The sequence below is a fragment of the Excalfactoria chinensis genome, chromosome 4 (assembly GCF_039878825.1).
Source record: "Excalfactoria chinensis isolate bCotChi1 chromosome 4, bCotChi1.hap2, whole genome shotgun sequence".
NCBI classification, from domain to species: Eukaryota; Metazoa; Chordata; class Aves; order Galliformes; family Phasianidae; genus Excalfactoria; species Excalfactoria chinensis.
The window spans coordinates 50,146,979-50,265,822 of record NC_092828.1 but is presented as its reverse complement, the minus strand read 5'-3'; the positions used below and the strand labels follow the sequence as shown (position 1 = coordinate 50,265,822).

General features: G+C 44.6%; 1 protein-coding gene across 1 annotated transcript; it reads right to left on the bottom strand.

Annotated features, from left to right (window-relative positions):
- Positions 1 to 22,515: 22,515 nt before the first annotated feature.
- On the bottom strand, positions 22,516 to 90,873 carry TET2 (tet methylcytosine dioxygenase 2). Its single transcript, XM_072335878.1, has 10 exons — positions 90,759 to 90,873; positions 42,017 to 45,389; positions 39,755 to 39,845; positions 36,249 to 36,342; positions 34,967 to 35,175; positions 34,070 to 34,220; positions 31,825 to 31,914; positions 29,136 to 29,273; positions 26,743 to 27,103; positions 22,516 to 25,489 (listed from the first exon to the last, which is right to left on the bottom strand). Exons 1-10 carry the CDS (start codon positions 90,786 to 90,788, stop codon positions 24,081 to 24,083), a joined length of 5,946 nt encoding a protein of 1,981 aa, XP_072191979.1. The 5' UTR covers positions 90,789 to 90,873; the 3' UTR covers positions 22,516 to 24,080.
- Between the last annotated feature and the right edge of the window lie 27,971 nt (positions 90,874 to 118,844).

Here is a 118,844-nt window from a genome sequence, read left to right as displayed (position 1 = left end):
TTTACTCTCTGAATCTTGCATGTAAATTTTAAATTGCAACTTTTCCTATTAAAAAACCCTTTCATTTCTGAAGGCTTCATTCTGAAGCACTGTTGTCCTGAAGTCTTCTGACCCATCAAAAGACAGAGTACTCAGAAAATTCCTTATAAAAATAGGAGGCTATTTTTCTTGATTTAAAATACACTCTTTTTCAGAATACGAGTAACAAAAAGCTGCCATAACCATTTTCTATATCTACTAGAACTGGTAATTGTGATCAGAGATGATTATAGTTGGTACTTCACATATATGTAGCACCTCAAAGAGATAATACTCTAAGTAGAAAATACAGATAAAAGGTGGGAGAAGAACTAAATGCTGTTCCTGCTGTGCTGTTGAGGGAACTTGAGGAGCCCTTAACCTTGGTGGGGTAACCAGGGACAGTATCTTACATGTAGGGGAGATTAATTTCTCTGAGGCTTATCCTGACCTCTCAGACTGTGTGATATAATAGCATGGTGCTATTGTCTGATGAAATGGTGTATTATTTGGAGTGGTGGTGGATGTTCATGACACAAAACAGTGACTTAAGCAGGACTAAACTTTAATTGATAGATTTAGCATCCCTTAAATATTAAAAACATAGTATACTAGGACATTGAATCGACAGTGCTATATATTAATGTTTTTTTTGTCTAAGCACCAGATGTTACTAAGACCCAGAAAATTAAGCCTTGTATTCACAAAAGAGAGAGAAGTACATAAAAGCACAACTCACCTTGAGGAAGGACTTTTCCCTGGACAAAAAACTGCCTATTGTGTCCTGGCAGCTCAGTCCTAGAGCTTCCATGAATGAGGCCAGTCAAGATATATTTCTCTAATGTGCAGCCAAACTGTGAAGAATTACTCCCTTCTGTGAGTTAAACTAATATTCCTTGATTGTTTTTGCAAACTGTTTGAGCTGGCATTTGGAGATTACTGACCTACCCTGCATTACTGCAGAACACTTAAGGCCATTGATGGAGGACTGTCACTTTATACCTGATGCCAAGGGTAGGAGGTTAAAATTCCTTGTTACCTGGAGAAACTTGTGTGTATAATATAGACCTATAGAGGCCAGTCTTTCTGCTTACTTCCAATTCTGTCATGTTGATGAAAGCACATGCTAGAGACATATCATCCTGACCTCTCAGGTCAGGCATATGCTTTAGGCACCCTTCAGCAGGGTGACTAAAAGTATTTGTGTGATGGGACTGTAGCCATTTAAGTTGAGTTTTCGTACAGACACAGTAACAAACCATATTTGTTAGTAGCTTTGCATTAATAAGGAATTCTGGTATTGGTTTTTAATTCAATTTGATGTTTGTTTCAGTAAAAATGTGGTGTTTCAATCATGTACTCAAGTGTTAACATGTTTAATGCCAGCAGCACAGAATATTTACATTTAAAGATGTGGAGCCAAGTTAAACATGATTACAACTATATTAAGAGGATTATGGTATTATCAGCAAAAAACAGCTGTGATAATCAATTGAATGATCTCTTGCTTTTTCATTTTTCAAACATGTTCAGACATATCTGTCCTCATTGGAAGTATTGCTCTAGTTGCTTTGGTAAGTCCTGGACTGGATGGATTGGCTTTCAAGAGGCATTTCAGCTGGACCCAAGACCATTGAAAGGGAAGGATAGGAAGATAAGCATTTCCATGGTTTTATTCCATACTCTCTCTCTTCTGTCAAGAGATTAGAAAATGCTATGTGTTTTCTCTTGGCAGTGTGCTATTTAGCTACGTTAAATTAAGCAGCAGTTCTAGAAGAGAGATTTTACAAGTAACATGGGGCATTGAAGTGAATTTCCCCAGAGAATGTGGATGTACGGCATATAACCGTAGCAAACACCTCATGAGGTTTTCACTTCTCAGATCAGACTTGCAAAGATTTATTGGTCTGATTGAATAAGTGAGCCAAGGACATTTTGATTGAAATGTCTGATGGAGGGATAACCAGATGTTTCAAGTCAGCAGGTTTGAGGAAGTGGTAACCGAGCAAGGCGTGGCATGGACGGTTAGTGAGGGACATCTCTTTAGCTGTGTTGCAGACAGGGGAAATGGTCTGTTTATAGACAGTGTCAGAACTGGGACTGCAGTGCAGGATTGAGTTGTTTTGAATGGTAATGAACAGGTGATTCCCTTTGCTAGTGGAGTCACAGCTAGTGATAGGACATGACCATGAAGCTGAGACTTTGCATAAGCATTAGCCTTCAAAAATCCCCTTGTGACAGCCTTAAACCCTGGATGTTCATCTAAAAATCTTTTATCCTCTTTCCAAACTAGCGTCAGAAAAGGCTTTCTTTTTACAGTTCCCCTTTCCATCTGAAAAAGAGAACCATCTGAGGATCAGAGAAATGAGAAGTTCAATGACACTTTTATGGTTTGTTTGTTGGCAAACACTTGGCCATTTTTCTTTCCCCACCTCCCCCCTTTTCTCCCTTTTAAACTTGTTAATTCTAGTTAGACCCATTCCAGATGATCTTGTAGAGGACTGACAGGGAGTTAGCATCGCGGTGTGATCCATCCGCAAGTGATCTCTGCAGAGATGGAGTTCTGCATCCCATGTGCATTTTGTACTCAATACAGCTTACCCTCAGAGGAGTTCTGCTTCTTTGTTGAGACAAGAAGACAGCAGACGAGTCGTGCAATTGAGAATGAAAAGCCAAGGAACAGAGGAAAAAATGATCTGCCACATGGGATCAGGCAGCAATAGAGACTGAAGTCAGTTTTCTCTTTGTTGACCTGACATTTCTAATGCTGGGGATGGTGGCAGTTCAGACAATGGGGGACTTATATTAATTTCTGCTGGGTGCTGATTTGTTGGTCGGAGTATTGGAGCTGCAGTGCATCTGCAAGGCAGGAGGAGATCATACATGCTAAGGAGCTGAAGTGGATGAAAACAAGGGAGAAATTACTGCAACAAAGCTGTATGGAAGTAAAAGACATGAGTAGATTTTCTGAGAGATCCTTTTTTCTACTTTGTGCATTGCTGCTCTGATTTTATACTTGTGGAAGGGAGCAAATGAAATGTTTATTTTATGTGCCGACCAGCTTTTCTGTGTCACTCAGCAAAACTCTGTGACACACACTTGGACCACAGCAGCTTGTTTCTCATTCTGAGAAAATGATCAGGCTGTGGTGATGCTTAGAAAGGGGTTATGCAGTGGTTGCCTCAACTCTCCCCGTTATTCTAGTCACCAGCCAAATCTGAAAGGAGGATGAGCATGAGAACATTTGATTGATTCACTTTTTAGGCCGTCCAGCTCTTGAGTCATCTTGTGTTATTTTCCTGCTTACAGTGTCTGCTCAAGAAAAGATCTGTACAGTGCAGGCACTGACCCAAGAAGGAAAACAGTAGTTGGAAACGTCAGGAAGAACGGAAGGAGTACTTCCACATTTGCAGGAATTTAACATTTGGTTGTGCATTTCCCATAGTTTTCCCATAGTTTTCTGATTATTTATTTATTTATTTATTTTTTCTTGGCCTTTTTATAGTGACTTGGTCCAATTCCTCACAATGAGTTACAACAGACAACGTTTTATTCATTAAGGTGATCACATTTGTAAGTCTTTTGGAAATCATGGTTCGGCAATGCTGGCAAATGAGAATGAGTTCAAACCTTAAAATATGTATCTCCCCATACCCTCAAATGTAAAAATTAAGTCAAAATGAAAACGTTGTCCAAAGCAAACAAGTTTAAGTTTATTTCTCCTTTCTCATCTTGAAGTAGTTGGGAAATTGTCTCTTCCACTTTGGATTCCAGATTTGAAGCGCAGCCATGCTTTGTGAAACTCAGTTCCACCAAGACGTATTACAGATGTTGATTTCTGTATGTGATTTAGTAGTTATGGCAAGTGATGGACTTACATCATAAGGACCTTCAAGCTTTATTGCAGACTGAGTCTTTTAGTGATCTTTGAGTGACTCTTGATTAAACACCTACATAAGGAGCTTGATGTCCAGCAGAGAGAAAAGGCTGCAACTTCCTGATGTGCTGCTTGAGCTTGGCCAAAACCCATGCAGAAGGGCAGCAGCCACCACACTGCCCTGCACTTTTGTCTGCCCTCAGCAGGGGTAGCTAAGCAGCTGCCTTCTCTGATAGTCCTCTTCCTTCCCTTTCCCTTCCTTGACTTGCTCTCTTGGCTTCTTCTGCAACCACAGAGCTTCTCACTGTATGCACTGGAATGGGGACAGGAAAGAGGAAGTGGTGGTGGTGTGTCAGCTCTGCCTTTCTGGAAGTGTGCTGTTTCCTATGGATGTGTTTTGGAGATGGGAGTTAACTGTCATTGCCCTTTTTTTCCCCCTGATTGCAGAACTCTTGGTTGAATGTTCTGAGGTTTGCTTTCTTATCAGTTTGTGACAGATGTTTCGATACCCTGAGTGGAAATAAGCCATTTGGATCTCTAGGAGACTTACAGGAGGTGAGGGGAAGGGAAGAGGGGAGTAAGATAAGGAGAAATTACCGTTTCATCCAGATCAGCTTTCTAGTTAACTCTGTGAGGTAGTCAGATGACTTGAGCACAGCTGCATGGTCATAATATTCACATCCTCACTGACTCAGTGATTTGATGATTACTTCATTAAGGCTACTCATGGGAAGGCAAAGGCAGGGACTGCTGGCACCCACTGTCACGTGGCACAGTAGGGTCTATGGCACTGTGTCTTGTGCTGGGATGCTGGGAACAGTGAAATCCCTTCTTGTGTCACAAAACGCCCTTGTTCTGTGAAAACCCAAGCTTAAGGGGCAAAGCACAAAGAATCCTAGTGCAGGCGAGTAAATGCTTGGATGTTACTAATTTCCACCATCAGCATTGACTTTTTCACACACAGAAATGAAGTGATGGGCCTGGGGCAGCAGCAGTCATAGAAAGAAGCATTTAGTTGCCTGGGCAGTAGCTAGTATCCTCATTTCCTCCAGAGAAACAACTGTAGGCAGCTCTGGTTTTAGTACACATCACTTTGCATATCATGTATGGCATGCTTACTGTAGTTTGGGACATCCTGACCTAGCTGAAGGGAAGCCAGTGAATTACAGCTCTCAAGCCTGCTTGATTCTACAGTGCCATATGTGAATGCTGCTTCTACAAGGAGTTGTTCCTGATAAGATACAGCAAACCAGTGGTGGTGTTTCTTATCTCATTATCAGCACAAGTGCTGAATCAGACCCAATATTTGCTTTCTCAAAACGCAGTCCAAAAGAAATTGGACAAAACAGGTAGAGGAGGGAAAGCAGACAGGGAGGTGGCTAATTTAGTTCTGTTGCTGTAATCCTTTGGCTTCAATGAGCACGCCAGAAAACAATGGGAGAGGTGCCCATGGTCGGATGTGGTGATGAAGCAACTCTGGAGAAAGTATGTGAATGGAGTCATTTGGGACTTCAGCCTTGTTTTAGTTCATTCAGTTAACTAAGGAAAGAGGAAACTTACGTATTAGAGGCCAGGATGCAGATAAAAAATAAATGAATCCATCTTCTACAAGGCAGAGGGTGTTCTGAGTGGATGGTGAGGCTGTGCTGGCAGTAGGGCAGGCTCTGTTGCTTTACCACTTCAAGGGTGGCCTGGACTGCTTCTGGCAAAGGGCAGAAGAGGTAAGAGAGGCTGCACTGCTGGCAACATAATACTTCTCTGCTGTTCTGGAAATATTCCAAGTCTTCAGTACCGTGTGCTGAAGATACATAAAGCAGCCTAGATTATTTCATGGTGCTGTTATAACATGCCTCCTCTGCTATTTTCCCAAAAGGCTGCTGTGTTTCGGTAGAAGAGTAGTGGGATTATATACGTTTGAGAGATCCTGGACAAGTTGGTTGAGAGCTTTGCAACTTCTTCATCTTGAACTCAAAAACAAATGTTACTTCTCCACTGGGGAATTTTGAAATGTCCAAAGTAAGCGGCTGTTTTTTCAGCTGTTGCAGGTATTAAACAACAGCAAGAAAATCCTCCATTCTGACCTGTCATAGGAAATAACCTTTTCTTGAGCATGTTGAACAGCTGTGCTCACTGCTTTTCCTGCAACAGCAAACCCCAACTTCTCAATTTGTTACCTGCACAGTGGCTTGTGTTAGCTAAAGATTTTTAGCTAACGATATCAAAAATGGAAATATTAAAATTGCAGATGTCTCAGTGCTTTGTGAGGGTTCGTGAATTATAGGAGCCACAAACGAGTTGATGTTTGGAAGTGACCTACTTTGAAGACGTTTCTCCTTTTTAAAAAATGCTGAATGCTTTTCACCTTTCTCCCCATTGCAATGCAAGTGACTGCCTAATAACGCTACTTTAAATTTGAGTGCTTTTTCTGTAGTAATTATCAGCACTGAAAAATACTTAACTGAATTAGGCAAATAAAATTCTAACTAATAGTACTGACATTCTTTGCTCTGACCTTTTCCTCTCTGACCCACAACACTTTTCCCCATGTTGTCTGACCGTCTTTGACCCATGACTTTATCTTCTTTTGTCATTTCTAGCCTCTTATTTTTTTCTGATCTCACCTTCTCTTACATCCTCGTCTGACCTCCTGTGATCATCTTTTCTGTGACCTTGCTGGACCTGCTCTGAAGAAGCATGGGAAGGCAAAGGAAGAGATGGTCAGGGCGTGCCAGCATTGGAGAGGATCAGAAATGGCCAAAGAAAGCCAAAGATGATTGCAGTCTGTTCTTCAGGAGACAGGGCCAGGGAAATGCAGTAATGACAAAGGGGGTATGCAGAGAGACACATTTTGGGTTCTCTGCTTCGTTGTGCATATGGCTTGTAGCCAGTTTAAAAAGCCCCAGTAACTGGTAGCCTACATAAATGGCAGGACTTCCACACATTTCATGGTTACAATTGCTAGTTTTTTGTTGGTTGGTTGGTTTGGTGTTTTTTGTTGTGAACAATAAAGGAGCGTTTTCATTATCAGTGGAACCAATCCCATAAAACCTTGCTCTGAGAATATCCTGCAGGCTTCCTTTACTGAGAGACTAACGTATCTATTTCTGGCTTGAATATGCTTATTGTTTAGATTAAAATCTGCTTTGTGTGGTCAACGTAGTTGAAAGCATGCAGATTGCCTCCTGACTCCTACATTATCAACACAAGAATAATTTCAGTCGCAAATAAAAAGGCAGGAAATAACATATGTTACTTGAAAAAGAACACTGACCTTTCATGTTCAGATTTTTAAGGTTAACAGTTATTTCCCCCTTCCCCCACCCCCTTTTTTTTTTCCTGCTTTCACATAACAACAGAACCCTAGCTCTGATAGTGCCCAAGTTTTTGGTGTCTTTCAAACTACCCCAAAAGCAGCTGGAAGCTGTGATCTGTAATTGCTAGGATAAATAAAAATGGACTTTTACATTGTCATTTTGAGAATCATTTGAGATCAGAGCTGGGACTGAATTGTTACTGCGTTACAGAAATAAAAGAATAGAACATTTTGAGGTGGAACTGCCAGATCTATTTAGACCAGAAAGCCTATGCACTGCAACTGTGTTCAAATTCTGTGTGTAGCAAGAGTAATTTTGGGGTGATGTGTATACTCTCACATGTACAGCAGCTAAAGCCATTTCAGCTGGATGACTGCATGGGATGGGCCTCTGGAAGATGATATGAGAAGTGGAGACATCAGTCCAAAAGAAGAGAGTTGGCAGGAGAGTAGTGCTTCGCACCAGCTTGTATACATGGAGAGTAGTGTTATAGCCATAGCCAAAAAAAAAGATGCAGTTTAAAAAGGGATTTGATTTTCTGTCATGCTTGTCCCACCCCTCAACCATCCTTTCAACAGTGCAAATGTTTATAAAGAAAATTAGGATGTAAGGGTGTGAAGCACCTTAAAGAATTAGTAGGGGACTACCAGCTCTCTGAAGATAACTACCGTCTGTCTTGGAGACTTGCTGATTATCCAGCAGCAATTTGATCTCATGCTCTGATGGTTCAGTGCTTTGCCACACAGTGTTGCCATTGTTATTTAGGGTGTTTCATGTAAACCTGTGTGAGCTGGTTTATCCCGTTTAGAGTGTAACTAGTTCTCCCTCTTTCCACAACTGAATTTTATACTTCCATTGCATTGAATGCTTTCATTATCTGACCCTGAACTGTTAAATGTGATCATGAACAAAACAGCTCTGACCTCTGTCTTTGACATGAGGTTGTCAGACTTTTCTTAATATAAGATAGGAGCTTTGCTTTGAATAGCTGTTCCCCATTACATTTGGAAATGAAGTCTTTAAAAATCGATGGCAGTAGCTGAAGAACCTTCATAACATCAGCGTTTGTCAGGCTACAATCCTGGGTTGCTGCTCAGCCATAAAACATGGAATGCCATCCCAGAGATGATGGAAAGTAAAACACTCAAAATGGTGTGCTCTCACATATGTGAGCAAATCAACAAAGAGAGAGGAAATGGACAACTACAAATACAGGCGTTCAGAGTGTTTGAGCCTTATTTTTGTAGAGAAATTTTAGTAAGTAACAAGGCGGCAAGCATAGCCTTGGATATTGTTCATTTGGTTTCCAAAAGGAGCAGGTAGTCCTTTGATTTATTTATCTCTCAGTTGAGAAGCGGTGCATTTGGGCACCATTCCAGTGAGTCTGATTGTGGTAGACAAGAGCTGCTGTCTCTCCCTGCCCCTTGTTTGAAGCACTGGGCTGCGGGAAGGAGCAGTACACCCACAGTTCAGCCCAGTTGTGACCATCCTGATGGTGTGGACTGTTGAATGCTGGTTTTTCACAATTTCCCAGATGCTCTTGTTCTGCTATTGGCATTCTCAGAATATGCTTTTCAGGGTAAAGTGGCATGGCATGGCATCCTCACCTGAACTGTAGGCTGCTCTCCTTGCTGCTCTTGTTGCAGGCAGCTTTCTAAGCTGTCCTTTAGCACACTGGGCTGTTTGACCTGTGGTAGAGTTTTCAGGCCTCCTGTTTCCGTGGAAATTCAACCCCTGTAAAGCAGAACAAATGGATCTGGGTCCCAGCAAACAGACAGGGAGCTATGTCTAATTCCCACATCCTGAATGAGTACTCTAACTGCCAAAGAAGGGCAAGGAAACTGTTGCTTCCTCTGGCCATGCTGTGTAGTAAAGATGCTGCCTTCATCAGAGTAAAGTGGGAGGCAGGGCAGCTCACCACGCACGGAGCTGTTTTGCATAGATCTCGCTCTGAAGCTTCAAGCCCTTTCCTGTACTTTGCACAAGGAACCTTCTTGCTTAACGCACAGCTGGTGCTTCTGCTGCAAAATGTTGAATCTAAAATTGTTAAGTGTTTCTGTGTAGTCCTGCTGTGCAGAAAACCCAGGTGCCCGGATTAATAGATTGTTCCTTAGGGTGCATTAACACCACAGTGTTCTCAGGAGCAGTGTGTTCCTTTGCAGGGGAAAAGTATGTTTTATATTACTTTCTTCCGAAACCTTCCCTGCAGCAGTGTGCATATTGAGTATACCTTCGCTTCCTCCCCACCCCCCAATGCGTGTATAATTTTGACAGTTAAAATGGACAGAATTGAAGGAGCTAACAAAACGCCAGACCCCTGTGTCCCACCTGCACTGCTGGCTGCTCTCAGTGCACCTGGCAGTCATCATTTCAGTCTGTGCAAAGGTTTCTTTCCTCCCCACACCCTAAAAAGCAAAACTGCAATTGCTGCAAATTATAGCTTTCCTCGTTTCCACTGCTGTGGCTATGCTGGTTCCCGATGTGGGTTCATTAATAGATTATTTCCTTGTTAGATACAGGTAGAGCTTTGACCTAGAGCTGATTAGGGAAAAGAACTTCTGTATCTGTTATCTTTTCTCTCTCATAATTAGCCTAATTATGCTTCTGTGCCCAAGACAGAAATCTCAGACAGCCTGCTGCTACAGAAACAGCCTGGACTGTAGAAATGGAAGTTTGCTATTGAGCAAGGGATGGTCAGGTTCTGTGGTGTCAGAGAGAATCTAAATTACAGCATTGCAAAGAAAGCAACCAAACCAGTGGGAAGGGTTCCCTTCCTCCCCACCCAGTTATATCCAATTAACCAGAAGGAATGCAAAAGCAGGTTCTGTCATTTCCACTTTTTTAAGGTAAATTGGTGCACTTGCGAGACAGAATTTTTTAAGGACACAGTATTTCAGTTTGTAACTAGAAATCAAAGTCATCCAAATGACACCACTCAGGCTTTGATGTGGTGGTGCAGTACTGCACTTGGTAGTGGTGCATTCACCTGAGGGCCTGCTCTGTTACACTAGCTGAGGGCACACACAGCTGAGCAGGGTGGGTGGGACTGGCACTAATTCCTATTAGGGTGGGGGCTGCTTTCCACAGGTGTAGGGCTTTCACTTCCCAGAGTGCCCTGGCTGGGCTGCAGAGGCCAGCTGTCTCTGATGTTAGGTTATAAAACAAAGGCAAAGGAGAGGAGGGCTCTTTTGAAGGTAGATTTAACAGACTTCAGGGAAATATGAGTTAATGAGGTAAGTTTGATTTTGTGCTTTTGTTTTTTTATAAAGCCCCAGTAATTTAGAATACATTGCTGAGTTTGTAATGATCTCAAATCAGCTGAGGTAAAGGTAGGGCTCCCTTTAAGAAGGGGGTGGCTGAACTATCAACAAGTCTGGAAAACATTAAGAGACTTAGCTGGCAAGAAATCTCAAAGTGCAGGAGTTGTGTATGCTTGAGGAAACTAACAGCTGTCTTTTTGTTGCCTTTTCTTTCCTCCCCCTCCACTCCCATTGTGTGTGCTGGTTTATCTGGTAGCACGACTGATCAGGCAGGATTTAACAGGACTGTAGTTCTCCATGGCCATCCCAAAGGTGGCTGCTGTGGTACTACCAAATTGTGATTCCCTTCATAAAGTATCAGCTGTTTCTAAACAGTGCCCAGCAGGAGTGAAAGGCAAAGCTTTGTGAGAGGAAAGTGGTTATGATGTTAGGTGATGGTGAGGATACAGAAACTGAATTCTTCCTTGGGCTCGGGGTTTGGATTCCTCATCCCTATGCCTTTTGAAGGAGTTGTCCAGCAAGACAGAAGCAGTTTCTTGTTCAGTGGCAGTAGCTCTCAGTGGTCCCTTTGTATTAATCTTGCAGCCTTGAGAGAGTTGTAGTTTTGGTGTCCGTATCTAAAATGGAAAGTGGCTTGAGTGTTTCACGTTCCATTCCAGACTGAGGTTTGAGGCCTAATCTACCACCTGTATAATTTTTCAGCTGAACGCCTAATCGTTTGTGATCTGAAGGTGGTGGCTCCTGCTCTAAGAGTAGGGGTATGGCTGCTAGTTTTCAATCAGAGGCAATACACAAAGCAGCGCTACTGCTTCATAAACCCCTGAAGGTCCAGGGCAAGCTCAGGATCTCTGCCAAGAGTCCCAGGCTGTGTTGCACATCCACCATGTGTTGTAGTCTTTTAAGCTTCCTGCTTACCCCTGGGCTTTGGGTTCGTGCAGTGGTTGTATTAAAGCAATGCCATGTCCTGTTCAAAGCGTGGTGGTCATGTTAGTTGCTGCAGTGCTGAGCCCCTCTGAGCTGGGTTTCTTGCTGTTAGCATCAGCCCTGCCAGGATAAAAAGCATTGAAACTTGTATGAGTGTTGATACTCGGTGTAATAGAGTATCTGATGACATTCAGGGGATAGTGGGATTTTCTTTTTATTTGTTTATTTTCCTGGTAAGATTTAAAAATAAATGTCTAAATGAAAGTAATCCAGTTAAAAATGGAAAAAGCACTCTGGGTTGTGCTGCTGCATCCTGTGGTATGAATGTGTGTGCTGTTTGAGTGCTCCACCTGTGATAAAATAACCTGAGAGAGGGGAAGGTGTCTTTAATCTCACGTCCTTGGCTCCCAGCCTGAAGGTGTTCCATAAACAGAGCCGTAGATGAGATGTGATATGGGGCGTGTTACGTTTTTATGTGGCAGGAGAATGAAAGTAAGGCTGCAAATAGGGTTCTTGAGACACGCCACAAGAAAGTAAAGGACCTGTGTGGTGTTAGTGGAAACAGAACTGTCTTGATGTGTGGTGACTGTTCCTGCTCTATACAGTTCTCAGGCTATGAGTAAATGCGCTCACAGCTCACAGGTTGTCTGGATTTGTAACATACCATTGATGGGACTGTTGTGTTAGTATAAGAATTAACACATTTTGGATGCAGATGTACAGTTGAGCCTGGGGGCTGGATGTCTAAACTGGGTTAGTGGCTCGGGGCCCTAGCAAGCAGGTAAAATTCCTTGTTGAGAACGAGACTGTTTTATCCTGGGTTAACAAAGCAATCTGAGACTTTAAGCAAAGGAGAAACTGCCTGCATCTGGAAATGTTTTAGACTTCAACTAGACTTTACTAATTTTAAGAGGCTGAGTTCCAGCTAGGAAGTGTGAATTGGTTTATTAATGGGCTGTTACTGACATTCCTCTCTGTTTACTCATGTTGCTAAAGCTTTTTGTGCATCAAAGCAAGAAACCTGTAGCTTTTGCTTTTTTTCCTGTGGAGCTGGCAAGTGTTTACTTTGCGGTGTGAAACCTCTCCCTGTAGCTGATAAGCAGCAAGCTGTGTTAGAAGTGTAACAGTTCCAAGTAAGACATGGCTCCAAAGCTATGCTGGGTGGAGCCTTAGGAGTGGTAATTTTCTGACATTGCCTGACTGCACCATGGTGGGGACCAACCTGTTAATGTGCAAGGCTGGCATGGGGCAGGTGGAAGAACTAGATGGTCGTAGGCTGGTTAGACAGCTTACTGTTTACCAACCAAATAGATAAACTTGCATGCTGACTGTAACCAGAGTGAGTCAGGCCATTTGACAAGATGTCTCTTTTGGTTACACGGCTGTACCTGTCTTATTGAGAAAGACAGTGAAAAGGGGTGAGAGTGATTTCTGTGTACTGGCATTTGCTTCTGGGCTTTCCTCACCTCCTGTTTGCTTATTACCTTAAAGCACTGTATCTCTTTCCCTAGACTTCCTGGCTATAATTTGTTTTTATTAGTGATCCAGTCATCGTGCCGTCTTCCAGCCTGAGGGAATTAGTCATCTGCAGCTCCTTTCTTACTTTCTAATTTCCAAGGTGCCTTAAAATCAAATGGGAAAACCCAGCACTTTGGGTGTGGCTCCCTTATGGGAGCACTTGGAGCTGGTGTGACTGATGTGTTGTTCATACACTTGCTTCTGCAGGCAGCACAAGCGAAGGTCCTCAGTGTTCCTCTTTTTATGCTTCTCTTCACAAAATGGACAGAAGGGCCATTTCCATTCCCAGCTGTTTCATGAGAAAAACATTTATGTTAATTTCTTTATGGGTTTCAGCTATTTTCTTCATAGGTATGGGAAGCTGGTAATTGAGTTGCTATGATGGCAGGAAAAGAGGTTGGGATGGGTGGGCGGGAATAGGAAGAATGAGACCATAGATGTGGTTCACAACACTTTCAGAAGATCAAAAATCACAGGTGCTAAGGATTCTGTGGCTGTGGCTGCAAAATCAGATGGGATGCTCCCTTCTGATGTCACTTGTGAGCTTCTATTGATGGCAGGAGGCTTTTCTTTCTTTGTTTTCTGGAATTAAGTATAGGTGGTCGTAGAAATGAAGCTTCACAGCCATGAAATATCATGGAGGCTCAAGCAGATTTTTTTTTCTTGGTCTGATGGAGGGCAGCAGAAGAGCATACAGAGCAAGATTTCAAAACCATTTATTGCTGACTTTGAACAGGAATAACAATGATAAATAGTACTCTCCTAAAAATGTGTGTTGTGAGTTATTTGCCTGTTGATGTTGTGGTTCAGTCTGTTAGGGTGGGTACTGCAGGAATCAACTTGAGGATTGAGACCCTTTGTGGTCATTATTGACCTTTGTAGTCCCACTGAATGTAGTGCCAGCTCTGAATACTGCCCTTGGGCTTTCCCCAGTCAGTTTCTCCCCAGTTGCAGTGAATTCACTTGGCACCTGAGTGCCCGTGCTCTGTTCCAAGGGCATGTTCCGTCAGTAGCTCTTTCTGTGTAGGGTTTACATTCAGGTCCCTGCTTGCAGAGACTATCAGGTAGAGGCCTCCTTTGTCAGTGGGAAACCTGGCCCTTAGTAGATAACCCTGATCCCTTTGTCTTGACCTGACTTCCTTCAGTGTTGCAACCGTTGCCTGTAAAATCCTACCAGCAACAAGGAAGTGTTGCAGTCCCTCTCCTCTCTGGCCTTCCCCTCTTTCCCCCTTCTGCATTAGGCCAGGATTATGCAGATTTTCACAACTCTTTTTTTTTTTTTTTTTTTGTGTTTTTTTTGTTTGTTTGTTTGTTTTCTTTTAAGGAGGAGATTGAATATCACAAAGCTTGCTCCTTTCTTTCTCCTTTCTCCAGAAAGTCTTTTCTCTTTCACGTATGGTATGTTCAGCATTTACCAGGCCATGCCTTACTCCAATTGCTAGTAGTTACTCAAAAAGAAGCACTATCTTGTATAGCTTGTGTGGACCTTGGAGTAAAAAGTGCATTTGGCCAGGCTGGAGTTCAGCCAAAATTGCTTGATTACTGCATTACTTCTAACAAATAATTGGAAGTACTTCCGTCATTATTTCTTACACCTTCGTGGCTGTTCTGTGCTCTGGAGAATGGCAGTGTTGGCTCATGGGTGGTGTTGATGCAAGCTAGAGACCGTTGTACTCTTAGTGCGAAAGTTTGACTTGTTTTCTGGGAAGGACCTCTGGAAATCTGAGGGATTGTGGCATCATGAAAGGGTGAGAGGTTCAGTGCAGTGCTGTTAAATAGCTCTTGTATTCTGAGCTGGGCCTCATCAGCAAGGCTCTGCTTATAGAAAAAAATTGTGCATTTCATAAACTGCCTCAGTGTATCTATAACACCTATATTTCAGGTTTTGTGGTGTGCCATAGACTATTTTGGAAGCGCTCACAAACTGTGTAAACATGCTCTGTGTTTGTAAATCTGTAATTGCTGGGGGGGAGGTGGTGGGAAAGGAGATATTTTAGTAAGTATTGAAGTAGGTGTTTGTGTAGTCTGATCTACGGTTGGTGTGCACTCCAACCTTTCAGAGTGGCTAGCTGAGTAGTGTATGGTTAATGGGTGACATTAAAAGAAGCTGGAGTGGCTATATTCTAATCATCAGGTGGCTTTAAAAGGTTTCAAGCTGTGCACTTGGAAAGACTTGCAAGGCTCCAAAACCTTGTAGCATGTGTGGCCATGTACTTTCTATTAACTTCGAGATATTGCTTCACTCTTTTTCTCTCAGACCCTAGTGATGGGGGGGGGGGGATGAAAAGAGTGGGGATTTGCTTTTCACACTCAAGGAAGTGAACTGAAGGAAAAGAATTTAAGTATCTTCGCTTCAAACTATCTCACCCCTGACAGATGAGAGAGTGTCTCAGAGCAGAAAGCACTGGCTTCTGACCAGTGTGGGGTTTTTGTTGTTGTTGTTTTAGCCATCCAATACCTGATGTGATATGATTGGAATAGAGAAAGAAATCATTTTATATGGGTCTCTACTGGGGGAGGGAATAAAGCAGTCAGCAGATTTACATCTCTGGGGGTTTTATTAAAGAACAACAACCACTGTAGACATGACAGCATCTTTCTTGTCTTCTGATGATGCAAATAGGATTGTGTGGATTATAATGAAATACTTTATTGATCATGTTATGAAAAATCAATGGAAAAAGTTGCCCTGGTTGTCAGTTCTCTGCTGCCTACTATGTATGCAGCGACAGATTTGACTGCTCACTATTGTGGCTGAGAAGAGAATACCTTGGGGTGCCCAATTACAGCAGCAGAGAGAGGAAATTCAGAAGAGTAATTTTGGCTTCCTTCGTTGCCTTTCTGTTGTCCTCTGAGCGGCCATTCCAGTCCTTTCAGACTTCACAGCAGCAAGAGCACTAATGGCAACTGTCCAATTTTGACTTCTCGTGTCCATGAGATTAAATCAATGCTTTTCCTTCCACATTTAGTAAAACAATTTTCCATGCACGCTGAGCAGCTATTCTTGTCTATACCTGCTTTGAGATGGGCTAGATGAACTGCAAGGTTTTATAGAAAGCTGTCTCTTTCTTTCTGCTCTCCCTCCCTTTCTTTTTTCTTTTATTTTTTATGAACTCCATTGGCAATGGCAAGGTTCTCTAACGGAGTTGTTTTTAAGGGAAAGAAGCAGAAAAGCCAAGCGTTCAAACAGGGCTTATCTCATAAGGGCTGGGAGCGTGAAGCAGGAAAGAAGGACAATGACAGCAGCAGGAAAAAGCAATTGAGCTCTTTCAGTTCAAGCTACACACTTCAGGCCCTGTTACTGTAGTATCCAAACACCTAAATTGTTGATGTGTTTGCTGTTACAGCCTTCCTGTCTGGTTTGGAGCAGACTGGTGCAAGGGAACTGTGACCTAGAAACCCAGTAACAAAACAAGGTGCCTTAAGCACGTTCTAAGCAGAGTTAGATGATCAAGTCTGTAACTGCTATCTGTGTGTTCTCTCTTCACTTGCCCCTGCAGGTGATATATCTCTGTGACATCTACAAGCAACTGCATTTTGCTTTCATTCTTGCCCTGGATTGCTCAGAATAGGATTCCCACTGCCCGGCTCATAAAGAAGTATGACCTGACCCCAAAACAGTGTTCCTGTGCCTAAGTTGTGATCAGAACATGCTCATTGTTCCAGAGAACTGAGCTTCCAACGAACATCATGTCTTTGCTTTGGCCACTTTTAAAGCTTAGCTGGAGGAGGGGAGAGCCTAGTAGGGAAGGTGCCTGCCTGTGAAGAGGGAGGCTGGGGTCAAGCTCTGTCACTGAGTTCTGTCTTTCATGTGCTCTTTAACATTAAAATCACATCCATAAGCAGAAATGAGAACAGGCAGTGGAGCTTACTACAAAGTCATGCTTCCCCTTAGGCGTAGTTTTCTCCCTCTGGTCCAGCCAATATATTATTGTAATTTAAACTGAGTGGCAGGAGTGCTCTCATTCCTCCAGCGTGGGGATCTCTTGGACTCTATCCCTCACCTTTTGTACTGAAGGCTTCTATCTCTGTTGGCTGTAGTTTAAAAGCAGTGACTGTACTTCCCAAATGGAACCTGGTTGTCTTTTTGGAAAACATTTGCAACTTTGGTGGGCAGAGGATCCTTCCAGTCTCTGTGGCAAGGGGTCACGTGTAACATATAATGTCTTTCCTTATCTGTAACTGTTTGATCAGAGTGCTGTCTGGCATGTTTCTAGCCCTTGGGCCCTCCTTGGTTCAGTCAGTGTCTGCTCACTGCTTAGTCCTCGCTTCAGTGGCAAGCGGACAGGCATCAAATAGCACTTATCTTTGGTTTGTTTTTATCAGCACAGGGTATAACATGGAACCTCTTCTGAAAGAGGGCAGTGGTTTTCCTTGCGTGAAAGTTCATAAATTATGCTGTAGAGATCTACCTGCAGGAAAATCTAATAGCCACGTGTAGCTGGTGAGTACTGACAGGCAGTGAACTTCTTTCAGGAAGAAAATGGCTTCTAATATTCTCAACTGCTCAAGCATCAGCAACGTGGGTACTTAGTTATGTACGTGAGTAGTTCCACAGCACATTATATATAAATGTGAAACAGAAGAGCGTTTTCCATGTGCTTTTGGTTTCCCTGTGGGAGAGGAACACCTCCTCATAGTGGTGGTGGTCCTGATGCAGGCGGTGGTTCCTGATGTGTTGCTGTTGGACCGACTGGTGTTTCTCCCTGGGGTTCTGGGCAGAAGAAAGGTTGGTGCCTTCAGTGGGGCTGGTCTGTGTTGTGTGACAGCCTCAGTCCCTTTCTTGCCTGGAACAGCCCAGCTGGGGAACTTGTGCAGCTTGCCTGAGGGTGCCTGCAAACTGCAGCCCTCTGAAAAAAGGCATGCTTCTGGTATGGGGAGTGCTAACAGCAGAGCTGCATTTGGAGGGGAGATTATTCAGGGTTGCCAATAACAAGACACTTAAATTCTTGCAGAGCAGACAAGCTTTAAAATTCTTCCTTATACGGGCCCTTTCAGTATGCTGCCACAGAGATTCTCCAACAGAGATGGAACATAGTCTGGGTGCTTTAAACTGGGGCTGAAGAGCTGTCATGCGAAACAAATGTGCTGGGGGTGGCAGTGGAGGGAGCAGCTAATAGATATTTTCCCTTTGCTGGACATCTGTCACCTGCCCCCACGCCAACTTTTCCTCTGTTTATAGCAAAGCATTCAATCCCATTAATTAGGCCCAAATTCCCCCTGTCTGACTGACTTAATGGCTGTGCAAATGTCAGTGGAGCTTGGACTGAGCAGCTGGGGAGATGGGCTGCTCACAGGAAAACTGCTGCCTGCGTTTGGAGCAGGAGGGATGGGGAAGTGCCACGTCCTTCTAAATGAGGCATGGTAGATACATTGATAATTGAGATGCAGACTGGGAGCCCCAGGATGCCACTTTCCCCATCCCTTTTCAGAGCAGACTGCACTTTAAACCATCCCCTCCAGTTAAATCTCTTTACCAAAGTGGCCTGTGTGAAGGCTTACATACAGGAAGATAATGGTGCTGTCATTTCTACAAATAATCACAACAGGAGCAGAAAATAAGAGGGGGATGATTACGCCTGAAAATCCGATGAGGTTCCTCTTGCTAATGTGGTGGAAGCTAAAAGAAAGCACAATTGCAAGCTGTTACTGCCTGACAGTGGGCTCGGTTTTCAGCAGTGACTGATGAGTGCATGCAATGCCTCTGTGACATAAGAAGGATGTGTGCTTACCCTGTGATAGTTTTCCTCCTGTGACAAACTATGGAGATGAAGTGCTTAATATGCTAGATGCAGCAAATGGAGTGGGCTCACCTTGATGAGTTTGGCTGGATCTTGAAGGCAAAAATGGAGCCCTCTCACAGCTTCCTCCAACAGCAGTGCATGTTTGCTGAGGTTTAAACCCCATTTGTAAAGTGCAGTGGAACAGTAGGCTTTCCCACACCCTGCTCCGTCACGCAGTGTATGTATTGTGAAGTGAAGTATTTTAGAATGTGGGAGGAGGGGAATGATGTGCCTATATGTTCCCCAGGACGTTGTAAGGCTTTTGCATCCTGCAAAGTGATGCTCTGATTTAGCTCAGGCAGAGAGAACCTGAACATCAGTGTTGTAAGCACTCAAAGCACTGACTGAAGGGAAAATGCTCTGTTGGGTATGAGTGGTACTGTAGGTTTTTTCCCTACATCTGAAAGGAGCAGAGATGGGGGTACTGAGCTTCAGGCCCCAAGTTTCTCTGACCAGGGAGCTAGGAGATTAGTGGTTTTACTGTAGGTATGGTAAAGGAGGGACGGTTGGACTAGATATCTTGTAGGTCCTTTCCAACCTTGTGATTCTATAAAGATTCTATAAAGGAAGGAAGATCAATATTTAACAGACCTCTCCCAACTTCTTTCTCAGTTTCTTACCTCAGTGTAAGTTTGCTTTTCCCCTCTAAACAGAAGGATTTTTATTGTTTTTTTGATCAGCTGAGCTTTTTGAGCTGACTTCATATGTAGCAGTTACTCCTTTTGCAGGTGAGAGGTGAGGCAAGTGAAACAGAGCCAACTGACTTTATGCTCTGTGAGAATCATTCCTAGTACAGTATTTGCCCTAATTAAACTAACTTAGGGAATCATTTACAGGTTAAAGTAAAGGGATCTGTTTAATACATAAGCTGAGCTGGGGAACAAAAGTTGACTGTAGCAGGAATTTGACAGGTGTGTGTTCTTCTGGAAGAAAATGTTACTGTGTGAGTTGGGTAGCAGACAATTAAATCACTGCTGAGATGCGATAACTACCAACTTTAAACTTGGTGCTGCTAGACTATCAGCAAGCTTCAGTGAGTCTGGAGTGTGATGACTGTCGCACAGTGTGCAAGTCACCAAGTTCCCTGCCTTGCAGATTGGACTCAGCCTTGGCTAGGAGTGCACTGCTGGCTTACCAGGGAGGCCTGCTCTGTTAGCAGCACATCTGTCAGGACCCATAATGGGGAGAGCTGCTTATTGACTTAGATTATACATGGATGCTGAGCTTTTATCATTTTGTTGTTTCTTAGTTCTTTCCTCTAGAGCATCCTGCTGGGTTTTTTGGAGTAATTTGAAATTGAAGAATGCACAAGGGGGTAGGGAGAAGTCTGCCAACACACCCAGCAAAGCCCCTAACACTCCCTTGCCCTGCCTCTGCCCTTGGCCAGGTGCTGTTATTGGAGCAGCAGGGAAATTCCAGCAGTGAATGTGCCAAGTTCCTCTGCATCCACAAACGTGAGGAGGGGGAGGCCAGCGGGCATGAGTCAAAGCATGACTAGGAATAAGCACGATGCCCGGGTGTCCTGTTTGAGGGTCTCTAATGGTGCATTTCATTTAAGCTTTTCGGCGCAGAAGGATGGAGGTGGCTAAACTAGTGTGGTGTATGCTGCTTTGCTGAGCGGTTTGAGCCTGCTGCTGCTGGCAATCAGGAAAGGGTTTGCCCCCGATATATTGGTCAGTGCGTTCAATTTCTAAACTGCTGACGTATGCAGTTTGTTACCCACAGTGCTGTTTTAATCTCTCCAGGCTGGCAGCTTCCCCAGCCCTGTCAGTGCTGTCGTGCCCTGTGGGGCTCCTGGGCTGCGGTTGGCACCAGAGCTTTCCATTTGAGCACGCTCCTGTTGTTATCTGATAAAAGCAGCAGGGAAAGACAAGGTTCTGTAAGACAGACTTAGAGTGCATTAAATAAATATAAATTTTATTAAAAACACCCACATCTCAGCGTTATCAGGAATGATATAATAATAAACAGCTTTCAAATAACCTGCATTACATTACAATACTTACAGTATTTATAACCATCCTCGGATTCTTTTTATAGACATACCAAACATTTCATGAAAATGAATGAAACTAAAGTTGCTTTTGTTTTTTTTTCTTAAAAAAAAAAAAAAAAGGAGAACATAAGCATAGAAAATGCACACAGAAGTTCATTTACCTTAGTGTCAAACTGCTAAAGTTTCCTACACAAGTTAACCACTAGCTTTAGAAGTGAACTTTATACCACTGTGCGTCAATCAAGATGAAAAATTCATTCAAGTAAAGTTGACACCACTCAGAAGCATCTTCAAGTATGGCTATAGTCAACCTGATAATCCTATACAAGCAATTTTACGTCCGCTCTGTCATTCGTTCCAACTGAGGCAGGGTTCTGTACACCAAAAGTTACAGTTTGGGTATTTACAATACAGAAGTGATTTGCCAGCTAAGCTCCCCGCTCTTGCTGCCAGCAGTTTGGCAAATGACGGTGCACGGCCTATTAACCAAACATCTGCTATGGATTGGATGAATAATACAGAATCACCCACGGGTGAAGATTTATGGTTTAATTAATCTGACACGTAACCATCATTTAAAAACAAAAAATCATTAAAAAAAGGTGAAACTTTTGTTTCAATGCAGTGAGTAAAGTCACAGACTGAGAATTAAAAAGAAATGAACAAAAAAAAAAAAAAGAGCAAAATTGCCATAATAAATATTTGACCATTAAACCCAAAGGCCTCCTTTGATTTCCTTGCGTTATTAGCTTGTGATTCTCTTAGATAAAATTTCTGTCAACCGAAGTTAATCTTACAGTATATTGCACAAGACATATCTGGGACGTGGAGGTTTGTGTGTTTAGGGAAGCCCTTGTACAGACTGTACCTTTTTATACTCTCATTCATTACAGTATCCGAGAAGCCTTCTTTAGAGAGTGACTTGAAAAACTCTAGCAAACAGTCACTTGCCAAACCCCTGCCTTACATTTTTTCCCTTTAATCAGCTCAGTGCATTCTACTTTCGTTTATTCGTTTGAAACAGGCAAAACATTCTAAATCTCTTAAACGCTTTCACCGCAATAAAAAAAGAGCTAACAGATGTACAAAATTAGTTTCAGTTACATCGATACATGTACGAGAGAAATCAGAGGAAGGGATTTAAAAGGGAAAAGCATCACATCCCCGAAGGAGGAAAAAAAATGGGGAACGGAACAAAAGAGAAAACAAAAAACCCAAGAATAATATATTTAAACCTACGACAGCTTTACATACACACAGGTGACGCGTTGGCATAGGAGAACATGAGTTGAAATATCCCTGAATTTTTAGAACCAAAAAAAAAAAGAAAAAATAAGCTGAAGTTCAAGTTATACTTGCAAAAAATGTCAAGTATTGAGAGAGGTTTTTTTTTTGTTTTTTTGTTTTTTGTTTAGTTTTGTGTTCTGTTTTGTTTTTTTAAAGGCTATTGGGGGGAGAAAAAAAGATGGTGTACAATATATAAACTTTCACACTCAGTTCGATATCCTATTGCCAAACTAGTGTTGAGGTATATGACAAGTAGGAACATCACTCAAACCTTTTAATGTACTTTAGCTCACATTATGATATATTTGTAGCAGGCTGAGTAGCACCATGATGTGAATTCAGCTCAAAACCCAAATATATATAGATTTAATATTTTTACAGTACTAAAATACTAAAGCATTGCGTTAAAAAAAGTCTTGTTTACAATTTAATTTACTATACAACTCTCCTGCTTTTTTTTTTTTTCTTTTAATAGAAATTAATGATTTAAAACCACCACAGCAAGCCAGCTGCCTATTTTTTTTTTCTATTTAATCAACGGAATCACACAGAACTAACCCTGTTTCATTCATCTTGTGTAGGCATCGGTCTGTTCAATCTTCCTGGAAAAGAGGATGCTTGCACCGGGAAATGACTTGCACCACAATGTACATAATTATCAACACAAAAGCAATCTGCCATTCAATAGTTGAAGAGCGTACAGGTCTTTAAAAACAGCAGAAGCCCAAGCTAACTAGTTGTAGTCTGTCGCATGCTGCTAATTATTACCTGTGGTTAATATAAAATTCTTTCCTTAAAACTGTACATAGTTGAGCAATGAACTTGTCATAATAATTGTAGAAAACAGTTTACAGTATAGCTGTGTGAGATGAGCACCAGAAAAACGTGTGTTTTGTGTACTGAAGTATTCCCTTATATCCAGTAAGCCCCATTTTTACCATAACTGACTGTATTAAAAATGGATATGTAGCCCACTAGCAGATGCATGGCTAAAACAAAAGTATTTAAAAGCTTTTTTTTTTTTTAAATTTTATTTTATCTTAAAAAAATTATCTTTGCATTTTAAAATCAAAGTAAACTCTTTGTTTTTGTTTTTTTTTTTTCTTTTTTTTTTTTTTTTTTAACGTCTCAGTACCTCAGCGTTGATCAAGTTGCCAAGCTTAGGTAGACAAAGTGCTTTTGAAACACTATTTAAAAACAAAAAAATATCATCTCTCTCTCTCTATTTTATTGTCCTTTTCCAGGACTTGACTGGATGAGCAACATCCAGAGGTCCTCGTAATTCCCATACGTTAAAAAGTAAGCTTATTTTAACACCAGGTAAATTCAATACATACACGAATGAAAAGGTCCTCCCTGTTGTTGAAGAACGTTTGAATACATCATTGACGTTTCAATTGTTATAAAGGCATTAACTGTTTGACTGTTAAAATAAAGACACCGTTCTCTTAGATAGCACCATGGTTTTTAGAATATCCAAACAAATTCAGTGTTTTGCTGACTATTCGTTACGTTTTATACGTTATCTACTTCATTAAATAAAATTAAAGAGACTAATAATGTTACAGTAAAAACTGCGTGTTAAAAAGCCGTCATTCCAGTATTTCAGTACATCGTAGATTCAGCACCAGATGTTATTTTAAGATTCCTGCAGTCGTAATACTACAGTATTATTTTCTTTTCTATAGGAATTTTTTTGCTCCTGTTCCATGACTACGCAAACTTGATGTCATTAAAAGTGGTCGCAGATGTGCAGAACTGTAAGAAGGAAAAATTCCATTTGCAGATTATCTCTTTCAGCAACTGGGCCAGTGTTTTCAAATGTAAATCATGAAACACTTTGTTTTGTTTTGTTTCTGGTTTTGCATAGGATGCTTTGGTCTTGTTTCCTACATGCCATCTGTGACCACTTAAAAATCAGTGGAAAATAAGTGCGCTAGGGGGATTACCTCTTTTTGCTGGTGTGCCGAGGCCTTTTCCACCAATGAGTTTAATAAAAACACTGTTTTCTTCTCCACCCTCGCCTTCCCCAAAACCTAAGCGACGACTACCCTACTTGACGGGTTGTTTTTTTCAGATGAGGTAACCAACAAAGGTGTGAAGTTAGATGTATCTGTTGTAAGGCCCTGTAACCCGTGTAAAGGCATATGGAGATGTAGTTACTGTGGAGTCCGTGGTGACCGACAGTGTCCTTTGTGCAAGAGACTTGATGAAGCGCAGGTACGTTGGTTCTGAGGGTTCGTGTGGCTCAGCAGGCTCTCGCTTTGCTTTTTTGCCGTAAGATTTCTGAGGCACGTAGTCTGGACCGTATTTTTCACATTCCTCCTCCTTCTCTCTTGCCTTCTCAGCCATCTTTGCCTCCCACAGAGCCAGCCCATGCTTTGGCTCATTCATGCTCTTGTGCTGGTAAAAGACAAGGGATATTCTGGTGGGATGGTTCCTGTTGGGGTTTTTCAGGGGGGTCGTTGCGTGGAGCTCACGTTTTGCACACTCTATGAGAATTGACCCGTGAGATGGAGCAACTGCCACTCCTCCAATTTCTGGATCCAGGAAGCTCTGTTCACTATCTGACCAGACTTCATCGGGATCCTCAGCTTTTTCAGGATTCAGCACATCTGTTTTATCTAAACCACCTTGGGGTGTAGTCCTATCGTGGTTCTGACCTGGAATCGTGTTAGACAAGCCATTTACTGCATGCGAAATCATTTCGCTATCCTTATTCTGGAGATGCAATGAATTAGGAGGACCGCTAAACATACTCGAAGCAGAATGGTAGTCACGTGCTAAATGTGGAGGGGGGTGCCCATGATGGTGTTCAGTGGTTTTACTCATGGAGGCATAGTCCATGCTTGGGTTACTCAGATTAGATTTTAACCTTGAGGCAACTTCCATAAAATGACCGTCAGCCTCGTGGGTGGAGTAAGAAGAAAAAGACCCTATGTGGTGTACATTTGGTCTAATGGTGCAATTACTGAAAGAGTCTACCTGCGTATTTTGGTTTCCGTAATTCAAGTACTTGGGACCAAAACTCTGGTTATTCCCAAACCTGTGCTGGTATAATGTTTGAATGGGTGGTAGGCTTAGTTTGGACATAGGGTCTTGGCTCTGACAATTATACAAGTCCATGTGCTGATGATGCTGGGAAGGGTAAGAGCCCAGATAAGAGGGGCAGTTGTCCATCTGTATGTTTCCATTGCATTGATAGGGTGGATATTGGTTATTTTGACTTAATGATCCAGAATAAGGGTTCATGGGACTGGAAGAATTCAAATAAGACCCCGCAGGCTGTGATGAGGTGGCATAGAGGTTCATGGGACCAGAACCTCCGTAGGGATCTGAAGTGTATGAAGAGCTTGGATAAGCATTGGCTGGATTAGGCAACCTTACATACAGATTTGCAGAACCTGAACCCGAGTAAGTGTTAATAGCATTTGACTGAGGGTTGTTAGCGAGAGTACGCTGTGGATGCTGCTGCTGTTGTTGTGTCGCTGGTCCTGAAAGACGTAAAAGATCTGTAGATGTGAAAAGAAGAAACAAGCTTTTTTTTTTTTTTTTTAAATGAACACTTTATACAATCTTCTCGATAAATATATCTGATATTCCTAAGAAAAGTGTATCATATGATACATCAATGCTCATATCTCAAATACCATGCCTTAAGAAGCTGAATAAATACTAAGGCTACTCTTCTTTTCTGGCATGTGTCCAGCGAGATCAGATGCTAATTGCAAAGGAGAAAAGAGAACCGTGCAATCTGTTTGGAGTCACATGCACAAAGTCTGAAGAGTTGAATCATCATTTAAGTAGTGCATGAAATGGAGCATCAAAGTGCTCACAAACAGCCACGCACAAGGTGACCTTCTTTTCCCCGGGAATTAATAAATAAATAATTCTACATCTGCATTAACAGAGCTGTCTCAAAAATGTCTCCAGCTTCATGAAAAAAACAATGGTGACATTCACTGGCAGTGATAATGGTTTAGTGACCAGTGAGATTCACTGAAGACATGAGGAAAAATACATCATTCATTCAAGTGCAGTGGCATAATTTAACAGTTCAAACTCTGTCACAGGGCAGCTGACTTCTGTTCATAGGTATCTCAGGACATTCTGGGTAGCCCTGCATTTATCACTTCATTCCTCTTGGTGGAATTTGCTGTAACAATAGTGATGAACTCCTTTGTCCAGGATTCTAAGATCTAGTGATGAAAACTGCCAGCAATTGTTAAGTGTGTTTTGTCCGCAATGAAAACACCCGCTCTGCTTTTTTAGTCTTGAAGCAGAGTATACAAATACTGGCAAAGAGGTTAGCTTAGGCTAGAATCCACTCCTGTTATGAGGTTCTCTTTAACAGCAGCGACAGTGAGTGGTGTAGGTTGCTCTTTGGCAGTAACAACTCATGCTTCTCTTCATGGCTTCTAGCACCAGTAGTTGTTTAAAGATTTTTAACACACTATGTAACACACTGGATGGCAAGGAGTGTTTAGAAGCACCTGACTTCTACAGGGGTTAGCTATCCAACCATAAAGGATTTCTGGTACGTCTTTTTTTCTTTCTTTCTTTCTTTCTTTCATTCTCCAGAGTTGACCACAATTTGGCATTCTGGCATTTACAGATATACAATATTGATATTTACATTCAAGAGTTCTGTTTGCTTTTTATTTAAAATGCTCATGTGCTTTTCTTGAGGCTCACTGTAAATGGTTGTAATTTCTAGGAAGCTTACCACTGTAGATTCAGACCCTGAACAGATTCACGTGCTTACCTGCTAGCTGCTTTGCATGACCTGCTGCCTCAGAGTTGCCTTGTTTGTTGCGTGCTGCAGCAGATTTTTCTCTTTCAGCTTTGCTAGACCCATTCTCCAAGGAGGAAAGCTTTTCTGCAGCTGCTTTCTTTGCTTCTAGCTTCCTTTGCCGGCACGTCTTAACCGGCTCTGCTAACATCCTTACTTTCCGACGAAAGGAGGTAAGGACCTGGATGCTGCCATTCCTCTTCTTCTCCTCCTGGCCTTCGGTGCTTCCGAACTCATCCACATCAGAGACTTTGTATAAGGGGAGCACGTGGAGCTGCTCATCTTCAGGTGTTTGGCCAATTTCACGATTGTCTTCTCTAGTTAGTGTGCAAACCTGTCAGAAAGGAGTGTTAGAGTAACCCTCTCAAACCAGTCTTAGAAGTTGCCTGAAATGCTAGCCTGTGTGTTTTACCTTGCCCTGGCACTGTCAGCATCAGCATCTGGCAAATTACTCGTAAGCTTTCTTTTTGTGCAATTTACACATTATCACAAGAGGTCTGCAATTTCATTTCTTCCATTGCTCTGTTGGACAGCGTAAATAGAAACACAAAGTGTAAACATCTATGTTTCTTGTACCAGTGCTGAGAGGAGCAGTTATAGAGGTGTATCACCTAAACTGAAACAAGCAGTGTGGTCCATAACACCGTGGGCAGGGAGCTAAACCAGTGAAAACTCTGTGCTCAGATGAAGATTTTTGGACTGCAGTAGGTTAACGAGGTACCTAATTAGGGGTAGTGGGGCATATAACATGCTGCCATGGTGTTTCATGCCCCCTCAGGATGATTTGCAAAGCAGCAAGTCATGTTACTGCTGCATAAGGATTTGGGGAAGTTAGCACTGTGTGTGTTGCAGGACGCTTATTGTGTTAGCTCCAACTAAAATGGGCATTGGGAATATCTCAGTGGAGAAAAAGATGCTGATACAGACGTACTCTGCAGTAAAACAACAGAACCAGCCAATCTTAGGAAGAAAGCTCAGCTAAAAATACATATTTTGTTGTTGTTGGTTGACTTTTCAATTAAGTCAGACCCTGGAAACAGGGCAAATTTAGTTGTCATTAAAAGAAAGCAGATAATCTGTTTGGTAACAGGATCTGCACTGTGAATTACTTCAAATCACAACAGTGAAGATTATTCAGACCTGAAGTTTGCTTTTTCCTCATGTTTACTCCAGCTGTATGGTCACAGCAAGAGTATGCAGGGAACAGAAATCACCCAGTACACACTGAGAAACAGCTAGTCTTTCTGTTATCTTTTGTGGAACCTTTGCTGTGAATGCTGGAGTTCAGAATGGAGAAGTGTAAAGTAAGCATGTATGTTACAACGGATAGCAAGGCTTGCAGACTTTATCCTCATCCCAAGCAGGAATGAAATCCACAGCTTTCAAAACCCTGTTTAGAAGTTGTGGAGAAAAAATGAAATCCTTTGTTTCACAGATTCATAGAATGGCAGGGGTTGGAAGGGACCTCTGGAGATCACTGGGTGCAACTCACTGCTAAAGCAGCTTCCCTACGGCAGGACGCCCAGGAAGGCATCCAGAGAGATCTTGAGTATCTCCAGAGGAGATTCCACAACCTCTCCGGGCAGCCAGTTCCGCTGCTCTTTTGCCCTCAAAGTAAAGTTTTCTTCTCGTGTTTGCATGGAACTTCCTTTGTTCCAATCTGTGCATGTTGCCTCTTGTCCTGCACCTAGGCACCACTGGAAAGAGCCTGGCCCCATCCACTTGACTCCTGCCCATTAGATACTTACAAGCATTTATTAGTTCCAATCTGTATTTTCCAGGCTGAATAGACCCAGCCTTGTACATGAGATGCTTCAGGTCCCCGTTATCTTTGTGGGCCTCCACTGGGCTCTCTCCAGCAGTTCCCTATCTTTCTTGAACTGAGGAGCCCAGAACTGGACACAGATTTGCAGATGTGGCCTCAGCAGGACAGAGCAGAGAGGGAGGATCACCTTCCTCAACCCGCTGGCCACACTATTATTTATTTATTTATTTCCATTTTAATGTAGTAGGTGATATAAACCAAAGTAGTTATTAAAAAAGTATGTAAAAAAATCAAGATCAACGTTTTGTCCCAGGAAACATGGAAATGGGCATTTCAGCCCTGTTGAAGCCTTCTTCCCGCTGTCTCCATGGTTTCTCTTTTACTGGTTCTACATTAAACCTTTCTTTAATACATCATAAGTCCCATTCAGTTAAATGAAAAATGATGTAGGGGGTAATAAGTTAGCTCAATTACTGCTTAATGCTTCATTTTTTTTAGCAAGCTACCTTATGTAATTATAAATTTAAACATGCTGGAGATAATACATTAAATGTCTGAAATTACTGCTGGAATAAGGAGGCTGTATGCATCGCTGACTTACCAGTGTACTCCCGTTCTGCATATTGTGCAAGTCTCTGTGAGCATGAGCACAGAAGTCCAGGCAGGCAGTGACCCCTGAGAATGGGCGACCTTCTTTTAAACCCAAGCGACACTCGGGAGCTCTGTGTTCGTACTCGATCTGGGAAGAGATGACAGGAATCACTGCAACCTGCCCTGGTACCCCAACACATGGACTTAGCACTGAACAACACACGAGTCTGCTGACATCTCTCAGGTGGTGACATGCTGATCTCAGGCAAATAAGCAGTTCTGTGCTAATTTCATACAATGTCTACTTTGTTCCTTGCTGCTCGATTCCCTGCTCCAATCTGACTCTGCGGTGACTGCAGAATTGGCCAATAATACTTCTCCTTGCATATTACTTCTGATTCTCTGCCAGTGGTTTGTGTTTTTATGTGGCAAATACAGTGCACAGTTTTGGTGTCTGGCACTGTAAGAGTGATATGTAGGTGTAGACTGGAAATATACCAAGCTATTACAAGAAAATTACTTGAGAAAACTGGCTTCAGAATGACTGAGGGAAAAATAATAACTTACTTTTCTATTTGTAATATTTTGGCCCAGTGAAAGTAAATGTTGTTAGTGTTAGTACAGAACTAAGCCCTGCCCAGAAAGATAACGCAGTCATGACAGTATTTTCTATACCTGTACTCACTGTTAAGGAGCTTTACAAAGATCTTATTATGCAACAGTAAGTCTTAAGCAAAAGGAGTGGACTTGGTAGTCAAACATCAAGTCTTACAAAGGACTGTTTTGTATCTTACTTAGTAAATAAAAAATGAAACTCCGTTTGAAATGCCATGCCTCACTCAAATTCCTGGACCCTTCAAGTGAATGCAAAAGAACTGCACTTGATGGACCTTAATGGATCCTATTCTAAATTAATGTGAAATTAGAAATTTTGCCAAGTCTTGACCCAAGTTCAGTAAACAGATCCAAGTCCAGTTTGCTCACAGCAATTTTTTTTTTAATGTTTGGAATGTTTCCTTCACTGAAATCTAAGAACAATATTGAAACAAAACTTGAAACATGTAAACTTCTTTGGAACCAAATGAGAGTGGCTTGAAATATTATCTGCACTATAACTGGGTTAGAATTAAAGGGTGTGTTTAAATCACATTGATGCAAAGGTTCTATGAGATGTTCTGCTGGGTCCAGTTGGAAAAAACGTTCCAATTCTAGATTTTAATCCAGGCTAAAATCCAGACTGGGATTAGAACAAATTTGGGAATTTGAATTATCATTAAGGCCGTTTGGTTTTCACCACCTTTTACTGCAGCCATACAAATTAGGCCTTTATCATCTCTCTGACACTAGCGCTTCGTCTTGGCTTTCCCACAAGCTTAACGCTTACATGGAACTCCTGAGATGGGCCAGGCCATGCACGTTACTTTTTATCTAAGGTAAAAGTTGAAACTTGTAAAAGCACGTATTGTCAACTAGTGTAAAGTGAAGCCATGGCTGATATGAAGAAACATTTTCTAGAAAACTCTTATGGGAAAAAGCAGCCCAAGCAAAGAGACATTTTATATTTCACCACCCCCTCGTTTTTTCTTCTTCCTCTACCTTTCTTCTCTTGCAGAATGTCTCAGATGTTTGGAGAGATAACCACAGCTAGTGGGCACAAGGCCACAATTTCCTCCACAGTGAGTCTCCAAGCATTATCTGATCAGGTAAATGAAATTGCATCAGTCTGTACTAAACCTGCTTACCTTGTCTGATTGCTGTTAAATATGCAGTAAAGGAGTAATTGTAACTGCTGGTAAAAATGGGCAGATTCCTTATAGCTTACTGCTTCCATTACAGCTGAAAACTTGTTCTATGCTGATTGCTACAGCAAGTAGATGTTTTGACTGGGCTTAATGTTGTCAGTGGGAAAGAAAGAAGGAGTCACAGTTTGAAATTATGCTGATAGCCTGGAGGCTGTACATTCTGTGTATGTCTGTAAGGGTAGTGAGCCTGAACAATGGAAATGAAGGCCAACCGTTACACATTTCAAAGGGCTATGGTGTCAAATTTTGGTGTAGGTATCTGGAAGATGTTTGGTAAAGGAATTGAGGTGAGAGGCAACCACACCCGGGAACCTCATACAGCTTTGAATGTGCTGGCACCTATGCACACAGCCCAACAGAACACTGCATAAATTAGCCCCATGTGCAAGAATGCTGGTGCAGGCACTTGTGTGCATATGCAGGGCCGAGTGCCTTCAACTATGAAGCTTTGTTTTAAAAGTATATCTATAATAGCCACTTGAGAGAGCAGACATGAAACTGGTTTAAAGACTCAATTGCAATATAATGTACTACCATCTGATGCTACTGCCAGCCTTGTACCATATTTATGGCTGTGTTGTGAGTGTGGCTGGTGAATCATTCTAAACTGAGAAGCCCTGTGTTGCAGAGCTCAAGACTTCTGTTTGGTAGTAATCTTGTTGCATTGACACGGGTGAAAAGATTAGTTATAGTTAGTAGTTAAAATTCATCTGGTTTTACTTTTGAAAGCATTTCAAGAGGAGTTGATGATTTTGTTTGTTTCCATTAGCCCAGTGTGAAAGGAATGCTGGTACAAAATGTACATACATGGTTTGGCTCAAAGATGGAGTGCTGTGGAAAGTGTAGTAGAAGTCTGGTTGTGTGTGACTGCTCCAGTTCCCCTTTTCCCCACCATACCTGGTTGTTATATGCATCAGGTGCAAGCTTCTTGTAGGTGGGTGCCATCAGGGTTGACAGATTCTGCAAATGGGATTCTAGTTTTTCTTCCTGTTAGCAAATGAAATACAGCTCAGTGACATTTCCATACTGTATGTATGGGACCTAAAATGTTAAGGTTTGTTACAATGCAGCGATAGATGTGTAAAGGCCTAGGTCATCATCATTGTGGTTTAGACAATCTCTATCATTAATCTCCTTTGTAATTATATTGTTTCACAGCCTTGAAAGCAGCGTGCTAGTATTGTAGTGTGATTCTTGCAAGAGGACATCACACACTATAATCTTAATTTGGTTTATATTAAAAATAATCACATTCTTCAACGTGAAGATGTTTTGGGTCCAAACGTGATGACCCTCGTTATTTTCTCTACTGGAGTTTTGGGAAAATAATACTCTTTAGAAAACTTGAGAGGAATAATATCTGAATGCTCCATCAAGTTAATCTAGCTAATATAAAGGTTTTGCACGCTGTGATAACAGTACTTCAACACATTTAAATTATCTTTTCATGCAACAATTTAAAATTACTGTGATGTTTCAGACTTCAAAAGTTTCCAATCCTTAAGCAATCCCAAGTTGTGGACATGTCTGGCAGTCAGAGCTGTGGAGGTAGGAATGACTGTGTTTCTTCCTGTTAGGAGAGGTACGTGCTTTCAAAATGCAGGGCCTTAGAAAAATGCTTGTACTCCAGTGGCGCATTCCAGAGTTGCTCTCCATTCTGTCAGGATGAGGATCCTGAATTCACAACCTCACTCATGAGGCCGTGATTTTTCATTTCAAATCTCATATAGAATAGTGGCATAATGGAGAGGCGTACTCACTTTTTAGGAGTTTGTATTTCTCATCAACATGAGAAGAGCTGTGAAAAACCTACGGCTTTGACAGAGAGACACGTTCAGTGCTTAAAAATTTAGTGTCTCCTCATAAAACTGGAATTTGGGACTCCAAAATGACACCATGAAATCATCAAAAATATCTTGTTGTGACTTTGTGGCTGCTGCCAAAACTTGGAGCTTCTGTATGGGCAGGAAGGCTACCACTTTTAAGTGTAGCTTCAAGTTTTGTATTGGTGAAGATGCTATTTGTGTCATGTATATTGTCTGTAAACAGTGTCTATGCTGTGGGACCCAGATCCCAGTCTGGATGTCATGACTGCCTCTGACTTTGGGGCCAAGATTAGAGGGCAAAACTGTCTTCTCTGCCCAGCCTTGGCTAGCATGGGAAGTAAATCCAGGAACGCAAGTTGGAAGAGTGCCTTGGTAGGCTCTGGCCAGGTATCCAGCTTAGAAAATGTAGGGGGCTTAGGACTGCAGGCTATGATAAAGAAAGCTTTGTGCCACAGCCTGACTGAAGGAGTTATTTTATCACTCTTGGGGAGATAGGGGGCAGGAGGGAGGAAAAGATACATGGTAATTATGATATTCTCAGCACAGACCATAGGACGCAGACATGCCTGACTGATCACGTACAAGAAATGCTTGGGTTTACATAAGGTGCCAGAGTAGAGCTAAAGCTTCAGACCTACGTATCAATTTATGAGCAGCAGTCCAAGGACTAAATTTGCACAGGCATGTTGAAAAACAGACAAGACCATTGGAACCTCCCAGACACATGGAGGTGTCCAGCACTCACTGCAATCATAACTTCAAAGGTATCCTGTGCCCCGGCTAAGGTCAATGTTGTTTTACTCATTTTGAACAGTTGCCTGTTTGCTGTAACATAGAGCCCTGTCTGGAAACAATCAGTGGGGCAAGTCTGTATGTAGTCTTCCTACCCTCTTACTCCTATTGTACTTTCGGAGTTTCGTCATATTAGCCTCCATGCGGTCTGCTCTAGTTTCCAGTTGTGATGTTATATGCTTTCAGTTGGTAACCCTTCCGTTCTGCCACTAGGGAATGCCCAATTGCAGGCCTCAAACAGCTACAATTATTCAGGCCGTGGCCTTTCTTCTAATTGTGAAAGCCTGCAAACATGGTTTCAAGTCTCAGGGTTTTTACCAGCTGTCAGAATTTGGACAGTCCATTCAACTGGCTCACTGACTGGAATCTATCAGTTTTGCTGGCAGTTGTTTAATTACCCTACATGTATGCAGTTCAAGCAGGGCTCTGGCCCTTGGCCTCTCGTACCGTATCTCTTATTTGCAGAGCAACAGAAAGCATTTCATTGCAAATGAAGCATTTTCATTTTAGAAATGGACACCAACCTCTTTAGGATCATCCCCCATCAGCTTAAACTTTCTTGGAATCTTGCTTCTGGCAAACTTACAACCATTGTAGTACATGCTCCAGGAGCAACCAAAGGAAAATGAAGCACCACAAGTTTCAGGGTCCAGCCCTTGACATGCACAAGTCCGTCTAAAGAAGAAGAGAATATGGCTGTTAGCAGCAGGCGGGTCAGGTCTGCCAGTGCCCTGGGGGATCACCAGCCTTGGATCTTCTTCCACCCGTAAATAATGAATAAATTTCAGAGACACACGTGCTACAACAGAGGAATTCATCACAACAAGTAATTTCATGGTTGCAAAGCAAAGACTATGAGTTTTATATACTTATCTGAGAAACCTGGATTTGCGCAAAAGAAGGGGTGTTTGTGTGGTGCCCTTTTGGATACTGATATCAACAGTACCTCAAAGAAGTATATGCTGATGGCACTGCAAGGCTGCAGAGCTCTCTGATAAGGGAACTGGGTTATTTTAATCTATGTGTTCTTCACTGTCAGAAAGACATGGAAGAAGTGCTATTACTTTGGGTTCAGACTAGCTTCTGTAGGCATATCGTATGATTTAGTGCATCTAGTTTTCATTTCAAGGCAGAACTATCTGCTTTCCTGGCTGCAGCTGAGATCTTCCTTTAAATCATCTTTCTTCCTTTAAACACACTGAAAAGCTTCACAACTCTGAGATGTTTGTTTGTTGTTTTTTTTTTCCCCTGATTTTTCAAAACATTTACTTTGCTTTTCTCTGAAGGCTTGTGGGTTTTCAGAGTGCCTGAAATAGCTTGGCAGGGACGTGCATTTATGGTAAAAGGAGCAAGCAGGGATGCCAGCTCTGAGGCTGGAGGTGGGTCTGCAGGTCGGTGAGCACACCCTTTGTGTCACTTACTCTTCGTTCAGGGCGCAGCGCCGGTTCGTGAGCGTGCCGTACTTTCTCAGAGTGTCGGTGAGTTCGGAATAGAGCTTGTCAGCCAGGCTGGTTGGGATTCCCTCCCAAACCAGGATGAGGATCACAATCACCGCCGTCTCGCACGTGTGACCCGCTCGCTCACGCACCAGGCAGAGCAGCTTTTCCTCCTGACTGCTTCTGCGGACTACCTGCATGCACAGCAACACACACCCCAGAGCCCCAACACAAACAAAGCGTTTCTTAGTGAGAGGAGCAAGAGAATAGGGAAACTCAGCATTCATGTGTGTGCGAGGTTACTTCTACTTCTCTCTTCTGCTTTGTTTCTGGTAACACACCACTTTTCCCACCTGGCAGCATAAGCCAGGGCCACCCTTTCTGTTTAATGAATCTGACACTGAGAGGGCAGCGTGCAAAGCCACAGAGGTGGGAACCAGCTTTTCTGATTTAGCAGAAATATCCTCCCGGATTGGCATGGTGATACAAGTGACCCAGTTTGATTAGAGGGCAAAAGAAAGCAAGGAGTGAGATGCCTATGTGTGCAGAGCTGCACTTAAGGCAGCAGAAAGAGACCAAACAGCCTGACGTGGGAGCTGTCTCTCTTTTCCTTCCTTACTTGAACAGCTAAACTTGTAATCTGCACCCAGTTGTCTGGCCTCACCTGCCCCTACTATGTGGAAACATTACAGCAGTGAGAGGAAAGCAGCAGACACTGCTCAAGGAGAAGTGTCCCTGCTCCTCGGTGCTTGTGCCACTGCGGGTATTTCAATAAAGGTGCAGGCTGGCATGCATAGAGACCATAATCATGGATCAGTTTTTCCTCATCCTGCCCTTCTCTAGCCTACCCAAACCACTCAGTAATTTGTGCCAACCTAAGACAGTGTTTGCTAAGAGGGTGTACTAATGCCTCTTGAGCTGGGAGTGCATTTAAAAAATATCACAGCGCCGTGCTTCCCGGATTTATTTGTAAGCTAAAATTAAACAGCACTGAGAACATGTGATGTCATGAATCTTAAATCCAAACTGCCTTCTTCTCAGGTTTTTGTACATATTTGGGCCACATTTTATTTCTGCTATTCTCCAGGCAACTTGAGCAAATGCAGCGTGAGAGACAGCGGTGGGAGCAGGCTGTGGGCCTCTCCTGTGGTGAGCTGTTTTAGGTTTCCCAGTGTCAGCTAACAGAAGGACATCACTGCCGTTTGCTTACATGAACCATCGTGCCAAACTGGATGAGCGTTAACATCTGTGGACATACATCACTTACCCATTTAGCAATTGGACATCCTTGAGAACTTTTGCCTTCTTTCCCAGTGTAGACGACCCTCTCAATCCTTATAGCTTTACCCTTCTGTCCAAATCTTAAACAGACAAAAATATGCACAGTAAGCAGATTAATCTCGTTCTATGCGGGCACGTTTGCCAGTTTTATCTTAAAAAATAAATACTGTGAGTTATGGGGAAGGGCGTGCAGTGCTGTTTATCTTGCTGGTTTTATTGTGATGGTGGATCAATACATTGAAAGAGGCAAATGGCTTTCATACATCACAGCTGAGTAAAAATCATCCATAACACATTAATATTCCCAAGCAAAAGCTGTAACTGTTTCCCTGGAAAAGTTGTTAGAGATAATGACATTCTGAAAAGTGGACTTGAAGTCCCTCCATTTTGGGAAGGAATTCTATGTTTTTCTTCAATTTCTGGGTTAAATTTGAAGTGGTGACTGAAATTTCTGTAATTGTCATGGAACAGCTGGCATGCGGCAGTCACTCTATTGAATTTTCTATGCTTGTTTCTGCCATAGATACAGTATGAATCAGTTAAGCCATGATTAATTTGCTTGATGTCTATCTCTTTTACTTTATCATCTGGTCATAAATTGTAACTTATTTACTTCTGCCTGACAACTGTACAGAATTAGGATCACGAGGTGCCCCTGGTTGCTGCCATTTGTGGGTGCCTTTTTGAGAATGAAGCAGGCAAGCTCGATCAGCATTCAGTCCAGGTGCTGATGCAGTCAGGGCCCACCTCCAGAGGCAAGTCATGCTTTGCTCAGACAAATTACACCTTTCATACCCTATGATGGGCCAATGGGAAATATATAGCAAATGCTAAGTGAAGCAAGACTTGCGTTAGCAAAAAGCATCAGACCTGTTGAGTGTTTCTGAGCTTATTCTCCCCCCAGGGCTGCTGCAGCTGGGGTGCCCCACCTGCAGAGCCCAGGGAGGAGCACACTAGACTGAGGTGAGCCTTCTGCTAGGAACCTGTCTGCCAGAGACCTCAGGGGTTGCGATCCGTGTTGCAGATCCAGCTGCGGTGCTGGCTTGGCAGCATTTCAGAGACTGGGCAAATTCCATCTCCAGCTCCCTTTCTTCAATCCTGCTGCTCCCATTGGTGTGAAATACATGTATATTTTTTAACATAACCATATGTGGGGACTAAATCATAATCTTCTCCTTCTTTGCCTGTTACCTGTGGAGCAATCAAGCTAGCTTCTTTTCACTGTGCAGCCATATAATGCTGCTTTGAGAACTTTTGACCTTTCATCCCTCTGGTTTTTACCCTAAAATCTCGGTGACATATTTAAGAGCAAATACTTGTATTTAAACTTCTGTCCTGTAAAGGAAATGAAAAATACTTATTTTTAGAAGTGATCTCATAGTGAAATTTCAGTGTCACAGGAAATTATACTAATAAAATCAAGTTGTACTATGCATGTTCTGCAGGCAACTGTTAGATCACTTTTTCCTACTTGGTCTTGGATGTTAGCATACACTTGTTTCCTTAATTAGCCACAAAAAAAGCCCAACATGTTTTAATCTTAACATTTTCTACTAGTTTGCTAATCTGGACTGCAGGACAACTGTGGGGATGCCACCAGAGATCTGTCTTGTGCATTGCACACTGCAAATGAAATAGGCCCCATCTCAAATCTTTCCAGCTGTCACAGACGGATTTGTGCCTTATAGCTGCTTTCAGGCCAAAATCAGAACAGAATTCACTGAGCATGAAGTAAGGAGTGGGAGAAGAAAGCACATATCCACCAGGGATTCTGCAAGAAATTTGTTTGAATTAAAATATCAACTATAAGAACAAACTCAAGTCCTGGTTTGTTTGGCAGTGCTAATACCTTAGAAGTTGATTCATATTTGCAGGAAGCCGATTTAAAAGTGCTGAAGTTGTGATTAATGTTACCAACTGTACACGTGTGTTTGAGAGAATCTTTCGAGTGTTATGTTTCTTAGGGATACAAAATCAGAAGGAGCTCTGGAGTTCTTCTGTCGTGGCATCACGCAGCTGATGCCATACGAACAGCTGTGAACCAGCCACGGCTTATTGCTGTTATGCTCTGCTGAGCCTGGTCGAGTATATAAGCACTGTATCTGTAATCTCTCAGGATTTCCTTCTGCCAACATGAAATGAAATTAATATGGAGGGAGGTAAGACGAGGTCAGTATTAAGGATGAAAGACTGCGTTCCAAAGTCAAGAAATGAAAAATGTTTCATCTCTAATAATCGACGTGATGACATGAATGACTTTCCAATTTTATTTACTGTTTGTGAATATTAAAGAATTAATCAGTCAGAGCTTTGGAGATAACAAATTGTAAGAAGCTTCCCAGGAGGGTCAGCGCTCACTCCTCCTTTGCAGGAAGAAGCTGATTTATGTAGCTTGCATGTGTTCCAACTGCTCATAAAGCTGAAAACTAGTGCTGGGCTGAGCACCAGAGTTACAGGGAAGGAGGTGCTAAGAGAAAGGATCTTAGGGCTAATCACTTGGAGATAATCCTTAGGATTTAATGTGCCCTTAGTGGTCCATGCTCTGTGAGCACAAGCTAGCAGACCCTGCTGAGAGGCTGTTCTCCTTAGCTCAAGACACAGCACCACAAAGGCATCTATTTGCTTTCAATGTTCAGAGTTTTAAGGTATTAACAGATCAAATTCCCATCTGTCTCGGACTTACTGGGGAAATTTTTTGTTTGCTTGTTTGTTCACGAGGGAACTGAATCCTCAGATAGCACTAAAAATCTGGCCATTAGCATCCATGCTTCCCAAAATCTACAGGTAATGCAGAATTCATGGAGCCAAAGTCACTTTTGTGTGACAGTTTTACATTTAAATACTTTAAACGCTGGTGGATTTTGTACTTGTGCTATGTATCTATTAAGGGATGCAACGTGATAGAGAGGTTATCCACAATCGAGATAAGGCTGTTTTTGTGCAATACTCCAAGGGACAGAGATGTTTTGTCACAAAACTGAATATTGATTCTTGGGCTGAAATCCTATCAATAACTTTGTTCCACCCCTCTGGAAGTGACAGAGTTAGATTTAGCCCATTAGGGTTGTGCCCTATACTTAACAACTGGGGCAAAGAGAAAGAGAGATGACTGCAGTTTGGTATCCTGCTCTACGTCTCCCTTCCACCTTGGCATTCTTGCATGCAGGGGGAACACCAGGTCTGTGCCTGTTCCTGCAGCCATTGCCAACCGCCTGGCTTGGCAGGCTGGTGCATACTCGTTCCTGCTTGGGTTTGCTGGCGCCTGTCTCCAAGCGCGCAGCCCATGCCAGCCAGCAGACTATTAGCCCTGTCAAATATTGTGACTCTCTGGTGAATAGCACAGTGCGTCATGTTGGCAACGCTGGAGTCGCTAAGCCTACAAGTAATTACTTGATTTGCAATTGTTTATTTCTTTATGTGCAAAAGCTGGAAAAATTCTGACATCCACAAAAGGATAAACGTTAATCTGCCCTGTGCCTTTGTACTAATTACCTTTCTTCCATGATTTCTCTAATAGCTGCCACATTAGGACCGGCTCCTAGGTGGGTATAGAAGGGACCTTCATCTTTTTCAATAATTTGCTCTGTTTAAAACAAAATAAAGGTTATTACTTTGAAGCCTAATTCTTTAATGTAAATAAAAAAGTAACATTGCAAAGCTTGCATTTAACTGGTTAGAAAACTGCTGCATGGGTCTCGGGTCCATTTGCAAACACTTATGTCTTAAAGTATGCCCGTGTAATTTGTACAAAACACGCAAAGCACACAGCTAGCTCTGCAAATAGCTGCGATACAGACTGTGTGCTTTTTGCTAGCACAAGCAGTTGTTTCACATCTCAGGCTGTACACTCAGATTCAAAAGGCCATTTTCCTGTTATCGCTGATCAATTGTTTCTCCTTCTCCCATTTCCTCCTCTCCTAATATCTAGAAAGGAGGATAAACAGGATAATAATGGTAAATATTGACACTTAGTGAGTTGTACAGTACTTGTTTTTCAGCAGACGTGTTACAGAGCAACTTGCAGCTCCAGAAAGTGCCGTTAAGGCTATACAGACTTTCTGCCACCCACAGAAATAAAGAAAGAATGTTTGCTGAAGGAAACCCCGCACAAGGCTTAGCCAGACTGCTTGCATGATACAAATGGGGCCTCAGCTTTCTGTGTATGGGTAGAGCCATGCCAGCACTGGCAGTATCAGCTCTATGTTGGTTTTGACACTGGGAGGCAAGGTGCCGTAGCCAGAAGGAAGCGTCTGGGCTCTGCCTGGGTTCAGGGGCAGCCAGTGGGGTGTGTAGATGTGGCTGAGGGGTGGCTTTCTGTGCTGCTGTCTCCAAAGGCTGAGCGAGGTGATGCTGCACACAGCCTCTTGAAGCACAAAGAAGGCATGCTGTAAGCCTGGATGTGTCTGTGGGGAAATAATGTAGCTTACACCTCCTTAACAAAGAAATGATGGTAGGACAGAGCAATATGCTCTATCAATGGCTCCGTGGCATTAGGTTCCTCAAAGAGGACAGGATCTGAGCTTTGTGCTCCTCTGTTTCCTAAGGGGTAAGCTAAGAATTAAAACATGAATAGAAAATAAGCTCTTTTTGCTTAGTTAGCAGTTAAAGTTCTGGCTGAAAAAGAAAAAAAAAAAAAGACAAAACCCGGAAGAATGAAATAATTGCCAGAAAAAAAGTTTTGCTGACTACATGGGAGAAATGGCCTTCAAAACTGAACAGCTTCAGAGCTTTCAAATAAACTTACATGCTGTAGGTTGTTTCTTATAATACAAAAAGAAACAGCAAGAACTCACTTCCAGGCTTCTCCCTGGGAGCTCTGGAAATCCATTATCTCCTTTTTGCTCCTATGTATCATCTTGAGCATTTGAAAAGGCAGTTTTCAAATCTGGCAGTTTTGAAGGAGCCAAAACGCAGCCTCTTTTAGTTGGTAAGCAATTCCAAGCTGTTAGGAATGGTACGTGAAACTATAGCAAAGCTTTGACTTTTTTCTTGGCTGCTGCTGAAGCGCTTCTTTTGCTTCAGTCTGAGTAATTCCTCCAGCTGCAGGGCCTGGAAGTGCCTGTTAGACCTGGCCACGTGCAGCGTAAGTGCACGGAAGCTCAGGCTATGGGGCTGTGCCTCACACTCTGCTTTTCTTCCCTCAGCTCTATTCTTCCAGCTTGCAGGGACTGGGTATGCTGGGAAGAAATACCAAGGGTCTCCTTGCTGCTCTTTCATTGCTGCCTGTATAGCTTCTTCGAGCTGCTGTTCTCTTTAGCTTTGCAGTAGACAAGTGAGTGAGGGGGATGATAAACTCATGCAACAAGTGAGGAATAATCTGTCTTCCCTTTTTTGCTTAGGTTTTACCGAGGCAAACTTCAACAGTCTCGCTGTTAGAGCCAAAAATGGAGTAAAGATCATAAGGTTTGGACCCGAGACGTGTTTTGTAAATGCCATATCTAACCTTGACAAATAATTAGATTGTAATGTTATGACCCGCTTTTTATCAACGTGTTGGCGTTACGTGTCTGCTGCTCAAGGAGAATGGAAGTGAGGGAATACATGACTGCCCACGCACATTCTGACTGTAAAAGCAGTGTAGAAAAACTGCTGTAAATCTTTACTTGTTGCTGTTTTAAAACCAAACCAAACCAAAAAAACAACACCAAAAAACCCACCTCCAAGAGAAACATCCAACTAACTCTACAATCTGAACCCAAGGCTAGTTTTCTTGTTGTGAACAGCTTTGTCTTTAGTACATCTCTCAGCACTTACCAACACAGCTGCAAGATGGGAAATCATACTGGGTTTTGGCAGGTGTGTCCAATAAATTTTTTACAGGAGTATCCAATAACTTGGAAGGTGAGTCTAAAAAATTATTGAGAACAGTTCCAGCTGTTCTTTTGGTCGGGGTTTTCTCAGCAGACACATTTGCTTGCTGTTCAAAAGTCGGGGTGTGAGTATCAAATTCTGCAGCACTGGTGTTTCTGGATAGGATGGTAATAGGGCCTGCTGTTTCAACCTTCACGTGTTTAGGTGATTTGACAGTAAAAGTCTTGTGATCAAACAGTGATTTGACCTGTATCTGTTTTAGCTGCTGTTCCATTGTTTCGATGATGCTCTTTTGTTGTGTGTTCTCACAGCCAAAGTGCTGATTCTCTTGTTTAATTGTTTTTTTCCACATTTTGTTTTCCAGCTGGGCAGCTGATAGACGCATGCAAAAGTTAGACTTTGTGCCAGCCTCAATTTTGATTGGCTTGCGTGCTGCACTGGCGCCAGTCTCGGTTTTAGTTTGCTGGTATGCTTGTTGCTCCTGTTTCTGTAGGAGATGCCACCTTAGAGCAGCGTGCTTATTGAAATCCTTTGGGGTTTGGCTCTGCAAATTACAGCCTCTCTGATCTTGTGAGTGTGCAGGAGTTTGCTGGCTGTGCGGTAAGTACCGCTGGGGCATCGGTGTGGCCTTTTGGCTTGGGGGATCTTGACTGAGGCTACCACCGTAGCCTTGTGGCAGCTGTATAACTGAAGCTTGTTGGGACTGTTGCTCTTGCTCTCGAAAACAGTGATTCACATCTTGCTTGGGGGGCAAGTTATTTGAGAAATACTGCATGTGTTGCAAGTCACGCACTTTGTTTGCTCCAGAGTGTTCAAGATTTGTGGCATTTTCCTTCTTCTCTGACATCAAGTGCACGTTGTTTTGGCAGGGATGCTGCAGACCAGCACTAGTTTTCTGGCTGTAAAGGGGAGTTTTGTTGTTCACGCTCTGTACCTGCTCTAGCCCTAGCTGAGGGCTATGCAGTGGGAATGCAGTTGGTTTCATGTACTTATTCCCAGTTTGAAAGCCCTCATCTGCTCTAGGCTGACTGAAGGATGTCCTGTCTGGCTGCTGCTCTGCATTGCTTTGGGAATGGGGAATAGCTTGGGGAGGTTCTTTACTTTTCATTTGCAGAGCCTGTTGCTGGTTTGGAGTTAGGTGTGGACTGCACGGCATCTGTGTCTGCTGTGTCTGCTTTTGGAGCATCTGCTGCAAAATGTGTGAATGCAAGAACTGTTCGCTTTCCCCTGTCTGAGGATTCAAGTGCTGCTGTTTCAGTGGGGCCCCTAAAGGCTGTTCAATTTGTTGTTCAGGTTGTTGCTGGAAATGGAGCTGCTGTGGAGGGTGCTGCTGCACTCGGGGCTTGAGCAGGGAATCCATCTTTGTGAGTTGTGGCTGTGGTGAATGCTTTTGGAACAGCAGCTGCAGGTCAGCTGTGGGATGTGGCTGCAGCTGGGAGCTCTCACTTTTGTACTGCAGGGGAATTTGTTCTTGTTGCATTATCTTCTGGCTCTGGGGCTGTCCCGATGGCCCCTTTAATGCATCAGGACTTCCAGCATACTGTTTCATATAAACTGCTTTGGATGCATTTGCCTGGTACTGAAGAATTGACCGCAGTAATGCTTCGTTGGGCTTGTGGGGAAGCTCTCCCTGCCGGAACGGCGTGGAAACCAATTCTATCCAGGCTGGCTTTGAGTAACGCTGAGGCTGTTGCACAGACTCTTTCACTTGGTCCTTTTCTTTGTCAGGAGGAATCTCAGGTTCTCTCTGTCCTGGGAAACGCTGACACAGTTGAGGCAACTCACCATCGCTTCCGCACGCATGCAGGTTTTGGAGGGGAGGCTCTGATGGCGGCGGCGGCATTTCTTCTGGGTGCTGCTGAATGGAGGCGGCTGCAGCAGCTCGGGGATCACTCTGGCTGACTTCATGCTGCGACGTTTGCACCTGCTGCGGAAGCCTTTGCTGGGGGTGAAGTTGCTGTTGGCTGAGGCCGGGACTTTCTGGCATTGGTCCCTGCTGTTGCCCTTTGTCCTTGATCTCTCCAGGAAGAGTTTCATCGCAACTGTTGTCATAGGAATGGCATCCTTCTTGCACCATGACGGACAGTGCACTGTTCATTTCTGGAGCAGGAGGAGTTGAGGAATCTTTGTGAAACATTGAGTTCTGTGTAAAGAAAGCACCATTTTTTTCTGCTTGCTCAGAAAACCTTTCCAGTGCAGCATTCTGAGCTTGCAGGTTACTGCTGGAACTTAGAGAGAGGTCTTGATTGGGAACCTGCCCTATGCTTCCATGAACAGCACTGTTTCCTACAGATAACCGGTGTGTATCATAGCCTGGAATCTGCTGCTGTAGCTGTAGTTCTGGTTTCTGAAGTGAACAGCTACCTGGCAATACAGGTGGCTTACTGGAGTTATCAGCACCGTAGACCTCAGTAACCACTACAGCTGGCACTTGAGGCAGCTCAGAGTTTGAGGTCTGTGGGGAAATGATCTGCCCTGAGGTATGGGATGAATGCGTTGTCTCATGGGACAACTCTTTAGTAGCCTGACTGGTAATGGCATTGCTATGAGATGTGTTCTTCTGCATTGCTATGGAAACATGTTCTGGATAATATTGAGACAGTGTTTTCTCCAGGAGTTCACCATGCATGCTGTCCATGGAAGAGGCAGAAACTGTAGCACCATTAGGCATTGGCACCGCCTTGTTCTTGAGTAGTAAGACAATGTCCCTGTTGTGGCAATTAATGTTTTCCTGCTCCTGCTCATCCTGAATCAGGAGTTCACGAGGGTCTTCTGAACCAACACTGTTGTATCCTGTAGACGGCATCAACTCTGAAGCTTCATTTTCTTGTCCTGTCTCAGATTTCTTCTCACTGTAGCAATTGGAGATGCTTGGTTTTTCATAGTTATCCTCTGGCTCAGCTTTTTCTCCATTTACCTCTTTGTCTTGTTTCACTTTCTTGCTCTGCTGAAGTCCAAACAGAGAGGGCTCACTAAAAGTGCGTTTTATCCCACCATTTTGTATATATTTGGAGCATACTTTCTTCTCTTGTAAAAGGTCAGGGCTAATGCGGTGGTTTGGGCTTTCCTTTGCATGGGGCTCTCCATAGTTGCTCTTACTGAACAGCCGCTTGTGGTCACCGTTAACTTCGACCTCAGGCCTCTCTGTTGCTGGAGTTCCGTTCTGTAGCTTCACTGCAGAAGGTTCTGCCTGGCAAATGTGAGAAGATTGTGATATTAAAAATGGACTCAATCTATTGCCGTCAACATGGTTGGTTCTGTCCTGTTCCATCTGGCCTGCTCCGGGGCCATCCACAAGGCTACCCTCTGAACGTATCTGCAAGAGAAAAGAAATGGGGAAAGCACAGGTCAGCTGCAAGTTCACTGAGGATAGCAGATTGCCATCAATTCCTACAGCATTCCCACACCTTCATCCCAACTGGTTTCCACACACAACAGCAGCTCACAGGCACACCTTGGGGAGGTTCGCTACCCTATCAGATTTTGCAGCCTTGTGCCTCCCCTTGCAGGTTTATTCTTCAGGATGAAAAGAGAGAAAGTACGGTGTGGTTCCTTACCAACACTGAGCACGCAAATAGATATTTCACTAAAACATCTCTCATAATGGTGGAAAAAAAAAAGTATCTGCTTTTGAATGATTTGCATTGGCTCCTCTGTTGTCGCCCATTCTCCTTGGTGAGGCAGAAAAGTCACACGGAAACCCTGGTTCCCAGACTTGGTGCTAATCCTGTTATTTGATTAAGTGTGCCAAACCCCTTTTGTGTGACTTGAGGGATTATTGCCACCAAGCTTGCCAATTAGAGGGGAAAACCTCCCTTTTTCAGTCTTCAGCTGTCTGACAAGGTCGTGTGAAGCTGGCATCCCAAAAGCATACATACGCAAGTGGCAAAATCCACACGTGAGACAAAACCTCGCCTGGTTGCGATCTTTTCTGACAGTTCAGCATCTGGGTAATGCTGACAGAAAGAAATTAAGAGATTTCTGAAAAAAAAAATTTGATGGAAATCGTATTTTTTTCAGGTACCCTTTTAAATTTAGGCTATAGGCATCAGGCATGACTTCAACTCTGCATTTGGGTTTTGAGCTGAGCCCCACAGCTGTGGAGCTAGGATTTTTCCTTTGTTTGGACAAAAAGTCCCATTTTCTTCTTTAAACTATGCATTTTATTTATAAAATCGGGTTTTTCTTTGGATAACAGTACTGACAATGTGCAGTGTAGAAATTCCATAGAATGACAATCTAATCCTGTTCACATGGATCTTCCCAAGATTCACAATCCCACCGCTAAAGCCATTGTTTGACTCTGCATGTAATTTATTCTTTGTTGGCTTTATGGTTCTCAAACAGTCACAAATGACAGAAGACAGACTGGCAGAGGGTTTTCCAGATGTGAGACTGCAGAGAAAATCTGAACTTGTGCATGCCTTTGCCCTGAAGGTTTTCATTCTTAGTTTGCATCAAGGGGAATGCAAGCCTTCTCCATTACCAGGTCATTCCTGGCTGGACTGCAGAATCAGCACAAGCATGGCACGTGTCTGTTTTGCTGCTACGCAAGAACAAAAACTTCTGTCATCACATTGCTCTGCTCATGTATTTATCCTACAGTAACGTAAAAAAACAAAACAACAAACCAAAAACCAACAACTAAAGATCTAATTGATATGGTTCTCAGTGCAGTATTCCTTTGCTCAACCAATATGACTCTACAATGCTTTTTAAAGTAGCAGTATTTCACAAGATTGGTTACTTCCAGCAGAAACATCCTTGCTTGTGGCTCCAATTTTGCTATCAGGACAATTCGACCATAAATTTTGTTTGGCAAGCACCCAAACAACAACCTGGCTCCACTTCATCCTTATCCCAAACTCGGTCTTACACTCACTTTTCGCCTTCCAAAGTTCATTTCTTTCTGTACTGAATTTATCTTTTATGTGACAGAAGATTCCTCTCTGCGAATAACAGTACTTTAAAAAAAAAAAGAGGTTTTGAAATGAAAGCTATGAATAAGGAGATGGAAGAGAATATTTGACCGTCTTCTCTATTTTCTTGACAAGGTAAGGCAGGTTTCTTCCCTTCTACATATATTCTAGCATACCTCCCCAGCTAGCTTTAAAGTACCCTGAGACACAAGCCTTCGCTTCTTTCCTGGGGAAAGCAGCACAAAAAGGATCCTTTTGATGTGTCATTCCAGGCAAGGCAGCAGAATTACGCTCCCACAGTGTCTCAAAAATAAAACATCAGCCTAACTTGAAAACCATTCTTTGCCTTCACACCTTTCATACATATAAACTGCAGCCAACCTGCAGCTCAGACACAAGCACATAGGCTGCTTTACTGCACAAGTATGAAATGAAATAAAAGGAACCACGGTAATTAACACCATGCTGTCAAACTGTTCCTAAAATATTTGTTTCTTTTTTTAGTCTAGCTTGTTGTATTCTAGTGTACTGTGTGGTTTACAGCTTAATTCCCCCTAGATGTTTCCAGACAATCTTTCTTCTCAGCTCCATATGACAAGCCCACCTTTTGCTTCCAAGCAGGGGCTTGACTGACTGCCTGACTGCTCTGATGCCCCAAGGGGCACATCTGTGCTTCAAAAGGGAGTCCGAGGTGCGTGCTGTCCCTAAAACTCACAACATTATTTTCTCTAGGTGGCTGGCGAGGATAATCATTCCTCGTGTTGGCAAAAGCCTCACAGTGTGAGCCAACCTCTTCCCCTGAGCTCTGCTCATCTCCAGTGTAGAGGGGATTGTCTTAGGCAATGCAAAAGACAATGTAAGTACTTGGTTCTTCCAAATACGAAGTTAATTCATTGATTAAAAAATGCCGGATTTATGTTCTTCAAAGTGCAGCTAGGGTTGTTACGCTTCATCCTCTGTCTGCATTCAGTTATTCACAATCCTCTCAAGCTGCATCTTAGTGCAATTCTTGCTCAAGCAGTTACAGATCACAGCAATTATTTGTAATTTAAAACTGGCACGTGGCAGCTGGGCCTTTCTTACTGGTTTTAAACTAGGACGCTGTGAAGATGCCTTGGTGCTGCTGCTCAGCAGGCCTGGGGGGCCTTACGAAGTCTCTGCAGTCATATGAGTTCTTTGCACATCACGATTGTTGTGGGGTAACAGGTCTGCCCACCCAAGGGAACCTTTCCCTAAGCCTGCCTTTCCCTAAGCACAGCAGTTAGGCATTTCTCTCTCCCCATAACTGTACTTTATTCAGACCATTTAGCAGCAATACGTATTCTTCCTCGGCTATAATTCATTAGAAATTCAAGTCACATCAGCAGCATCTGTGAAACAATTACTGCATCTAGGACTGACTCTGCAGTCTAATCCATCATAATTATGACTGGCCTCTTTGAAGATGCCATGATGCGTGACTTAAATATAGCACATTACTGTGCAAATGGATCAGCATCTCATTCCACCAATATGCATTCAGGTTATAATTCAGTCCACTGCTGCTTGACTTTCTCAAATACAAGCCACATACATTTATTTCTCCCCACATATGGGGTGCAAATTGGAAACCAGGCACTGAAAGAGAGTTAGAGATTTCCTTGGTTTATGGGCAACTTTGGTATATTCCTGCTACCTCTACCAATACATCAAAACAGAAAAGCTGTGTAAGGTGCTGTTATCCAAGTGGCAATAGAAGTACTCCTAGCTACACTGATTTTCATTCCTGGAAAACCTTTCTTTACTTTAAACCAGATCCAGAGATTCATACCTTGTTTTGACTAGTGCCCATACCTCGGGAATCAGTGAATGCAAAGCAGCTCAGCTGATCTAATGGACAAACAGGCACTGCAGGGCAGCATGGAATTCTGCACAGCCAGGCAGGGAAGTGAATTTACCTTTATGTCTTGCTAAAGTGCAGTTTGGTATTTTCTCCTTACACCCTCTTGCTCCTGTCTGGGTACAGCAGTTGGCTTCACCGCTGGCTTAATTTGCAGTGTATTGCTATGTGCCTCTGTACAATTGCTTCCCTCCTCAGAAGCTCACGCTGTGGGCAAAGAGGTCCGAAATTCCGAAATTTGAACTGCTGAGTGGAAAAGTTTCTGAAGCGTAGAGCTTTGGGTTTTTTTTCCCCTAATTCAAGGATGAATGAAAACTTGAGAAAAGGCATAAGCAGAGTGCTTCCTACATGCAGCCACTCACACACAGCAAAATCAAAAAGCTCAGTTGGCAGACGAATAGGATATGCCTCAGGTTTTAACTCTGAGCAGCCTGTAACCCCAAGTTCAGCACCGATGGCCTACCGAGCAATAAATAAAATCCCTCTGTACCAGCTCAAGTACAATCCATTAGACTGCAGGCAAACCACTGTAAAAACTTCAGCACTAAAACTGGAAAATTCTGGACTTGTATACACACAATGTTGTTTCTGGTTATCTTAGCACCAGAGTATTTTCTTTCTAATTCTGGAATAAGATGTATAAGGGGTTGTGATGCTCAGCCCCATGATTTATAGCTGTGTGGCTATCATGACATGTCATTTTTCTCTGGCCTGGTGAATTAGCAGTTACTTCAGATGTGCTTTGGGTAAGTACCTGTAAGCGAGCAGCAAAGGTTACTGTAGGAGGAACAATGTGCCGTTAACTCAGACCCCTTACGTGTGATGCAACACATCCAGATTTCTTACTAAGGAGACATTTTCATTATTACTGTTGCACATATGGAAACTGTTTGTATAGTTTAATGAGTTTTGTGTATGTTTTGCATTTTTGGTGCACTGTGCTTATACACTGAGAAGCAAAACAAGATTCCCCATGGAGACCAATGAGGAAGGCAAGACCAGGAACACCCACTTGCCCACACTCTGGGGTTTTATCCTTCGCAGAACAGCTTCTTCCCAAGCCAGCACTGCTGGTGGTTTGTAATAAATGCCATGCCACAAAAAAAACAGACGCCATGTTGGCCTGCGAAGAAGGTGTTCCCTGAGGATTTGCTGTCCTCCCTACCAGCACCAGTGCTGTCCCACTGCAGTGTGGCAGTAGAGGAATGCAGTATAACCTCAACGCAGATGTTGAGGAGGCCCCAGCAGGACAAATGCAGCCTATTGTTGGCTGGGCTCCGTGGTTGACACTGGGGTTCTTTTGCCCTGCGTTTAGCTGTCTCTTCATTTGGATGGTGTGTTTATTCAGTGCATTAAAAATGCTTTGTAAGAAACATGCCTAAGGATGCAGTGCATTCACTGTCATTTTAGGCCTTTGAGTTGAGATTACATTTCTTTCTAAAATGCATATATGTCTTGTTTTCTCACTGTAGCTTTATGCAGCAGTTACGGGGTTAATCTAGAAACTACTGGATGAGGCTCTGTGGCTGCATTCTGCAGGAGGTCGTATTACATGAATGTAATTGTCTTGTATTTAGATATACGAATAATCTGTGTCAAACTGGAAAGAAAATGTGGGATGGTAAAAATTTGTTACCTCATTTATAGTTAATTTATCCTTAATTTACAGGGGAAATGGTGACTGGTGTATAGAGATATAAACAGACATAAGGGAATGAAGGGCATGGAATTTGTGAAATATGAGGATTAATAATTCATTAAATCTCATCCAAGCCAGAAGCCTCATAATTCATGCATTTTTAAACCAACTAGTGCTAACCCTCTTCAATTTATTGACACCAGTACTTGCATTTCAGTGGTGCAATGATCCAATCGCAGAAGCACTTGAATTGGTTTGATTTTTTGACCTTAAAGCAGGCAAGAGAGTAAAGCTAAACTGGTTGGTACAGTGATTTCCCCCTGCCCTATTATATGCCCATCACTGAGACTGGATACTGCATAACACCTACACAGGCATGAAAAACTGCACTCCCTGACAATTGCATAAAATCAAGGAGAGTGACAATTAAATGCCTCTACAGCACAGGTAGAAAAAAAACACTTATGTGAAGGGAATGAATTCAGGAATACAAAATGCGAGTAAACAGGAATTATAATGTCACCTCACATAGCTCTCCTGTCCCTATTTTTTCTCATTAATACTTCAGACGAGCTTTGCACCTGATTGTACCAGGCAGCATTTCTAACAGAAACACGCAGCGCTTCCAGTCACTTGCCATGCCAACTCAGTATCACTAGATGGGAACCGTTTCCCAGAAGCCTGATCTTCAGGAGCAGGCTGTGTATAAGAGACAAAAGGATCTTCCTGCTGCAAGAACCAGAACATTCAGGCCAAGGCTACTACCTTCTCTTGTTCTTGCTGTCTGGAACCATGTTTCTGTGGTTTAGATCTGGCATATACAGGCGGTGTATTCTGGCAGACCATCACGTCACACCACAAAGCTGAGGATGCTCAAGTAAGAATAGTCAAAGTGAGGTGTTTCCATTCAGCATCAAGAAAAATGTTGGGGTGAGAAAGTAAAGCCAAGTCTTTCTTTTCTTCCCTTCACCTCAGCCAGTTGTGCTAGGTTTAGGTATGTCAAGCTATGGCTGGCAAGGCAGAGCGGGTAAAGTTATCAGGTGTATGGGCACTGAATTAATTTCTTGAAACAGGGTAGAATGCAAAAGATTATTTTCTCTTTGGTACTTCACCTACTCCATGTGTCAATTGGTAATGCTGATACTGGCGGCTGAAGAATATCAACTATCCGAAAGCAATAACTAAGTGCTGATGCTGCTCCGGCTGAGCTCTGCAGCGCAGCGTGCCTCTGTGAGCATGGGAGCTTGCCAAAATAAGCAAGCGTTGGTGGCTGAACTGCTCTTCAAGACACACTTGATGTTATCAACCTGCCATTTAGGGAAGGTTACCAAGAGGTCAGTGTCATCATTATCTTCCAGTTTCTGTGATCTTTGTCCATCTGGCTTCAGACCTGGATGTAGCACAGATTTCTTTGGTTGATTGCTTCCTGACAGCGGCTGAAGGTCGGTTCGGTTCTCCATAATGATTTCATCACAGCTCTTGGCAGAGTTAGGCAATTCCCTGCTAAATAGCGCATCCTCCTTAGAAACCAGAAGCAATGGGTGAGATGTTCTTGGCTCTCTTCACTCCTTTCTACAAAGAAGTAAGGATCCAAAGGAAAAAACAGGACTTGAAGACCTGCTACAGATTTCAGTATTTTATTGTGATGTGTCAGTAACAATGGAAAACGGAAACAGAAATGGTCCTGCTTGGCATCTGGAGAGAAGAAAAGCAATCAAAGAGAAAAAAGTGTTGTAGGCAGCAACATTCTCAGAAAACCCATTTACACAGCTCTGCTTTCCATCATCCTTTTAACTTCAATCAGGAAATCCAGTTGGGTCTCCCAGTTTTGCTGAAAACAGAACTCTGGATGAATCATACAATTATAGAATCTTTGGGATAGCAAGGGACCCTTAAAGGTCACTTGAAGTGCAGCTATCTTAAATTTTTCCTCCAAAAGTTGGAGGCGAAGGCCATGCTGAATGGAGGCTGTGGCCAGAGAGAGAGCATAGTGACCATACTGGGGCCAGTTCCTCCAAGCACTGCTCCAACAGATGTCCCCAGGTGACAAAGCATAGCATTTGTCCCTTTTGCTGGCCTCACTTGTGGCAGTCTGTAACTCCAATGCATTCCTCTTTCACCACAGCGTGCCAAAGGCCGGTGCTGGGAATCCCTGGGCAGAGAGCCATGAGATGTCGGTGTGTCCATCTGCGAGATGCTGCATGCCAGTGCTGCTGGGCTCCTGCTTTGCCTGGGGGTTTGCTTCCAGATGGAGATGACTGAGCAGCTGAGCGAAAACAAGGGTACAAGCTTTGGAAGGATCTTGCACTGTTACAATCACTGTGTGATTTGATCAGAAACTGTGTTTTCTTGCCCACGTGTGATGTTTTCTTTCTGCTCTGTCTGTGCCTTGTATGATAAGCAAACCTATGGCTCATAAGCATATCGGAGAAATAGGTTTGTGAGAGGCCTCAGGAGATAAGTGCCATGCTCCTCCACGCCAGGCAGCACTGGCCAGACCTGTTTTAGCCCAACCCCGAGTGTTCTCAGAGGTCCCAGATGATGCAGATTCCTTGATAACCCAGTTACACACAGTGCTTCATTAACCTTATGTATTAGCTTCTCCCATCCAAAACAAACTCAAACTGTCTCTTCCTGTCTATCACTGACTTGCAGGGCAGTTTTTCCTCCTGTGCTATGGCTATTTTCCCTGTGCCACTGAAGGCTTATCAACACTCCCCCTTCAATCAGAACAAACAGCCCAGTTTGTGCCATCTGATCTGCTGTCCGACTGCATCTCTGTGCACAACAGCTGTTTCCTGACCAAACGTGCCAAGGTCACACAGCAAAATGCAAGGATCTGTTCCTTGGAGTGCTCATGCACACACTACATTTTGCTAGACTTTCCCTAGCTGAGGACATCTGATATATAAGCAGCTATAATATAAGCCTGTAGACCGTTTAAAACCCAGTGTGAATTAGACTGGCTCTCCTTCAGTAATTAAAGTCTCAGTTTTATTCCCTCAGCATGAGAGGAACAGTGTTAATTTCATTGAAAACAACAAAACCAACTCATTACTTCAAGCGGTACTTTACAGTGGAGGCTGTTTCCTTGAAGACTTTTAAAGACCTTCCTTGAAGCCTCTGACTTCAGTACATTGCAGTCCGTGAACTACTGGCACAAACTTCTCTCCTGATTTCCACCGTTTCCAGGGCATCACAAAAGATAAGAATCTTATGCATTTTTAGAGGTCTATTAGAAGATGCTCCCTGGAGCTACAGTTGCCATTCAGGTTCTCTCTATGTTTGTGTGTGGTCTTCAGGTTTTTTCATGTGGGTTACTGCAATCCACAGGCAACAATGGTGTGGATTATCATGTTGAAGCCAACATGGGGAAAACAGCTACAATTGCCTCTCCAGATGTACAAGAGATGAAAGGCAACGTGTTTTTGATGACTGTAGCCAGCTGACAACCCGGGAGCAGTGGAAGATCTCACCCTGATAAAAGCTCGGCTCAGGAAGAGAAACATGGTAGCTGATGCTGCCTTGCCATGGCTCTGAGCATGCAAATGCCTGGCATGCATACAGCCACCACCCTGTTTGGTTATGGGCTGGAGATGGAGAGGTGGGACGGAGCTTTGCTTTTGAATACTCAACAGGCTAGTCTGGAAAGAACTTGGTCATCAACCAGTCTTAGATAAAATGGCCTGGGGCCCAAACAAATTGTACAGCAAGAGACACCCTCCACATGCCATGCCAACAGTAGTCAAGGAATTAGAGCCTAGCATCTTCAGGCTGGCCTGGAAAACAGATTTTCTGTAGTTGCCTTCCTGGCTACAGTAATTCTTATCCCCGCACCATGTCATTCTAATTTTATGTTTCTATTATTTAGCAAGAGTTTTTAGCTTTTTCTTTACAAGGCTGCTACTAATCTATCCTGGGGATCAAATTATGGGCTCTAGTTTGTTCTTAAACAAAACCAGGGCAATTTGAGAGTTCCTTCTTGTACTGCTATATCCTCATTTCCATGGAACTCGTATTTTATCTATAGCCATTTAAAGCTCTTTAATATCCAAGAGTCAATGGGCAGTACGCGAGTAACTTCATTTCGTGGCAGGAAGCATTTACAGGGCTCCTAGAGAAGAAGGCTTACTGCAGGGAGGCTTACTGCATTTGCCTTTCCGTGGAATGTCTCTCCTGTGCTTCAGGGATACTGGAAGCCAGGAACAAGCTGAGATTTCACAAGCAGGATTCCTGTCTAAAGACAGAGTTCTACCATGAAGGCTTCCCCCTTCTACCAGCTTATAGGATTGCATAAAAATTTGGGATTACTGTACTGAAAAAGGGCTGGAGTGCCAGAACGAGCTGCTGTTCCCACTTTCCTTTAATTTCCAATAATTCAAAGCACATTCTTTCTCCTGTTTAAATTTTCCTCTTTATGGCAAGATGCAACATGAAGAGACAGAAAATTCACTGCCGCCAAGCTGAAAGAGAGGGAAAAAACCCAGCAGACTGTGTTTTAACTCTTGTTAAGACTTTCAGATACGTGTGGCTGACGCTTGGAAGAGCGGTATTTGAACAGTCCTAAAGGGAACTTCAACACTCCTCTCCCTGTCGTTCCTTTTCAAATATTTTCAAAGCTTTGAAAACAGTTGGTCGTTCTTCATTCTGGCGACTTGCCATCAGCTACTGTCGGCTCCAATCAGTTCATGGGCTTCCAAGGTACCCAGTAGCCAAGCAGGCTTGAGAGAGTTTGAGACTAATGAAAGACCTTTGATATTTGGGGATACGGAGAGCTACAGAGGAACGGGTAAGTTAAAGGAAGCGTTGCCAGTTCCCGCAAAGCCTGCCTCATATTCCCAGTCACGAGATAGCATTTCACTAATTGATTATTGTCCGTCCGTAACATAGCTGTGCTTTTAGTGCACAAAGCAGCAGTGTGGGCAAAGAGCTCACCATGGTACAGTGCACGCTTGGCCTCTTTTAGAAAGCTGGAAACTACGTACAGACCTGAGATATTGGACTACTTCGAATGGAACTCATTAACTGTAGCTGGGACTTTTTTCAGCTAAGGTAAACATCTTCGCTACAGGCAGTGAAAATTAATAGAAGCATTTTAAATGTTCACTGTTCCTCCAAAGGGTGGCAAGCATGCTGAGGTCGGGTGCCTGTGTTTGCTATTTAGATATACAACTCCACAGGAGGACCCGTTCCCACAAGTCCATAATGTCCTGGAATGTTAGTTGCACCTACAATTAGAACTAAGCACGAGATTGGAGGATAACCTGGACGAGTGACTTGTACGACCAGAACACTGTCTGCTCCAGTGTAAAATACTTGTTTGTTCTTTTGCGTCCCATCCCTCACACACCACAATATAACCAGGCAGCATAAAATATGAGCCTGTGCCTTAGCTCTTCTGGCTTCATTGAAAATATTCAATGTCTCAAAACAGCTGCTACTACTTAATGATATTCTGGTAACTCAGGCTGATTTCTTTTGTTATACTCTCTGAAGATTAAATTTTGCTCTGGCCTCCATTGCCTGAAGGAGGCCATTGTAAAACAAGATACTCAGAAATCAGCAAAAAGCTAAACCAGAACACCAGACCACTTTAACTCAAGCAGTGCCGCTGCCAGTGAGTTCAGGATGCTGAGATCCTGCTAGAAGAAGCCTAGTACTGTGGGCTGATGGCTGAGGGACTGCTTTACAACAAAATGAGCGGCTTTGAAGAAGAACATCTCCATGATAGACTAAGAGGCATTTCTTTGATGTTAAAGTTTTAAACCTGGTTTGACCAAACTGGCTATCAGGCAAATAATTAGATGCTGGTAAGCACTGTTGTTGCTTTAGGTGGTGGGAAGGGATTTGCTTTGTTTTACAAGTAACCCATTGGAGAGAGCTCGCATCTGTCGAATGCTGGAAAGCCTGATCAGGATTACAAAGGAAATTGCTAAAAAAGATTAAAATATGTGGTCAGCAGTAATAACTCTTAGTCTACTGTCTCCAATTATGTTTGTGTTGGAGGAAAGTTTGGGGGACTTCAGATAGCAGCAAGGAAGAAAGAGAGGTTTTGAGAGAGGTTTTCCGTGACAAGGCTAACAGGAAGAAGTGGATGGGGATGGGAGAATGTGCTCCACGGGGCTGCAGGAAGCCAAAGCTGAAGGAAGGCAGCACAGAAACAAGAACCTGCAGCTTGAGGCAGACTATGAGATTAGTCCTGGGGCTGAGAGGACTGAGGCTGGCTGGATGACCCAGCCCAGGTCCCTTTGGTGTCTGGCTCCCACCTAGGCCAGCCTCCCTGGGATGAGCAGCCACAGGAAATGATGTAAACTGGGAAACAGCAAGTACCTGGGGTGAGGGGTGAAACTAAGAGCTGATGCTCTTTTTATGTGTAATAAAAAGCTTTCCTTTAAAAAACAGCAAAGGGATGCTTACAGAAGAACACTGACAGTAACAAGGAGTCAGAGGAGGACTGTAATGAAGTTCTGACAGCAGCATTTTATTTCTATGGTCTCTGTTTGTCTACTGCTTAGAATTTTAATAGAGATTCAAAGGCCTAAAGAAGGCAGGAGAATCCAGCTAATTCCTGCAGAGACGGCTGATGAGAAAAGCCTCCCTTCTTAATTGAAAGTTTAAGCTCTTGCTTTGCAACTACGGCACTCATTTTCATGTAATTGAAATACTTTGATCCCAATCAATCTTCAGAGGAACTCTCCCGCATGAGCCTCCTAATCTTCCAGTGCAGAGCAACTCCACATTTACTTGATCTAGCAGCTGCAGCCCTGCCCGTGGCAGGGGAGTTTAGACCTGATGATCCTTGAGGTCCCTTCCAACCCAAGCCATGCTACGATCCTGTGAGATGTGCTCATTTGACCTCGGGTACCAGCTGCAGAATTTCTGAAGGCACTGCTCTGAGGCTGGCTGTCCCTGGAGAACCCTGGGCTGCTGGGATGATGTGGATGCACGACCACTCTTAGCCTTCATTTTGCATTGCTGCTGGAACAGGGCAGGCACCAGCCCTAGCCAGTCATTTTGCTCATAAAGGTCACACCACCAGTGATGCTGAGAAAACCCAGCATTTGGAGAACACAATCTGTCAAATGTTAGTGCCCCTTTGGGTAGCTGATGGGCATGAGGGGAGTCTGTACCTGCACAGTTCTCGTTCTACATACCTAAAACAGATGGATGGCCCAGCATGAGGAGAAGAGACTGAGCACCTGCCTGCCCAAACTGCATCTTGCACATGCATAAGGCAGTGCCAACAGACTGTGTGCAGCTCTGCATGGGAAAGCATACAGCATGTAGCACAGCGTGTAGGATTTTTTCCATACCAGAAATTCAGGGATAAGCTAGTCTTAGACATTGCAGAAGAAACAGCTACACTTCTCAGTATCAAATGAACTTTGCTGACTTGAGATTTTAGTAGATTTTCCATACACTGACTGAAGAGAGGGGCAGCTGTAACAGCTCCTGTTAACCCTTTGTACTTCATTTGTGGCCTTGCCATTGTTTCAGATTTAGCTTTAGGTAGCTTTCACATAACACACAGCTACTTAAATAAGTGCAGAGTGATTTATTGCTCTATTTATGCTATCATTTACGTGTACGCGGAAAAGCAGACCATAAAATGCAGTATCCGTTGCCATGGTCAGGAAAGCTCCTATTGGCTAGACCAGAGGCAAGATTTTACCCAGCAGCATTACAGACTCTAGTAACTTAGAGGTGCTGCTTTCCATAACAGGAAAAGTAGGCTGTGGTGGTATTTTTCATATTGGTCATGCCCCAGTAACTCCCACAGTGCTCTTCTTTTGTAATACTGAGACTTTCTTTGCATGATGACGTTTATTTGCATTCTTTGTGTTCTTTGCTTGATGGGAAACTCTTCTGTGAGCTTCTTTCTTTCTTCCTGCTTTTTATTTATTTATTTATTTATTTATTTATTTTTATTTTAATTTTTTGGTAAACATTTGATTTTAAGGTCTTTTTTTTCCTATATTCCACATCTTTTCAAAGGGGAAAAAAAGAAACTTTGTCATTTCTGACTGAAGAAAAAAATGATGGATAGTATTAAGTACCTGACCCATCCAGAGAGCAAAGATCAGTCCTCTCTTTCACTGTAGCTGGAAAGTGTGTTTGACAAAACCATTCTGTCACATAGATCACCTGCTGGGAAGAGCTGCACAGTTCTCTCACTTGTTATCTTTTAGTTGTGGCACCAAGCGTAGTTAGAGTCACAGCATACGACACATTAAAAGTTGTACATTTCCTCATTTAAAACTAACATGCACCACGTGGCTACACTGCAGTGCCATGCCCTGTACAATGCTACTCCTGAATGTGTATTCACAAATCAACCCACAGATCTGTGGCTGCCTCGCTGCATGTAAGGATTCAGCACCTGAGGATTTGGCACTGCAAAGTCTTCTGTAAAAGGGTTACTCCTAAAAGACACCCCAAAGCCATAAAAGTCTGCATTTTCATATCCCATACAACTGCAGACCACAATCGGCCTGTCTTACGAGCAGAACTGCAGAATGTTTTACAGCTGGAAACCAAATCAGCAATGGAAGGGCACAAATCTCTCTCCTCAGTTTGGCAGTCCTCAGAGTTGAATTGATTTTATTGTTTTCATTTCAACATTGAGAGCTGCTGAGGAAGGAAGAAAATGTAGGCAAATCTTGTGCTCATACTGTTTGTCCTGCAGCAAAAGTTCTGTGTGCATTTTTCTTTTGTTTTTACGAGTTTTAAAACCATAATCCTGACCATCTTTTGGGGGGCGAGGGAGAAGGATTATTTTGTAGCTATAGCATCTTAGAAATGTAGCAAAAGAAACATGTCATAATGAAACACAGTAACTACATCTAGTAGCAAGCTACACAAGTGGAGCAGCGTGCTTGTTACTCCAAGGGTAAGCTCTGTAACAGGGCTCAGTTCAGAAAGCAGGAATCCCTCTAGATGGGCACAGGAGTTGCAGAAACACAGAATCTTTTTCACGGCTGACCTTGAGGGGCTGCCCAGGGACTCAGTGGAGTCACTGTGCCTGGAGAAATGTTGGGTATATATTTAGATGTTGTCCCGGGGGACATGGTTAGTGTAGAAATATTGGTGGAAGGTTGGACTGGATGATCCTGGAAGTCTTTTCCAGCCTTGGTGATTCTACGATTCTTTGCTTTTCTCTCGAGTTTATGGGTGTCTTCTCAAGAAGTAGAAATTAATGTTCTTGCTGTGCACTGAGGAGATAAGGATGGTATCACAAGGGGAGGGAGCCGTGTTTTCCTAAAAGGTGAGTTATTTAAGGAGGGGGGGGGAAGGATCTGCTCATCAAGGGTGAAGTGGCAGAGATCAGCGTTCAGATTGAAACTTCTGTCATAGGGAAAGAATGGGGTGTTTTTTTCCAATCATCCGATGAAACGTTCATTTAACAGAGAAGAAAAATACAAATGTAAGAAACCTTCCCGCGCCCGGGCTGAGCAATCCCTCAGAGGCACTAATGCCCTGAATAGATCCTGCTGCAGGCAGGTAATGACTTGCAGCTCCCTGCTGCAAACAAAGCGCTCTGCACCCGCTGCGTGACAGCTGCAGGCGCGCCGTGCCCGAGAGATGGCACAGTTATTCTGAGTGCGGCCGACGGGAGTTTATCTGAGGATAAAAGAGGGAGGGATTCCCTCCGCAAGGTCAGTGCGGGAGAGGGACGGGCTGAGCAGTTGTCTGTGCTCACCAGCTTTAATCCAGGCTGCGCTGAGCAGCTCCAGCGCAGCGCAGGTTGGGCTGGATGCCGCAAAGGCCATCTAGGAAGTCATTCGCTGTTTTGTTGATATTGGTTGTTGTTGTTGTTGTTTTGCTTTCTCCTTTATTTGTATGGAAAACAAACGCTCGGGGAGTTCCTGAAGGGAGGTCACGCTGCTCCTCCCATAGGGTGCACTTGGAGCAGCTCTGTGCTGCCGACCTCGGGGCTCGCGGCACTGCACCGAATGCCCTGATAGTCCATAAATTCAGATGGTCACCAGAGATAATGTTATGTGCTTGCAGAAGAATGGGCCTTTGTCCGAGTGAGCCGATCGCTGACTTTGCTGGGAGGGGGAGGGGGCTGTCTCCATTTCTGTGTATTTCTATTCAGCTGCTGCAGAAACTTCCCCATCTGCTTTGAATCTACATTTTAATTTCAAATCTAAGCAAGAAATGAAGCAAGCTGGCTCGCTATGCCTGGCAAAGGACGGACATGGCAAGTTGCTGAACCCAAAGCTGTTCCAAAAGCCAGGAATGTTGCAGACTTTAGTGCCAAATTACCTGGCTTTGTGCTCTGCTCAGTCATACGATGGTCACCATCAGAAATGAGTTTTGTTGGTCTGTTCTTTAAGTGCTGCCAGTGGCTCAGCAATACGTGCTTTCTTTGTTGTCTTCTCTGCTAGGACAACACGGTTTCAGGATGTGACAAGGTGAAAAAAACAACAACAAACCCGTGTCGTTTCTCTGGAGAAAGCAGGCAATGGGCATTTCCTGCTCTCCTGCACAACTAAGGGGATAGACGAGTCAGAGAGCACAAATTAAGTTGTTAATTAGCCTTATTCATAAAGCAATAGCATGAATTCATGCGGTGTGACACGGTTTTTGTGACTAAGAGTAGAATCTCACATGCGTAGATGCATATATATGCATGTATAGAAATGCTCAAGGACTTGTTCGTGCTGTATGAGCTGCACAGTCCGAGTTCTCGCTTGCCTCTCTCAGAGCAGGAAATTTTATCCCTAACTGTCAACAGGTGTCAGAAACAGAAGCAGCTGGAGCCAGAGCCGTACAAGATTCCTGTTCTGATCTGATAAACTTGCAAATAAACCACATGCAAGCCGGCAAAGGCTGATGGTGGTGCAGACCCTTGGCTTCCTTCTGTCCTGTTCTGAGGGCTGTAGCAGGGGGATAGCGAGCGATACATAGGCTAGCTCACAGGCTGATAAGAAGCAGAGCTGCCTCTTAAATAGCTCGCAGCTGAAAAGAATCATAGAAATGCGAGTTATTTGCATCACATTCTAGACTGAGTATAATTTAAGGGAATTTTTTTTGTGATGGAAAGAAAATGGACAAGTGAAACTGTTGAAGCAAACCTAAGCTGCTAGCTGTGAGAAAAGACAGAAAGGGAGAAGAGGGTTTACTGTGAGCTGAAAAGAATTGAAAGATGCCCATTCAAACGCTTCATCTGCCTGCTAATTTTAATTAAGAGTCGTCCTTTGTAACGACGGCACAGAGCCCGAGTCTTTAAAAAAAAGAGAGAGTTGTCACTAGGCAGATTTCTGTGAGCTTGCTGATTGAATCATCATTTTAATCTCCTCGCCGCCTCCCCCCGCCCCCCAGCAGAAGCTACCGGGCGCCTTACGCGACAATTAGCGTGCTGGGAAATGCTGCCGTGCTCCTCGGGGAGTTGCCGCGGCGCGCAGCTCCGGATTGTTGCCTGACAAAAAGGCTGAAACCTGCCAGTGTTAAACCATCCTGTTGCTGTTTGAAGCCTGGGTGCAGATCTGGTTTCAGCAGGAAAAAATATTCCCCCTCAACTTTCCCCCCATTCCTCCCGTTAACCCCCACGTCAAAAATAACCCATTGGACTTCGGGGGATACATTCAGCAGGCTTTGCAAAGAAAAACCAGTAAGTGACAAAAACTGCTTTTGTATGCATTTTCATGGTGCCCCGGCACTTTCCTTCCTTGCCCTGCTGGCTCTTGCCCATGAGCACAGCGCTAGAAGCTGCTCCGTGCCCCGCAGAGCGCGTTACTGAACTGGTGTGGTCACTGTTCCCAGTCAGACAGCACCCATCAGCCCAGTCTCCTCTCTCGGCAAAGCCAAAGGAGTGGGCAGCAAACAACGGCAAATAAATCCCCCCCTCCGCCTTCTCCCCCTGCCACAGCTGAAAGCTGCGGCTCCAGCCAAGGTCTGCCCACGGGGCCGTGCTAATTGAGATGCTGTTTGGCAGCAGGCTGCGTCCTTGCACAAATGTTCACAAAATGACTAATTAAAAACAAGTCTCTCGCCCTGTTTCCTTCCCTCAACAAGTTAACATAGGCACGTTTTTCCTTTCATTATTTTATGGACAACAATAAAGAACACACTAAGGAAAGAGTGCTTCAGGAGCAGTTCTGTCTGACAAAATACCGGAGAGGCTGTCCTGTTCTTCCTCCACACCCTGATAGCAGCCCGCTGTGCAAGGAAGATGAAAACCAGAGGAAGTCGTGAAAGGGGAAAGGTGGGCCGGTCCCAACAGCTTGGAAAGATAGCACAATAGGAAGAAATATGCTCAAAGAATAAGCCCTGCTTCTGTTGTCCTGAAAGCCTTTGGATACTCAGTGTGCAGGTAAAGAGCTGCTGAGTAAGCTGAGGGCAGCACAGAGCTGGATCTCTGCAGGGGAACCCCTTGATCCAGCTGCCCAGCTGTGCGATGGCTCCACAGCCTCCGCAAGCAGCAGCCTGGTGCCAGGCCGGCACAGCGCCTCATTACATCATGGGTGACTGCAGCGTAAGCGTGGAAACATGCAAGGAATGGGAGTAGTGTCAATTCAGGAAGACTAAGCGGGTTGTGTAATGGGGAAAACCAGCTAATGGAGGAGGAGAAAGCAACAGCGAGGTGACAGCTCAGCTGGCAGCAGAACGATTTCCACACTGATCTGAGCTCATCAGGCAACAGCTGGATTTTGTTCTTCCTGGCAGCTGCTTGGGAAACCTTAATACAACTCAATACAGGGCTCAAGAGATGTGCAGATGAAGCAGTGTTTAACCACATAACCATGTGGGTCTTGGGTATTTCATGGGGATTTGTGAAAGCGTTTCAGTATTTAATATAATTAAAAACTTACAAGAATTACAGGAGTAGCTGCTGATCTCACAGTGCCCCTGCAGGGACGGTCCTGGGGCCTGATCCACCACGAGTCAGGCACACAGGTTGGGCGGGCACAGATCAGATGCTAACAGCTCCCTCCAGCCTGGGACTGAGTGTAAAACCATTTCCATGTGCTGGCAGCCAGACCTCAGTGCACAAGGACAGAGTAACTTGATTACATACCCAGAAACCTGTCTTGCTCTGAAATGGTTAACTACATTTTGTTTGGAGTAAGGAGAGGGCAGGGAGTGAAAGAAGTGATCTACATTTGTTGGGGTTTGATTCATGTACAGTGTTCAGAACACCTTGACAGGCTTCGGGATACACGGAGCTATGTATAGCAATGTGAGTCACTGTATTAGTGAGCGTGATGTTGTGTGCAAGCCAGAATATTCCCAAACGTCTTCAGCCATGTGCTTTCCCTTCCCCCTCCAGCCTCGCATAGGTTATTCTCAATCACTTGAGCATTACCTAAAGTCATTTTTCTTCCCTTTTTTATGGTAGTTATCTCTGTGTGAATACTACATCCTCACGCACTACCTGCTCAGAACAGTTTGTCTCACAGTTTCCACAGAATAGATACTTTTACTGTAAATCTTTCATTACATAGGTTATTCTGCACTGAGGAGGTTATACAAAGACTCGTTACTGGAACAGAGAAGTGCTTGGGCATGATGGTCAGCATATCAATGCACCGGGAGGCTGATGGCTCCTCCAGAACCACTACCTGTTGCCATCCTCAATCTCTTGGAGGGCCTTTAGTCCCCCACACTAACCTTAGAAATAAATAACTCTTGCTAGCTTGTGCATTCACAGAAATCATCTCACTCTTTCTGTTTGTACTCTTGAGTTTCAAGACACAGTACTGTGAACTACTTCTTTCTGAGTTTAAATGCAAATGCTGAGTGATTCGGGCTGGAATGGTGACCACTCCCACTTCAGGCCCCACAACACTCTCCAGGCAGGCTGTTCTTTAGGCAGCAAAGCTCATAGAGCCTCTGTATCCTTTGGGATTTGCTTGTCCTTGGTGACTGCAAGTTTCAGCAGAAGCTTTTCCCATGGCTGGAACAGACACAAGGGCTCTCTCCCATGAGGATTCTCTGGCATTTCATTACATGTGAAGTTACGCATTGGCCATTCCCTCGCTGGGAATGTTTACAGGGCTTTCCTCCTCCACCCGACTTCCGCTAGTCACAAACAGTAGGAGCACTGACAGCCACACTGCTGAAACCTGCTGGCTGCCTCCGACTTTTGGGGGAGGGGAGGGGGTGCATGGCTACACATGCATGGTATCATCACTTACTATTCATTTTTTTTCATTTTTCTAGGCAACCAGCTTAACATGCATTTTGCTAGCCCCAGATGGACGTATGGTGGTAGTATCTCATGGCAGCAGGCAGAATGGTCGCTGATGTTCATGGGTGAAAGTGTGCAAACTAAGGGGCAGAAAGCTTAACTGTAAGTCAGCAGAAGCTAGGGAGCTCTGTCTGTAAGAGCAGTGAGTGGAGAGGAGACAACAGGGAAGTGTAATTCCTAAGCAAGCCTGGAGAGCAGTTTGTTCCATCAGCTCCTGGACCCTGCAGGGTGGATGTGGGGGGACTGCCTGGTGTGCTCCTCAGGAGGAACAGGAGTGAGCTGGTGGGAGATTCTCCCTGTCTGAGGTTTTTGAGACAGACGAGAAAGTAAGAAGTTACAACCAGCTGTCGTGTGGTGCTGGCAGGAAGGCTGTGCTTTGGATTGACAGCTTTCTGGCAGCTGATGGTTTGGGGAAAGTAAATCAGACATGCACCCAGAGCAATGCTGCAGAAATGGACAGTGCTGAGAGGTGCTGCAGCTGAGAAAAATGCTGGGTTGCCTTAATGCAGGTTGAGCTGTGCAGCTGCATGATGATGATTTTAGGCTGGGCAACAATTTTTCCCACAGCATAACTTCAGATGTGTTAAAATGAAAGGCTTGAGAGCCTCTGAACCAAAAGGGCCCGGAAACTGGGAGTGTGCTGGGGGAAGTCCTTTCCTACTTTCTAATTTAAGAAGGGAACTGTTTTGGAAACAGTTGAAGGTGGCTGCAAAGTTTGGTGACAGGAACTGAAAAAAGAGGTTTGAGGGATGTGAAGGGAAGCTGGGCAGTCACAGGAACAGAACACATGAGGCTGTAAAGAACTGAGTGAGGAGTGTGCCGCCCGTATCCAGATACAGATGTAGCACTTGATTAGATTAGAAATATCAAATGTCTGGTCTTCTTTGGCCAAAAAAAGGCAGTAAGATGGAAGGAAGGATCTCAAAGGAGGGCAGGAACAGATGAGTGGGAATATGCAATGGGGAAGGTTAGATATGAAAAAAGAGGTTATGGACATACAGGAAGAAAAAGCTTATGAAAGCAACTTCTAAAATAAAGCAGTGATGCTTTACAGCTTGTAGAAAGTGAACAGAGCAAACAAGAGGTGAAACAAAGTTTATATAGCCAAGAAAGGAGACTGTGGAGATGTAAGATTTTCTGCTTTCTTCCTTTTAATGCCTTGTCACAAACAAAAGTATAAGGTTTGGCTTTCTGTGTATTACCTGTTCTAGAGCTATTGTGGTGTGACCCAACAGTAACAGTGACAGATGTGACAATGTAAAGGTGACGACATGGCCAAAAATACAGGTGACCCAGGAGAAGGGGTTAGGATGATGTCACTCACCTAGCTGATTTCTAACCTCTGGCACAAAGTCCCATTCAAAACGATGTAATGGCTTATCCGATACCTTCCCTGTGACCCGTGGAACAGAATCTGTGTCACACAGTAAGGTCACTACGCTGTCAGCTGGGTGACGAGCCTCGTCTGAGTGTTGACTCGGAACTGCAGATCATGGGCCACAGGCCAAGGGATGTCGAGCGTGCCATGGGGGTGACGCGCGGTCCCGGCGGGAGGCTTCCAGCCCATCAGCATGCGGCCATGCGGACCCACGCCAATTCATGGAAAGTCAGCCGGGCAGTGCCGCAGGGAATGACCAGCTTGTGCACGGATGGGCCTGGAGCCGCACAGGCAGCCGCTGGCACTGGCACAAGAGGGAGGCAGCCCGTTGGCTGTCCGCACCCAGCTTTCTAAGGAAGCAAGCGGTATGCCGGAGATAGCCTGTTTGCTCTGGCCAGAATGTCCGGTAGTTTTGCAAGACACAGAGCAGCCAAGGGCAGATGTTGCACTGCTGCAGATGGGGTAGCTCTGCTGCTTTCAGCCAAGCTGTGCTGATTTAGCTCTGTAGAGTTTGGGCTTGAGGCCTGAGTGACGGCAGTAGTGCAACAAGGTTGTTCCATGCTGCACAAGTCTACCATTTCTGACAGCTCTGGCCCAACATAGATGTGAACCTGCTACTGCTAAGATAAATTGGCACTGGGTTTGCTTGGATTCCTGCGTTGCTTGGAGCAGGTAGCAACCTCATTGCCACAGTTCTATTCTTCAAACAATGCTGTGACAACCAGACCACACGGGGCCTGCCAGGTTCATGCAAGGACACAGCAAGTGCACGTCAGCAGCAGAGCTGCAAATGAGGTAATGCATTATCAGCAAGCAGGTCAGGGCTCTGTGTATCAGCTCCTGAAGCAGAGGGACTAAAAATAACTTTCTATTGCAAGTACCCACTTCCCGAAGAAGGAAATGCCCTTGTTTAACACCTCCCTCCCCAAACAAACCAGGAATGACTTACAGTAGCGCTCGCCTCCCTCGATACCCTGGGGGTCTGGCTGGATGTCTGCACCAAGTGCTCTACGTTCCCCTTCAGAGGGTGGCCAGGAGTCAAGAGCAATATTAAGACCCAAGCAGCACCAGCCACATCCCCATCACCTGACTGCTACCATGGATAGTATTACAGCCACCAGTCTCTCTCTCAGCAGTGTGTCTGCACAAGTGTGGAGCCAAGCTGCCCCTTGTGCCTCCTGAGGCACACGCACATCACCAGACCAGCACCTGGGTGCTGAACAACTTACATGGCAGCTTCCCACTTGGACTGGCTCCATGCACAGATAAGCATTTGGCTTTTGGTATTAATCCACACCTGTATACAGAAACCAGAGAGGTCTATGCAAATAATAGTTCTGCTGTGTGTATAAGAAAAAGAAAGGAAAAGAAAGGAAAAGAAAGGAAAAGAAAGGAAAAGAAGGAAGGAAGGAAGGAAGGAAGGAAGGAAGGAAGGAAGGAAGGAAGGAAGGAAGGAAGGAAGGAAGGAAGGAAGGAAGGAAGGAAGGAAGGAAGGAAGGAAGGAAGGAAGGAAGGAGGGAGGGAAGGAGGGAGGAGGGAGGGAGGGAGGGAGGGAGGGAGGAGGGAGGGAGGGAGGGAGGGAGGGAGGGAGGGAGGGAGGGAGGAGGGAGGGAGGGAGGGAGGAGGGAGGGAGGAGGGAGGGAGGGAGGGAGGGAGGAAGGAGGGAGGGAGGGAGGAGGAGGGAGGGAGGGAGGGAGGGAGGAGGGAGGGAGGGAGGGAGGGAGGGAAGGAAGGAAGGAAGGAAGGAAGGAAGGAAGGAAGGAAGGAAGGAAGGAAGGAAGGAAGGAAGGAAGGAAGGAAGGAAGGAAGGAAGGAAGGAAGGAAGGAAGGAAGGAAGGAAGGAAGGAAGGAAGAAGGAGGGAGGGAGGGAGGGAGGGAGGGAGGGAGGGAGGGAGGGAGGGAGGGAGGGAAGGAAGGAAGGAAGGAAGGAAGGAAGGAAGGAAGGAAGGAAGGAAGGAAGGAAGGAAGGAAGGAAGGAAGGAAGGAAGGAAGGAAGGAAGGAAGGAAGGAAGGAAGGAAGGAAGGAAGGAAGGAAGGAAGGAAGGAAGGAAGAAGGAAGGAAGGAAGGAAGGAAGGAAGGAAGGAAGGAAGAAAGAAGAAAGAAAGAAAGAAAGAAAGAAAGAAAGAAAGAAAGAAAGAAAGAAAGAAAGAAAGAAAGAAAGAAAGAAAGAAAGAAAGAAAGAAAGAAAGAAAGAAAGAAAGAAAGAAAGAAAGAAAAGAAAAGAAAAAGAAAGAAAGAAAGAAAGAAAGAAAGAAAGAAAGAAAGAAAGAAAGAAAGAAAGAAAGAAAGAAAGAAAGAAAGAAAGAAAGAAAGAAAGAAAGAAAAGAAAGAAAGAAAGAAAGAAAGAAAGAAAGAAAGAGAATCCACTTTTTGCTAAGAGGCTCACTAAACAGTTATGTATGAGGGAGTCTACAGGACAGCTCGCTGGTGTGGAGGTGTGCCTGCTGTTCCTGCTGTTCTGGAGCTAAATTGACTTGAGCAGAGGGCAGAACTGCATAGGGTCCAGTTTTCAAGAGCATTGGGCAAAAAAAAAGAAGTTAAGCTTGGGTACTCACATTTATGCATCTTCACAAAGAAGTTTGTTCACCTGCTTTCTGTTTGCACCACATTTCTGTTGTATAGGCAAATGAGGGCTTATCACTACCTTGCACACGATGCTTTTATTGCTGACCAACTTCTTATTCCCTGTCTCCTCCTAATTATTACCTTGCTAGATGTTTACGTGAGTAAGTCACAGAGTATGCTAATACTATCTAATTAGAGTGGCAGATTTACAGCTGTGCTACTACAGGCCAATATAATCTTCTCCCAGAGACACCGAGAACCCTCAGGAGAGCACAGAAGTTTGCAGTAAGCAAATAAATACACTCAGCCTCAAATGAAGCACAAGTTTTGAAAAAGACATTAACTAGCGGATGTACAAGAAACTATCTTTCCTGAAACAAATAATCCACAGCCCATGTCCTAGTGACCCAAACCACGGGTGTTTTATTAACACATATAAGCAAGGAGCTGAAATGGCCATTGGGACAGGCAGGCCGAAACTCTTTTGTATTCGCACATTTGCATTAGTTGACTCAGGACTGGGTTGGGTGTTTTTTTTTCTGCCTGGCTACAAACAGTGCACTGAGGATAAAAAGGACAATTAAACACCACTGCTGAGCATGTCTCTTCTTCCCATGCCGCACACCCTGGCAACAAATCAATTTTGTCTTTCGCTGTGAGACTTTCTCCCTTGCTGCCTGCTCAGAATTACTCTCCCACAATCCTCCCAAGCAACTTTTTTTCCCTCTGCAGTTCTTCCTGCCAGTTGCCACTTTAGTAAATAGCACCGAAAAAGCAATAACTTTATTTTTTTCCATTCCCTCTAAAGGTTAAATATAGGTGAACGTTTTATTCTTTATAACAAGTAATTGACATGCATGAGCCAACTTTCTGTTCAGAACATAATTTGTATTCTCAAGAGATCTGTGCGTATTCTTGTTCATATTGCTTCTCCCCTGAAGGGATCTGGGAGGGGGAGGAGAGGGAGAGGCTTTTAAAGTTTGGCTCGCAGAAGTTATAGAGAAAGATCTAGGCTTTCAGCTCCATCAGATAAACAGTAATGTAACTGCACGTACAGTACCGCAGCACATATTGATAGGAAAAGAACAGAGTAAATAAGGGGAAGGGAACTCAACAAGCAGAGAAAAAGAGATTATCGCTCAGTACCCAAGCCAGCTTGCTGCTAGATCAGAAATCATCAGAAACATTGATCCAGAAATTTGGTGGGTTTGCTTTCCTCACTGCAGGTACAATTCAGGTGGGATTGTAAAGGAAGCTTTCCAATTAAGTCATATCTGTATGCTTAGGTAGCTCTTGCTTAATCAAACTTAATGATTTGACTTCAAGATGCTGAAATCAGATCTACTTCATTCATTCTTGTGGGTTTACAATTAAGTCATAAAACGCACTGCTTTTAGGGAGTGGGGAGTGTGGTGGGGGTACTTAAAGAGAGCATTCTTTTTTTTCTTTTTCTTTCTTTTTTTTTTTTTTTTGTATGATTCAAGAGACTTCTAATGTGGTTACATCTTGTAGAAGTTTTTTTTTTTGGAGTTTATGTACAAAAAGAGCATCAGCATGTATGCAGTGCCTGTAATTTAGGACATCGGCAGTGGGCCGCAGACCCTTGGTCAGGCCAGTGGTGCGGTGGTGCACCACACAGCCCTCCCATCTCCACCAGCTGCTTGCTGCCACCTCAGGCCTTTCATTTCATCCCAGCAGGGCGAAGCTTTGTTTAAGAGGACAGAGCTCCAGCCCCACTGCATATGGGTTTTTCAAGATTAGATGAACCGCATTAGCAAAGTCAATGTGAAATTGCGTTTAAGGAGTCGACATTCACACTTTCACTACAAGGGCAGGTCCTGCCTATCAGAAGTAGCATTCAAAGCTTGCAGCATTCAAATTTGTGGTTTCAGAAGAGTCAATGGTGTATTTCTATGTGAGAAAACATAATTTATGGACAGAGCTGACACAGCATTATATACCAGTAGCACATTATCATGGCAACTTCAAGGGACTTAGTTAGTAGATGGTCTTCATGCTCCTGAAGTTACAGCCCCCTCATAAGCCCCCTACACCCATGCATAAGCATGCTTGACACACAGATGCCAGTTATCCAGTACAAAAATTACCCCAAAAACTAAATACCAGCAGCTTACCCAGACACAGGCACCTCTCCGGTAGAGTGAAGCTGAAAGAGTACCACGAGGTTATTCTTTCGACTCAAACTTTATTTCAGACAGGTGTGCAAAGGGAACATAGCAGAGATTTAAATAGAAGCTTAAGCAGACTGTAAATTTCCATCTACGCTCGGTCTAATTAAAGCAATGAACGCACTCGAGACTGAGAATTTTGTTTAGAGTAATCCCCTTATCAAAATTGTCATGTGCCAGGAAATGTTAGAAGCACAGTTTCTCATTCCCCGTGTACTTGAACTACCGTGTCTGCCATTTAAATGCCACCACCTCTCAACAGCTTTCAGCTTAGCCCACAGAGGTTTCCCACAGCAGCTACTGGCTGAATGACGAGCCCCTTACTCATACAGGGGATGAGCTCATCCCGCAAACAGCTCTGCTGACTGCGATGGGATCACGTTCAGTTATGACTGCACCAACGTCAAATGTTTCCAGCTCTGCAGCACTCACACAGAGCACTATGAGATAATCAGCACTCTGGTGCTCCCAGGGGTTACAGTCACTGGACTTTTTGCTGCATCTATGAGGGCAAGTGATACACAGCAGACAAGTGATAATGTGCTACAACTGCAAGCTACACTAAGTCTGATTTTCTTTTTTTAATTGTTACCTTTCTACACAGAGCTCTGTGCCTCTTCTGTCTTATGTATTTACCACAAAAACAGTATTTGAAGCTCAAAGATGCAAGGATTTTCTCCATGGTACACTGTCTCACTCAGTGGGGTCCCGAGTTTTGCACCTCCACCCAGTACTTGCATTTACAACTAATTAATAGGTTATGCAGGACAGTGATTATTCACCTGCTGTTGTGTCCTGCAGGAGTGTCTTCAGGCCTCAGCTGTGCAAGGGGCTTCCTTCTAGCAAACTCTGAAACAGCACATGATGTGCTTTTGATTCCCCTTACTGTTACCTATTTCTTCCCAAAAGGCTACACTGTGAGCTTCTTACACGGATGCAGTTCAAACCACATGTGATTGCCACAGTGGAACTGTCTGTGAGATCAACTCATCACTGTGGAAAAAATGCTCCTGATCACGTTTACAGTTAAGGGAGAGGAAAAGACAAGAAGCCTTTCAGAGCACGGACTGCAATCCTACCCAGGGCAGCAGCCACGGGGTCTGGGAGCAGGTGCTCCAGGATGGGGGAAGCCCTCCTGAGGCCACTGATGCTATACCCACGTGGAGCCACCGTGTCACCCGCTCCCCTCGTGGTCCTCCTTCCAGTGTCCTAGGGAATGGTTTCCCTGCCAACATTTGGCTGCCTGCTACGAAACTTTCTTTTTTGAGAAGTGCTATGTAATAACCTAAAATAGCATGCCTCATCCATCCTGAGCGCAGCTGGGCAGAGTTCCTTCATCATATCTGTCATGCCTAAAAATATTCCTGTTATGAAAATAGAGACAGAGATACTATGTCTGTTTTCATGCTCTGTGCCTGTGTTTAGTGTACATGTAAGTGCATGTGGAGTAGGTCTGAGGTTGAGCTCATCATCCATGGAGCGTGAATGATGTACTGAAGAATTACCTGAGGGCTTGATATCAGAGTACTTGTCCATAGCCCTACTGCTGCACTACCGGTGATCCCAAAACAAAGCAGAGGATATGAAAAGCATGGCAGGGAACACCTCTCCAATTTCTCAACTTGTTCAGCCTCCCCTGCAAAGCAGTGCTATTCACTGGAAGGCAGCGGGAGGGAGAGAAAAATACAACCAAGCCCTGTGAGGGAGGTGAAGAGTAACATTTGAACATTACCAAGGAAGGATGTTAAAGGAGGGCACAAAGTAGGCAAGGTGTATTTTGGCTGGGTGTAGAAGATGATGGCAGTGAGAACTGTGGCGACAAAGTAAAGTGGGAGGTATTTTAGATCATACATAATTTTCCTCCTCCTAAAGTTTGAAGTCACGGGAAAAGCCCATAGAGGAATCAAATATGACCACAGAGAAACAGACACTGATAAAACAGATTAAGCCTCAGGATAGAGGAATACCCCATTACTGAAGTGTTTCTCACATCTTGTTTCTTTTTCTTCCCTTTTCTTTCTTCCTTTCTTCTCCATCCTTCCTTCCACACAGAGGAATTTAGGTACTTTCAGGTTAAAGCAGTTTGGGCAGAATAAAGAAAACCAGAGGCAGCAATGAAGAAACAAAATCCTGAAAGTACAGGATGTGTCCTTCCCTACGTTTTAGGCTGCAACATTGTTGGTAGGCAAGGTTAGATATACAAGGATGAAGTAAACAAAAAACATGAGGATTGCAAAGTAAATATTTGGGTGTTTCGGCAAACTGTTTGTGGGTGTTTTGTGCTCCTAAATTTGTTTGTGTTAACGTCTATGTCCAATTCACCTTCCAAAGGAGAGATAACTGCACTGATCTGTCTCCTGCCCACAGTCCTCTCCCCCATCAATTTTTTTGCTTATCTCTCTTCTCATGTTTCTTGTTGTTTCAAACAGCTCTTTAGCAAGCCACAAAAATGTCAGCTATCCAGCTAGCTCTAAGAGGAACCCAGCTGAAGTAAATACTCCACGCAGGCATACTGTCTTCCTTTTCCATTTCTAGGTTAGTCCTCTTTGGGCCTGCTACATGGAGATCGAGAGCCTTTAAAATGTTCAGTGAGACCGCGTGCTACAGAAACTGTTGCTTTCCCAGCACTGTGTTTCTATAGCAACCGTCTTATTAAAGCACTGCAGCCATCTGCTTTAAATATTAACTTCACAAGACCATCAGGACTAGCTTAAAACAATATCACATGCTCATTAAATATTAAAACGAGAAACAAAGGGGGAGAATGACAGGAGAGAGCTTTTTCCTGATCCTTCTATCTAACCTCTGGGAAAAAGCCCACAACACTGGTTTGCTGGTTTTAGATAATTTCACAGTTCATGCCACTGCTTTAGAAATAACTGTTTTAAGTGACCGCACCAGCTGCTGGTGGCACAAACTACAACTTTCTGGGTGCTGCAAAAACAAACAAATGAAGAAACCAGCTTCTTGGGATAGGTGGTCGCTTTAAGCATGCTTAAGAGTTTCTCTGCCTTGCTTTGGCAGCAGTGCTCTCCCAAGTGCTGCGGTGAAGTCTTTAGAGGAGGGAGCGCAGAGGGGAATAGCCAGCAGCAGCTGATAAGTGCCACACTGGAGTAAGCACTGTTTTATTGTTGTCTGCTAAAGGGCAGATGCTTGGAGAAAGGTATGAATGGTAAAGGGTTCCACCACCTGCAGCTCACAGCTCCCACAGTGTGCCTAGGAGCGAGAGCCTGGATGCTGTGCTAATTCATTGAAATGCCTGCCATTTCAGAGGAACCTGCATCAGCAACAGGCTGTGACAACACAGTCCTTGGACTGCGCGCACCACATCATACTTGCTTCCTTTTAGCAATTTGAAGAATGTCAGCTTCTACTTCTCCAAATACTCTCTTCCTTCAAACTGTAACAGCACAGCTGAAGGTAAAGCTCTGCTAGCTCTCTTGTTGCCAGTGCATGGCACCCAGAGTTCTCCCTCATGTTATTTTTGCTGGGCTCCTCTTGCTCCTCCCTAGTTCCCTGCCCATGTTGAGGCCCACACCCAGAGAAGGCTCTTGTAATCAAAGCAGTAATGCATGGGAACTTGCAGAATGTGCCAGTTTCATCTGAAAGTTTCACTGGACCAAAAAGAGGAGAATTCAGATCTTTCCGTTGTAAAACCACAGACCTCTGGCACTTAAGCAGAAGAAAAAAGCCTTTTCTAGTGCTCAGGTTCTCCAAAATATGCTTCTATCTCCATTCAGTATAGCATAATGAAACCATACATCACAGTGTGATTAAGAACCATCAGCTTAATGTAAAACCACCTGTTTTTCCCACCTCTCTTTACTGGTGCCCTGAATTACAAGTACCTACACTCAGCTGCTCTCAGTACTGCCTAGATCACAGAAGCACAGAATAGCCTATGTTGGAAGGGATCCATAAATACCATTGAGTCCAACTTCAGTTCCCAACTAAGAATAAACAACATGAACAAGTAAAGCTATCATTGGAAGGATTTGGTCTTAATGAGAGAATTCAGGGGCGGAGGTTTGGTCTGAAGTAATATATCCATCAAGGCAATCTATCAGTCTGTGGCAAAGAAACAATGCTCATGAAGGTGTTTGATGTCACAGGGACTCAAGGAGAAAGACAAAAGGGGTAGGAATGGCACTGAGGTAAGGCTACGGATATGGTCATAAACTGAACTGGAATGGATGAGAAAAAGGAGCTGCTGGAAGACAAGAGTGCATCTGACTGCCTAATGCCTGATAGGGGCTCTAACCCTCTTAGAGCAGTGTAACAAAACAATCCAGTGTTTTGGCTTCCAGCTTACACAGTTTTACCTTTTCATCATGAGTCTTTTCATTGACCAGATTCTTCATTTTAAGTCCACAGGAGAGAGAGATCATCTTCTGTGAGAGAGCTCTTCACTATGCATGAAATAACAGCAATGAAGGCAATGAAGATGTGGTCTTTGTTCAAGAAACATACAGCCTGGTGAGTCAGCAGACCCTCACAAAAGTGCATTATGGCACATTTTGCAGTTCACCCCATGTTCATTCCCTCCTACTTGATGACAGTTTATCAGCTGTCACAAGGTAATCTCTTTTCCAAAGTTCTGGGGTTTCATGTGTTGTTAATTCAAGGGCAGAATCTCAAGAGGCAGGAACAGTGGAGAGTGCAGGCACTGAGTCAGAAATTGCCTGGGTAGCTGTTCTGGGAGTTACAGTGGATGACAAACTGGACAGCTGATGTTAAAAACTTTTGAGAAAAAAGACAGTTTTTGGCCAGCTGTGGTCCCATTTCTGTGCCTCTGTCAGGCATAAAGTTACTTGTCTTCTCAGCCTCGGCATGGCCTCAGCTGGAATGTTATATCTGTCCAGACAGAAGAAAGTTGATCAAAAAGAGGACAGTTGGAATAATATAGAACCTCTGCTAGCAGAGGTCTTCTAGATGCGATTGTCCAAGTATTTATTGAAAGCAAGAGACTTATGATTCATCTGGATTAAGGGAAAGGAGAAAGATTAAGCAGCCTCTTCGTCCATTTCATACACCTTTTGGGAGTTTGTTTTTGTTTTTAAGCAGTTCTGCAAAGCATTTTGTGCCTGTGGTTTGTGCTGCGCAGATACTCTGCAGGTTTGTCAGTGTTTCTACCTTGCCTTCAAATGCTACAGGCAGTTGTTAACATAACTTAATGTATTGGCCAGCAGGTATCTTGTGTATTCTTCTCTCTGTGTGCAAAAATAATAAGCTGTTGGCCTGTTAAGGAACTCCATTCTGCTGAGAAAACAACTAGTAAGGGAGACAGCAGAAAAATGTGGTCCCTTTCTGCCCTCCTGGGTCAAGGAGTCCTCCCTCTGCTCCATCTGGTGCTGCAAATTTTGATAGAGCAATTCAGATCTCATCCAAGATTCCCAGCTCCCATCCCATTAAGAGATATTAGTGGAAAACCCCTGCGGTAAATACCACAGGTGTTCTTTCATCTCTTTTCCATACTCTTGGTTTTTGGTATAGATTGGCTTTGCTGGTGGTAGGTTGGAAGAGCTTGGAAGAAAGTTACAATACGGTCAAGAATCTTATACACACCCACAGCAGACAAAGCTGTGGCTGCTGATAGTTGTTTGTTTCACTGAGGAATTCTTTTCCCCTAACTATGGACTGACATAATTATTGATCAGTGAATGCTTTACATATAAGAAAAATTACAGAGTCCTGAGACTGTTCCCTGGCAGCTGGGCAAAACTCTTTACTAAGAATTGCACATACGCATCTGAAGGCATAATTAAATTTTAGGTGTGCCTTTTGCTGAACTTGTTAAACAAGATTTCCATTACTTTTTTACCTAGAGGACAAATTCATGACAGAGTCTGTATTTATTCTGAGATACTCATCTAAACTGACACAATGGTGGTTACTCACACTGCAGCATACAATGGTAAATCTTGAAGAATTCTTTTACCCCCTGCCTCCAACTTGAAAGCACTGAATAATCTTCATTATAAGCAGCATTTCTTTCATTATATTTTCTTCACTGAAAGAGGGTCTTATAATTTAAGAAAGTATCTCAAATGGTAATAGCAAGAAGACTCTGTGAGTCAAAGATGCACTTGATGCATTGTTTGTGTATCTGTATAGATCTTCCCCTGGTTAGGTCAAATGTTTGATAAAGCCCTCAGCCATCATACATACTAATAAACAAGTCCTTGCAAACCTTGACACTTTCTGATTCAGAACATCTTGAAAAATGACTCAGGACTTCTGGAGAAAGACTCCAGAAGATGTACTATGATGTACCCAGAAAAAAACTGTACGTATTTAAAGGTTTTACAGTAAGACTGTTGGGTCTCCTTTCTCCAAGACTGTCCATACCCATACAGATTCATTGTAAGGTGGATTTTCTTTCCTCAAGCAGAAAATATGCAACACAGAACTCTTAAAATAGTAACACATCAGTGCCCTGTTTTCAGTACTTCTATTCTTATTTCTAGATCCATTGCATATGCTGTAATGAGTATCATAATGAACATCAAGCAGAGAAAAGGTATCAGTAACTGGCAGAAATGCATTTGCTCACGTGTTGAATGCAGCATTCAGCTAGCTAGGAGATGAGACAAAACAAATGCTGAGCCAGGGCCAGAGCTGCAGAGCACTTCACCTGCACTGGTGAGAGCTACTGGAGTGCATGAAAGGAGCTGGTCATCAGCCCAGAATAGGCAAAGTTTGGCCTCTTTTCTCTATGTTGTCTAAATTACAAAAAATATCTGCAGCAGCTTTGATGACTAATGCAGAGCTGCCATGGATAATGGATGGAAAAGTTGAAGACTCTGGGCTGGCTTTGTACTTGCAAAAGTTGCATTCAGTAATGGGACTGAAGCATACTGGAAAAGAGCACCAAGACACTCACAGTGTGTCTTTCCTACGGGCTCTGCCATTACCATATTTACGAACACCAAGATGTATCATAGTAACAAGTATAAAATAGAACTATCATCTTTCTACTATCTTGTCTACCTCAGAAAGGTCAACCATTCTGCCTGGAAAGAAAGAAACCAAACAACCCTTCAACATTTAGTAGGCTTTTGTAAAGCTGGGAGTAAGTTGTTTGATTCCAAAAGTAAAGACTGGAAGTGATTTACTAATAAGCACGGGTTATTTTTGCTAGTTTAGCAGCTTTTTCAAGAAAGCTGTGTTTATCTTTGGCAACCAGTCACAGTTGTATAGCTTGTCTTCCTCCACATACACGTTTTTCTGAGAGAACTTCAAGAGCTCTGGAGCCTGTCAACAACGAATCGTCTGACTATGTACTCCCGTTTTACAATTGCTAACTTCTAGAAAAGAAACTGTTTTCAAGTAATTGGGAATACAGTACAACCTTCTTTGAAGAACTTCAAAGATAAGGAAAAGACAAATAGATTTTATTTTTTAATAAACATTTAATATATCTGGCAGTGCTTAAGAAAGTACATATGGAGAAGAAACGTGGACATCTGGCAGTTGAGTGTAAAGCCTGTTTTGCTGGAGGGACATTTCAGCCACACATTTCTCTCTCAAGGCCCATGCCAAAAATCAAGTCAGCCCTTTGCAGTGGCATTTACATTTTGGAGATGGTGTGTCACTTGAAACTACTGAGCCACCGTTTTGCTAAACTGATGATCGATACCCAACTGCAAAGCATTCATTAGTGCCTGAGTGCAAGTGTTAATAAAGGAATAAACGAGGAACTGTCAATCAGGAACCACACGTTCAAGCAGTGTTCTGTTATTGTAGCCAAAGTAAGCCAGCTTTGTACTTCCTTACCACTGAAAATACTTTCTGAGTCAGTTCGGCAAAGAAGCAAACTTACGGTGCCGAAGAACACAGTCGCTTCTATCCTCCAGTCTCTGAATCACTTGCCTGCTCCTGCTAGCTAATAGTAACTATTTTTAGTTTATGGCGGAAACTTCTCTCATGGTGGCAATGATATTTCAAAACAATTTGGAAGCAAAATCATCTGTGTGTGTGGTGTGTGCACAGAGGCTGTGCTCAGTATGCATGCCTTGCTGCTCGCTGCTGGCGCCAGCAGGCCGGGTCAGCCTCGCGCAGGCCATGCGGTATTTGCTGGCTCTTTCCTCACCGCCCTAGTAAGACTTCTGGGGTCATGTTTGTAAACACTGAAACCACGTGCACTAGCACGTGGCGAAGCATCAAAACCGGCCAGGACTCCGGGCGGAGAGGCAAACCTTGGCGCCGGATCGATGTCGCTCAGCCGGCTTGCGCCAACTCTCTTGCGCCAACTCTCTGACCGGCACACTGCCCTCACGGCCACGTGGGATGGGCTGGCAGGTTGGCAGGAGGGCACAGTGGGAACCTTCTCCCTGTGTGCGGCACAGGTGGGCCCGTGCTAGCATTGGCAGTGTCAAGGCATGTTCCTTTGCTCAGCAGTGAGCAAATGGCAGGGCTCTGAAACATCCTCATGGCAAACAAAACTTATTTTTGCCCTCACCGAACCTTAGGGACCAGTGTGGTCCCTCAACACAATGCAAAACTATGGCTGCTAGGGAAGAGAATTGTATAGGGGCACGTTGCCAATGTTTCTGAAATGACTTCAAGGACAGATAACCGAGACGTTGTGTCTGTAATAGCTTTTTGCTGGCTTTGCACCAATGAAACAAAGACTGTGTTTCAGGCATTTGGGGAAGTAACTCCTAAATTATTCCTGTTCATCGGCAGAGGTTGCACAAAGCCAGATATGGCCAGCAGAAACAAAAGTCATGAGTCTTTCATTTCCTCTTCGCGAGAAATTAGCAGATACATCTCTCAAAGCCTATGGAAAGTTTCATCTCCCCCTGCCACGCACTTCACGTGCTTGGAGTAGAACCAGGCGGGAGGGGGAACAGCCCATGGCAGATGTCCCTCCCTCCTCTACCATTCTGTTTCAAGTGCAGCTGTAAGTCTTGTTTGCTTTGACCTTTGCTGGGAGAGCTGAGAATAGGACAAAGAGTTAAAATGTTACCAGTCCCTGCTGAGTTTGCACTTCTCAGGCCGGCAAGCCAGCAGCGGCTGCGAGCAGGCAAGTGTGCAGCACTGCAGAGGGGGCCGGGAGAGAACGAAACAAAAGGGGAAGAACAAATAGTGCACACCCTGAAACACAACAGGGGAACCGGTGTGGAAAAAATGCCTGTCTTTGAAGAGAACAGGCTTTTCTGTTTGTTTCTCTCTGTGTGTTCTATCTGGTTATCTGAACTCAAGGTACAGTAGATACACGAGTCCTTGAACTTTGAACTCACGAGGAGAGCAGCAAAAAGTAAGTCAATACATTTCAGCTGAACGTGGAAATAAGCATGCTCTTTGTCTCTGTGCGACCCAGCTATGGGAAGCCATTTAATACAGAAATGCACAGCTGTCCAAACCTCTTTCTTGCTATATGCCATCAGCCTGCAAAAACAAAGCAAAACCAAGCAGTCCTCTCCTAAGGATACTGCAACTGTGGGTTCAAACACTGGTTGCTCCGAGCACCTTGCATTTTGTCAAGACTTGTCCCTTCAGTTTGGAGGGAAAGGGGTCCCAGGCTCGTTAAGGGGAAGCAGAAAAGGCACCTATTCATTTCCTTTCTGAAACTCTGCCCTACTGTGTTACCCAATTCCTGAACAACGTCTCTGGAAAGCAGAAAAGTACCTTCCTGGCAGTTGCATGTGCGTCTAGCTAGCGCTCTTCAGCGCTACTACTCTATCAAGCAATAAAGTTTCTATTTTTGACTCACTGTGGACAACCTTGCACTAAAACGTTGGACTGCACGTTGCCTAAACATAAAATGAGCAAACCCAAAGGCGCCAGTGGCCTCCGTCAGAGCTGTATTTTGCTGTGACCGCTGCAGGCGAGAAATGGGCTGGCACACGGCACACCGCGGCCCGGCCGTGTGGCACCCTCCAGCCTGTCACAGTGTTTGTAAACACCGCCGCCACGTGCGCGAGCCACGTGGGACCCAGCTGCCAAACCTCAAAACTGCCTGGGGATGAGTAAGAACTATGGGAACGAGCAGGCAGCCCCCTCTGCTACCTCCCCATCTTTCTGTGGGGCAGTGTGAGGCACGGCTGGATCTGTAAACATGGCGGGGAAAATCCATCTGTCCTTCATGGTCAACTGCCTCTGTCAGCATCCAAGGGAACGCTGCCGAGCTAAATTACCCATCGGATTTTATTTCCGACAGCACTTCATCATGGCTCGTATCACGAGTCTGTTAAGGCACTGAAATTCCCCGGGGCAGGCTCCTGGCTCGGCGCGCTATGGACCAAAGCAGGGAGTCCGAGCTGTGGCTGCCCACGGCAAAGAGCTCCCAATGACCAAAGGGACAGCGTAACAATTTACAGTCTCCAGTTCAAGTCTGTTACATGGAAAGTTCCAAATGCTCCTTGGGTTTTGTCACCAATACGGGCCTGTGCAGAGAGGTTTTCTGGCAGCAAATTACATTTGTGTTTTGTGTTTTGTTGTTTGTTTTTTTTTAATTCTTCTTTGAGCTTCTTTACGAAGTATGATGTCAGTATGAGGGTTCGTGAACCCTGACGAACCATTAATTGATAAAACAGATCAAAACAGAACTCGTGTGGTAGGTTGGAGCTGGCATACAGAACAGTTCGCAGACTGTGGGAAATCCTGCCCAAATGAATAGGAGGATCAAGGGTATTAAAGGTTAATGGGAGTTATTGGAGTACCTACTTACTGAAATGGCGTTACACAACTCCATCCCACACACTGCAATTAACCGATGCAACATACTATTTTTAATTAAAAACAAGCTCATTGTGAGCTTCTGCTTGTTTGTCTGGAGGTGCATGGAAACATCTGCAGTGCCAGTCAGGCTGCTAACAACCTTCCCTGCACCTTTTCTCACTTGAGTCGGGGGCTTCAGGGGACAAAGCATAGCACAAAAGCAGTCCTTTTTCCTGAGGAGGTGAAGAATGAAGTTCTCAAGGTACAATTTGCTGGGTTGTGCTGGACAAGTGCTGCTGCTTTAAGGGTTCTGAGGCTTGGCCAGAAAACCAAACAAACCAACAACAGCAACAGAAGAAAAACACCAAAACTAAAATACTGAATGTGTTGTCAATTAACAGAAAATGTTACTGAAAAACAGCTTCTGAAGAAAGTGAAAACCCATTTGTTTTTGATTCAAGTTTCTGTTTCCTAGAATTGATACTTCTGTTATCTTAGTAAGCAGAGAAAAGTATCTGTAAAGCTCTGAATGAGCAGGAAGGAGGGTATCATGGGTAGAGCACTGGGGCATAGGAGATACGGGTTCACTTCCCAGATACACCACAGCTTTCCTGTATGTCTTTTAGGTTTTCTTCTAAAGTACTGAAATGAATGGCTCCAGCAGAGTTTGTACCACGTTTTGTGAGCTCTGGCTCTCAGTTGTTGCTTACTAATTTTAGACGCTTTCTCTTACTCTGTGAGTGTTTTGCCTTCTCATTAATTGCGCCCCAGCAAAAAGACTGCTGCAGTGCTGGTTAGGGACTTCTCTTCATGTGCACGCACAGAGCAGGTAACAATAGCATCTTTGCTTTATTTACTGCAAATATTTAGGTTTTTAGAAGTCAGCTGTCTGCCTCTGCTTTGCTTTACAAACAAATGACATTCTGACATCCTGACGTTCTGGCCCTTGTGCACTGCCAGGCTTCCTTTTTCTGTTGCTGTCTCTTTCACTGAGTTAAGCCACTTCTGTTCCCTTTTGCTGCTTATGTTTGTACAGCCCTGAGCGCAGTGGGACGGTGGGACTCTGTTTTGTGGCTGGGATATGAGGTGCCTCCCAATGCACAGTAATTAATTTCACTCTATCCACTCTCCCTGTATTTGGAAGCATCAGAATTGCCATCCCAAATGCGACTCATGCTGCAGCTTGCCCAACAAAGCACCTCCAAGCAGCCAATAGCAGTTGCTTCAAGAAAAAGCAGCTGTGCAGTAGGTAGTTAAAGACTCACCCTGCCAGGAGCAAAACTTCTTTCCACCCCATCATTTAGGGTATGTATTTTCTAGGAAACATGTTAACTTGCAAATGCTTTGGAAACTTTTATTTTTAAATAATAATAAATAAATAAATCCACCTCTGTATGCACTTTCCCACCCATTTCCTTTCCCTTACCACCAAAAGGGCAAAAAATACCCCCAGACTATTTTTTTCAGTTGCCACAAAGCATGGAGATACTGCTGCCAGTTTATCCACACAGGGCAACTGCTACAGCTCTGCCCAGGGAACTGAAAAGGTGTAAAAGCACAGGGGCTTCCATCAGTTCAGAGGATCACAAGTCAGCTGACAGCACCGGGGGTGGGGGAAGAAAAAAGCCACCTGTACCTAACATATTGTCAACTGCACAACACAAGCACAGTGGAAAATTGCATAAGAAGATATATTTTCCCCTACCTAACCTCTTCCACTTCTTGGGCACTACATGTAATAATGGAAAGAAAGGAAATGCATCAGCATAGTTCTTATTCTTCCCACTTCTTTCTCGCACCTTCAAAAGCTTCTTCTGTGCAATAAGGACTACACAGAAGTGGAAAAGCTCAGGTCTAGACTTTTTTTTTTTTTTAAAGCACAAATGCTTCATGGAAAGAACAGAGAGTGGCACAGAAACAATGAAAAACTGAAAAACCATTTTTCTCTCTTGTGCATTTTTCACGTTTATAAATACCAAGAGTGCACTGCCCTCTTTGCTCACTGCTTTCACTCACACCTGGAAACTGACTGTGTGACATGTGGAGTCCAAAATGTCTGTCAGTTACAGGAGATACACAAGGGTCAAATCCAGCCTTTCACAGTTGCTCATCTTGAAAGCAAAATGGAAAAGCCAACAGAGGAGCAGAGTGGGAATGAAAGGCTCACCTTTTAGAAAAATAAATCAATAAACAAAACATGAGGGCCTTTAATACACACAGGCACTCCCTCTTCCCCCAGTCCCAGAGAAAGGAAAATCCAATACATCCTCCAGCTTTCATGTGTTCTCTTTCAGGGGTGAACTGCACTCCTTTTATTAAGCTATACGTTCACTTTAAGCTTCATGGAAATCTCCCATTTGTGTGAACTTCAGTGATTTTGGAGGTAGGGAGGCAACTCCAGCTTTCCTGCAGCAGCTCATTCTCCTTGTTTTACCAGGTCAGTAATGCTACTTTCGCATGGGAGGTAATATGCAGTCATTCTTTTCTCCTTTCTGCTTACATAAGAACAGAAAGAGTTGTATGTCCTTTGGCAAGCATAAAAATTAGATAGCTGCAAAGTACGTGACTTCACACACAAGTGAAGGAGCACTGAGAGAACAAGTTAAACAAAGATGAAACAAGTATCAGGAGTGCAAGGGTGAGTGCTGCATGAACACTTGTCTATAGTGCAAAGGAACAAATAGGGAGGGAGGTGATTAAAGGAAACTAAAGTTGAGGGCAAAACTCCACTGTCAGCATCAGGAACAGAGGTAATGTTTGCCCTTTGATCCCTGTAACAGCGCTAAAAGTGGCAAGAAGAGGAACTAGTAGTGCAAACTCAGAAATGCCTTTTTCATATATTCTCTTGTCTGTTCTCTGTTTTGGCTCACTGCCTCTGCTACCACGGTGGCTGCAAGAGTAAAGGGAACTGTGGGTCAAAAAGTCAGAGAAGGAAAGTAAAGAGGGTGAAGAGCTTGGTGAAACAAAAGCACGTCCTGGATGTGACACAAACCATTGTGCCTAGCAAAGAAGGACTGAAGAGAAAGAAACAGGTGGAGCACAGTAACAAAATACACTGATCATAATCAATGCTCGTGTGAAATGAAGCAACCGGTGCAAACCTACAGCTAATGTCAAAAGTCACACATGCTCTGGCCTTCAAACTCTGTTGTATGATAGTGAATGCCATGACTCATCTAGACAAATTCAGAATAAGGAAGAGACACTTGTATCAACCTCTCAGTAGGGAAAACAAAGAGCTCTTAGGACATGTTTTGCAAAGGGAGCGATGTACTCTATACACTCTCCCAAGCTTGCTGCAAGCCTGCATGAGGGAGTCTGAAAAATGTGAGCAGGATGAGATACAGTGCACATGGCACAGGCATGAATAGTCTCCTCCGACCAGAACCTGTCTGACAGCTTTGGCTAGGTCCACAGGAGATGGCACCAGGCGCATCGCCAGCTGGGTGCTTCTGGGCAGCGAGAGGAATTTTTGTCTGCGCTTCCTGAAGCCATCTTGCAAGACAACCACGATCATTACCAACACTTTCAAACAAAGAAAAAAATCCCATCAGATTAACAGCATGATTCTTTTGGTTGAGCAAATGCCGAAATCTCCACTGAGCTTCTTATATCTAATGGAGATCTCAAACTTGCCTTGCAGTGGTATTAGCTCTCGTGTTGATACAAAGAGGTGTTGCTATTACATCTCATTAAGTAATAAAGGCTTTCAGCTATTTGATTTTACTTATAAAGTTAGTAGCATTCGTGATTTCTTTTCCATTTTTTTTCAAGAAGGGGAATTAAAAAAAATAAAATAAAATAAAAAAGAAAGAAAGAAAAAAGAGTTCTACTACTTGAGCAGGCAGGGAGCCGTGCCTGATTAAAGGAAAAATACACTAACAACTTATGGTGGGATTCATGAACCACTAAGAGCCGTTTGTCATGAAAGCTTTTGGGACTGGATTCCTCATAAGCTTCTGGAATGGGGAGGAATCATTTGAAACTTTTGTAACAGTTCCCTTAACCATGTCTCATACTCTGGGTCAGCCCACTCCAAAGCGTTCGAGTGCAGGGGAAAATGGGGGCATTGGAGAAAGGAGCCAATGACCTAGAATGGAACACAGAGGCAGCAGCAAGCCCAGCCAAAAAAACAGCTACAATGTTTTCTTAAGCTCCGCACATTGGATTTCTTCCCCTTGCTCCCGTGAGGAGTGGGAAAGTTCCTAGAACTCCAGACTGCGTCAGGGCAGCTGCCCAGGATGCTGGGACACTGTTTGTAAACACTCAGCCACGTGCGTGCGGCCGCGTGGAGCCATTGCCGACCTCAGCATCTACCCACTGGGTAGGCTGCGGCGTCACTGCGCTGGCGCCAAATCCTTTCCCAACGCGACAGGACTTGGAGTAGCTCGTGCCAGGACACTTGGAAGACGCAGCTTGGGCTCTTTGTGCGTTATTAGAGGGAAGATTAAGCAGAAGAATTGCTTAAGTTTTAGTCACCAAAACGTAAAGTTCAAGATAGAGTAGCTTGTGAAAAGTAGAGAATGCAGAAGTCGTTGGAATATGACAGAGGTCAGAAGCGATGCTGTAAAACACATGAGGGTATTTCACATTGCTTAAATTGCATCATCAGAATTAACTAGAAAATGCCCAGGGTACTGCCCTGTACCTGTGGAAGGGATTTCCAATGGGTACCTTGTGGTTGAGTCTTGGTTATGAGGGAGTAAAGCAGTGAGCTAACATATGGGAGGAACACAAACACTTTTCCTAATACAACATGCTTTCCATGAAATCAGATTTCTCTTCCAGGACCACACAGTACCATCTTGATAGCAAAGCTTGGAAAGTTTCTCTGCTAAGTGGAATCATACAGACTTGTGGAAGCACTAGCTTTTACCTCATCATGGAATTCTTACTTATTTCAGGATTCAAGTACATTTCTGAAGAAACAGACCTTTTTTATACATGTACAGGGAGAAACCATCTTAAAAGCCATAATTTACTCAGGAAAATCCAGCATCTCCATCCTGTCTTGTTCAATTCTAGTATAGGATAAGTCCGTTCTTCTACAGACTGCAACAGAAATGCTGCATGCATTTTATTTTTTTAGACAAGGTGGGCTTGTTGTTTGTTTCCAAAGGAACAAATGCACCACGAATTAGGTCAAACAGAAGCCTCAATGCTACAGGCCTTTATTTATTTGTGAGAATAATCCTACTGGAGCTTCTAATCGCATGTATGCTATAGGGCAACAACACCCCAACTGGGCACAACCCCCACCCCCCCAGGAACTTGGACTTTGAAGGAGAATTCTGTTTGGGTTGCTGAGATGATTCAGCTTTTTAGGTGTTTGACAGAGATGAACAAGCCTGCATGAAAAGATAGCCAGCAATTTAAATCTTTAAGTCTTTTAACTGTTAACCTGTTTTTCCAAAGCACAGCAACTCTTTTTGTCGTTCCCGGATTTACAACCCTTTATGATCAATAACTAGTAGTGCTTTCTGATGCTCTTAGCAGACAGGACATTTTTGTTCCTTTGTTTCATGAGCAGTGTGAGAGATGTGGATGAAGTTAGCCACTAGCTATTCCTAAGTCTCCAGCCTTAGTTTCCTCTATCTTCTGTCAGCCCCTGCTACATAGCGGGAGACATACTCCCAGTACTCTAGTCCAAACAACTTTTCATGTCAGTCATCCGCTGTCCTTGGGATTAGTCCAGCTGATGCTGGAGCTTCACCATTTTATTCCTTAGCCCCAACCCCTCCACCCCACCACGCTGAGCAATTCCTTAAGAAATTGGTGCTTGTTTTTTTCCTCTCCATTTTTAAGAGACTTGTCTGCCCTCAGGGAAGGCAGAAGTGCTTTCCTTTCACTGGGTGACTGAGAAGATGATTACTCATGGTACTTTCCATTTCTAACACTTTATTACTTAGGATATAGGGACAAGCTATGCAAATTGCACACGCAATCAGTGACTATCTGAAAGCATACCAGCTTGAACTGTGGCAACTTGTTACTAGTTACTTGTTCAGTGTTTAAAAGGATACATTTCCTACAGAATATCATTACATGAGTAAGAAGGTACTCACTGCCTTATGGAGAATGAGATCGGAAAAATGCTGCAAGTGTGATTGATTCATATAATTCCCTTTTTGGCTCTCAGCCACGATGCAGTCATATGCTTTATCTCTGTTCAGACTACAGCTTGAAAAAAAAATAATAAAAATGAATCATACTACATCCCACTCCATTTCAGAATCAGCACGCTGCCTTTCAGAGTGATGTCACAACGCTCACTGCTGCTGGCTGACTGCCTTAGCAGCAATCGGAGAGCTGGACTAAATAAATACCGTATATTATTTGGCAAAATCATTTGTGGTTGTGTTCCCCAGCACTGTTTCCAAGATAACCACCAACTCTACTTGAAACTTGGCAACTTTGTCCCACCACATTCAGGCTCCAGTTGTGAAGCTGGCTCACAGAGGCTGCTACCACGCTTCCAGCTACTGTGCGGTGCTCCACAAGGGAGGCAGGAGGGTCACCCTGAAAAGCCAGGTCTGACAGCTCCTCTGAAATTCCACCGTGAAAAGCAGACAATGGAAAAACAACCATCTCTTGTTTCTACAGGAGCTCAAAGTCTACGAGTCGGAACAAAACAGAGCAGGTGATTTAAAGTCACCGCTCAGCCATACTCTATACAAACCACTCCGCTGGGTCGGTAACATCACTGCAACCCAAACTTCACTTTTTTTTCCAACATCCAAACAGCAGATTTGTTCCAAAGCACAGGGTTTTCATTCAGAGCCACTTGGCCATTACTAACCTAGAAAAGAACCATATGGGACACTGCATCCCAGCACATCTGAAACATGCGGGGTAAGAGAATGGTCCCTTCTGGTGCCAGCAGCAGCCAGAGAGCCTCCTAACTCTGCATGCAGAAACCCAAACATTGACAGCCTCCCACTTCTGTTACCCAACGCAGCGCTGGTGCCAATATGAGACCTTGGAAGTCTGTCCGTCATAATACAGCTCCTCAGCGGGCACATGGTTCGTGTTCTTTAAACAGTGTTGACACACCAAAGTCTAGGACCGTGCGCTCTACATCAAAACAATGCCAGTCTCCCTGGCAAAAAGCCAGGAACCAGTGATGCCAAAGCCCCAGTTAAAAGCCTTACTGCAAGCAGCGATAGCTCAGCAAACTCAGAAGCCCCAGTGTCTCCTGTTCAACCTTTTCTTCTTTTGGGTACTTGTTAACCCATTCTGTATCAGGTAATGCTAGGCCAGTTTCTGGGGTCCCTGGAAGCACTTGCGAGGCTTCTTGGTATCACTCCCCAGAACAATACAGAACTATTCCTTACGAAATGTGACTTTTGAGTTCTTCATTTTGGTGAGCAGCAGTTTAGTCCTACTACCTCAACACTCAACTTCTCACATCTTTGCCCTCCCTTTCTTCTCTTCCCAACACCAGATCTGAATTCCTCCCAGACCCACTGGTAGGGCTCATGCTGTGCTCTCCACAGCACTAAGGAAAGGAGCCAGAATAATACCCGCAGTGATTTATTTACATCATTCCAAGAGGGTTTTTCTACAGAAAGAAATGCAAGACACCTACATTCATTTTCAGTGCTAACAGCAACAGATCAGACAGACCAGGAGCCCTTGCCTTGCTGGATTTACCAGCATATTAAGGACGGAACAGAAATAAACACAGTGCAAACAACATGACTTCTGAGCAGAGTAAGAAACGCGCACGAAACTGTCTTTAACACAGATATAGCAAAATAGCATTGATGTTTTGTATGGAGTTTTATTTGGATCTTTAGAAAAGCACCAAGTAATTCGCACCAGAGAACCGGAGCCTGGGAGGTGTCGGAGGGCAGCACAGCTCGGTGCTGCCTGTCTGAGAGGAAAAGAGCTGAAAAGAGGCAGTGTTCTGCACCACAGTCTATCAAAACCTGTTGCACGACCGCTCTTAGTCATCACGCGCAAATGGTGAACTGTATATAAACAGTGCAGGCTTACCTTGACGTGGAGGGGTGAGAGGAGGCAGGTTTTGAGGCAACGAGGAAAAGAAAAACCCCTAGAAACCCGAAACGTGCACACCAAGAACGCGAGGCGTTTGGGAAAAGCGGGGGCAGCCCGAATACGGGAGCTAATGTGGCCATCATCGCGCACCGCTTAGACAAATCGCCCCGGCTCCCGGAGATAAGGAGGGATGATTTACAGCCCCGGAGCGCGGGGCTCTCCTGGCTGGACGCCCGCGGCCACCCCGAGCGCGTCCCGTCCCGTGCGCGCCTTACAGCAGCGGGGAAAGTGGCCACCCGCTGAGCACACACGCATTCCCACTGCAGAGAGGCAGCCTGCCATTAGCATGAGAGCGGCACCGCCTCGTTAGCCGGCAAACGACCCCCGCTGACCCGCTTTCACCGGGGCAGCTTCTCCTCCGCTCCGAAACTCCCCAGTGCCGCGCTACGAGCGCCACGGGGAGCGCGGTACCGCTCGCGCTGCCGCCCGACCCGGCCGTCGCCCGCGTGCGTGGAAACAGCGCGTGTGAGCAGCGCGGTGCGGCACGCTGCCCCTCACATCGCCCTCCCGAAAGGGAAACCGCCCCGCGGCAGCTGCTCCGTCCCGCTCCCGGGTGCCGCTCCGTGTGCGGCCGCGGGGCACCGCGCTGTCAGCCGCCGGTGGAAGGGGCGAGGGAGGGAGGGGGGCACAGCCCCGCGCGTGGAGGTTGCACGGAGGGAGGAAAAAAGAAAAAAAAAAGAAAGGGAAAGAAAAAAAGGGAAGGCCTGGCGGCCAGCCTCATGTATGCACGCACGCACACACACACACACGCTCCTCTCGCCCCCAGCCCCGGTTTCGTTTCCCTTGCCCTCCGCCGCCCCCCCGGCCCCGTTCCCCCTCCTCTTCCCGTCCCCGCGGGGCTGCGCCCGCCTTTGTGTCCGCCGGGGCCGGGAATCGGCACAAAGCCGGGCCCGACGCCCCCCCGCCGGCAGCCCGCAGCCCCCCGAGCCGCGCCGAGCCCCCGGGGGCAGCGCCGCCCCGCGCCCTCCGTTCAGACAAAAGGCGGGGACGGCGCGGCGGGCCGAAGCCGGGGGGCTCGGCGGGGAGGAGAAGGGGGGCCCCGCCGCCTCTGTCAGCCGTCAGCCATGTTGGGGGGCCGCGGCGCCCACCCACCCGCGGGCGCGCGGCGCGACCCCCGCAGACCCCCCGCCCTTCCCCGGGTAGCCGCGTGGCCGCCGGTGAGAGCCGCCGGCGGCGGGGGTGCCGCTCTGACCTCCGCCGCGTCCCTCAGCCTTGCCGACATCCAGCACGCACAGCCGGGCGCCGCGCTCCCCGCTCCTACAGGGCCGCCATCTTGCTTCCTTCTGCTCCTTGACGAAAGCGGCCGGGCCCCCGCATCAATATGCACGCGGCGCCCTGACGTCGGCGCCCGCCCCGCTCTCCGCGCCGCCCCGCGCCGCACCCCCGCGCCCCGACCCCGCGCAGCCCGAGCGCCCCCGGCCCCCGCCCGCAGAGCGCCGCCGCTGTGCAGCCGCTCCGCGCTGGCCTTTGAAACGCCTTTCGCTGCTTTTTTCTCTTTCCTTTCTTCCCCTCTCCCCCTCCTTTTCTTTTCTTCTTTTTCCCTCTTTTCCCCACAAATCGGCACCTCCTTCCCACCCCCTCCCCCCGTTTCGTCCAGAGGAAAGCCCTGTGCCCTCAACCCATGTGCGGGCACCCTGCAGCGTTTGCTGCTGAGCCCCGCGTCCCCGGCTGACATCCACACCCGCTTTTTCCCTTCGGGAGAGACCCACTAGAGAGCAACAGCCTCACCATCCCCCCTACAAGTAAGAGGTGCCCCCTGAAATGCCGCCTCGGTGTCCCCACTGCCACCTGCAGCAGCCTTCCCCACGTTGCTGTTGTGGCGGGGGTGACTGGGGGCGCTTTGGGGGCATTCTGGGGGCTGGCCGTGTTCCCCCGGGGAAGCGGAGCGCCAGCCGTGCAGTGAGCTGTGAGGGTGTCACGTCCCGTTGGTCCTTTACAGTTGACAGAGGGCACAGTGCTTTTTAGGAAGCCCGAGCTGTCGCAAAGCGCCGTGCTTTCCGCGTTGTGGCTTGCTGCTGGGGTTGGTTCTGTTTCACTTACTGAGAGCAGCCAGGTGCCCCCCGGCCGGGCTGTGCGCGCACTCCGTGCTCATGGCACCGGGAGAGGAACTGACCAGCTCTTCTGTCCCGAATTGCAGCGCATGGGACTCCCAGACAGAGCCTGATACATTGGCTCCCGTGCAGCTGCCCTCAGCAGCTCAAACTCATGCCAAAAGCATGGACTGTCTCCTTTTGGAACAACATAGAGACCGAAGGTCTCTCCCAGATTTGCCACAGTCTTCTGTGCACCTTTGCAGCGCACTTCCCAGCACTGCCAACTCTCTAAGCCTGCATATGCAGAGAGTCACTCGCTGCCCCGCTGCAAGGTGCAGCTCAGCGGGATGTGGTCCCATCCCTTCTCATCCTTGCAGTGTTTGCTGTGCTGGGTAATGTGTTGCTGCTCTGTCCCAACTCTGTTGCTTGAGGGAACCCACGTGTCCGCACCCTGCATGCACAAGTGTGGGAGACGCGCGTGTTTCTGCAGTGCTTCCTGTTGTAGGGTGGTGTGCTGCCCTGTGCTTTGCCTTCTCTCTCTTACTTTTGCAGCTTCCCTGCCCTGTTCTGGAGGCAGCCTGGTTCCCCCACGGAGCGGTCTCAGTCAGCTTTCTGGTTTCAGTCACCTTTCTTCTAGCAGTGTACACAGATTCCAGCTGCCACTCAGGGCTGAAGCTGGCTCCCACTGCTCCTACTGTTAGACAGCCTGCAGTGGTCTGCAGGGCCGCTCCATCTCGTGTCCCTAAATGCCACCTGTGGCCAACAGTGCCTCTATCTCATGTCAGTGACCTGCTTTAGGAAATTTTCCCTTCCCATCCCACGGTGCTATGCTTTCCCATTAGTAAATAAGACCACTAATACCCTTATCAGCAGAGGGATTTAGAAAAGATAAGCAGATTTGTTTTTACTTCTTTCAGAAATCGTGCCAGAGGTACGGAAAATAAACAGGAAACACTGAGAATCCTGGCAGAGCTGCAGAGCAGGATGTGAGCAAGTGAGTGGCACTGCAGGGTTGCGGGGGGGGGGGTGTGGGGTGTGCAGGCAGGGAGGACACAGCCTGCTTGGGGATAGTGAGCAAAGACAGCAGGACACAGTGGGCAGATGCGGCTGCCAGAGCAGTCCCAAGTGGAGAATGAATGGAAAGTGAAAACTAGGATACTATGCAGGTGCAGAGAGAGAGAGATGTGCCTCTTACTGGCGCATCTATTCTGTACTATTCTATACTGGTGCAGTATTCCCACCACTTCTGTTATGGGATGCTGATAAATGGGCTGGACCTGAGCTATTAAATACATTTTAAAGCATGATAGGCTGTAAACTGAGGAGTGACTTTGGTTTACAGAGGTGGCAGTCCAGCAAGAGCAAGCTTCAGAAGTATGTCAAATGCCTTCAATATAATGAAAATGCATGTGTATGGAGCAAGATGAAGGAAATAAGACTGCAGCAGGTTGGGAAGGCTTGGAGCAGACTGCCATCATTTCCTGTCCATTTTTCTGGGCTCAGAAATACTTGCCTTCCGCTAAGAGATGCAGAGAAGTTTCACCTATTTATAATTTCAAGACAGGGAAGGTTCAGAATAGGAGGTCAGGAGAGCAGCCGGTTTCTGAAAAGGGCAGGGCTCAAATTAATAAATGCGGGTGGGACGGGAACAGCGAGGTGCATTTGTCTTTCACATCTACTCACCCATATTAATTTGCTGTAATTGCATTAACGGGAATGGAGCCGGCGTTGGCTGCAGCCGGGCCTCTCTGCAGCTTGGGGTGTCTCTGTGGGGGCTGAGCTGGGGCCAAGGGCTAAGCTCAAGGGAGGACAGCAGCCACCCCTACAGGTCATACACCTCTGGATATGCAATGCTACCAGCAGCAGGCGGCATAGCCTGAGTGCACACCTGGTGCCATTGATGCCTCTGTGCCATTGAAGGAGACATGAGGTCTCGGAGGCTGATGGCTCACAGCAGCAGACCAGTTGTTGGGCTGAAGATGCCCTCTCCATACCAGCCAGCCCCAAAACCTCACCATGACCCCTAGTCAATCTTCATGTGGTCCCCAGTGTCCTGATGTGGGCCCCGAAAGAGACAAATGAACAAAGAAGCAAAGCTGAAGTGGGGCCAGAATGATGCTCAGGTTTTCACCGCTGATAACCATAGATTTATAGCATATCTTGAGTTGGAAGGGATCCACTTTGATCACTGAGTCTAACCCCCCCGCTCCACACAGACCACCCAAAACCCAAACCCTGTCTCTGAGATTCTTGTCTGGATGCTTCTCATATTCCACAGCAGACTCTCTTCTTTCCAGCACCTGCTGCTGGCAGGTTTGTCCACCAAATCCCAAGGGTGGAGAAAGACTTTCCATTGAAATATCTGGGCTCTTCAGTTTGGAGTGGTACTTCCCCTTGGAGGGATGCAGCAGAATCCCCTCTTGCTTTTTGGTGCTTTCTGCTGCCATTTAAACAGCGTGGAAGCCTATCACCTTCTTTGCATATCTCACAGTAATGCTGCTGGGTAGGAAAGTGCCTATAAAATGCCCATTTTGTTGAGTGTGTGATCCGAAGACTTGATTTTTATTGTTGTTCATTTCCTCAACATATTTATTTAACACTAAGGCAGTGGGAATATCTATTTATGAGAAAAGCAGCCATTGCATTATCGGTAAAATCACCAATGGCTTCTCCCAGTTCTACAGAGGAAGCGATGCTTTCTGCATACCAAAACCAACACAAATCAGCCCAAACAACTGCAAAGTCATTACTGAAGTGTGGGGCTGCCAGTAGTCCCAAGCCGAAGCCTTCTGGTGCTCTCCCTGCAATTGCATGCCTTGATTGTATCCTGTTACATTTGCAATCTGCTTTCTGCTATCGGCAGATAGGCTGACAGCCATTTAAAGTCTCATTCCAAAAAGTATGAGAGTGCTTGGGTTAGGGGTTTTGCTTTTTCTGGCTTTTCTTTTTCTGCTCTGGAGAGAACATTAAGATTCCCAGAGGGCAGCTTGGGGAAGGGTTCGTTGGTCCTTCTTTCCTTCATCTCTGTCTGCACCTTAGCCTTTTTGGTGACTTTCCTGGCTTTCAAGAGCAGCTGGGGTGCCTTGGGCTGGCTTGAGCATAAACCAAACCTGCCTAGGGAAGGAGAGGTGTGGAGGAGCCGTTGCTGTACTGTGAATGCAGAGTTGGTCCTCTTCCTCTGCTCTTTGCTTTGCACTCACCATCTCCTTGACATGAAATGGTGGGATGAGGTAGAGCCCTCTTACGCATGACAAAGGGTTCCCCTTTGCCAAGCTCTGACCAAGGAGAAATCACCTGCCAGCTTAAGCAAGGCTGTTGTTCCTAAGGTAGGATGGGAAACATGAGAGGAAAAGGAAAAGCTGCAGAAATTACATGCCTTTCCTTGAGGAAAGCAGCGAAGAATAACAACATCAGAAAAAAGGTGGTGAAGCTGGAAGGCAGCAGCACTGCCGGCACCATCAGAAACAGGAGAAACATATATGTACCCATGTAACAGTATACCTGTATGGATGCACAGGCATTGCCTGTTCTGCTCTGCATGCAGCCATCCCTTTTCTGAGTCAGGGCAGGTGGGAATGATTCATCCCCGGCATCAGCACCATGTTCATCCACACACTCCCAGACTAGACAGCTTCTTGCTTTTTTTCTATTTTCTTTCAATTCCCAGATGATTCATCTCCCCATGCCGATACTTCAAAAGCTTCAGCCCCACGGCACTGCCTGCTGCAGCTGGACCTGGCCACCTCTCCCCTCCTCCTCTACCATCTCAGCTGCTTGCGCTCTTCACTTTACAATTTACTCTTCTTTATGCCTCAAACTGAAGCACCACAAGGAGCTGGAAGTGGTCAGTGCCTGGAGAAGTGCGCATCAGGCTTCAGGGAGCCCCACACTCCTCAGTGGACACCTTTACACTTTCATTGAGTACCTCAGGCAATAGTTTCCTATAGTTATCCTCACAGGTGGATGTGCAGTCTGCCTTCCCTGCTTCTCTCTCAGCTTACGGATGCTCCCTTCCCCTCTCTGAAAACAGGAGCACTGTAAAAAGCCTGCCTTCCTAATTGAATGTGTGTGTAGACTCTGAAGGTGCAATCTAATATAATTAATGCTAATTAATTATTACATGGTCAAACAAGCAGGAAATGCACATGCAAGCTCCAAAAATTTAATTATGTGAAAATAGGATAATCGCCTGTGTGTTCAGATACACATTTATCTGAGCAAGTGTGCGCTCAGCATTTTAAAAAGGAACATCAGTTGTGCCTGTTAAGTTGCAAGAGCCATCAGGATCCAGATTTTCTTCTCATATTGCTTTTTCCCTGTTGGCCAAATAGTGCATGTGTAAGAATGAGGTGCAAGAGGCTGAGAGTGGCATCGCTTTGCTAAAACCCACCCTGGTGCTCGGTTCTGAAGAGCATTACTGTTGGAGGGATGATGACGAGCAGAGCTGAAAAGCGTATTTGATCCCTTCTCCTTTGTTACTCAGATTTAGGGGTTATTTCCCCCCTGGCAGTTTGCTCAGCTCTCAGGACTGGCCCATCTCTGCCTCTGGGTATGGAAAATATGACGTGAGACCTCCACAGCTGGAGATCAGCTAGCAACCACTGCCCCAGAGCCTTCGCTTATGGTTTTCATCAGAGTGGGACGTGCTGTGGGATGCCGCAGATTTTGTGCAGCTGCATCCAATGTTTTGACGCTTTTGCATCAAAAGAGGTTTTCAGCTGTGGCAGGAGGGTCTTGCAGGCAGCCCAGTGAGCAGCACCTGGCTGGAGTGCAACAGGGACCTGGGACACTCATTCTCTTACCAAACAAACCCATTTTCTGGCTCCAGACACACACTGTGAGAGCAGAGCCGTGGAAGGAAGGTGAGCAGAGCTTGGACCTTGGCAAAAGGAAGGAGAAAGGAGCAGCCATCCTTTGAAAGCAGCAATCACCTGAGTGTTCCCTGGGATCTGCTCTTACACACATTGGAAAACAAACTCTGCATTGCACCTCAAGGCATAAGTAAGTCCTCAGAAATATCTAACAGCAAAACTCTACTCTCTGAAAGTAGCAGCATAGCTGATTTGGGATCATGCATGGGCTTCAGGTTGACCTCCGTGAAGTGGGCAGATAGAATTGCGAGGAGTGTATGGCTTGTGTTAAATTAGAAATAATCTGTTAAGCCGACAGCAGTTCCAAAGGGCCACAGCAGGCCCTTTCCAGTAATTGATTTTTTTAGGAGCCCTGCAGATAGAGGTTTTTTTCCCGTGTATGTAATGGATATATCCCCTGGTGATTAACAAAGTAATTCCTCCCGTGCTTACATCCTGTCTGATATGACAGCTTCATGGCTCAGGATGCGTAGCTCTGATCCCTACGCCATGTGCTTTATCCATTTGGCCATTCCCAGCCCATCTCCTTGGTCCTTCCAGCTCCTCTGCGCTCAGTCCTCTGAGCTGCCCACCCATTTGCAAGACATTTGTTGCAGGTTGCCTCCTTGACTCCAACAATTAGCGGAGCGTGAACAACCACCGTCATGGGTACAGCTCCTCCCCAGAGAAGTCAGTAAACCTGAGAGCGTGTAATGGAGACAAGTCCTTGTGGACACTGGCCAAGGGCAAATGATTACAAGCTAGCAGGGGCACCCACTCCCTTCAGCTTCTTACAAACCGAGTAATTATCTTCTGGCTTTGATGCTGTATCATCAGCACGTTGTTGGCTTGTCAAGTTGGCAGAAACCTGAGGGGTATTAGCAACAGGAAATTTCTTTGGTGAATGCTTAAAACTTTAATTTTTAGTTATTGAATAGGAAGGAAGAGAGCCGGGATGTGGCAGAAATGTGAGTGGTTTCACAAGAGAGCTTCCAAACTGTTTGAGATACTCACAAGTCCAACTGTAAAGTCATTAAAAGAAAGGAATATCTCCTCTGAAGAGCTCTTGGCTATTCTTGCTCTCTTTCTCTCCCTCATTTACCTGGCCAAATCTCTTTCATCAGCCTTGATTTAGTAAAGTTAAGGAAACCATTTTCTGTTATAAATGGAACCTTTCCTGAATGATCTTGGTGGAAGAGATAGAAGAATACAAATCATGGCACCAAATTTATTCCTAACAAAGGGAGCTGTTGCTGCCAGTCCCAAGACAAACAGATAAGTCCAGTAATTATAGATAAGTGCTTTTGTTTGATCTGTATAACAATTTCTGCATTTGCAGGTAATTTCCCTTAGGCGTTCACAAGCAGGTGGGAAGAAGTTCCACTACAGGCTGTATTTTAATTTATTTTCAATTGACTTCTTGATGAGCAAACAAATAACTTTCATTTTTAGGACTAAACCTTTTCTGATGACTTTTTCTGGACTGAAGTTTTAGTATTATACTTTCTGAGTTCTGCTCTTTTCCCTATGTAAATCAGCAAATAAAATGAAGTACCTTCTTTCTTCATTCTTGATTTTCCTCAGCAAAAAATAAATCCAAAATGCCATGGCATCTTGCAAGCCCCTACTGCAAGTTTGGAGCCAAAAGCCCTGCTCAAGATTTGTCCTAATTCTAACATTTGCTATACAGACTTCCCCAGAGAAGTGAGAATAATGTGTGAATAACTCAAAACTTTATTTTTCCAGCCTTCAGATTGCTATGAAAACCCGCTGGAACACTTTCCACTGGTAAAAACAGAGATATAAATGCCTTGCTAAACCCCATGCACCCTGCAGACTTAACAAGATAACTCACAACAAAGGCTGCTAGCAGGAACATTCCCCTGGCCAGGAGTATTGGAAATGACTGCAGGTTGGAGCCCATCCTGTAACTAAGCAATGAAGCCAATGGTTTGATATCCCAGCTTCAGTTCCCTGAAACGAAGATAGAATGGTGGGGCAGATTGATAAACTAGGAGTATAGCTCACACAGTTGTTGAGAAAATGCTCTTTGTGGCTGAAATCTCCCCACCCTATTTGTGTTTCAAGGTGACTGCAAGAAATTTCAGAGGTTTCTGCTAGGGGAGAATGTAAATATATCCTAAATCTAATGTCCAAAAAAAGCACAATAGAAGGCTACTTGAACACTAGATGGCTGAAATCCATGTACATGTGAAATTGCATAGTCCTGGGAACTAGAGCAGAGAACAAAGCTCCAGGCGGGACCCTCTGTTGGCTGAAAGCAGCAGGTCTATGGAGAAGTCTTCACTGCATGACGAGAGTTTGGATATCGTGTAGTCAGATGGTACTGCTTCCAGCCCCTGGCGTTGGTCTTGGCAACCTGTGTGCCAGTGTGCTCCCAACCTGCTGCAGAGCAATCTGGCCTGACTCAGCCAAAGACACATGCTTCTGGTGGATGTGGAACAAAACCCATCCTGGGGGTCACACCAAGATCCCTGTTGCCAAAGGGGAAGAAGATCTCGTCTCGCAACCCTGTGAGTCCATGCCCTTCAGAAGTGAGCCACTTCCTGTCTTAGTCTGGACATCACCTCAGCATCTCAAGAAATTCCAAGTCAATTCAGCATTGCCAAGCTTGAGATTTCCTTTCACTACCAGAGGCCTGGAATTACCATCAGAAAATAGACAGCCACTCCCTGTGAAGGGGCACCAGCACACAGCCACCAAAGGGTGAGTAACCTTTGTGGGGAGGTGGCTCCCACTGATCTTTAACCAATTCTTCTGGCTACCTCTGGGCGTATCTAGCCAGATTTGACCAATTCACATTAGACTTCCCCTTGTTTTCTCCTTTCTTGGATGGTTTCTGGGACAGACAAATGGAGGATGACATCTTCTACTTAAGACCAAATAATAACGAGTGGGATAATGTTTGACGGCATAATTGCGCCTGGCAGTGAAGGAACAGTGGTGTTTAATTGTGAGCCATGTTAGTGTCAGCTAGGTGTAGAGGGAATGATGTCTAATAAGTATTTGACACAGTTCATTATCAGTCATGGTAGATTAAATAACAAGACATACATTAACTCATTTAATAATTAGCTACCATCATATCAGCTTGATAAAAGAGTACTATTAAGTAAGTCTGACATTGTTTTAATACAGTCTTTAATTTTTAACACCAAAGATTAAGATAAAGCAACTGCCAAGGATTATATTGTAACACCTTTTCTGGTTATCTTGGGGTAAACATCTTTTGGACAGAGGGAATCTTCAGACAGAATCTTCCTGGGGTTGCTTAATGTTATCTCCCATATCTGGCATTTTTCTGAAACCTTGTGTATTTGCATTAATTTTGGGCTTGCTTCTCACTCCTTTGGGAAGAGCTGGTTAGCATGGACACCAGCCCCAGTGAGAAAGGGGGAAGTGAAGGGCTGTGGGGAATGGCTCGGACCTCCTGCATAGGGGAGCAACATGAGGAGGACAGCCAGAAGGGCTGCTTCACATCTGCCACAGGCTTTCTCTGCAGGGTTCAAGCTCTCACTTCACCTTTTTGCATCACTTATCAGCATGAAAATATCAGTGTTTCTTTTCCCACGCTGTTTTGCTTGCTGGGCTGGAGGCCACAACACACCTAAAGGTAACCACGTTTCCAGTGCCGGCTGGGGAGGCATGACAGTGTGGGAGCTGCTCTCCGTACTGCCCGTGAGCCTTTCTGCCGGCCACGCGGAAAGTCCTGCGTTATGCTGACATGACACCAAAAGCAGTGTGTGGTTTGCAAGTAGCTGGAGCTGGTGACATCTGTCAAGTGTCCTCTTCATAGTGAAATGTTGGTAGGAAGTGGGATGAGGAAAAATCACTTTGGTTATCATGGTCTTTTTTTGTTTGACTTTGCTTTCGTTTTGCTGATGGACTTTCTTCTAGTGGTCCCTTTTTGTGTCAGCCGGGTAGTGCACATCCTCCCTTCATAACTGGTGCCCTCACTTCTGCTGCTAAAAATGTACACAAAGAATCAGGTAGGGGAACCACAGGCAGTAGTAGGTGTGGGAGCATGATAGTGCATGTAAAAATATTCTTGGTGGAGTTTTGGTAAGGAGAAAGCAAACTTAACTGCTGAAGCTAGGCTTAAGTTCTTTTCAGAAAACAAACAAACAAACAAAAATGTTAGGAGATGAATATTTGCTTTGTAAATAGACATTAATTAACTTGAATATTAAATTCTGCTGTTTATTTTTGTGCTGACCATGATGTAGAGAGCTTGCAGAGGTCTTTATAGAAAGAACTTAAACAGAATCATAGACTCATGGAACTATTTGAGTTGGAAGGGACGAGTGGTCTAACTCCCCTGCAATGACACCTACAGCTCCATCAGGTGCTCAGAGCCCCTCCAGCCTAACGTTGATGGTTTCCAGAGATGAGGTATTTACCTGTTTCAGTACCTTGCAAGCCTTGTACAATACTTCTTTCTTTTGTCCTGGCTAAATCCACCTTCCTTCGGTTTGAAACCATCTCCTCTTGTCTCATCAGTACTCTTCTACTGGTGCATTCCTTGCTAAATGCTGCAGTAATGCCAATGGCTAATGTCAGAAAATAATGGTGGGCTCAGAAAAACAGAAGTCATCTTGAAATCACTGAAATCAAGGGAAAATATTTACATCTCTTTTGTCCTTATTACTCTCTGTTTTTTTGAGGCTGATGTTCATGCTTGCAATGGCTTTTCCTGCACTCACATGCTCTCTCAGCATTTTTTGTTGCACTGGAACACAGATTTCCATGATATTACTCAGTGGAGTGCCCAAGGCTTCAGGAAAAGCAAATATGATAAGATACTTGATAAAATCATGGAAGTTGTTTAAAGCACCTTTTCCATAGAAGCAAGTTGACTAGGCCACTGTGGGAGGGAACAGACAGATTTATTCTGAAAATCATATTAACAGTGTTTGTGCAGGAAAATGAGCTCTTGATGGGAGGTGCTAATTGTTATTAATTAAACAATTTACAGATTATATGATGAGTATTGACCCACAATATTAAAAGAGTAAATTCCTCATAGAGTGGGCAAGACTACAACATGGGAAATTGAATTAGTTAATAAATCAAAATTAATGGATGTCTGGAACAATTACAGTCATTAGTGGACCTACAGTCACTTTAAATATGTAAAGGGAAGTCCATAACAGTTAATAATGTTACCATGGAAAGGGATTTCTTGGGACATGGTGGAGATACAGGCAGCACCGTGACCTGTGTTAGGTGCTGAACAAGGGGCGTGAGTGAGGGCTTGCCTGCAGACATGGGATGTCGCTCCCAGTGGCTTTCCTTAGGCTGCTTGGACACTGCATCTGTACAGTGTGCACTGAGCACCTTTCCACTGAAGCCAAGGAAAGTTAATGACCTCAAACACTTCTTGAGAGGGGGTCTTTGATTTGATGTCCTCCCAGGGATTTGCAAAGAATAAGCAGCCCTTAATTTAGTAAACCCAGCAGCAGGGGTCCTGCTGGGGTCATGAGCTATTCTCTGCTGTTGTTGCCTTTGCTTTCATACTGGACTGTCTGTTCAGCCACTTTTGCTGCTCATCATGAGAGGGCCTTGTAGTTGAAGAAGGTGACCTTTCTCTTCAAAGTGAAGGCGTGGGTCCTGGTCACCTCTGCAAACCACAACCACTGGCTTCTGGTGTGCAGTGATGGACAGATAGGGTGCATACAGGGCCATTTTTGAGTACAGAGAAGAAAATGAACCTGAACCTAAGATGAGGTGAAGGAGGTGATACACTCTGCATTCGATCTCCCTTATCCATGTCTCCCATATCCATCATTAGTGTATGTGAAAATACAGTGAAGCGTTAACACACAATAACCAGGAAACTGAAGATCTCCAGCCATTTCGTGTCCAGAAGGAAAGTTGTATTCTGTTTCTGAGGCAGATTTAATCAACAGGAACCAGTGCTGGAGGGAAGTAACAGATAAGCAAATAAATTAGTCCCAAAGTCAGTGTAATTAAAAACATCTGGATGATGTCAGCCTGCCTACAAGGCTATTTTCATGTAGAGTTTGTGAGCACTCCTAAAATCCTCCTACTAATTGGCAACATCAAGCTTCCACACTATGTGCCATGCTTTGTGTGTGTGTGTGTGTGTGTGTGCACGGCTGTGTGGTACGTATGGGTTTGAGTATCCTCACAAACACCATTTCCCTTTCTTTAACATCGGAAAATCAATGCCGCTTAGGAATTTACAAGGACAAATTGATGGCCAGACTCTATAGCAGATGGAAACGTTTAGCGAATTTCTGTGTCCACTGGACAGACTTACCACAGATGTATCTTACTCAGGGACTTCAGCCAAAGCCTTTTTTTGGACACAGGGAAATGGTCTCTTCCGTGAGACCTTTCCTTTAGCTGACCTGATGGAAGCAGAGGATCTGTACCTCCAGCAGCAGGTGGGCTGTCTTGTGAGCAGCAGAATGGGTGGGCATGAATCACTGGGTGTGGGTCCAGCATATGCCAATGGGAACTGGTACTGCTCTGCTCTAATCCAGTGTGGGGAAGGTAGGGGTTGGCCACAGCAGTAACATTTGCAGGATGCTTTCCCTTTCTGAAGATCAGTAGGACTTTTTGATGAGGAAGAACTAATATCCTTAATGGTAAAAAGGGGTTCTTAGTGCTGTATTTAACTACTAAGTTTAATTGATGGCCAACTGTATTATCATTCGTAGGTTTGGTGACTTCTGTTGCTGCCCCCAGTAACTAAACTTCACAGCACATTGGCTTGTTTTACAGTCTGGGTGAGAGTCATCCTCATCAAAGTTTATGAGGAACTGTCAAATCAAAGAGAGCTGGTGTCTTTTCAAGATACCTTTGTTTTATTCTATGAGATCCCGTGCGAGGGAACAGACACTTCAATGAAAACCTGCTGCTTCTGCAAAGGTTGGTATGGAAAGGGACAGTATGTGTGATGGTGAGCTACTGCAACCTGTGTTCTACAGCACAATGTCACCAGCATTTCCACTAGCAGACTGGTGCAGGAAATTTCAGCTGCACTAAAATTAACTGGGGGTTTTGTTGAAGCTTTTTATCAGACTGATCTGATATTTTTTCAGGCAGTTATAATTATAGTTGTGGTATCTAGGCATGCTAAACAACTTACTTAAACTGCAGAAATTGAGTTTTCTCTGTACAAACATCTCTCTGGAGCAGAGAGGACTCATCCTGTCTTTGTTGTACAGAAGTATATGTCTGTTTTCTTTTCTTTTAGGGTGAGGCCACCTTAATAAATCCTAAACTTGTTGCAACCAATTTTATGGCCCTGCAGCAGACAACATCCCCCTCACACCCAGATCTTTTGAGAACAGCTTCTGGTGCATGCTGTGAGCATTGCTCCCTCCCAGATGTGCTGTGCTGTGGCTGCCCTGAGCCTGGCCTTGCCCTGCAGCTCTTCAGCAAGCCAAAACTGGGGCAGGAAAAAGAAACAAACAAACAAACAAAACAAAAAAATAAAAATAAAAAAAAATTGCAGTCTCTTTGTAGATGCTTTAAACAAAAGGGAAGAGAGGAGCCACGTTCTGACCTCGCCGCTGCAATGCACTCACCATATTGTTTCCATCAGCCCCAGCAAGGCTGTGTTTTGTAAAGTGCACAAATGGCAATCCCCATAGCAGGGCCTGTGTTGGAGATGCTTTCTTCTTTCCCCCCTGTGCTTTTTAACATTGCTTCTGTGGAGTGTCACGGCCCTAGTTAGAGGAATGGAAAGGCAGGATTGGAGGATGGCACACAACAGAGCCCCAGGCCTGTCAGAGGCCTCCATGATGTGTGCAGAGAGCCGAGTGTTAAACAGAGCTCCCAGGGAAGACTCTCAGCTGGTGCAAATTATCACAGCAATTAATGCACTGTTTTGTAAGTTTGGCAATTTTTACCAGATGATAATCTTCCTCCTGGACTGCAAGAATCACCAGTTCAATACACAACACAATAAAGCTGGCTACAGCTTCAAAGTGCTGTGATTAACATACAATCACGGAATAATCTCAGTTGGAAGAGACCCATAAAGGCCAAGTGGTCCCACTCCCTGCAATGAACAGGGACATCCACAGATCCATCAGGTGTTCAGAGCCCCTCCAGCCTGACCTTGGCTGTCTCCAGGGATGGGGCATCCACTGCCTTTCTGAGCAAGCTGTGCCAGTGTCGTACCAGCCTTCTAAAACACTTCTTCCTTAGGTCCAATATAAATCTCCCCTCTTTTAATGTGAAACCATTTCCCCTTGTCCTGCCATGGCAGACCATGCTAAAGAGTCTGTCCCCTTCCTTCTTACAGTCTCCCTTTAGATACGGAAAGGCTGCTCTCAGGTCTCCCCAGAGCCTTTCCTTCCCCATGCTGCACAGCCCCAGCTCTCTCAGCCTGTTCCCTATGGGGAGATGTTCCATCCCTTGGGTCATTTTTGTGGCCCCCCTCTGGACATGCTCCAACAGGTCTATGTCTCTTCTGCACAGAGGACTCCCCATCTGGACACAGTGCTCCAGATGAGGTCTCACAGCACAGAGCAGAGGGTCAGGATCATTTCCCTGACCTGCTGACCACGCTTCTATTTTTGCAACCCAGGACACTCTTGGCTTTCTGGGCTGCATGTGCACACTGCTGGCTCACATCCAGCATACCAAGTACCAGTACCTTCAGGTTCTTTTTGTCTTTTTGCTCCATCCTTATGTCCCCCAGCTTGTACTGATGGCAGGGATTACCACAATCCAGGTCCAAACCTTGTACTTGGCTTTGTTGAACCTCACAAGTTCCACTTGAACCCAATGTTTTAGCCTGTCTAGGTGTTTCTGGATGGCACCTTGTCCCTCAGGTATGTGAACTGCACAAACATAGATTGGTGTCGTCTGAAAGCTTACTGAGGGTGCATTCAATCCCATTCCCTGCTAAAAAACCCGCTTCTTTTCCACAACCACCAGATTTAAGAGCATTAAATGTGAGGTTTGTGTTCTTCTCTCCCTCTTAAACATCCATCCTCTAGGCGCAGCCAACAGGTTTGGTACATTGCTCTCCTATTGGAAGGCCCTCTCAGTGTGCCCTGAGGACAGCCTGGCTGAGAAAGGGCTGCCTGTGCCCCAGAGACCTTGTCAGTCTTAAGCTTGCTTGCTACCGATGCTATGGCAGTTCTTTGCTCTGAGGGTGAGTTTTGTGCTTTTAATCCTGGCCTAAGTATTTGCCCAAAAGTAGCTGTGGGTGCTGACTTGAGGAGTTTCTGCAAGGACCCTTGGAAATGGAACAGGAATTCAGATTTTGCAGAGCAGCTGGTAAAGATGCATTTCCTTGCCTGAAGGATGAAAAGTAATAAGGTCAGTAGGAAGCTTTCCCAGAACTCCCCTCTGCACAGGAGCTGCCACTGCAGGGTTGTCCTCATCCAGAACCTTGGGACACAGGAGCACTCATCTGCCATTACTTTTTTACACACTACTTGGGTTTGGTGCATGTAAGGCACCAAAATGGTCTGCTCTATCACTGCTCTCTCCATAAGCAGAGATGAAGGCTCCTGGGGAGCTATAAGCTATTAAAAAGATGCACATAGTGCTTCAGCAACATCTGCAGGAGATATTTAATAACTTAGCTGTAGATTTGGGTTCCTAAAATTATCCTTCTATAGATAAGTGCTATATATGTGAATTATTTGGGTGTGGAGTACTGTTGTTCCATTTTGTATACATACCTCCTTAAGCCTCTGCATTACACCATCACAGCTCAGAGGAAGGAGGGCTGCTTGCATTACATACAACACAGATGCGCATTAGGCTGAATCCAGGTCTGCATTTTAGCCTGGAGATGTTCCAGATGCTACTGCTGTTATGCATGTGCAAAGGAAAAAGGGTCTCTTTAGCTGGCTGCATACATTTGGATCCTGCAGGATGTAGACGTTACTGTGATAATAATGGCTATGGTAATTTCCAAGGTAGGTGATAAATCTGTTGCTTAATCCATCTCTTCCTTAATTAGGCAGTAAGGGTAACAACACTATCTGCAGTAGGAGACGTGAGATCGGCATTTAAAATCTAAAATTCAAATTATCCTTTCCTTTGTGTGGATGAGGGGGATTGTTTAAAAATAATAAACTCTGGTGATTTATGCAGTATCCTCTTGTCTTATCAAAAAGTGCAGATTCAAATTGCAACAGTTTTAATGGACCCAATGGAGAAAAGTCTTAAGTTTAATCCTAGCAGGCGTTTAAAACCACGAGAAGATACAGAGTATAGATTTAGAAAGGCAAAATGAAGTGCTTAATCTTAATCAGTTAACAAAAGGCCACTTCAAGAACACAGCAAACTACATAACTTTGAGGAAAGAATGTAAGTCATCACTGCAGCCTAACTAAATGGTGATGGTGAGATGGGGGCAACTGTGAGCAGAAAGATGTGAACAAAGATTTTAAGGCTGGCTGAGTGTTGGACTTCCCACAGGAGAGGGAGCTGGCTAGGTAGCCTTGTGGCCAGTGATTTACTTCTTGGGCTGACAACTGACTTCCTATCTCTAGAGTTACAAGAGGGAACATGATCTGTGGTCTCCCACCATGAGGATGAGCAAGCCAGGAAGAAGTTCTGAGATGAGAGGGAGGAGATGGCTTTCTGCTCCTTTAAATGTATTTGCTTGCAAAGTGAGCTTAAGCATGGGCACTGAGAAAGTCCAGCGCTATGGGACCAGTGCGGGAGGCCATGGGCAGGAAAAGCTGTATGCATCCCTGCAGTGCTGAAGCACTGGACAAGACAGTGTCAGAAGGTTGCCCTTCTTAGACAGTTTTGCTGTGATGGGCACACTCTATAATTTTGTTATACGTCCTTCATTTTAATTTGCTGAAAGCATTTCTTTTGCACAGACTTTACAATTAACTTTCTCTGCTTCAAGAAGCCTTCCAGGTGCTGGCTTGGAGGCCCCTGCCCCAGTGAGCTGGGGCTTCATAGAGAGCTCTGATGTCTTTTCTGTGGCTTCTAGTTTGGTATTATTAGTATTGTGTGCTTGGCATCAAACCCACATGAACTCATTTCTCAAGGGAACTTAGAATAGGGAATAAATCACAGTTTTTGCAGGATAAAAAGTCAATCGATTTAAAATTTCACCCAGAGGTAGCTTGCAGACTATCTGCTAGGTCTGTGCAACTTTTTATTCCATAAACTTTTAAGAGGATGTGTTTGAAGCTGGGCTGTGGCTACAGTTCATCCTTTCCTGCTTTATTTTTCACTGCTGGTGCTTTTTGCTTTCAATTAAAGTGCTTCCTATGCCAGAATCAGTAGATAGTTGGACTCGGAGTACATATGATGCAACAGGTAGCTTTAAGGAGAAAAAGGGTTGCATTTGGAGTATTTTCAGCTGATTTGCAGCATAACAAATGGCTTAGTCTTTGGCACTAAATGTAAGTGACAAGGGCTTGTCACTCAAGGTCTTATCCAATGCAAAAGATTTCCTCCATCTGGAGCCTCTCTGTTCTGCCAAGTGTCATCCCATCTCAGTGAAGCCGGAGGAGCTGGGTTGTTAATTAATAGTATCCTAAGGACATTGTTTTAAGCCTCATACTGACAGTGCCATAAAATAAAGCACTGATTTACTGAGCTGTTTCTTCTTTTTCTTGCCTTAAAAGACTTTGTTTGTTTTCTTAAACAACAACACCTAAAAATAGTGAAACTGCTGCATAGAGGGAGGGAAAACCCCTCTCTTGCTTCCCTCCCCCTCTGCCAGGAACACGGTGCATATACAACTGATAAGACTGTTTAAGAAAAAGCCCACAAACTAATCTGAAAACAGCATTCAGCAGCCTGCCGAGACATCCTAGATGGCTTTGGTGTGCTGGCTGGGATGGATGTGTCCAGCCAGGCACGGTCCCTGTAGGGACACAGATGTGGGAAGAGATGTGCTGGGCAATACCAGTCCCAGAAACCCCCAGACACTGGTCTATTTGTTTTATAAGGGAGATACTTTCAGCTGACATCTTAACTCAGATCAAATTTGGGATGGCTATTTCAATCAATTCATGCAATACTTTCCTGAGGGGCATGAGTCGATGTCCTCTTACTTAAAGCTTCTTGCATTTGGTCTTCTGTGCCAATGGAATCACCTAGCATTAGCATCCAGATGAGGGTACTAAGAAGAAAACCAATGTGATATATCAGAGGTGACCCTCAAGCGCAAAGTCTCCATCCTTTTCATGACTCAGATTTTGCAGCTCCCAGAAGTTTGCCCATTAGGCCCACGATGGTTAGGAGCTCTGTGATCCTTTCAGTCTCTTGGCAGCCCTGTGGACAGGGCATACAGTGACAATGTGAGCTGCACCTTGTGCTCAAGAAGTGCTCAGCAGAATTAAGTGTAACAGAGACTCCTGCAGCCTCCACATCACCATTCAGGTGCTTGACAACAGTGGCACTGTTATTTTATTGTGGACTGAAGTGCATCTTCCTTCTGAATAGCTTTTTTTCCCTGTTTGCCAGAGAAATCCAGATGTGCTTTTCTGGTTTATCAAGGCAGCTGAGGAGATATTCTCACTGCTGCTGTCTTTCCTGTGGTGTGCCATGGGTGCTCAGCACCACCACAGCTCTATTGGGCACAGCAGCTCAGCAACAGTGGTGCTGCCTGACTTCAGGCAACTGGAGCCAGGGGGACAACAGGGTCCTGGGGCCATTCGGTAGCAAGCTAATCTCTCCTGACAGAAGAACTGTCAAGGTGTCTTTGCTCACTGGGCCTGTGGATAATTGGGTTTAGAGCTAGGGCCCAGCCGTGAGCCCTGGGGGAAAGAGATGAGTAACTGGGGTTTCCCCTCTGTGGGGATGAAAGCTTTTCTGCTCCTTGTGCAGCGGTTGGGGTGATGAGTCAGAACTTACAGGCCTGTCCTCGTGGCAAAATCCCTGTCAGTGTCACCCTCTCATTGCTGACTTCTCTTTTTTCCCTTCCTAATAGTTAATCTCAAAGGAATACTTTAGGGGAAAAGGCATACTGATAGAAAGCTATTTTTTAAGTTTGTTTTGTTTTTGTATTGTGGTCTTTTACTATTTCTAAAAATCCTTGGGAAATAATAATAGAAGTTACAGAAGTTGGAGTGAAAAGAAAGATGAAACAATTAGAGCAAGAAGTAATTTAAAATGCAAATTTGCCAGAAAAAAATGGGGGAAAGAAAGAAAAAAAGAAAAGGCCCTAATCGCACCACTCTCTCTTCATCTCTTCAAAAGCTCTGTGTGCTACTTCCTCCCATCGGGATGGCCTCAGCTGCGGCTGTGCTGCCACACTCTGACCTCTGTAGTGAAGTACGCGTGACCCGAAATAAAACAGAAGAGGGAGGGGAAAGAGAAAGCATGCCAGTTGACTGCTCATTCAGGCTTTGCCAGCTAAATGTGCGGCATTGGCACAGGCTGCCCGGGGAGGTGGTGGAGTCATCATCTGTGGAGGTGTTCGAGGACTGTGTAGATGTGGCGCTCAGGAATGTGGCTTAGTGGGCAGGTGGGGATAGGCTGATGGCTGGACTAGATGAACCTACTGGTCTTTCCAACCTTAATGATTCTATGATTCTGTGTGTGCCCATGGGTGGGCAGGCCATGGGATGTATCCTCTAGGATATCACTGAGGCTTTCTGAGAGGTGGCAGAGTGGTTTCAACAGCAATGATCTTGATGGGAGGGACTGACCCTAAAGCAGTGATTTTGCTATTGAGGCCACCCACAGAGTGGCATGGATCACCTGGTGTGTCCCTGTCTGCCCTGGGACTGGAAATGCCTCCTGTGCCCCCACCAAGGTGTGCTCAGGCACCCCAGGGCATCCCCACCACCTCCACAATGGCTCAAAATACAACTAATGAAGGGGGACCACACACTGTGTCCTGGTAATAAAACATGGCTCTTAAAGGCCAGCGTGTGCTGTTGGTCTTGAACTGAGATGTACGCATGAAAAATCAACTCACCCTGTCCTAGAGCTGTATATTAGTGTAGGATTTTTTGGCATTACCACTGGTTGGTAACACTTTTGATTTAGATTTTGACCATCTCATTGGCCTGGATGGTATTTAGAACCATAAAATCACAGAGGTTGGAAAAGATCATCTAGCCCAATCATCCACCTACTACAATGTTTCCCATTAAACCATGTCCCTATGTACCCTATCCACCACCTCCCTTTCAATGCCTCACCACTCTTATGCAGAAGTTCTTCCTAATATCCAACATGAACCTTTCCTGGCACAACTTGAGGCCATTCCCTCTCTTCCTATCTCATCTTATCATCTCACTTAATCAAATAAAGGGTCATGTTTTCTCTGGGGATAATAACACAATAACACTTGCACTGCAACCTAATGACAGTAATTTTGTACATTGTTACCGTGTCCTCAGAGCACTGTTACAGAATCTGCTTATAGAGCCAAAGCGTAGGGTATCTTCTGTGTTAGCCTGCCCTGTCTCTTGCGGTCGTGATGCCACTCAGATTTTTGAGCTGTGGGTCAGGGGCTTGCAAGTAGTCCAGCTTGGCAGTGGCAGGGCTGAGCAAATGTTATTTTGAAACGGAGTCATAATGAAGAGCTTCTTGTGCCCAAAAAGGAGTGGAGCTCACCTGTCTCCTCCCATGCTGATTTATGGGAAGGTGGATGAGCTTCTACTTGACTACAGAGAAAATATATGAGGACAGGCTGAGAGAGCTGGGGTTGTGCAGCATGGAGAAGAGAAGGCTGTGGAGAGATTTGAGGGTAGCCTTTCAGTATCTAAAGGGTGGCTGTAAGAAAGAAGGGGACAGACTCTTTAGCAGGCTAGCAGGACAAGGGGAAATGGTTCACATTAAATGAGGGGAGGTTTAGATTGGATGTAAGGAAGAAGTGTTTATCTGTGTTTATGCTTGGGCATAAGGAAGAAGTGTTTTACATTAAGGGTGATGAAGCACTGGCACAGGTTGCCCAGAGGTGGTGGATGCCCCCTCCTTGGAGACAGCCCAGGTCAGGCTGGAGGGGCTCTGAGCACCTGATGGAGCTGTAGGTGTCCCTGTTCATTGCAGAGGGTTGGGCCAGATGGCTTTTAGGGGTCCCTTTCCAACTCAAACGATTCAATGATCTAAAAACAAACAAACAAGCAAACAAAAACAATCCATGAAGAAACACAGACCAAGCTCACTTTGTTCAAAGGAGTTTTTACAGACATTTGGGGGATGGGACAGTGCTGAAGTACCTGAAGTCTTGAGTTGAGGCATAAAATAAAATAGGAATGTTTCCTAAATGATTTATTTTAAAACAGAACTGAGTGGTGAGTGGGAAGGCTTCCCTGCAGGCTGGCAGGAGGACACAGTTGGTATCACACATTTCAGCAGCTGGCATGTTAATGAGGCCATTCTTATTGAAATGAGCTAAATACTGTTAACATTTGTGGACTCCCAACTGATTTCTGAAACATTTATTGAACTTCAAAAAGTGCTTCAGGAATCAATTAAAAATAATTTTTTCAGATTTGATGGAAAGAAGACTGAAGAACATTCTGCAGTCATGTTTACACTTATCTGCAAAGATCTTACCTTTGTGTAGCTGACTTTAAGCAGTTCCTTTTTATTATTATTATTCTTTTCCTGTGCTCTAAATAATGCTTAAAATGCCTCTAAAGAAAGTGTTAAGGCAGCTTGTGTCCAGTGTGACTTTGACTCTGGGTCTCCTGTGCAAGAGGTTGGAGTGTGTGCTTGAAAAAAGCACGTATGGCTTCCACTTCAGAGCGATGGTACTTTGCCTTTTTTTTGCTAGCTATATAAAACTGGTTAAATAAAATGATAATAAATGTAATGTTAAACATTGTGATGTCATTTACATGTTTTGTTCTGTAGAGGAAGATAGCAGTACAGAGTCAAAAGTAGAGTTATGGCTGAGTGCCAGAGGGCTGCTGACCAGCACCCTGCTTTGCCCACCAGCCCAGCTCTGGGGAGCATGTATTCAGCTCCTGTGCATGTATTCAGATCTGTATCAGCCCTTCTGGTTTTTATCTCATCTCCAACTTGACAGTTATCAGCAGTGACAAAGAGGATTTTTTCATTGGCTTCCTTCGAAGGAGAAAAACCAAAAAACTTGCAAGAAAAATCCCATGCAGGATATGCATCACATGTAAAAATAAACTAGGATGGGGGGAAAAAAAGAAAGCAAAACTGCTTGTTGTACAAATATACACAGAAGTGGTTGTTTTTTCTTTCTCTTCTTTCCTCAGTTGACTTGAATCCTCTCCCAGACATTAAAAATAGCCTGGCCCAATGGAAAGAGAAGGAAAGCAGCAGAAACATCTGGTCAAGGCTTGTAGCTTTGAATATTGCATAACTGACTTAAATGCTAGGTCTCTTTGGACACAAGACAGGTCTGTGGTGGCTCTGCCCTCAAAGCTTCATGTGCTGGGTCCTTGTCCTAAGCCAGTCATTTAGGTGGGGTCACCTTTGCTAAGATCAAGAGTGCTGTTCATCTGGGGTGGGATTGTTCCCAGTAGTCAGCTGCATGAGAGCCTGCTGGGACCTGAAGTCAGCAAGAGAACAGGGAAATGAATGACGGGTGTTGAGGCAGAAAAGGATGGGATGACGATATCAGCGAGCCAGGATTTGTTTAGTACTTCCAGCATATAACTTCCCTCCCAAACTCCTTCCCTTATTCTCTGCCTTAGCCCTATTTTTTCTTTTTCTTCTCCTCAGCAAGTCCCTACACGTGAAATGGAGAGTGTTTTAAGGAAATGAGTCACATACGAGTCTTCATCTGAGCTCTGCTCTCTGATGTCGCAGTGTGGTCAAAGTGAGGAAGCAAAAGGTTGGAGGCTTTTAGAGCTTAAATGACTAATGCTTGGCACAAATGGGGCATAAGGACTGATGGAGAATGGACCTCGTGCTGCCTGTATACAGTGGGCATGATTAAATGTGCTAAGCCAGGTAACACGGGGCTCTTGGTTTTAGTCATCTTGTGTCTAAGAACCCTGAAATCCTGTGATGGTACCATAGCATTCTCCTGGGAAGAAAAAAAAAATAGTATAACAACCCTGCTTTAAATAGAAATCTCTTTGTAGATTTATAAAGAATGTATGAATGAGTAAGCATGAACCAAAAGGGCTGAGCTTATTGTTCCTGTAACTTTGACAAAACTGATGCTATGGTCCGCATCTGTGTGGGTGAAGTCAGTGTGAGTGGTGAGGGGAATGGCTTTACACTACATGATAGCAAATGTTTGCAGATATTCTGCTTTGCCACCAGAAGCCTGTTATTGTTGTGCATGTTTTCAGTGCCACGTATCCCATCAAACACAGGAATAGGACAAAGGAGGCTCTGTTTTGTTAAACGATTGCCTATCAAGCATTTATCATAAATGTCCAATTTTGTGAGGCACCGGGAAAATCTGCTATTGCTTAAATTTTAAGAGCTCACTTCTAGACCAGCGGTGTCTATGAAAACACACAGCTTGAACCTTATTTTTTGCAATGGGGAGGTGTAAAGGGTTGGTTTGGGTGAATTTTTGCTTTGTAAGCCACTGTTCTGGATCCTTAGCAAAGTTATTGTTGTGCTGCTATTTCGTCAGGAACAGTATTGCTATTTTTTACTTCCCTGTGAATGGCAAAACCATAAAGAAAGCTGGCATCAAGGATTGTGTTTTATAAGAAAGGAAACAGGAAAGATAAAACGGCTACATATGGCAACATGGACAGTTTCCAACTGAATGGGGAAAAAAGAGTCAGATTTCTGCAGAATGTACAGAGAGCTGAACTGTATTTTTATGCAAATGCTATACAAAATGCAGCTCAGCAAAGGCTGTTTTCCTCCTGTTGGCTGCAAAGCACTTTGAATGCCTAAAGACCTACATTTTCCATGAGAACTTCATGGGAAAGAGTATAAAGATGTTATAGAGCATCTAAAAACATTATGCCTACCACTTTTTTTATATCCAATTTTCATCTCAAGAATCAAATACAAGGAGAAAGCACCATTGTGCCTTTGATAAGTCTAACTATTAGCGATGTTTTCCTTGCTGTTCTGACAGCGAGCACACTGAGGGCCATTTGCAGACAAGACAGTGAGCTCCGAGTGTCCAATTCATACGCCATTAGATAGAAAGAATTGTTACCTGTTTTTTGCAGAACATGTGAATGGAGAGGTTGAGTTTGGAGGGATGCTTATGAAAAGGAGGGGACCTTAAAGGGATTGCAGACATCTGGCTCTGCATTTACCAGAAGGAAGCACACTTTACTTCATCAGGTTAGCTGGAGCACTGAGTAGGGTCAGAAGCACTTCACTTACTAAAAGGGAAAACAGAGATTGTTGAAAACGTAGTAGGGCCACAGAACAGCACATATTGCTTCTGGTCCATTTGCCTCCTGCCCTTTAGGTGTTTATAAGCATTTATTAGATCCCCCATCAGACTTCTCCAGGCTGAACAGCCCCAGGTCACAGCCTTTCCTTGTAAGAAAGATGCCCCAGGCTCTGGATCATCTTTGTGGCCCTCTGCTGGGCTCTCTCCAGAAGTTCCTTCTTTTTTTCTTGAACTGGGGAGCCCAGAACTGGACACAGTACTCCAGATGCGGCCTCAGCAGGACAGAGCAGAGGGGGAGGATCATCTCCCTCGAAGTACTGGCCATGTTCTTTTTAATGCACCCCAGGATACCATTGGCCTTCTTGGCTACAAGGACACACTGCTGGCCCATAGCCAACTTGTTGTCCGCCAGGACACCCAGGTCCTTCTCCACAGAGCTTCTTTTGAGCAAGTCAGCCCCTAACCTGTACTGATGCATGCAGCAATACCTCTCCAGTTGTAGGACTCTGCTCTTGCCCTTGTTGAACCTCATCAGATTCCTCTCTGCCCAATTCTCCAGCCTTTCTGAATCCCACTGAATGGCAGCACAGCCTTCTGCTGTGTCAGCCACTCCTCCCAGCTTTGTATCATTAGCAGACTTGCTGAGGGCGTACTCTATCTCTTCATACCGGTCATTGATTAAGATGTTGAACAAGACCGGTATAGAGGAGTGAGATATTTTGACAATCAATTAATGTGAGTCCTTTGATATATTTTTCTCTCTAGCATTAACTTTAGTACACCTACTGTAATTTCAAATACCTATTAAGGATGAGTGGAAAAAGAACATATTGTCATCTTACAGAGCACGTTCAAAAGTGGCCAGCATTCTTCTCAAATAACGCAGCTCTGCCTCTCTTCTACCAAACAAAGCCCTTTTATCTCTTCCTTGTGGATAAGTGGTACAACAACCTGTTGGGATGAAAATAACGTGCTCATCACAGATTCAAAGCTATTGCAAGAAACATCGACACTGAGAATATGTATTTCTCTGCTGGCAGCAGACACTGAGCATCCTTAGAGAAGCATTTTACCAAAATATGTTTGATAGTAATACCTCAAAAATACTTCCCTGTATTCGTGGAGGGGAGCAGTTCAGTGCACATTTTCTTTCCTGCAGTCTCTTTCCTAATACTGCTACAGAAATTGTTCTGAAAATAAGAGATGACCCTATTTTGGTTATGGGTACACACTATACACATTGGGGATGCCCATGTTACATCACTAGTGGCCAGCTTAAGCCAGAATGCTTTTAGAAAACTGATGTTTTCCTTGGTTCTTTGCCATGGGGAATACTAGGGACAATAAAAAAGCTTACAAATAAACATGCGTCCATAATTACCTGAGTAGCACCAAGAGACCATTATATTCAGAAGGAGGCAAAAAGCCATGCTGCTTCCCCACAGCTTGTGTCCATTGCAGCAGGTGGTTAGATGGGCTGTGGATGTGCTGCCACATGTTGAATTTACAGGGGTGAGATAACTCCTTGCTAAACACTGCTGGTGGCAAGAGTAAATCGGAGGAGCTGAAGTCTTGTTTAGGGCAGAATGTGCTGCAAGCAGCCCCAGCCCCTATGCTTTGTTACATCAAGGATCTCCTCAGCTTTCTAGGCATACCTGGCACAGTGCATTTTCCCAAGCTGAAATCACACAGGCTCAGAGCCTCACAAAGGTGCAGCAACTTCTGCCCAGAGTGGACATAACCATATGCAATAGGGGTCATATGGGTGATCTGAGGAAAAGGCATGGTGAGCAGATTTCACTGATGGTTGCTTATGGAACTGAGGGTAAAGAGAATATGGTGAAGGAGTGTGCTGATGGATTGCCTAGAAGAAAGCTTAGAGGAGATGTAATATGTGGCCCTGGAAGTTAATAAAAATGGCTTAATCTTCACAGATTTTATGTCAGGCAGCAATAACCAAAAGGAGAGGATGGGTAAACATGCCAGTCCCAGCAGGAAGGAAGAACAGGAACGGGCATTGGGCTCTCTCCCACTGTGAATTCTGAGAGCTCTCACAGGGTTGGACCTGTGATTTATCTTCATATGGGGGATGTAATTTGGGCAGTCTACCAGGAAGAAGAGTGCAGTATTGATAAGCTATGCCAATGTTGCAAAGAATAAAGTGTTGCTGATTTCCAGCTTGCTGGATAAGGAGGCTGAAATTTTGTGCTTCGTTTCCATCACAATTACAGCACTATGAGCTGATAGTCTTTTTGGGGCTGCTTCTTCACAGGAGTTATGGTTTTTTAGTTTCTGTGTGTATATCAGCCATATAACTGTTTGGAAACAACCTACAGAGATGACAAACTGCAACAATAGCTACTTGAACACTTCTCAGGTATGGATTGTCCCTGTCTATCCCAGAGCAGCCTGTGCCTCCACCAATGCCAAATGATGGGTGGAAGGGGGCAAGAGCTTTCCTGGCAACCCAGTCTCTGGGATTCCTGCCATTCTCACTTTCCATTAGAAGAGCAAGTTTCCAGCTGCCGTGATTCCAAAGAAAAGGCTGAAAACGTAAACCCTAAGTATGCCAAAGCAACAGAAGCAACTCTAAAGTAAATGATTTTTCCTTTTCCATTTAGTCCTGTTTTGAACTACTCCTCCTTTCTCTAGGAGGCTGATTCATTCTTTTGAATAGATTGTGTTGGCAATACTGTGTTTTTGTTCCCCCAGGGATAACTTCAGAGCCTTTCTTTCACAACCACTTTGCCCAGTTTAGACATCTCTTAGAAAAACTAAATGAGAAGGAATTTGTAAGAAAAATTAATGATCTGCTAGCATAAATTTTTCACAACCTCGCACACGGATGGAGTGGGTTTGTAGAGTTACAGAACCATAGTGACTAATAATAGTAATGAAGGGTCTGATTGTATCATGTGGTTAAAGATAGTCATAATACTCTAATTGTCTTTGCCGTTTTCCCACTCCTTGCTGTGACATCAGCCCGTCCCCAGACCATTACATCCTGCTCATGGCTCTTTCTTTGTTGATAAATAATGAGTCACTGTACGCATTGCTCTATGACTTGTGCAGCTGTATTGCCAAATTTTCCTCTCTGCAGAATGAATCTTCCTTCCCAAGGGCTTAGTGTGCCTTGCAAATGGTGAGGTTTATCTGTTGACATATGAGCCCATTAGCAGAGGATGAACTTGGAAAGGGGTAACTAGGCATGAGGTTCAACAAAGCCAAGTGCGAAGTCATAAACTTGGGTTGTGGCAATCCCTGCTATCAGGACAAGCTGCTGGATGTATGAATGGAGCCAGAAGGAACCTAGGGGCACTGGTGGACAGCAGCTGGATATGAGCCAGCAGTGTGCCCTCACAGCCCAGAAAGCCAACCATAACCTGAGTAGTATCAACAGAAGCGTGGCCAGCAGGTCAGGGAGGTGATCTTGCCCCTCTGCTCTGCTCTGTGAGACCTCACCTGGAGCACTGCATCCAGATGGGGAGTCCTCAGTGCAGGAGAGACATAAAGCATGGAACACCTCCCTGTGAGGACAGGCTGAGAGAGCTGGGGCTGTGCAGCCTGGAGAAGAGAAGGCTCTGGAGAGACTTGAGAGCAGCATTTCAGTATCAAAAGGAGGACTGTAAGAAGGAAGGGGACAGACTTTTTAGCATGGTCTGCTGTGGCAGGACAAGGGCAAATGGTTTCACATTAAAAGAGGGGAGATTTAGACTGGACATAAGGAAGAAGTGTTTTACATTAAGGGTGATGAGGCACTGGCACAGGTTGCCCAGAGGTGGTGGATGCCCCCTCCCTGGAGACAGCCCAGGTCAGGCTGGAGGGGCTCTGAGCACCTGATGGAGCTGTGGATGTCCCTGTTCACTGCAGGGAGTTGTACCAGGTGGCCTTTAGGGGTCCCTTCCAACTCACATGACTCTACAATTCTCTGAAACAAAGCCCTGCCTGGCTGCTGTGCCCTGGGAGCAGCTCATCTACAGGAAGTGGCATACTTTCATTCATGGCAAAGCACCACCACTACACGTGTACCAACAGTGGAAGCCATCCCATGCCTGTGTGGGGTCTGTGGGCTGCCATTGTAGGGCACATTGGAGCCAGACCCGAGTCCTGCTCTGACTCAGAATGCAACATGAGATGTTTACATTATA

What these genes read in the sequence shown, in the direction of transcription:
- TET2 (XM_072335878.1), bottom strand. Translation starts at nt 90,788, where the DNA reads ATGTCGGCAAGGCTGAGGGACGCGGCGGAG. An exon ending in CGCTGCGCCCTGAACGAAGA is followed by an intron (nt 34,221 to 34,966) that starts GTAAGTGACACA and finishes CTTCTTCTTTAG; the next exon opens with ACGGACTTGTGCATGTCAAG. An exon ending in TGCAGAACGGGAGTACACTG is followed by an intron (nt 27,104 to 29,135) that starts GTAAGTCAGCGA and finishes CCTTTCTGACAG; the next exon opens with GTTTGCACACTAACTAGAGA.